This window comes from Musca domestica, unplaced genomic scaffold (assembly GCF_030504385.1).
Source record: "Musca domestica strain aabys unplaced genomic scaffold, Musca_domestica.polishedcontigs.V.1.1 74, whole genome shotgun sequence".
NCBI lineage: Eukaryota > Metazoa > Arthropoda > Insecta > Diptera > Muscidae > Musca > Musca domestica.
In genome coordinates, this window is record NW_026712391.1 from 2801507 (window position 1) to 2939294 (window position 137788).

At 35.4% G+C, this 137788-nt stretch overlaps 2 protein-coding genes across 4 annotated transcripts; both read right to left on the minus strand.

The window, feature by feature from the left end:
* Positions 1–6165: 6165 nt before the first annotated feature.
* Positions 6166–89186, minus strand: LOC131806370 (prolactin-releasing peptide receptor-like). Its single transcript, XM_059130403.1, has 8 exons — positions 88503–89186; positions 24762–25157; positions 16188–16390; positions 15875–16023; positions 10710–10831; positions 10335–10567; positions 10013–10204; positions 6166–7318 (listed from the first exon to the last, which is right to left on the minus strand). The coding sequence occupies exons 2-8, from the start codon at positions 24820–24822 to the stop codon at positions 6764–6766; spliced, it is 1515 nt and encodes a 504-aa protein (XP_058986386.1). The 5' UTR covers positions 24823–25157; positions 88503–89186; the 3' UTR covers positions 6166–6763.
* A 21293-nt stretch (positions 89187–110479) lies between these two features.
* On the minus strand, positions 110480–120638 carry LOC101893164 (uncharacterized). 3 transcript variants are annotated; one of them, XM_005188883.4, is made up of 4 exons: positions 120239–120605; positions 115532–115628; positions 115137–115466; positions 110480–110686 (listed from the first exon to the last, which is right to left on the minus strand). In XM_005188883.4, the coding sequence occupies exons 1-4, from the start codon at positions 120263–120265 to the stop codon at positions 110655–110657; spliced, it is 486 nt and encodes a 161-aa protein (XP_005188940.1). In that variant the 5' UTR covers positions 120266–120605; the 3' UTR covers positions 110480–110654. The 3 variants fall into 3 exon arrangements, with proteins under 3 accessions (XP_005188940.1, XP_058986392.1, XP_058986391.1); XM_059130409.1 differs by lacking the exon at positions 110480–110686 and adding an exon at positions 114452–114664 and having other exon boundaries at positions 120239–120635; XM_059130408.1 differs by lacking the exon at positions 110480–110686 and having other exon boundaries at positions 114851–115466; positions 120239–120638.
* Between the last annotated feature and the right edge of the window lie 17150 nt (positions 120639–137788).

Here is a 137788-nt window from a genome sequence, read left to right on the forward strand (position 1 = left end):
AATTTCCTATTTTTAATATCCTCTAGCTCAGATTCTCAAAAATGCAAGATATTATTACGACTGCATATCAGAAATGATCCACTTCTAAATTTTTGAACAACAAATACTATAGAACCTCAATAACTTTTTGTATTTTAAGTACACTTTTAGTTACATTACTAAAAATTCACTTAGTTATACTTACTTACTTCCCGTTTGACAAAATACCGCAACACAACATTTTATGGCTCTTGGCTAAATATCGTGGCACAGCATTAAATCCAAATTTAAATTTTTTACCTTTTAGTCACTTGGTACCCTTTGAGCTCGCATTTCAAAAACACCGCTTTATCTCACACACACACACACACACACCAACAATGGCTCATCTGCGAAATGACAAGTTTCTTCCTCCTGCGGTTTCACATTGGCGTTGATATATCATTCAGTCCCTCGTTTATCACAAATGCCTATTTTAAGAGATTTTTACTACTTCCCTATTATTTGGGTATTTAAAACGTATACGGAAACCCTAAAAATAGTAGCAAGCTCCGGTTCCTATTCCCTGAAAGTATTTCTTTTGAATATATTGCTATCCCTTTCACACATCAGTTGCATCAAATGCTCTCATGAGTCATGACAAGTTGAACTCAATTCTCATTTCCTTTAATTAGTTCTTCCGCCGCCGTCTTAACGATCAGTCGTCTTTTTGTTTTATTCCGTAAAAGCAGTGTAAATTAAAAATAATAAAAATAATTATTCTGTGAAATTCCCATCAATTTCTAAAAAGAAAAGTAAATTAAAGAAATTGTGAAGTTTTGTTCCGTTTCGCCAACAAAAATCTGATTAAAAGGCTTTGTTTCAATGGGTTTCTATTCGGTCGCGTGTGTGTATGTGTGTTTGGCAATAGGAAATCAATGTGGCAACAAGTCTGTTTGTAGCGAAGCTTTTCGATTTGTGCGCTTTTTTTTCAACAAGCTTCGGTGCGTCATTTAGTGTGTGTTTGTGTGTATGTATGCAAAAGAAAATGCTCATCTCATTTTAAGCAATTATTGAAGTTAAAAAAGAAAATAATCTGTTGCATTAAATATATGTGTGTTTAGTGTTGATTATTATGTGTCAGGTGCCAATTTATTTCAATCAACAAACCCACCCAATTTCTTTCAAAAAAAATTATTTTGTGCATCTGTATATTGATCTTCGGTAATTTTGGAATATTCACACTTCCAAGGTAAGTTGCAATTTTTTATTGTCAGTAGATGATAACATGTAGTTATGAGCTTTTTCGTTAGATTTAATTCGATCTTAGTACGAAATGTTATTAACATTTAGTTTACATCATTATGTTAGCTGTTATAGTGTTGGTGAATCACAATGGTTAGTGGCTTGAATACACGTGACCGCCACCTGTTGGTGATTTTAAAATACTGATTTAAATTTGTATCGAAGACAAATTAGTGAATGATGACACAGGGCATATACATTTTTTACGTTGATAGATGTCTCTGAGCATATTCCTTTCAAGTTATTGAAATAAAAATGTCAAACCTTCCCTCTGTATTAAATACTGTCAAACTTCGCTATGTAAAACAACTGAGGACCAATGAATTATTATGTCATAGACTAACTTACTTATATGAATAAACATAATTTCGGCTTTAATTTGCATAGGAAAATTTAGGAATAATAAATTTATGTTTACCAGTGTCAAGGACATATACACTGGTGGTCGAAACTAAAGCAACTGAAATTACAAGGAGAACAATTTAAAAAGTATCAGTCGGTATTGCCGCCAGATATATACCCTCAGCCTATGTTCGATTATCTAAATATATTTGACTAGTGTTATGATTATTCAAACGTTTGATCCTCTATGGAGCAGATCCCGAAGGAATGGGCCAATATTGCCCATTTCCTATCGGACCCAAAAATATGATATAAATATTTCGACAGATGTGCCAAGTGTAAATGGAATCGGATGTTAATTTGGCGTTTTATGAGCTTCATGGTTACTCAAAATTTCAATGTTTTGTGGGGGAGGTACCAGAAGGAGTGGACCGACGTATTCCCCCTTCAAAATTCAAAATTTTGACCATTTGTGGGGGAGGTACTTGATGGAGTGGACCGATATTGTCCATTTCCACACCTGACCTAGTACTGACGCAAATTTTAGTTTATGCAAAGTTGGAGCAGAATCGGATTATCCATTCACTTTCTGTGCAAAAATTTATATTTTTAGAATATTTCGACCTTTTGTGGGGGAGGTACCAGAAGGAGTGGACCGATATTGTTCATCTTAACACCAGACCTTGGGTTAATATAAATATTGGGATGTGTGAAATTTGAAGACAATTTTATGAGAGTTGTAATTATTCAAAATTTTGACCATTTATGGGGGAGGTACTTGATGGAGTGGACCGATATTGTACATTTTCACACCTGACCTAGCACTGACGCAAATATTAGGATTTGCAAAGTTGGAGCAAATTCGGATTATCCTTTTTCATTCTGTGCAAAATATATATTTTTTGAAAATTTCGACCTTTTGTGGGGGAGGTACCAGAAGGAGTGGACCGATATTGCCCATCTCCGAACTCGATCTAAGTTTGACAAAAATATTACGATGTACCCAATTTGGACCAAATCGGATACTCCCTTCGAGAGTTATCGTGCGCACCAGCCAGCAAGACAGTCAGACAGACGGATGGACGGACATCGCTAGATCGACTCCAAATGTTCTGAAACGGATTTGGTCCAAAGAGACCTAGGGTCTAAAACCGTTATTTCGACTAGGCACGTTTTGGCCGTATCAAATGATATATACCCTCTGTAGCCATATGGCAGTGGGTATAATAAGATGGGACATTACATTGTTACTTTTCTTCAATAGATGGCGTTGGTAGTGGAAAAATATGTTATGTCACGATATCGTGACATAGCATTATGTTATTCATTAACAGAGCTGACACATTTTAAGTGTTGTTGTTGATTTTTATCGACTCAATGCATAGACAAATGAAGATATAGACAACGAAAAGTTAGTTTTGTCATTTTATCCAGATGGCGCTCATCATGTTTTGCATAGTCAATATGCTTATTTACGCGTTCAAGTCACTCGACTTCGAAAACACATTTTATCGGTTTTTAAGAATTTTACTTGATTATTCCTGAATTTTTCGATGTCATCACGTACTTTTCACATTTCTTTTATTATGAGACTATTATCCACTGACAAATATCCTACAGATTTTGTTATTTTTAACATTTTACAATTGAGTGATTTCAAAATTCCCACTCAAACCCCTGAAACGACATATACGACATCTGCTGACCCGATTTTTTTCGAAGATGAATGGTGAGAGCATTTCGTTGTCTATATTTTCATTTGTCTATGATATAGACAACGAAATGCTCTCACCATTCATCTTCGAAAAAAATCGGGTCAGCAGATGTCGTATATGTCGTTTCAGGGGTTTGAGTGGGAATTTTGAAATCACTCAATTGTAAAATGTTAAAATAACAAAATCTGTAGGATATTTGTCAGTTGATAATAGTCTCATAATAAAAGAAATGTGAAAAGTACGTGATGACATCGAAAAATTCAGGAATAATCAAGTAAAATTCTTAAAAACCGATAAAATGTGTTTTCGAAGTCGAGTGACTTGAACGCGTAAATAAGCATGTTGACTATGCAAAACATGATGAGCGCCATCTGGATAAAATGACAAAACTAACTTTTCGTTGTCTATATCTTCATTTGTCTATGTCATACCTAATATTTTTTTCCGCGTATTTCCGCCATTTTTCGGCGACGTCGGAATAACATATTTTTCTAAAATTTCCAATGCATTTCTGTTATGTCGTCTGCCACCTATTACCTGATAGAAAAATTAAAGCCGATATGCATTTTGTCCAGTATTCATAATTTGGGTTTTAATTTGTTTAGGAAATTTTAGAAATAAGAAGTGATTTTAATTTTAACATGTTAAGAAGTATACGTCGATTTTGCCGACAGATGTATACCCTCAGCCAATGTTCGATTATTTAAACATATATTTTGACTTCTGCTATGATTATTCAAATCGTTGACCCTCAATGGTGTAGGTTCCGAAGGAATGGGCCAATATTGTCCAATTCGTATCGGACCTAAATAAATATGATATAAATATTGCGATGTACCAGGTTTAGCCTATATCGACTTCACTTTATATGAAATATATGACAATTTTTAGAATATATTAAAATGTGCGTGAGGTACCACGTACAGGGTGAAATACAAAAACTGCAACAAAGTCAAACGCCATAATTTTTACATTTTTTAAAAAAAAATCTATTAAATGAAAGCAAAAAATTTCGGAAATAGCATCAAATTTTAAAATAAGTTTAGATTTGTTCGAATTTGTCACCTTTGCCATGAATTATGGCCTTCAAACGGCCAATGAAACGTTACACTATGACTGAATGTTGCTCAGCGGTATTTTGGCCCATTCCCGGTGAAACGCTTGCTTGAGGTGATCGACACTTTGGTATTTTTTTAGTGGCAACCTTGTTTTCTAAAATACTCCAGACACAATAGTCCAGCGAATTGGTATCCGAAGATTTTGTGGCCATTGTGCGCTGGAAATGAAGCTAGGAACCTCAGGTTGTAACCATTATTGGGTGGCGCGTGCTGAGTGCGATGGTGCTGAGTTCTGTTGGAAAGTCCACATTTAATACACCCTCCAGAATATTTGCGCGATAATATTCGGTATTTATTCTGATGCCACGGTCGATTAATACGAGCGTAGAGCGACCATCGGCTGTTGTGGGGGCCCACACTAACACCATGGCCGGCGCTCGAGTTCTGCTGGCCAACCGAAGGTGGAAATTTTCAGCTGACCTCTTTGGCAAGTAAACACGATCATTTTGTTTGTTCACAAACTGCTCGCCAACGAATGTTTTCTCATCGGAGAAACCCAAATTCGCCAGTTCACCACTTTTGGCCAAACGAAGCAACTCTTCAGCTCTTTTGAGTCTATTTTCTTTCTGTTGCGTTGTAAGTTCTTGAACTTTTTGGAAATTCAATGGCTTATTTTTCAATATTTGCCGAATGGAATATTGTGATACGTTCAGCTCAGAAGCCATTTTTCGGTCACTGCGACGCGGCTTTCGATCAATCCACATTTCGATTTATCCACATTTAAATGCTGGAGTGCTCTAACGATAGCCACTTGTGGTTTTCAGCCAAATATAAAGAAATCACACTGACAACAGTCTGAAATTGGTTGCATTTTTTTCATCTCATCCTGTATTTTCGTCCGATATATATGTAATATTCGTCCAAATATGTAATATTAGTCCACATCCGATCAAATTCAGCTCAGAAGCAAGTACTTCAAGTTTAGTGAAAATCGGTTTAGAAATAGCTATAGCTGCCATATATATGTTTCATCCGATTTGGGGGTTCAGTCCATTACATTCGTAATGTGGACTCCACAACGATAATATTTGAAAACAGATATTACATATACCCTAGAAATTTTATCTTATCTACATCCGATTTGTTATTTGGTTATCAGTCCAAATTTAATTGAATTTGTCCTGGAAGCAAATACCACGTTTCGTTTTTCAAAATTTTGAACCCTATGTGGGGGACGTGCCATGAGAAATGGCCCGATTTCTACCATCTTTATAAAAGATCTTGTGTTGGTGGAAAGATTGAGATGTACCAAGTCTGAATGGAAGTTAATGTTAATTTCGTGTTCTAAGAGCTTTATGGATGTTCAAAATGTTGACCCTTTGTGTGGAAGGTACTAGAAGGACTAGACAATTTATTCCATCTTCACCCCAGACTTTGGGTTAATAAAAATATTGTGATGTATGTAATTTGAAGGCAATCGGACCCTTACATCACATTTTATAGTAGTTATAATTATTCAAAAATTTGGTCCAAAGAGATCTAGGGCATAAAACCGTTATTTCGATGAGGCACGCCATACGACGGAGGGTATAATTAAATACCAGAATTGAATCAACGTATGAGGTAATTTTCGGTTTTCGTACCCCATATTGAAACACTAACTTACGTTTCTTACCTTAACTTCACATTAAAATACTGAGCATTTTAAGAGCACATTTGAAATAAAGTTCTGACGAAATCAAACACCCCAGACGATGTATATTTTTGTTGTATACATTTATTTGTTAATAGTTGTTTATTTCCTCACTATAATACTGATAACTTACAGCAATGTTAAAATTAATAATAATAATAATAAGTTAATTACAATAGTAATTGTGTTACACATAATACTGACAAAATACCTACATTAATTAACTATTTTGAAATTCTCAGAATTAATAACTTGTACAGATAAAATTTGTTCTTTGTATATATGCTTCAGGTCTTCAAAGTTCTTCTTTGTGTGTGTGTGTGTGTTTCTTTTTTTTTTTTGTAGCATTTCCACTAGTTTAGGTGATATGAACGAATTTCAAGAGAAAACAAACAAAAAAATCTGCAAGTTTGCTTTTATATCTAGGATCGATCAGTCAATAAAACCTTTGTTTTTTTTAATTTTTACATTTTTGGGATTCATCACTTCTCTTCAATAACTTGTATGTATTTAGAAGATATCATCTTCTCGCTATAACGTTCCAGACGTATACGGTACTTGGTACAAATTCCATTTTATACAGATTATTACAGAATAGAGTATTCGTAGTGTTTTCGAAAATAATGTTATTAGGTTCTAATATTTTTTTTTTAATTTTTGGTTTCATGATTTCCTAAATTGAAACTGGCCTCTCATATAATGGTCTGTTGGTGGTGTGCCCTCAAAATATCCGTCTCTTCATTATTTGCCTTATTTCCACTGTATCCATTAACTGGAAATTCCCTCAAAGCTTCTGAGTGGGGCGGATGTTTATCGCCCACCAGCACCTGCTCCTCACTGCTATCACATTCCAGCAGTTCCGGATGTAATGGCTTGAAATTATTGCGTTGCCATTGCCAACCGGAGTTGGGACGAACCGACTCGATTTCTTTGGTTTTCAACTCAATACCATTTGTGGGAGTCAAACCACTTAACAAAATCTCCTCACCATTGCTATTCACATTGTAGGTTATGAAATTGCATAGCTGTTGAGCCTCACCCCGCTTGCTGTCCCTCTCACTGGAGGTCTGTCGATTATAGATGCTGCTGGTACGATTCTGATTGCGCAGTCGTGATGTGCCATATGTTGAGCGCAGTGAACTCGCCCTAGTATGCATTGACATTGTCCGCTCGTGTATGTCGCCAGTTGTGTGAAAATGACAGAAGAAGGTTTGAAACCGTTTGTTGAATTCTCTTTTGAATTTTTCCTGAAAGTAGGAAAAAATTAAATAAAAAATTTAAAAAAATATTAGAATAGGTCTTCTATAGTCGATAGAAGACCTCTAGGTCTTTTATAGCCGATATAACCCCTCTAGTTCTTTCATAGCCGATAGAAGACCTTTAAGTCTTATATAGCCGATAGAAGACTTCTAAAGCCGATAGAATACCTCTAGGTCTTCTATAGCCTATGCAGACCTCCAGGTCTTCTATAGCCGATAAAAGACCTCCAGGTCTTCTATAGCTGATAAAAGACCTCCAGGTCTTCTATAGCCGATAAAAGACCTCCAGGTCTTTTATAGCCGATAAAAGACCTCCAGGTCTTCTATGGCCGATAGAAGATATCCAGGTCTTCTATGGCCGATAGAAGATCTCCAGGTCTTCTTTGCCGATAAAAAATTTACAGATCTTCTATAGCCGATAGAAGACTTTCAGGTCTTCTATAGCCGGTATAAGACCTCTAGGTCTTCTATAGCCGATAGAAAACCTCCAGGTGTTCTCTAGCCGATAGAAGTCCACCAGCTTCCATAGTCGATAGAAGACCTCCATGTCTTCTATAGCCGATAGAACAAGACCTGGGGTCTTCTATAGCCGATAGAAAACCTCCAGGTGTTCTCTAGCCGATAGAAGACCTCCAGGTCTTCCATAGCCGATAGGAAACCTCCAGGTCTTTTATAGCCGACAGAAGATCTCCAAGTCTTCTATTGCCGATAGGAGACTTCCAGGTCCTCCTATCCCGATAGAAGACCTCCATTGTCGATGGAAGACTTCTAGATCTTCTAAAGTCGATAGAATACCTCTAGGGCTTCCATAGCCCATATAGGCCTCCAGGTCTTCTATAGCCGATAAAAGACCTACATGTCTTCTATAGCCGATAGAAGACTTCCAGGTCTTCCAGGCCGGTATATGACCTCTAGGTATTCTATAGCCGATAGAAGACCCCCAGGAAATTTGGAGCTTCTTAGTACTTTTAGTAGAATTCTAGTCCGAATTTTAAAAACTCAGCCTTATCTCACCCCTACCCATCAACATTGACCCACCTGCAAAATTGCAAGATTCTAGCTTCAGCCACGAATAAGTTTAAATTGTATCAGTAATTTTATTTCCAAATTGTAGGATACCAGCTCGATTGGTTTTCCCAAAAATATAAATTGTACCAAATGTATTACCATTTTGTACACTGCAGTCGAATTTCCAAAACTACCTACATACCTCAGTCCTAAAATGCAATTGTAATCTTATTTCCAAATTTCACCATTCCAGTTTAACCAATTCACCCAAATCGAAATTGTATCAAATTTAGTACCACTTAGTACTTTTCGTGCAAATATGTACAAATTTTGAAAACTACTTCCATGTATCAATCCTACACTCCAACCCTAATCCGTTCCTCCAAATTCAAATTGTACTTAATTCAATACCGTTTAGTACTTCGTACACACTTCGAAAACTAACTCCTTACATCGACCCTACTCCTTAATCTAGATTCGAATTCCAAATTTCAAGTTTTTAGCTCTAACCGTTCACAAGCTGCAAAATGGTACCAAATTTAGTACATTTAAGTACTTTTCGTACACTTATTGTGCAAATTTCCCAAATCCCTTTGGTACATCCATCATACTTTCCATCAGTGACCCTCATTCGAAATTGAAGAGTTCTAGCTCTACAAAGGTTTCCATATTTAGTAACTTTTAGTACCATTCTAGTACTGATTTCAAAGGCCCAGCCATATTTGACACCTTCGGACAAAAAGAGTGACCCTCACACAAAATTTAAAGATTCTATCTTCAGCTTCTTCGTCTGGGCGTTGATGAATCGTTAAGTCATTCAGTCAATCAGACAATAACAAAGGTTTCCAAATGTCGTACCTTCAGTGCTTTTCGTACCGTTGTAGTACCAATTTCCAAAACCCAGCCTTATCTGACACCTTCGGACCAAGAGTGACCCTCACACAAAATTTAGAGATTCCATCTTCAGCCTCTTCGTCTGGCCGTTGGTGATTCGTTAAGTCAGTCAGTCAATCAGACAATCAGTCAATAACAAAGGTTTCTATATTTCGTACCTTTCAGTATTTTTCGTACGGTTGTAGTAGCAATTTTCAAAGACCCAGCCTTATTTGACACCTTCGGACACCTCACACAAAATTTAGAGATTCCATCTTCAGCCTCTTCGTCTGGGCGTTGATGAATCGTTAAGTCAGTCAGACAATCAGTCAATAAAAAAAGTTTCCATAATTAGTACCTTTTAGTACTTTTCGTACCGTTGTAGTGCCAATTTCCAAAAACCCAGCCTTATCTGACACCTTCGGACCAAGAGTGACCCTCACACAAAATTTAGAGATTCCAGCTTCAGCCGTTTCCTGTGGGCGTCAGTCAATAAATTTACTCAGATTCAATAGTTGCCCTCGTAGATTCACGTTTCCGTTAAGGAAAGAAACACCTTTACCACACTGTTATTTGAGGTACAACATTGCTTGACATTCCCTCGTGTGGCTAATTTCCACCCACAACCCCATTGTGACTTTCCTCCTTATAATCTTATTATAGACAACAACATCACCAAGTCATCATCCGAATAACAAAAAAAAAAAAAACAAAATAAGAAATAAAAGCTTTTAATAATCTTTCCACTGCCACCAGGCACACCTTGCGCACTCCCCTACTCGCTGTTTACCCGCTACTTACGTTGTATATGCCATAGATGAAAGGATTATAGCAGCTGTTACTCATGGCTAGCCAATCGCAGCAGAACCAGACAATACCAATGAACTGGTATTCATTCACTTCGGGAATCGTAACATAAAGTATGTTGTACAGCTGCAAAGGCAGCCAGCAGACTCCGAATACAATCACAACTATAATCAGCATTTTTATGACCTGTAATAAAGAATAGCAGAAAAAAAGAGGACAATCAAATGACAACACAAACACCAAGAGGATTATAATCATTGGCGAGATATACTTTCGCAAGCAAATAAACAAATACATAGTCCGACTTAGGCTATACCTTTTTCTTATTCCTCATCAGCGTTATATCCCTTGAGTCCTGCGCATTTCCCGGTGCTCGAGTGCCCCACAAACGTATCGCCATTTGTATGTAAACGAAGCTGATGACGCAAAACGGCACCAAATACTGAACAAATACCAGCGAATAACGATACGTCTGCAGCTGGCTATCGGAGAGATTTACATTGTTGCAGAACGGTGTTGTCACATTGTATATGGTGTTGTTGATAGTGTCTGAAAAAGAAGGGAAAGCGAAATAGTAGATGCCACAAGGTAATAAAAAATTATCCTAGCCATCACAGAGAGAGAGAGAGTGATATGCAAATGAGAGATTGTCTGGCGGATTATTTTTTAAAATTGTATCGACGTTACATACCTTTTCGCCGTTCATGTTGTAATTCGACGCGAAATGCAATGGCACAGGGCGTTGCAAAGGTCACTGACGCCAGCCAAATGGTGGCAATTATAAATTTCGATGCAAATTTTGTGGGGCGTGCTCTGAAAGAGGAAAATGGAAAGCAAAACTAGAATTAATCAGATTATTTTTAGAAATGGTAATGAAAATGAGATATTGGAAATTTGAGGAATTCTAAGTGAGAAAATTGTATCTGATTACGCAAAAATTCGTGTAGAGGGAAGACACTATTTAGATGAATATGTGATGAAGGGGCAGATCTGAAAGGTCTGATTTTTAAAACCCAAGGACTTACGTGTGTAATATTCAAGAGCTGGCCTTTCACGGCAATACAAAATTAGGGTTTTGGAGATACATCCCCATTGATAGAGCTATAGACATATCTCACGGTATTTCGTAATCTATGTAATCAGGATTTGCATTAAGAACAAGGTATGACTTTTATAATTCAAATTCCGCTCAAAGCAAACATTTGATTATCATGTCAAAATAAGTCCATAAATAGTGCAAATTATTGACAATTTAAGCTATGGGTGAGTTATTCGAAAATTTGGATCTCAGCCATTTGTAAATAATACCACCCTATAAATGGCTGGTACCACTAATAAGTGATTTTTAACTATTTTCTACCCATGCATCCAAGCGACAGTTTGGTGTGGTTTTTTACCCTCTATAGGCTGTGGCATCATTAGATCATACTTCTTCAAAAATAAAAATGTTTTTTTGTCATAGAAATTATTTTTAAAATAACTTCTGGGGAGAATATCCCAGACAAAAAACAAGCGAACTGATGAGGATTGGTGGCTCTTTCCGAAACCTAGGTATTCCCTGCCTTACCCCCTGGTAAACATTACCATCATTCTCCACTAATAAACAAACGTTGTTTTTATAAAAACAACAATAAAGGGATAAAGCCTGACCATTTTGCAACAACAAAATACTACGGTATTCCGAACAAACAAGCCACACTGTTCTTCTTCAAAAATGCTGAACTACTGTGAGATGATATCCAACTTTTTTGCCCGAATCGCAGAGCCTTCGTACAAAATTGGTTCATAGCAAAATCTTTTACTAAGCCTTCATCAAGTTCGGCTCACTGCCTCTTTTTTTTTTTTTTAATAAAACAATTAAAAAAGCAGTAAGTTCGGCCAGGCAGAATTTTACAAATTACAAAATATAAAATTCTGTTAAAATTTTAAAAATACCGAATATTGGAAGGTGCCGACATATGAGGGATATACGATGTTGTGGACCTTTATATACAATTCCATTTCAGGGCGTAAAATACTAACAAAGAACACCTTGTGTAGAATTTCAGACAATTCCATTGAAAAATGTGGCTAAAATCATAAAAATGCCGAATATCGGAAGGTGCCGACATATGGGGGATATGCGATATCCTGGACCTATAAAGATAAATAAAGGCGATAAAGTACTCACAAGGAACTCCTTGTGCGAATTTTCAGACAATTCCGTTAAAAATGTGGCTAAAATCATCTAAATACCGAGTATCGGGGAGTACCGCTATATGGGGGCTATACGATATCGTGGGCCTATAGAAATTTTTTTCCCAGGGGATATAGTACTTTTGAGGAACTCCTTTTGTGGAACTTCAGACAATTCCATTGGAAAATGTGGCTAAAATCATCAAAATTCCGAATATCGGAAGGTGCCGTTTTATGGTGGATATACGATATTAGGAATCTATATGAACAATTATCTTCTAGGATATAAAGTACACACACGGAACTTCTTGTGTGAATTTTTAGACAACGACATTGAAAAATGTGGCTAAAATCATAAAAATACTGAATATTGGAATCTCTATTCGTTTTGACTCTGACGCGATTACAACAGACGGGCGGAAATTGGCCATATCCTCTTTCGAACCAAATTAAATAGTATCAGTCGTTATTGCCGACAGATTGATACCCTCAGCCTTTATCCTTTTATTGAAATATATTTTGACATGTTTTATTATTATTCAAAATGTTGACCCTCTATAGGAGAGCTACCGATGGCGTAGAACAATATTGTCCATTTCTCTTATGACCTTAGTCTGATATAATCATTGGAGGTGACAGGTTTGGATAATGTGTATAGTATATACATACTTTTTTGAAAATGCTCAACTTGTTTGGAAAGTTACCAGAAATAGTGGGTCAACATACCCCACATACACGATTTTTGAAGAAAATCGCGGATTTATTTCGCATGTATGAGGGTTATAATTATTCATAATGTCAAAAAGTGTAGAAGGTACGAGGGGGAGTGGGGAATTTCGACCTATACATGCAATGTTTCGCCACGGGAGCTAGAACCCATTAGGACCCACAAATATATATTTTTAGACAAATCCGCAAAGAAATGCGGCAAAAACATCAAAATACCGAATATTGGGAGGTACCGTTATATGGGAGCTATACCAAAACGTGGGCCTATACATAGAATGTTTCGCCACGGGAGCTGGAACCCATTATGACCAACAAATACCAATTTTAAGACAAATCCGTGGAAAAATGTGGCAAAAACCATCAAAATACCGAATATCGGGAGGTACCGTTATATGGGGACTATACCAAAACGTGGACCGATATATCTCATGTTCAATACCAACCATCCTAGTCACAATACAAATAATGTGGGCTGTATCCTGATTTCAACATACGGACAGACAGACGGACATCGTTAAATCGACTTAGAATTTTATGCTGATTATTCCCCCTTTCCATGGAGAAGGATATATAAATGTTTACCTTTTGTGGGGAAGGTATTAGAAGAAATGGCCGCTATATCCCATCTTATTCAAAATGTTGACCTTTGTATAGGTGGTACCAGAAGGTGTGAACCGGTAAACCCCATTTTCACACTCTATCTTATAATGGTTATGATATTGAGATGTGCGAAATTAAAAAAATAGATATTCCAAATTTTGACCCTTTGTGGGGAAGGTATTCAAAGGAGGTGTTCGATATATCACACCTTCACATCAGATCTCGTTTTGGTAGAGATTTTGGGATGTGCGAAGTTTGAAAATAGTCGTATGTTCATTTCGCATTTTATGAGCGTTTTAGATATTCCAAATTTGAACCTTTTGTAGCGGAGGTACTAGAAGGAGTAGTCCGATCTTGTCCACGATTTGCAAAATTTTTTCGTTCTCTTCCTATGCGGTAAATTATTTTCTATGAAGATGTTGACCTTTTGTGGGAGAGGTACCAGAAGGAGTGAACTGCTATTGCCCATCTCCGAACTCGATCTAAGTTTGACAAAATACTATGATGAACTAAGTTTGAACCAAATCTGATACTCCCTTCGAGAGATATTGTGCGCACCAGGCAGACAGACAGGCAGAGGGACATCTTCCAAAAATACACATACCTTAAAGAGAGCAAGAAAAAAGCTGCAAGTTCGGCCGGGCCGTACATTGAATACCCTCCATCTTTTGGAACGAATTTGGCAATTCTCAAAAAATCTATTAAAAATTCTGTTAAAATCTTAGAAATACCGAATGTAGCCATTATATTAGGGTCAATACAACGACATGCACCTGCATAGGTAACTTTTGTCATAAGCAATTACAATATTTAAATGCGAAATTTAGAAAAAAATCGGTGATTAATGTAGCTAAAGTCATCAAAGTACCGAATATCGGGAGGTACCGTTATATGGAGGTTATACTAAAGCGTGGACCTGCACAGACAATTTTCTGTCTTAGGCTGTAGTATTCATTGCCAACTTCAAATACCAAATTTGAAACAATTCCTGTGAATAATATCGCTAAAAGCCTTAGATACCGAATATCGGGAGGTATCGATATATAGGGGCTATGCTAAAACGTGGACCTACAAAGACAAATTTCTGCCTTAGGCTGTAGTATCAATTGCGAACTTCAAATACCAAATTTGAAACAATTCTGGTGAAAAAATATCCACAAAATCATTAAAATACCGAATATCGGGAGGTAACGTTATATGGGGGTCCTACGAAGACGTGGACCTGCACAGACAATTTTCTGTCTTAGGCTGTAGTATCCATTATGAATTTCAAATACCAAATTTGAAACAATTCCGATGAATGAATTCGCTAAAATCATCAAAATACCGAATATCGGAAGGTGCCGTTATATGGGGGCTATACGAAGACGTGGACCTGCACAGACAATTTTCTGTCTTAGGCTGTACTATCCATTACGAACTTCAAATATTAAATATGAAAAAATTTTGGTGAATAATGTCGCTAAAATAATCAAAATACCGAATATCGGGAGGTACCGATATATAGGGGCTATGCTAAAACGAGGACCTACATGACCCATTTTCAATACCAAAAGTCCAGCAGACATAGTATACATTTGAGTAAAATTTTATCAACCTACTTTGCTTCGTTTGGAAGCTAGAGTGATTTCCACAAACGGATAGACGGATGCACATCGCTAAATCTACATAGAATTTTATGCTGATGATTTATGGGGTCTAAAATGTATATTTCGAGGTGTTACAAACGAATTGACAAACTTAATATACCCTCCATACTATGGTGGAGGGTATAAAAAGTATCCTAAATTATGTTAACCCAGACCTTTAAAAAGACTATCTCAATGCATTGCGTATTTGCGAATTGAACCCAAAACATCCTCATTTGGAAGTTTTTATCTCTGTTTTTCCAACAAATAACGCATACCAAGTTGCAGGAAATTGCAACCATCTGCCATGGCAGTTCATCGCACAACTCAACAATGCACATCATATTTTCAACTACATAAAGTGTATCGATCAAAAAAGTGATAAACTTGCCCATGAAAAATGATGTTTCCATGGAAAGGAATACCTCATTTCGATAAGTATTGAGTATTGAATTCAATGGAATTATTAACATTGTTTTAACGAAACATTGCAACAATCAATCGCGAAGGAGTATTTATTTTCCTGGATTTTTTTTTTTTTTATCTTTACACGCCAATTAACGGAATAAATTCCTGCCAGAGGTGTGGTTAAGAAGCTGTTGTTAAACACAAATGAAAAAACAGAACACATTAACATTCTTTTATTGTTCCATTAAATACACCATAACGATGGCTGGAATATAAAATCATTTATCCTCCATCCTCTTCGTTTTGAATAATTTACCTCAATGGATTTAGTATTGCTCGATGGCGATCTATGGCAATTGCCGTCAGAGTAAATACCGAAACATTAACACTGACGGCCTGGACAAAGGGACAAAATCCGCACATAAACCATGGCAGGGTCCAACGTTGTAGCAGGGCTGCCTGGAACTGTAAATAAATTCAAATATTCGTATTCAGTCAAGTTGAATGTTTTTCTTTTTTACATTGTCTCAATGTCGGTAACAAGACATCAACTCAAAATTACTTTTTTTTTTTTGAAAATCAAACAAAAATTAGAATAAATTATATTTTTTTCACTCTAATCCACTTACCTGGAATGGTATGCAGAACAGTCCAATTATTACATCGGCAAATGCCAAGTTGGCAATGTACATATTTGTTACGGTACGCATTTGTCTCGTTGTTGCCACAACCCAGATGACCAGAGAATTACCAACTATGGCAACTAAACTTATAGTTCCATAGAATACGGAGAGTAGTACAACAATTTCCACTGGAGCAATATAGAGGACCTCTGTTTGGGGGAGGAAAAAAACAAATAACAAGAAACTCAAATATTGCAACTTTTTCAGTTAAAAGTGACACATTGTAGAAAGCTAACAAAGGGGCTTTGTATTCTCAACAAAAATTTTTTGAGAAAGTTTGAAATTCCGTTCCGACACATAATTATGGAAAGAAAAATATGACTTCTTTATAAGAGTAGTTGTGCGAATTGGAAAAATTCCCAAGGAAAATGGGAACTACTTTGTTCTGTGATTATTATTCAACTGCGCGGATGATTGTTACTTGAGTGCGTGAAATTATTTTACCTAACTTCGGGGAAGAGAATTACCAAAGAAAACAAACTTTGAAAATTTCAGTGGGTGTGACGAGAGATATTTGACTGTTTATGTATAAATAATTCGGGGGACGCATTATCAAGTCGTGCGGGGCCGACTTTATGATACCCTACACCACTTTGCCAATTTAGTAGAGCAAAGAGGAGAATTTAATCATACACGCTATGATTATAATTATAATTTAAAGTTCAAAGGACTAAATATGCCGAAGCATTTGTGTATTTTAAATTCGGACTTGTATTGCCCATTTGGTGCGAAATTAATTTGAAATCGGATAAAAATATATCTGGGAACTATATCCAAATCTGAACTGATCTCGATAAAATTTGGCAAAGATATTTCTGAGCTGTTTTTGATATATTTCCCTGAATATCGTTGTTACGGAGTGCATATTACGGCTGTGGGTAACAAATATGACAAATCGGATGAAGAGTATATATGGGAGCTATAGCTATATCTGAGCCGATCTTCACCAAATTTGGTATACTAGCTTCTAGACTCAATTCGGTCGTATGTGCCAAATTTCATCCCATTTGGACAAATATTAGACGTTTGGTGCACAATAAAAGGTAAATCGGACGAAGTTATATATGGGAGATATATCCAAATTCGAACCGATTTCGATAAAATTTTCCAAAGGTATTTCTGAGCTGCACTTGATATATGTCCCCAAATATTGTTGTTACAGGGTGCATATTACGGCTGCGGAAGACAAAAAAACAAATCGGATGAACAATATATATGGGAGCTATAGCTATATCTGAACCGATTTCGATCAAATTTGGCATACTTATTTTCAGGCCTAATTTGATCGTATGTGCAAAATTCCACACTATTCGGGCTGATATTACACGTTTGGTGCACAATAAAATGCAAATCGTACGAAGATATGTATGGGAGCTATATCTAAATTTTTACCGATTATCTCCAATTTCAATAGGGTTCGTCCTTGGGCCAAAAAAAGGTTGTTTGGAAAATTTCATCTCAATTGGATAATTAATGTGACCTGCATTTTGTTCACAAGAATACATGGACAGACGGACTGACATGCATAAATCAACTCAGAAAGTGATTCTATGAAGATCCTCAAAAGTAACTATGGGTCTATCTCGCTTCCTTCTCCATGTTACAAACAAACGCACAAAGACATAATACCGTTACCACTATGTGGTGTAGGATAAAAAATTATACCAAGGTTTTCATTAATTTGGAAAAGAAGACTACAATTTGACAAAATTTGATTTGACTTTCTTTGAATTTCAAAATTTAATTTGTTTAATTAATTTTGGTGTAACTCTAATTTAGTAGTAACTTTCAGATTTTATCCTGATTCCGGGAAAGTATTTTTTTTCTTAGAGATCGGATATTTGACCCGAAAGTCCGCGTCCAGGACCCGGACCTACTAAACCGATGTGGGCTATATGGGTGCTCTGGTTATTTAAAACGGGAGGTGTATCAAAATTATTTGTTGGAACTGGAAAAAAAATCCCTCAAAAGTTTAAAAAGGCTCCATTTCGGGAATCTATTAAATTATAGCCAAATTATAGTTGATATTATAACCTCTCCAAAATGCAGGAATATTCAGTACATTGTTGGACACACCGAGAGGAGAAAGTTTCAAGCCCCGGTGAAAGGCTTCATGCTTAAAAGGAAACCTTGGTTTGCAATCTTTGGATCTCAAGCCCCGGCCGAAGGCCATCTACCCAAACAGTATCAACATTAATAAAACTTTGGATCGTTGACGGGACCTCCAATAGGGATTTTGAATAATATCAAAAAAAATCCTTCAAAAAACATCACTTAAATGAATACCGTTATATGAGGGATATACGAAGACGTGTAATTTTTGTCGTAGGCTCTAGTATCGATTCCGAACTTCAAATACGAAATTCCGGTGAATAATGTTGGTAATATCATCAAAAACCGAATAGCGAGAGGTACCGTTATATGGGAGATATGCAATATCGTGGACCTATATAGACAATTTTCTTCCAGGGGGTGAAGTTATCAAAAGCAGCTACTGGTGTGGATTCTCGGAAAATTCCACTGACAATTTGACCACAATCATCAAAATACCGAATATAGGGTAGTGATAACTTTTTTAATCTTGAATTATTGAATATTTTAAAATGGTCATAACTCCTTAAATTTTGAGTTTTCGGCGATTTTAGCTATTATTTGTGATCACTTTTTAACGCTTAATTTATTGAATATTTTAAATGGCCATAACTAATTAAATATTGAGTTTTCGGCTTTTTTAGCTATTATTTGTGACAACATTTTTAAGTTTGAATTAATATTGAGTTTTCAGAGTTTTTAGCTTTTATTTGTGATCATTTTTTAAAGCTTGAATTATTGAATATTTTAAAATGGCGATGACTCCTTAAATATTGAGTTTTCGGCGTTTTTATCTATTATTTATGATCACATTTTAAAGCTTGAATTATTGAATATTTTAAATGGCCATAACTCCAGAACCACCACAGAATCGAATTATAAAAAAATAAGAAATTACATATAAATTCCTTATGTTGGGGATATCGTACATCGTGGACCTGAATAAAAAATTATCTTCCAGAGGATAACGTACTCACAAGGAACTTGATTTTCAAAAGTGGCTAAAATCATCAAAGTATCGAATATCGGAAGGTGCCGTTATATGGGGATATACGATAGCGTGAACCTTTATAGGCAATTTATTTCCTGAGGATAAAGTCTCACAGGGAACTCCTTGTGCAGAATTTCAGATAATTTCATTGCAAAATGTGGCTAAAATCATAAAAAACCCGAATATCGGGGGTACTCTTATATGGAGGCTATACGAAATCGTTGACCGATATAGCCCATCTTCGAACTTGACCTGCCTGCAGACAAAAGACAGATTTGTGCAAAATTTTAGCTTCCTATCTTAATTTGTTTTCACCCTAGCGTGATTATAAATTACCTGAATTTTTGGCACATCCGACCGAATTCAGTCTAGAAGCAAGTACATTAAATTTGGAGAAAATGGGTTCAGATATAGCTAAAGCTCCCATATACATGTTTTATCCGATTTGAGATTTGAAGTCCCTCACATATGCACTCCACAAGTATGATACTTGGTACCAGATAACTTATGGAGCACAAAAATGCTTCTGTTAAATTGTATCGAGAACGGATCAGATTAGGATATAGCCCCCCATATATATCTTTATCTGATATCAGGTTTATTGTGCACCAAATAAGTAATATCAGCCCAAATTTAATGGATTTTTTATACCCTCCACCATAGTATGGAGGGTATATTAACCTTGTCATTCCCTTTGTAACTCATCGAATTATACATTTTAGACCCCACAAAGTATATATATTCTTGATCAGCATAAAATTCTATGTCATCTGTCCGTCTGGGAAAATCAATCTAGATTCCGAACGAAATGAAGTAGGTTGATAAAATTTTACTCAAATGTATATTATGTTTGCAGGACATTTGGTATTGAAAATGGTCCATGTAGGTCCACGTTTTGGTTTTAGCACCCTTATAATGGTACCTCCCTATTTTCGGTATTTTGGTGATTTAAGAGATATTGTTCACCGGAAATGTTTCAAATTTGGTATTTGAAGTTTGTAATGAATACCACAGCCCAAGAAAGAAAATTTTCCGTGCAGGTCAACGTCTTCATATTGCCCCCATATAACGGTACGTTCTTATATTCGGTATTTTGATGATTTAAGCGACATTATTCACATATATTTTTTTTTCAAGTTTCGCTTATGGATATTTTAATGGCTTATGGCAGAAGTTGCCTTTGCAGGTTCACGTCATCGTATAGACAGATATACGTATAACAGAATACGTTCCAAATGGTGGAGGGTATTAAAAGTTCGTCCCTGCCATTTTCCAATATAAAACTTTTTGTTACGAGAGCTCTACCAAATAAGCATAGTGGTGTGGGGTATCATATTGTCGGCCCCAACCGACTTTTGACCATTCCTTGCTGGTTTGCTTGTTTAGGATAATTTTTAGTCAAAAAAACAAAATGGATTTTTTGAAAAACTTGTTCAATGACACTCTTGTCAAAAATTGTGAACTGTCTAAAAACTAGAAATATTTTAGTATGATTAAACATTAGATTAGCCTCTTCATATTCTCTATGGTGTAGCGTATCATATAGCCGTCTCGATCGGTCTTTGTTCTTTTCGTACTTTTTTAAGAACGTCAAATGCTTACAAAAGAATATAAGTGTATAACCTTTTCATTAATTTCCGATTTTCTTCCAGTGTTGTTTTCTTTTTTATTGCTTGTGTAAATACTTAAAATTTTATGGAAGTTAATATAAAAACGTACCGAAATAAAACTTTTCCGAAAATAAAATAATTTGTTTCCTTTTCAATAGAAAACATAATAAGTCACATTTAAATTTGCTTCTCTGATAAGAGTGAGAGAGCTTATTGCAAATATAATTGCTTTGTTCCCAGAAATATCCTACATGCATTGGCATTTGTGGCCAAGTTTACTTTGGCTCCGAAGTACAACTGTTTGGGTAGCAACACGCACTTTGAATAAAATCACATTTCATTCAAACATATGAAGAGGGGTTCAAGGTGATTGCAAAAGCCACAATTAATTGGAACTAGGCATAATGAGAAGAAACGAAAATTGCCACATATCTATCGGTATTTCCAAAGAAGACGAATTACATCTCCGAGATTTGATTGTTGATACAAAATGCATGTGTGTGCATATCAGCAGAAATGAAGATTATCCTACCTCTTCACAGTTTAATAATAATATTTAATTATTTGCCTTTGCGCTGGACACACCGAGAGGAGAAAGTTTCAAGCCCCGGTGAAAGGCTTCATGCTTAAAAGGAAACCTTGGTTTGCAATCTTTGGATCTCAAGCCCCGGCCGAAGGCCATCTACCCAAACAGTATCAACATTAATAAAACTTTGGATCGTTGACGGGACCTCCAATAGGGATTTTGAATAATATCAAAAAAAATCCTTCAAAAAACATCACTTAAATGAATACCGTTATATGAGGGATATAAGAAGACGTGTAATTTTTTGTCGTAGGCTCTAGTATCGATTCCGAACTTCAAATACGAAATTCCGGTGAATAATGTTGGTAATATCATCAAAAACCGAATAGCGAGATGTACCGTTATATGGGAAATATGCAATATCGTGGACCTATATAGACAATTTTCTTCCAGGGGGTGAAGTTATCAAAAGCAGCTACTGGTGTGGATTCTCGGAAAATTCCACTGACAATTTGACCACAATCATCAAATACCGAATATAGGGTAGTGATAACTTTTTTAATCTTGAATTATTGAATATTTTAAAATGGTCATAACTCCTTAAATTTTGAGTTTTCGGCGATTTTAGCTATTATTTGTGATCACTTTTTAACGCTTAATTTATTGAATATTTTAAATGGCCATAACTAATTAAATATTGAGTTTTCGGCTTTTTTAGCTATTATTTGTGACAACATTTTTAAGTTGAATTAATATTGAGTTTTCAGAGTTTTTAGCTTTTATTTGTGATCATTTTTTAAAGCTTGAATTATTGAATATTTTAAAATGGCGATGACTCCTTAAATATTGAGTTTTCGGCGTTTTTATCTATTATTTGTGATCACATTTTAAAGCTTGAATTATTGAATATTTTAAATGGCCATAACTCCAGAACCACCACAGAATCGAATTATAAAAAAATAAGAAATTACATATAAATTCCTTATGTTGGGGATATCGTACATCGTGGACCTGAATAAAAAATTATCTTCCAGAGGATAACGTACTCACAAGGAACTTGATTTTCAAAAGTGGCTAAAATCATCAAAGTATCGAATATCGGAAGGTGCCGTTATATGGGGATATACGATAGCGTGAACCTTTATAGGCAATTTATTTCCTGAGGATAAAGTCTCACAGGGAACTCCTTGTGCAGAATTTCAGATAATTTCATTGCAAAATGTGGCTAAAATCATAAAAAACCCGAATATCGGGGGTACTCTTATATGGAGGCTATACGAAATCGTTGACCGATATAGCCCATCTTCGAACTTGACCTGCCTGCAGACAAAAGACAGATTTGTGCAAAATTTTAGCTTCCTATCTTAATTTGTTTTCCCCCTAGCGTGATTATAAATTACCTGAATTTTTGGCACATCCGACCGAATTCAGTCTAGAAGCAAGTACATTAAATTTGGAGAAAATGGGTTCAGATATAGCTATAGCTCCCATATACATGTTTTATCCGATTTGAGATTTGAAGTCCCTCACATATGCACTCCACAAGTATGATACTTGGTACCAGATAACTTATGGAGCACAAAAATGCTTCTGTTAAATTGTATCGAGAACGGATCAGATTAGGATATAGCCCCCCATATATATCTTTATCTGATATCAGGTTTATTGTGCACCAAATAAGTAATATCAGCCCAAATTTAATGGATTTTTTATACCCTCCACCATAGTATGGAGGGTATATTAACCTTGTCATTCCCTTTGTAACTCATCGAATTATACATTTTAGACCCCACAAAGTATATATATTCTTGATCAGCATAAAATTCTATGTCATCTGTCCGTCTGGGAAAATCAATCTAGATTCCGAACGAAATGAAGTAGGTTGATAAAATTTTACTCAAATGTATATTATGTTTGCAGGACATTTGGTATTGAAAATGGTCCATGTAGGTCCACGTTTTGGTTTTAGCACCCTTATAATGGTACCTCCCTATTTTCGGTATTTTGGTGATTTAAGAGATATTGTTCACCGGAAATGTTTCAAATTTGGTATTTGAAGTTTGTAATGAATACCACAGCCCAAGAAAGAAAATTTTCCGTGCAGGTCAACGTCTTCATATTGCCCCCATATAACGGTACGTTCTTATATTCGGTATTTTGATGATTTAAGCGACATTATTCACATATATATTTTTTTTCAAGTTTCGCTTATGGATATTTTAATGGCTTATGGCAGAAGTTGCCTTTGCAGGTTCACGTCATCGTATAGACCCTAATATAATGGCTACATTCGGTATTTTTAAGATTTTAACAGAATACGTTCCAAATGGTGGATGGTATTAAAAGTTCGTCCCTGCCATTTTCCAATATAAAACTTTTTGTTACGAGAGCTCTACCAAATAAGCATAGTGGTGTGGGGTATCATATTGTCGGCCCCAACCGACTTTTGACCATTCCTTGCTGGTTTGCTTGTTTAGGATAATTTTTAGTCAAAAAAACAAAATGGATTTTTTGAAAAACTTGTTCAATGACACTCTTGTCAAAAATTGTGAACTGTCTAAAAACTAGAAATATTTTAGTATGATTAAACATTAGATTAGCCTCTTCATATTCTCTATGGTGTAGCGTATCATATAGCCGTCTCGATCGGTCTTTGTTCTTTTCGTACTTTTTTAAGAACGTCAAATGCTTACAAAAGAATATAAGTGTATAACCTTTTCATTAATTTCCGATTTTCTTCCAGTGTTGTTTTCTTTTTTATTGCTTGTGTAAATACTTAAAATTTTGTGGAAGTTAATATAAAAACGTACCGAAATAAAACTTTTCCGAAAATAAAATAATTTGTTTCCTTTTCAATAGAAAACATAATAAGTCACATTTAAATTTGCTTCTCTGATAAGAGTGAGAGAGCTTATTGCAAATATAATTGCTTTGTTCCCAGAAATATCCTACATGCATTGGCATTTGTGGCCAAGTTTACTTTGGCTCCGAAGTACGACTGTTTGGGTAGCAACACGCACTTTGAATAAAATCACATTTCATCCGAACATATGAAAAGGGTTCAAGGTGATTGCAAATAGCCACAATTAATTGGAACTAGGCGAAGAAGAAACGAACATTGCCACATATCTATCGGTATTTCCAAAGAAGACGAAGTACATCTCTGGGATTTGATTGTTGATGCAAAATGCATGTGTGTGCATATCAGCAGAAATGAAGATTATCCTACCTCTTCAAAGTTTAATAATAATATTTAATTATTTGCCTTTGCGCACTATGATAAACAATTTTGTCTCACTCACCATATTCCTCGTCATCCAGCATTTCATTTTCCTTGAAACGTGTAATTCCGTATTCATCCATGTTTTGTTTTATCGCTTCCCTGAAATGTGTGTGTGTGTGTGTGTGGGTGAGTTTATAACGGTGTTTGGTTATGCATCTGGAGGGAATTTATTCCTCCCGATGGTGATGGCGTTTCACTTTCAATTTTAAGTCCACAACTGTTTCTTATTGTCCTGAAATGCGTGATTGTTTCGTTTTGTTTTTAGCGCAAACACGTGATAACTTCTTGGAATAACCTGCAGATGCTTTGTGCAGAGCTTCATTTAAAAACAGGGCTTTGTTTTCGCAGGTGTGGATTTCATGTCGCTGAATAATTTTGCACAGAAGAAGTAAAAGGACATTTTAATAAGGTTTTCCTGAAAAAAAAAAACGAGAAAGGGGAGATGGAGTTTTAGGTAATGGAATGTATTTTTAAAATCAAGATCATCAAATTTAAAAATATTTATTTTGTCACTTGAAGTAATAACTTTTTGATTGCCTCTAATATCTATGGCACAACCACAAAGTGAAAAAATTTAATCCTAAAATGACTGTAAAACAAGTTAAAAGGTATCAGACGGTTTTGCCGACAGATGCATACCTTCAGCCAATGTTCGATTATTTAAATAAATTTAGACTTCTGTTATGATTATTCAAATTTTTGACCCCCTATGGAGTAGGTTCCGAAGGAATGGTCAAATACAGTCCATTTCTCATCGGACCTAAATAAATATGATATAAATAATGCGACTTGACAGGTTTGGACTACATCGACTACTTCCTTCACTTTATATGGGATATGTTTTAGAAAATGTTAAAATGCGCGCGGGTTCCAGATATAGTCGACCGAAGTATTCCATTTTTATATCCTCCACCATTCTATCTTGTGTTAGCAGAAATGTTTTTATGTGTGAAATTTTAAGAGAGTTGGATGCTTATTTCGCTTTCTTTGAGCGTTTTGTTTTTCAAAATCGTGAATCCTATGTGGGGGAGGTACTAGTAGAAATGGTTCGATCTCTACCATATTTACAACAGATCGTGTGTCGATGGAATTATTGAGATGTACCAAGTCTGAATGAGTTTCATGGTAATTCAAAATTTTGTGGGAGGGGTACCAGAAGGAGTGGACCTATATATACCATCGTCACAGCAGATCTTGTGTTACTAGAAATAATGGTATATGTAAAATATAAAAGAAATCGGATTTTATAATCGTTTTGGTTATTCAAAATTTTTAATTTTTACGGGGAGGTACCAGAAGGAATGGTCTGATGTCTATTATCTTTTTAACAGATCTTGTGCTGACAGAAATATTGAGATGTGCCAAGTCTGAATGGAATCGGATGAAAATTTCTCGTTTTATTAAGTCCATGGCTACTCAAAATTCTGATCCATTGTAGGGGAGGTACCAGAAGGAGTGGCCCGACCTCTAACATCTTCACACCAGATTTGGTAATAATAAAAATAATTGTAATGGGTGAAATTTGAAGACCATAGAACACTTATTTCAAATTTAATAATTTATTCCAATTTTTGGCCCTTTGTGGGGAAGGTACTTGATTGAGCGGGTCGAAATAGTCCATTTTCGCACCAGAAGTATCACTGCTGAAAATATTAGTATTTGCAAAGCACAAAATCGAATGAAAAATTTGAAAATTTTTACCATTTTTGGGAGAGTGGACCGATGTTGCTCATCTCCGAAATCGATCTAAGTTTGAAAATAATCGGATACTTTCTTCGAGCCAGCCATCCAGTCAGACGGACGGACACCCCTAGATCGACTCCAAATGTCTTGAAATGGATTTGCTTCAAAGAGGGCTAGGGTCTAAAGTCGATATTTTGTCTATGCACTTTTTAGCCGCATATATATCCCGTGAAGCCATATGGTTGAGGATATAACCAATTAGAATGGGTTAGACGGAATATTGCTAGAGGCAGAAAGGCTGTTAACACCCTTTAACTCTTGACACAATATTTTATGTCAATAAAAGTTTATAACCCGCTGAGCCTTCCATAACAATTCTGTTGGCCCAATATGGATTTCTTATGAAGACTAGTATCCATTGGTTCGGACCGCTTCCGGGTTATATGGGCATTTCTGGAGTTATCCTCTAAAAACAATAAACCAATTGGTCCCTGGACATATCCATCTGAAAAAATACTATTCATTAGCTTTACAGAAGTGGAAGGAAGTTTGAACCGATTTAGAGGAGTAGGGTCAAATCTTGAGAAATTTTTAGAAAAGGATAATAACATTGGCTACTATGGCTTCTAGGACAATTTAACCAGTCCAATGTTGGATTTATGAGAAAGCTCATGAACGGTACAATTAGGCACATGAACTGATGCCATCGACGCTTGTTACATTTTACATATTCCTCGGCTATCCTACATGTGGGCCATATAGCCGAGGACGTTCTGGCCGAAATCGAGGATTTTTTGTTCCAAGGACCCTCTAACAAAAAAACTGAAATTTTTTACTAATATTCTTTTGAAGCTTTTCTGGCCAAATATTATGGATGTTTTTTTTTTCAAAATCCAATTTTTTTAAAGAATATTCTCGAGGATCTTTTCACCAAAAATCTGAAATTCTCCAAAAAATTTTCTTCGTCGACCTTCTGACAAAAAATCGTGGATATTGTTTGGTTTTTAAAGAATGTTCCGATAAAAGATTTTTGTAGCAACTGAGGATTTTTGAAAATATCGAGGACTTTTTGACAAAGATCGCTGATTCGTAAAAACATTTTTCTAGGGTCTTCCCAACATAAATCGTAAATTTCTTACGTAATTTTTTTATGGAGTTAGGCTTTTAGGGACAACTTTTTAAGGACTTGCCGAATAAAAAAATGTTGGATTTAAAACAAAAAGATACGGGACCTTCTAATTATGTTTTTTTTTTTTTTTTTGAAATTGTGGAGAACCTTCTAAATCATTTCTTCAAATCAAAGATCCTTAAATTATGAATTTGTTAGAGGGCCTTCTAACCGGGATAAAATTTTTAAAATTTATTTGGAAGATATCAGACCCAAAAATTGTGTATTTTAAATCCGAGGACCAGAAGTAGTAAAATTTTAAATAAAAAATTCGAGGACTTTGTAACCGAAAATGGTGAATAGCGAGGAACTTTTAAAACTAATTTTTGTGTTTTTTATTTTATTTTACTTATTTTTATTTTTTTTAACAAGTAACGCAGTTTCTTTAAAAAAATTTTGGGTTTTCTGAAAAAAAAAAATCGAGAAATTTAAAAAACTACGATGAATATCAGGAAGTAGTGTTATATGGGGGCTATAGGGCAACATTGTCCTAAATGGACAATGTTATGCCACTGAATGTAAATCCCATCACACACTCTAATTACCAAATTTCAAAAGATTTGTGACAAAATTTGACTTAATGAATAAAATATCGGTAGCGTTATATGGGCACCATAGGACAACTTGGACCTATATATACAATGAACCTAACCTAGAACCTATTTCGAACCACAAATACCAAATCTTAGACAAATCCGTTAGAAAATGTGTCTAAAAATAAAATAAAAAACACAAAAATTAGTTTTAAAAGTTCCTCGCGATTCACCATTTCCGGTCAGAAAATCCTCGAAATTTTTATTTAAAATTTTACTACTTCTGGTCCTCGGATTTAAAATACACGATTTTTGGATCAGATATCTTCAAATAAATTTTTAAAATTTTATCCTGGTTAGAAGGCCCTCGAAAAAAATCATAACAAATTCAGGTACCGTTAAATGGGTGTCATAATAAAATATGGACCTATAAAGACAATGTTCTGCCACAGAAGTAGAAACCTTAAAAACTCTCAACATGGAATTTGGAACCATTCTGTCGAAAAATTAGCCTAACATTATCAAAATACCGAATATCGGGAGCTACGGTTATATGGGGGCTATACGGGAACACGGAACAATATATTTTATTTTCCATACCAACCATTCTAGATACAGTACGAACATTGTGCCATAAAATATTTTGAGTACTACTACCCATACTCAACTGTACCGAGACACTTATGCTCTTTCGATTTTTGCAACCACGAACTTTAAACGAAACTTTCAAAGTAATGATTTCATTAATGAAAATGTTTTCGCCCAACGTCAAATATTCCTGCCACTGGCATTGGAAATTCTGGCAGAAGGCTTTAAAACTCTTCTCCACTCAAGTTTACAAATTTCATATTCTAATTTATGTGCGCTTCAAAAATATATACATTATACCTGGCACGTTTGAGTAAATATTGAATATTTCTTTTGTTTTGCAACAAAGGAATGTGGGAGTGAAAGCATTTTTGCCGAAAAAAAAGAAAGAAACTTCGATATACTTTAAAACTTTGAGAAAAATTCATGAATTCTCAGCTCAGCAAGGAAACGGGAAAATATTTCGCCGCCAAAATGTTCTTCGCTGGAAAATGCCACTGGCAATGAAGATTATTTGATATTATCGGCAAATCGATGTGAACGACTGAAGCGTTGAACGCAGATTTACCGAAGAGCAATTCATTCCAAATTCCAAGATTTTCACTAAACCAAAGAAGATGCTCAGTGAGATGAGCGTTTGTATGGCATCTAATTGCCATAACGTTCCCATTCTTGCCAATAGTTTTCATGGCTGGTTAAGCATTCTGAAATTAATTAGAGAAAACTTTGCAACAAAACTACGACACAAAAAATAGTTAATAAATATTTCTTTTAAGTTCTTTCTTCTTGCCACCTGTAAGAAATACATTCGAAATGGGAATGCCGTGGGATTAAAGAGAATTAAATTCTTCCTGGAAGTTTGGCTTAAGTGAAACAACAAAATCAGTCAATATTTAATACCATTGAAAACTCATAATCGAAAATTACAGGAAAATTTATTGGAAAAGAATATCAAATTGAAATACATCAGTTCGTGGAAACTATTAAGGTAGATATGGGTGGAATATCAAGGGTGGGGACTCACCCTAGCTAACAGCTAATTCCCTTACAATTACAAAAACAACAAACATTTCTGAGAAAGTTTTTTGCAACATGAAAAGCATTTTTAGGATATGTATTAAAAACAAAAAATATGACTTCTTACAAATTCGATTATACCTGTGTGAGATGAGGTGACGTCACGTCAGCTGGGGTAAGCTTCAACATAGGCATCTGCAAAACTTTACGGAATAAACTATGAGGATGAAATTCGATATTACTTTTGAACATACATACAAAAACTTTGTTTTATATTCCATAACCAAAGATTCTGTTTCGGGTGGAGAGACCAAGTTTTGGTGAGCTTTCAGCCACAATATCCTACCGAGTCAGTTTGACAACATTTTTTAATCAAAACTTAACATATCGTATAAAACTTTCAGGGTTTATAAATGTTTTAAGTGTTTCCTTTTTCGGAAAGAATAGTTCTGAAAAACCAAACAGTCTTATAAATCTTTCACTTTAACGTATATCGAGGAGGAGTTTTGTTACATCATTGCTCAATGGATCCACATTCAATTTTTGTGTTCAAAACTAATTTAACGTCTTTTGTTGTTGCAAAATTGTCAGGCTTAATCCCTTTATTATTGTTTTTATAAAAACAATGTTTGTTTGTTAGTGGAGAACGTTTCCATATATAAACCCTAGAAACCAACAATGACCTCAATATTATATTTCAGAATTTCATCTCAGTCCCTACACCCAATAGCAATTTTTTTAACATTTAGTATGCATATCCCCAACAATCTACAGGGTGCGATAAAAAAGACTGCAGCAAAGCCAAACGCCATAATTTTTAAATTATTTTTTTAAATTTAATTAAATGAAAGCAAAAATGTCGGAAATAGCATAAAATTTTAGAATAACATTAGATTGGTTCGAATTGGTCACCTTGGGCACCAATTATGGCCTTCAAACGGCCAATGAAACCATCACACGCTCCCTAAACGTTGCTCTGCGGTATTATGGCCCATTCCCGGCGAAGCGCTTCCTTGAGGTGATCGGCACTTTGGTGTTTTTTAGTTCAAACCTTGCTTTCAAAAATACTCCAGACACAATAGTCCAGCGGATTGGTACCTGGAGATTTTGGCAGCCATTGTGCACTGGAAATGAAGCGAGGAACCTCATTTTGTAACCATTCTTGGGTGGCACGTGCTGAGTGCGATGGTGCTGAGTCCTGTTGGGATGTCCAAAGTCTGCGGCCAAAATAGTTGCGTACCCAAGGCTTTAATACACCCTCCAGAATATGTTCAGTATTTTGATGATATTAGCGACATTATTCACAAAAAATATTTTTCAATTTTTTTTTTTTTTGGAAAAATTCAATTTTCTTCCAAATGGTGGTGGGTATTACAAGTTTGATCCGGCCGAACTTACCACCTTTTTTAATTTCTAATTTATTTATTTATTTATTTTTTATACCCTGCACCACAAGGTGGTCCGGGTATTATGTCTTTGTGCATTTGTAATAGGCAAAAGGAAATGAGATAGACTCATAGTTAATTTTGATGATCTGCATAGAATCATATTCTGAGTCGATTTATGTACACCCGTCCGTCTGTCCATGTATTTTCATAAACAAAAAACATGTCGCATTTATTACCCGATCCAGATGAAATTTTACACAGATCATTTGTTCGGCCCAAGGACGAACCCTATTGAAATTGGAGATAATCGGTCAAAATTTAGATATAGCTCCCATATATATCTTCGTTCGATTTGCCTTTTATTGTGCACCAAACGTGTAATATCAGCCCGAAGAGTATGGAATTTTGCAAATACAACCAAATTAGGCCTGAAAATAAGTATGCCAAATTTGATTGAAATCGATTCAGATATAGCTATAGCTCCAATATATATTGTTCATCCGATTTGTTATTTTTGACCTCCGCAGCCGTAAGAAGCAGTCTGTAACAACAATATTTAGGGAAAAATATCAAATACAGCTCAGAAATACCTTTGCTAAATTTTATCGAGATCGGTTCGGATTTGGATATATCTCCCATATATAACTTCGTCCGATTTACTTTTTATTGTGCACCAAACGTCTAATATTTGCCCAAATGGGATGAAATTTGACACTTACGACCGAATTGAGTCTAGAAGCTAGTATGTCAAATTTGGTGATGATCGGTTCACATATAGCTATAGCTCCCACATATATTGTTCATCCGATTTGTTATATTTGTTACCCACAGCCGTAATATGCACTCCGTAACAACGATATTCAGGGAAATATATCAAATACAGCTCAGAAATATCTTTTCGATAGATCGAGATCGAGATCAGATTTGAATATAGCTCCCATATACACAAATGGGCAAGACAAGCCCGGATTTATAGATAAAAATGCTTCGGAATATTTAGTCTTTTGAACTTTAAATTATAATTATTATCATAGAGTGTATAATTGAATTCTCCCATAAAATTTTTAATTGTTATGTGGAGCTCTACTAAATTAGCAAAGTGGTGTAGGGTATCATAAAGTCGGCCCTGCTCGACTTTAAGACTTTCTTTACTAGTCATGTTTGTATACTTGCATGTGAGGCCATATATCTTATGGCATAATCGATTTATATCTTCAATCCCGTTTCGTTTCAAATCAGTACTTTTGTTATTATTGTCTTTATCCTGATAATCTACGGATTCACTTTTCTTCATACCATAATATATTTATTTTCCAAAAAAAACCAGTAAAGAAAGTCCTAAAGTCGGGCTGGCCGACTTTTTGATACCCTACACCACTTTGCAAATTTAGTAGAGCTCAACATAACAATTAAAAGTTTTTATGGGAGAATTCAATTATACACGCTATGATTATAATTATAATTTAAAGTTCCAAGGACTAAATACGCCGAAGCATTTGTATCTTTTAAATTCGGACTTGTATTGCCCATTTGGTTCAAAATTAATCTGAAATCAGATAAAGATATATATGGGAGCTATAGCTATATCTGAACCGATTTCGATCAAATTTGGCATACTTATTTTCAGGCCTAATTTGATATATTTCCCTGAATATCGTTGTTACGGAGTGCATATTACGGCTGTGGGTAACAAATATAACAAATCGGATGAACAGTATATATGGGAGCTATAGCTATATCTGAACCGATTTTCACCAAATTTGACATACTAGCTTTTAGACTCAATTTGGTCGTAAGTTCCAAATTTCATCCCCTTTGGACAAATATTAGACGTTTGGTGCACAATAAAAGGTAAATCGGACGAACTTATTTATAGGAGATATATCCAAATCTGAACCGATCTCGATAAAATTTAGCAAATGTATTTCTGAGCTGCATTTGATATTTTTGCCTAAATATTGTTGTTACAGAGTGCATATTACGGCTGCGGAGGACAAAAATAACAAATCGGATGAACAATATATATGGGAGCTATATCTGAACCGATTTCGATGAAATTTGGCATACTTATTTTCAGGCCTAATTTGGTTGTATGTGCAAAATTCCATGCTATTCGGACTGATATTACACGTTTGGTGCAGAATAAAAAGCAAATCGGACGAAGATATATATAAGAGCTATATCTAAATTTTTATCGATTATCTCCAATTTCAATAGGGTTCGTCCTTGGGTCAAACAAATGTTGTTTGGAAAATTTCATCTCAATCGGATAATAAATGCGACCTGCATTTTGTTCACAAGTATACATGGACAGACTGACGGACGGACGGACAGACAGACGGACTGACATGCATAAATCAACTCAGAGAGTGATAAAAAGGAACTATGGGTCTATCTCGTTTCCTTTTGCCTGTTACAAACAAATGCACAAATACATAATATCCTGACCACTTTGTGGTGTAGGGTATAAAAAAACAGTAGCGTAACATTCCTGTATGGACTGGAATAAAAAAAATTCCAAACAATTTTATGTTCCAAAATCAGCAAAGAAATAACAAACATGCATACATACATGCTTACATGCATGCATACTTACTTCAATTGGTAATCCCCCTTAAATTCCCCTTTACAATTGTCTTTTAAAATCTGTTTTTAGTTTTACGAACTAAAACAACAACAAAGTTGTTGAAAAGATACTTTGAGAGAAAATAAAGTTATGTGCATACATTGTGTATGCATTTTCAAAATTAGCATTTGTTTTTTGTTTATTTTATTTTTTTTCTCTTCTCACACATAAGAGACAACATAACAATTTCGAAATTAAAACAAACTAAACTTTTATTTTCGAATATGAAAAGGATTTCCGCACACAAAATGTTCTTGAATGTGATGGTAAATTACAATGGCACTTCTGATAATGACAGGACAGAAGCCACCAGTAAAAACAAAATTAAAATAAATTATCATCTCTCATCACCGACCATCAATGAACGGGGTAATAGATAGTCCAGGCTATCCATAAAGCATCCAATTATGATAAATTAGTCCTTTAATTACATTGTGGCTAACAGCTTTCGATAATGAGCCATCATTTAGTTGTAATTCTCTTAAAAGTGGATAATTACAAAAGCTATGCAATTTATCAGAATTTTAAAAGAGATAATACCACCTTATTGCTGGCTCTTCGATTTTCTTCCATCACCCTTCTGTGTGAAGCGAAACGATATGAAAATGTGAGTCAGTGGGGAAACTGATAAGGCGGTCGTAATGGAATAAATTTACATTTTTTGGTTAATGGGAAAGTTAATGCCAAGTCAAGAGTATTGTTTGTTGGATTTTCAATTAACAACATTAACTTGGTAGTTCGTTAAGAGACAAGTTAAATTTTATGGTAGGGCGTAGGAAACGTGGGAAGTGGACAAGTTGAACATATAATTTTAACGCCAAAGATAGGTATTAAAATAAATCGATCATTTTAGTGTTATTTTGTGAAAAGTGCCACTGTATAACTTTAATTTTTTCTATTTTCTAAGGCATTATGGAAGTGGGGTTGGAAATTATCCAAAAATGGGTCACGTGGAACATAATGACATTGCATAATTGTCATCTAATTAAAAATTAATTTAATTACAAAGGTATTAGAACACTTGTAGCAAGGAGGAGTTTTCCTTCCGTCGAACACCAACAGGAAAATGCCAGTGGCTATTTGAAGCATATTTTGTAGTATAATAACTAGCAAGGACCAACAACTTCGTTAGCGAAAATGGAGATTGAATGCTGCAGCCGAGGATGTCATGGAAGCGCCGTCGACATCGACCAGACGATTTGCCACGCAAATGAGTATCAGTCGACGACCTTTACAGCTAATTATACCCTACACAACATAGTGGTATGGGTATTATATCTTTGTGCATTTGTTTGTAACATGGAGAAGGAAGCGAGGTAGAACCATAGTTACATTTGAGGATCTCCATAGAATCACTTTCTGAGTTTATTTATGGATGTCAGTCCGTATGTCCGATCATCCGTCTGTCCATGTATTCTTGTGAACAAAATGCAGGTCGCATTTATTATCCGATTGAGATGAAATTTTCCAAACAAAATTTGCTTGGCCCAAGGACGAACCCTATTGAAATTGGAGATAATCGGTAAAAATATAGCTCCCATATATATCTTCGTCCGATTTGCCTTTCATTGTGCACCAAACGTGTGATATCAGTCCAAAAAGTATGGAATTTTGCACATACAACCAAATTAGGCCTGAAAATAAGTATGCTAAATTTGATGGAAATCGGTTCAGATATTGCTAGAGCTCCCATATATATTGTTCAACCGATTTCTTGTTTCTGTCCTCCGCAGCCGTAATATGCACTCTGTAACAACATTATTTGGGGAAATATATCAAATGCAGCTCAGAAATACCTTTGCTAAATTTTATCGAGATCGGTTCAGATTTGGATAGAGCTCCCATATATATCTTTATCTGATTTCATATTAATTTTGCACCAAATTGTCAGTACAAGTCCGAATTTAAAAGATACAAATGGCATATTTAGTCCTTTGAACTTTACATTACAATTATAATCATAGCGTGTATGATTAAATTCTCCCATAAAAACTTTTAATTGTTATGTGGAGCTCTACTAAATTAGCAAACTGGTGTAGGGTATCATAAAGTCGGTCCCGACCGACTTTAGGACTTTCTTTACTGGTTTTTGTTAGCTGCTGACCTCCAATCGCGTCTGACACCCTCATCACCACCAAGAAGAAGATGATTTTTCATTAAAAATAATCATGAATGATCAGTCATGGTGCGTAGGCGTGTGACAAGGTTTTTTTTGAAATTCGTACTAAAATGGTACGGAAAGTACTAAAATTGACTACAGATTTAATACTGTGGGATGAGGGTCACTGATGGAATGGAGGATATATGTATCAAAGGGTTTTTTGCAATTCAAACTTTAAGGTTACGAAAAGTTCTAAAATTTACTAAAAATTTAACACTTTGGAATGAGGGTCACTGCTGGAGTGCGGGATAGATGTATCAAAGGGTTTTTATACCCTCCACCATACTATGGAGGGTATATTAATTTTGTCATTCCGTTTGTAACTCCTCGAAATGCTCAGGTCAGACCCAACAAAGTATATATTCTTGAGCAGCGTAAAAATCTAAGACGATTTAGCCATGTCCGTCTGTCTGTCTATCTGTCCATCCGTCTGTCTGTTGTAATCACGCTATCTTTCGAACGAATTGAGATAGAAGGCTAAAATATTGCACACATGTGTATTTTGCCAGTAGGCAAGTTAAGTTCGTATGTGGGTCATGTAGGTCCAGGTTATCATATAGCCCCCAAATTTGGTATTTGAAGTTCGCAATGAATGCTAAATCCTAAGACAGAAAATTGTTTGTGCAGGTCCACGCCTTCGTATAGCTCCCATTTAACGGTACCTCCTGATAATCGGTGCTTTTGGAAATGTGTACTACAAGTGCACGAAAAGTACTAAATAGTACTCTATTTGGTACAAATTGGTATTGGTTGTACAGATAGTGATGTAAATCTGAAATTTGGTATAAGGATTGTAGTTCATGTTAGCCTGGACATATGGAGGTGCTTTTAGAAATGTGTACTATAATTGTACGAAAAGTACCATATTTTGTATAAGATGAAGGGATTTATTTGTACTATAAGTACCAAAGGGTACTAAATTTGGTATTGAATGAAAAGATAGGGCTGGAGTTCTCAAAATTGATATTGAGATGTCTGTTGGGATCTGGAATTGAGGAGTGGAGATGGTTTTGGAAATGTGTACTATTATTGTACTAAAGGTACTAAATAGTTCTATACTTGGTATTAAGTGAAGGAAAAAGACTGAAATCCTGAAATTTTGTATACATATCACTGTTGGTGTCTGCTCTTAAGATATGGAGGTGGTTTTGGAAAAGTGTACTTACTATAAATGTTCGAAAAGTACAAAGTGATACTAAATTTGGTGTTGGGTGAAGTGATAGAGATTGAATCCTGACATTAGATATTAAGGTCTCTGGAATTGAGATATGGAGATGGTTTTGGAAATGCGTATTTTTATTGTACGAAAAGTATTAAATTTAGTATTAGATGAAGGAAAAAATCCTGAATTTTGAAATAGATGTCACTGGGGATAGTTCTAAAATTCTGAGTTTTGATACTTAGATTACGGATGGTATCGTCCTATATTGGTAAGAGAAGTACTAAGAGGTACTAAATTTGATATTGGGTGAAGGAATAGTGCTCAAATTTATATTGAGGTGGTTTAGGAAATACGTACTGTAATTGTACGAAAATTACTAAATAGTACTAAATTTGGTATTGGGTGAAGCGATACAGCTGGAATCCCGAAATTTAATAAAAATTTCACTGTTGGTGTCTGTGGATAAGATATGGAGGTCATTTTTGAAATATGTACTATAATTGTTCGAAAAGTACTAAGTGGTACTAAATTGGGTATAGGGTGAAGGGATAGAGCTGGAGTCTGGAAATTTGATATTGAGGACTCTGTTCTGGGATCGAGATATGGATATGGTATTGGAAATGCGTACTATAATTGTAAGAATAGTACTAAAAATGTATTGGGTGAAGGAATAGAATTGAAATCCTGAAATTTGCTATGAATGTCACTGTTTGTTGTCTGTGGATGAGAGAAGAATATGCGTCTTGGATATGCGTACTATAATTGTATTCAACTTGGTAATGGGGGAAATTACAGAGCTGAAATCTGAGGTTGAGATGTGGAAATTGTTTGAAAATGTGTACTTTAACTGTACGAAAAAAACTTAATCCTTCTCAATTTGGTTTTGGGTGAAAGGATAGAGCTGAAATCCTGAACTTTGTTATGGATGCCACTGTTGGTGTCTGTAGTCAAGAAAGTGCAAAATACCTCCAAATGTGACGTTTCATGTTGGGATAGAGATAGAATTCTGAAATTTGTTTGTATCTAAGTATCTATCTATGTTTGTATGTGTACTATAATTGTCCGAAAAGTACTAAATGGTACTAATTTTGGATCACTGTTGGGTTCTTAGATGGAAAGATGGAAATTGTTTTGAATATGTGAACTAAATGGTATTGGGAAACTCCCCTCTAGACATGGTTAGAACGACTCCAAATGCCCTGAATAGGGCTACGGCCAATGAAACATGGAGTTTTAATTCGAAAAATCCCATTTTTGGGTATATCAACGATATGTCTTTTGTAGCTTACGAATAACACCTCCTGCTCCAAGTTAGCAAAAAAATTGTATTATTATAAGTTTTTTTTTTTCCATCATTACTATCAATTCCAATCCTTTTTTCCCCATTTGAAGCCAGTCACTTAATTTGCTTCGCAATTCACTAAATTAATGGGATAACATACATACATATGTCGTCTGCATAATGATGATTTCGAAGTATTCCTCTTTTCCGCTTTGCTTTGAATTAGCATAAATTTCTCTAGCACGATTGCAAGCGCCAATAGTGGCAATGTGTATGCATAAAAGGGTTCACTCGTCATCCTATTTCACAGGACGAGAAATAAGATACTTGTGATAAAAAAAAACGGAAAAAATTGTTATTTTTATTGGAACGACTGCTACATGAACTGCGTATGAAATCGCCTTCTTTTTTATCAAGTGGAAGGATTTCCGTTAGTAAGCAATGCATAAAAAGTGAGATGAAAGAACTGCAACCAACTTCAGACTGCTGTCATTTAAAAGCCACTCGTCCGACCAATGTTGTTGTTTACAAGCATACAAAAGCATTTTTGTGAGAATTTTCCAGAAAAAAATTTATTCGTGATGGAATTCAAACGTGATAGTGTGATTACTTTATATTTGGCAGGAAGACCACAAGTGGCTATCGTTAGAGCACTCCAGCATTTAAATATGAATAAATCTTTTGTGTCTCGTACCATCGCTAGTTACTGTGATACTGGTAGCGTAACCCGACGTCATGGAAGTGGACGGAAGAAAACAGCAACACCAGCGGAAATGGTTCGAAATGTAAAGAAGCGACTTGATCGAAAGTCGCATCGCAGTAGCCGAAAAATGGTTTGATGCTTTTTAGGACATTTTTACTTTCATTCAATAAAATTTACAAAAAAAAAATGTAATAATTATGGCGTTTGACTTTGTTGCAGGTTTTTACCTCACCCTGTATGTGAACTATATCTAAATTTGAACCGATTCTCACCGATTATCCTTGGGCCAAACAAATAATGTTTTGAAAATGTCATCTTGATCAGATAATAAATGTGACCTGCATTTTGTTTACAAGAATACATGGACAGACGGACATACGCATAAATCGACTCCGAAGGTGATTCCTTGAAGATCCTCAAGAGTAACTATGGGTCTATCTAGCTCCCTTCTCCATGTTACAAGACAATGCACAAAGACATAATACCCTCACCCCTATGTTGTGTATGGTGAAAAATCCAAATGGTGATAAACAATGTAGGTTCGCGTTTTAATAAAGCCCCTACATAAAGACACCACTTGATTTCATTTTTTTTTACGGTCTCATATTGGTATCATTCTTTCTTCAGACGTAGCAATTCAAATCCTCACGAGACTTTTTGCTCTTCTGATAATACCAGCACCTCAACTCTGAGTTTCTGACACCCTATAAAAATCGGTTGGGAACATAGACTTGGGTGATAAGATTATGTGGGGTTATAGCGATGTCCCCGATATATGATATAACTGATATCCCGAAAAAAACACAACAATTCAGCCAAATCAATTGAAAATATGATCCCCACCCTCGAATAAATTTTTGTAGGGTGACGAACAATTTGAATATTTAAGTATCGAAACTTTCAAATTTACAAAATTTTGATATAGCCCGAGTAGTCGATTATAAAGTTCGCCCTCATACGTGCTTTCATAGTTATTGTCGTAGAGTTGAAGATAGTTACTGCAATTTATTAAAAAAATACAAAGACTAAATACAGGAATAGGGAGGCTGAATTCCACTTTGACTTCCTTTAAAAAGTTTTCAGAAATATATATCAAAATTTAAAGAGAGTCCATAACAGAGGAATTTTCAGGCGCTAGATAAACTTTCATTCATGTCAGATGTAAATTTAGCATGCGAACCATATACCTAAATGATTTTATTTTTAAGTAGGCATACACAATTTATTTTTTTGAAATATGTATGTGTTCGCATTAGACTCTGATACCATTTATGGAATTTGCATATTGTGTGGAGGTGAAGTTATTTATTTATTTTGCTCGCTGTTTTTTTTTCGCTCAGACAGTTATTTGGACGGCATAACCTTTTACAGAAGTGGCATTGATGGCCAACATAAATTTTATCACACAACCGAAGTGCTGAGGCGCAATGATTTATTGCAGCAATTTTTCAAAAGTAATCCACTCGTAGGAGTACAACAATTCAATTTAAACAACTAACCATTCTGTGTATACATATATGCACATATGTCCTTTATTCACAATTGTAATAATTACAAAGAAATAAATACAATTGCACAAAATTCCCAATCACCATGGGACATCGATAAGTACTCTCCATTCGATGTTGGCCAGAGGTATATGCCACATTCCAATTTTTATGTTGGCAATGATAAAAACATAGTTTAAATTTTTCGATATCAATTGAAAACTACAAAGTATTTGGTTTATTTGGCTCAATTTTATTTCGGTTTTATGAAAATATTTTCTTCTGCAAAATTTCCAAGAAAATTTTGTGTTTTTTATATTTACCAATTTTTTGCCCGGCCGTGAGTAGTCAATATTTTTTCAACGATTTATGGCCATTGAAAGATTTTGCAAAACAAAAAAATAAAATAAATGAATGAAAGTGAATATATACAATATAAAATTTAACATTTTAAAAGGTATCAGTCGGTTTTGCCGACAGATGTATACCCTCAGCCAATGTTGGATGATTTAAATATGTTTTGACTTCTGTTATGATTATTCAAATGGTTGACCCTCTACAATATTTTTGGAGTAGGTTCCAAAAAAATGAGCCAATATTGTCCATTTCGTATCGGAGCAAAATAAATATGATATAAATATTGTGACGTGGCATTGCTCACAAAGAACTCCTTGTGTGGATTTATTATAGTGAAAAATATAGCTAAAATCATCAAAATACCGAATATCGGGGGGTACCGTTATATGGGTGCTATACGATATCGTTAACCTATATAGAGAACTCTCTGTCAGGGGGTGAAATACTCATAAGGGACTCCTTGTTTACATTTTCAGACCATTCCATTAGAAAATGTGGCTAAAACGAATATCGAGGGGTACCGTTATAAGGGGGCTATACGATATCGTGGACAGATATAGCCCATCTTCGCACTTGACCTGCCTGCAGACAAAAGAGAGATCTGTGCAAAATTTTAGCTTCCTATCTTAATTCGTTTAGACTGTAGCGGACCGACTGACGGACGGACAGGGCTAAATCGTCTTAGAATTTTACACTGATCAAGAATATATATACTTCGTTGGGTCTAAAATGATTATTTCGTTGAGTTACAAACGGAATCACGAACTTAATTTACCCTCCATACTATGTATGGTGGAGGGTATAAAAAATGTGACCCAAAGGTAGCAGAAGGGGTTCTTGTGTTAGCAAAATTTTTTTTTATGTTTGAAATTTGAAGAGAGTTGTATGCTTATTTCGTTTTTATTGAGCGTTTGGTTTTTGAAAATCTTGAACCCTATGTTGGGGAGGTACAAGAAGAAATGGTCCCATCTTTACCATCTTTATAAAAGATCTATTTTTAATGGACATATCGAGATGTACCAAGTCTATATGGAACCGGATATTAGTTTCCCCTGTTATGAGTTTCATGGATATTCAAAATGTTGACCCATTTTTCGGGAGATATCAGAAGGAGTAGACCGATATATGCCATCTTCACAGCAGATCTTGTGTTAGTAGAAATAATGCTTATTTCGAATTTTATGATCATTGTGGTTATTCAAAACTTTGACTTTGTGCTGATAGAAAGATTAAGATGTGCCAAGTCTTAATGAAATTGGATCTTAACTTCGCATTTTATGAGCTTCATGGATATTGAAAATGTTGTGGGAGAGGTATCAGAAGGAGTGAACCGATATATTCCATCTTCTCAACAGACCTTGGTTTATTAAAAGTATTGAGATGCGTATAATTTGAGGACAATTAGAGTCTCATTTTATAGGAGTTATAACTATTCAAAATGTTGGCCCTTTGATGAGGAGCGGTCCGATATTGAAGTGGACCGATATTGTCCACACTCGCACCTGACCTAGCACTAATGCAAATATTATGATTTGCAAAATTGGAGCAAAATCGGATTATCGGATTCTATTTTTGTTCTTTAATATATTTTCTTGAAAATTTTGACCCTTTGTAGGGGAGATACCAGAAGGAACGGACCAATAAATCCCATCTTCACAACGTATCTTGTGTTAATAGAAATAATGGGATGTGAGTAATTTGAAGAGAACCGTTTGCTTATTTCGGACTTTATTATCATTGTGGCTATTCAAAACGCTGACTCTTTGTGGAGGAGTTACCAGAAGGAATGGTCCGATCTCTATCATCTTTATAACAGATCTTGTGTTGATGGAAATATTGAGATGTTCCAAGTCTGGATGGAATTGGATGTTAATTTTTATGAGCTTAAAATGTTGACCCTTTGTGGGGAGGTATCAGATGGAGTGGACGGATTCATTCCATTTTCACACCAGACCTTGAGTTTATAGAAATATTGTAATGTGTGTAATTTGAAGACAATCGGACTCTTACTTCGCATTTTTTAGAGGTTATAATAATTCAAAGTCTTAACCCTTTGTGGGGGAGGTAGCACAAGGAGTGGAGCAATATTGTCCATCTCCGAACTCGATCTAAGTATAATAATATTACGATTTACCAAGTCTGGATCAAATCGGATGATCTCTTTGGGAATTATCGTGCTCACTAGCCAGACAGACGGACGAACACACCTAAATCGACTCCAAATGCCCTGAAATAGATTTGGCCCAAATAAACCTAGGGTCTAAAACGTTATTTCGATGAGGCACATTTTTATACCCTTCACCATAGTATGGGGGGTATATTAAGTTTATCATTCCGTTTGCAACACCATGAAATATACATTTTAGACCCCACAAGGTATATATATACTTGATCGGCATAAAATTCTATGTCGATTCAACGACGACCGTCCGTCAGTCTCTCTGTACGTCTGTCTGTATCTTTGTCCGTCCGTCTATGGAAATCACTCTAACTTCCGAACTAATTGAAATCAGTTGATGAAATTTTACTCAAATGTTTGTTTGGTCTGCTAGACTTTTGGTATTGAAAATGGTTTCTATAGATCCACGTTTAGGTATGGCCCAAATGTAACTGTACATCCATATATTTGGTATTTTGATGTTTTTGGTGACATTGTTCACCGGAATTGTTTCAAATTTCGTTATGATAGTTCGTAATGAGCCTGTGACAGAAAATTGGCTAAGCAAGATCACGTCTTCGAATAGCCCCCATATAACGGTACTTCCCTATATTTTCATATTTGCAATTCGTACGGTTCTACAGCCTGTGACAGAAAATTGTCTTCGTATAACCCCTAAAAATCGGTTCCTCCCTATATTCGGTATTTTCCTGATTTCTGCGACATTATTCACCGGAATTGTCTCATATTTCATATTTGCAATTCGTACCAGGTTCTACAGCCTGACTCTGCAGGTCCAGGTCTTCGTATAGCCCCCTTATAACCCCGTATAACCTTCCTAAATTCGGTATTTTGTTGATTTCAGCGACATTATTCGCCGGAATTGTTTCAAATTTCGTATTTGAAGTCCTAACGAGAACTACACCCTGTGACATTGGATTGTCTTAGCAGGCCTTCGTATAGTTCCCAAATATTAGTATCTCCATATATTCGGTATTTCGAAGATTTTAGCTACATTATTCACCGGAATTGTAACAATTTCGTATTTGTCCTTCGTAATGGGCACTACAGCCTGTGACAGAAAACTGCAGGTCCACGTTTTTGTGCTGACTTCAAAATTAAGGAAACTCCCTATATACGGTATTTTAAAGATTTTAACAGAATTTATAACGAATTCCATTTATTTATTTATTTTTGAAAATTTCCAAATTTTTCAATTTTTTTTATTTCAAATGGTGGAGGGAATTTCAAAGTTCGACCGTGCCGAACTTACTGCTTTTACACTTTTTGAATAAACTATCTCTAGTCATATAGCTGAGGGTATAAAAAAATATTAGCATCAATGTATCCAAAAAAAAAAAAATGAATATTTTGATACATTTTCTCTCGAGATGGCGCAGGAAAATAACATAAAATTTCATTTTAGGCAGAAGGTGTCAAAATGAAAAATATTCTATACAAACTTCACTATAAATCTCAGAATAAACCAAAAGGCCAATAAATTAGTTTTTAACAAAATTACATTCGAAATGGGATGTACCTTTTCTGGAATAAATTCTTATATAAAATAATATTTAAGCAAAAGCTAGGACGAGTCACCAAAGCCCTCGAAATAACAATAGTAACTAAAAATCTTCATATAATGGTTGCACCTAAAGGTAGACCTACATTAGTAATTATTTGTAAATAGAACTAAAAATGCCAAAGAACAACAAATGCCAGAATTTGCGACATTAAATGAAAACCATGGCCAACACGTGAACAATACTTGAAATCAAACGTGGGAGATATTTTAAAATGTGGAATAGGTAAGGGAAGGGATCTGGCACAAAAACGAAAATCGGCTGATACGTTTTATCTGGTTTTAATTTTGCACATTTCTTCTACCTGAAATACACAAAATTTGAAGACTCCACATTGTTTCGGAATGAAAAAATTAAAAAAAAAAAATAACCCTTTAGCAATAAATTGTAGCAGATATTCTTCTTAGAATATAAACAGATTTTCAAATAGTTTAACATAACTCCCATGTTTGTTAATTTTTGAGAAATTATTTATTTATGGGATTAAATAAAAATTTCAAAATATTTCATATTTATTCCTGTGTCAAGGGGGCGTATACGTGTTCTAAATGCAAAAAATTGCGTATACGGCACACATATCACAAGCAGAAATATCTTCAAGCTATGGAAATATTTGGCTGTATTTAATTCTCCAAATAACAGTGTGGGGTTGGATTGAATAACAAACAGAAATGTTCGACACAACTGAACTTGACCCCTTTTTTCGTTAGTTTATTTGTTTTGCATTAATGCGGCCCTAAGCTTAAGGCCACTTCCCCGAATAATAGGGGAAAAAGTTCACTTTATTGAAAAAAAAACAACAAAATTGGCATGCCACATAAACACCATTCATATAATACAATTAATTAAATATCAATTTCAGGTAAAGTTAATTTTAGACCGAATGTATGGTATGTGTTGTTTCTCTCTCTCTCTCTCCCTCTCTCTCACGGAAAAGAAAATACTTCCTTGAAATGAATACGAATTGGAGTGGGTGGCTTGAGCAAACTAACAAGTAATGATCTTAATTGAATGAATTATCCAGGCATGCTTTTATTTCAATTGTTCTTTTGTTCAAAAAAAAAAAAAAAAAAAAAAAAAAAAAAACAAGAAAATTCTTTTCTTGAAAATCATTATAACTTTCTACTAATTTGCCTTATTTCCTGGATTTTTATTATATTCGGCTTCAATTAGCTTATTATGTTTCTTAAAAAAAATATATATTATCTACCATCCTTATCTTGCCTCACCCCCTTGGTAAACATTAACATCTTTCTCCACTAATAAACAAATGTTGTTTTTTTTTAAAAAAACAACAATAATGGGATTTAGCCTAACTATTTTCAACTACAAGATAATATCTATCATCATTAAAAAAGAAGGAAATGAAAGCATCCCTGTTAGGGGAGCGGGGGGCTAATTACATTTATATTATACACCACATCGTGGTGGTGGTGGTGGTGGGGCTTTGTTTATTATTTTGTAACATACAAAATGGGATGAAAAGTACTTTTAATATTGTACTTAAAAAGATTTCCCAAGACGATTTCAGTGTGCCCATCTGCATTCTTAATGGCAACTCATTAATAATATTTAAAATGTCAATTTCATTTACCCACTGTGGCTTATTTTTTTTTCCTTGATTGATTTTGTCCACAAAATTAACACAGGTATTACAAATAAGTTGTAAATAAAATGTGAGACCATTAGTTCGGGAAATTCAGTACATTCTCTCCCAACTAAAAAAAAAAAACAAATACCCTTTTTTGTTAAAATCACGTAAATATTTTCTTTAATTAAAAAAGAAAATACATCACAAAATACGATTTGAGAACATTTTTTAAAATTTTTTTGAATTAAAGCAAAAACTTCGGAAATAGCATCAAATTTTTGAATATGTTTAGTCACCTTTAGCACGAATTATAACCTTCAACCGGCCAATGAAACCGTCACACGCTGCCCGAATATTGCTCTGCGGTATTTTGGGCCATTCCCGGCGAAGCGCTTGCTTGAGGAGATCGACACTTTTGTATTTTTTAGTGTCAATCCTGCTTTCCAAAATACCCCAGACTCAATAGTCACGGAATGGTATCCGGAGATTTTGGTGGTCATTGTGCGCTGGAAATGAAGCGAGGAACCTCATTTTGTAACCATTCTTGGGTGGCGCGTGCTTAGTCCTGTTTCAATGTCCAAGGTCTGCGGCTAAAATGTTTGCGTGCCCAAGGCTATAATACACCCTCCAGAATATTTTCGCGATAATATTCGGCACTTATTCTGATGCCGCGGTCGATTAATACGAGCGGAGAGCTACCATCGGCTGTTATAGCGGCCCACACCATCACCATGACCGGCGATTGAGTTCTGGTGGCCAACCGAAGGTGCACATTTTTATCTGACCTCTATGGCAAGTAACCACGATCATTTTGTTCGTTTACAGACTGCTGGACAACGAATGTTTTCTCATCGGAAAAAACCAAATTAGGCAGTTCACCACTTTCGGCCAAGCGAAGCAACTCTTTAGCTCTTCTGAGCCTTTTTACTTTCTGTTGCGGTGTAAATACTTGCACCTTTTATGCCCTCTACCATAGTATGGAGGGTATATTAAATTTGTCATTCCGTTTGTAACTCCTCGAAATATACATTTTAGACCCCATAAAGTATATATATTCTTGATCAGCATAAAATTCTATGTCGATTTAGCGATGTCCGTCCGTCTGCGGAAATCACTCTACCTTCTGAAAGAAATAAAGTAGGTTGATGAAATCTTACTTAAATGTGTATTATGTCTGTAGGACTTTTGGTATTGGAAACCGACCATGTAGATCCACGTTTTGATAAAGCCCCATAAAATGGTACCTACATATTTTCGGTATTTTGGTGATTTATACGACATTATTCACCGGAATTGTTTCAAATTTGGTATTTGAAGTTCGTAATGGATATTACAGCCTATGACAGAAAATTGTTTGTGACACCTCCCGATATTCGATGTTTTGATGTTTTTAGCTACATTTTTTACCGATTTTTTTTTCAGGTTTCATTTTTTAATATAGTAATGCCTTATGACAAAAATTGCCTGTGCAGGTCAACGTCGTCGAATAGACACTAATTAACGGCTACATTTGGTATTTTTAGGATTTTAACAGAATATTTAACGGATTTTGTTTCTTTATTTTTTTTAATTGCCAAATTCGTTCCAAATGGTTGGGGTATTCAATTTTTTTTGTCATAAGACCCATAATTTGGGGGGGGGAGGTTAATGACCGCTTCCCAAACCGACATAATCCCCATGGGTAGTGTAACTTGCAGGGGTTATTTTTTTGGGACATAATCCCCAGAAAGAAAACTAGTTTTACGATGAGTTTAAGGGCTATGCTAGCATTTGTATATTTTGATAAGCCCTAAAACCCCTAAATATGTGGTACTAAGATCTACATGCTACATTAAAGCCTATAATATATTGACTTTAATATTATATTCCGAATATATTGACTTTAAAATCGAAGGCCGGCAACTTACAAAAGTTTTAAAGTTTAGAAAAACTATGAATAGCGTAACCGGTGTTGGAGACACCTTAGAGGAGAAAATTTCAAGACCGGGCGAAGGTCGACTACTGGGAAAAGTTATAAAGATTCGATACATATTAGTGGAGAAAACCTCAATTTCATGATTTTCACCGTTAATATCTTCGGAACTACTAGAGATATCAGCACATGGGTAGGGCCTATAATGTAGTATACCGGGTTCATTTTCGAATTTTTAGGAGTTTTTCAAAAAGTTCCGATAGAAAAAATACAAATTTTCTTGTATTGCACCGGAAGAAATGAACCCCATCATATGACCATTTGTTGGATAGAAATTTCCTATTTAAGTTTTCAAATGTACATATCAGTTTTGTAGAATCGGATAAAACCCGAAATCTGGGGTTGAATAACCGGGTATTTCCTCCAATGAAATAATTATTTTGCCGTTATCAGGTTAAAAATACCTACCCCATAATGGGGTTTATGTCTGCAATCATTTGTACATAATTCCCATTATTAGTGGGGACCGATATGTCCGATTTTTTTGGACACATTCCATAATGGCGATTATAACCGAAAAACAATCATATTCCCCATAATTGTATTGGGTATTATATCAGTGGGGATTATGATACGGCACCATCAATAACTAGGGGACTGGACGAACTTTGAACTTTCGTGAGGATGTTTTCAATATATTGAGCTCTGGTTGGGAAATTTGACTAGGATCTTCCAAAGAACAAAATCCAACAGGTCTCTGAACCTAACGAGTTGCGATATTTTATTCATCACCAAACTAAAATTACAAATGTCAATCACTTCGTTTGAAATTATGACTTAATTCTTCAAAATACTGAAAATCAGGATAGCTGATCCTGCATGGGTGTATATCTATTGGATATTTTCTGCAGAGAGTGTTTATTCCTCTGAAAACTTTATGCAGAATTTTTATAATCCTTTCCAAATACATCTCCTTATCCAAACGCCGTAGACTCACAGTGATCTTAATACCATAATGCCTAACTCTGGCTTCCTTTCGCCTAAAACCAAATTATTAATTTTTAGTACTATTGGTACAGTTATACTTCAAACTCTATCCCATGCCCTATAATTTCAAATTTTAGAATTCAAGGTCAATTCGTATGTCCAATACAAAGGATTAAATGTTTACTCATATGTTATTTTGGGAGTTTTGGTATTGATAATGGACTACATAATATCGACAGATTTAAGCTCTTTATATTGCTTTTGTCACAATTTTAAACAGAATTAGCGGTTATATGGTAATTTGAGTTCAACGTATGCAGGAAACAATCATACATAGAGCTGTCCATATTGGTCAATGTTTTGGTATAATAGTCCTATAACTAAGATATAAGATATTCAGTCCAGTCATTCGTTACCTATGAGTGACGTAAAGATTAGACGTTTACCCAACATCAATGACTTAGTATTTTGTACTACTTAGTAGATTTCCTACCCTAAGAAAGTTATTGCATACCTAAACACAGATAGGGATACCTGTAAAAATTTTCAAGTTTCCAGCAGCAATTGTTAAACAAATATAAATTTTACATTATTTTGTAGCATTTAGAAAGTATTAATTTTCACATAATTCGATTTTATTACGCTCCTTCGTAACAAAACTGACTTTCACAATTAATTAATTATCACAAATAATTAATTACAAATTGTTGCTTTAGCCGCTGATCCAATACCTATGATACCATATTTAAGAACGAATTTCCAAAAATCATCCTTCACACCCTAACTGTAACCCTGGTCTAAACAGTTAACAGGGGCCTAATGCTCGTACTCGATATCGAGTTGTTTCGATAGATAATTTGAATTTTTGGATTACCGTATCCGTGATCGAATAAAATTTATCGATATGTCGAATAAAACTATTCGAGTTTTTGCCCGCCACATTCTACCTGTCGAGACCAAAACAAAACAGAAGAAAAACGAAATGTAAGTATTAAAAAATGTAATTATATAAATAAAATGTATATAATTGAGCCTTTTATTTCACAGGAGCACGAATTGCAACAAAAAAATTTTAAGCAAAAGGCAATTATGGCAGATTTTATGTCTGACCACCCGGGACTTGCCAATGTTCCATACACAAAGCCGACTGGTCTGGTGAAAAGTTGATGTGTTCTGGACAAAGTTTTAGTTCCATTTCTTTTGCGACTCGCTGGACAACCCTGCAGGTTGCGCTTTGGCTCATTCCTATAAGAAAATCATTACCCACAGTGTGCTGAAAACTTCCACTGGCCAAGAGTGACAAAATTGATGCCAATTGTAGAACTGCCGGAATGGACGATGACATATGTCCGGAGAAATCTAGTCTAGATAACACATATCGAAAAGCATCTTTTGTCAGTCTAAATCGTTGACGGAATCTGCAATGAATTGCAAAAATTATAAACACCACACTTGCATGCATTTTCATATTATACTTACGCATTTTCTGACAATGATAAGGGGTCACTACGTTCTCGAATTTGTCTTCTTATTATATTTATATTATTACCGTCCTCATCTTCCGAAGAGGATAATACAAAAAAACACGTATCCATAATTTTTTTCAACTTTTAATGAAGCGGCAAACAATTGTTTTGTTTACTTTTTGGATGAAAACATATGTTTCGATTGTCGGTATTTCGATTATTTTTTGACAATAATCGATAAATTTTTGAATAATTCCATTCGAGTCGTATCATTCAATTAGTAACTACGGATCGTAATTTAACTTCGAACAAAATCTCACTCTATATCGAGTACGAGCATTAGGCCCCAGAATACTCACAACAGTTCGACCATAACCCATGTTACATTATTTCGAATAATTTGATACTTTTGTTATTCAAAAACAATGGCTAATTGCCCACGGCAGTTATCCTGACACAACATTTTGAGCAACTTCATCTGCCATATGGGCATTGTTGGTCAGCCATCATATTTTAACTCTATTCATTATATGACCATTGAGAAACCTTTTTTCTATGCAAAAAAACATGAATAAACAAGTAAGCAAAGGCTATAGTCGTGCGGGGCCGACCATATGATACCCTACAACACTACAATATGTTAGAAGCACCCTTATGTCCAAATCTATTTTGGAATATTTCGCTTTTGAAATTACGTCACGGAACACTGCCCAGATATTACTCTTAGCATTTTGACCAGGGACATTTTCCCAATATTTATGCACTCCGTCGTGCTGTTAGTTTGTGGTCGATTTTACGGCTAAATATAATCCAATGGTCATTCAAAATGTTAGAATTCTTCCCTGTCCTTAACTCTCTTCACAGGCGTGTCGATTGGCTTCAATTGTGTGATCGGAAAAACATTTCTGTTTTTGGTTAATTTGAACCCCTAAATATTTTGCAATCACATCCAAAAGCAAGAAGCCCCTCTGTATCTCCAAATTTAGACTCATCTATATGATTTGCTTGTCTACGATATTTGGATATATTCGTCAACGAAATCAGCATAAAAAGCCAGAAGTTCGTATTTTGTGTATTTCGAATATCGCCTGTAAATAATGTTGATATTCCTTCACACAAAAATAGTGGTCCATTCTACCCGCTGTCTTAAATTCTAACTTCATGCAAGATTTCGTGTCCTGTGGTTGTGCGACCTTTATAACGGCTGCAAAATCAGGAATATTTTTTGAGTTGCTGGTTCATGTAAACCCCTAAATATATTGCGGACATTTTTGAAAACAATAGGCTTAGCCTTTCTGAGCCTAACCCTACCTTTGTGAAAATTTTCGTGAGGATCGAACGATAATTGCAATCTGTATATAAATAATAACCCCAACCTGTGTTGTAAAGTACAAAAATATTACAAAATATACACTTCATAATTATAAGTCAAATTGAAAACATCGCATGCGACAAAAAAATATGAAAAAAATAAAAAAATGTCACAAAATACTACAAAATCTATATTAACATGATTATTGGCATCTTTTTGTGCGATTTTTTTAGATTTCATTCTTTTATGCCAAGAGGGCATTCTGAATTGACAAAGTTTGTCAAAATCGCTCCAGCCATTTTTGAGATATAAGCATTCTAGCTAACATTGCTTCCTTTGTATATTTATATTGTATATATTTCGCTACATATATCCGATATTTTTACTATCGGCATCTACGTAATGGTCAGAATTGACCTGTTCGTCTATTTGTGATTTCGCCGGGATTAAAAATATTCGCGGTTTAATGGAAAATTTGACTTTTATTTATCACAAATGCTATGGTCATTTCAACCACTAAATATTACCCGATGGCCATCATAATTGGAAGGCTTTTGCCCAGCCCAAAGATCTAGCCCCATGCTAACTTTCGCTTCGATTGGTCTATAATTGTGACCTGTAGAGCAACTGCAAAATTAGGAAAATTTTCAGTTGTTGGTCCATTTCGACCCCTAAATATTATGCGATCATCTCCAAAAGAAATAGGGTTCTATTCTGACCTTAACCCCACCTACATTTTAAATTTCGTGAAGATCGGGCCAAAATTTCGACCTGTAGAGTGATTACAAATTAACATGGACAGACGGATGGACGGACATACATAGCTAGATCGACTCAGCTCGGCGAGATAGGAAGATCCATATATACTTTCCTATGTGGGAAATCAATATTTCGTGGTGTTACATAATTTTTGGCCCAATCAAACTTATAATACCCCCAACACAAAGTGTTTTTTTTTTTTTTTTTTTTTTTTTTTTTATCGATCGTTCCCATCGCCACACTTTCCCGCCCCTGCCGACCGAGGGGGCCACCTCCCCATAACGAAGGGAGCGCGTACACCCTATAGTCCGAAATATAGGGGGTTAGTAGGCTAGGGGAAACCGGCTACAGTAATTATCAGCCGGCTAAACAATAAAGTACATTAATATACACAATACAGACATATAGACTACAACAAAACTAAAATCCAATTAATTATTTAATTATTTCTGGCAACTGTTTCTACATTTAAGAACACAAGATAGATTTTTTTATAACATGCAAGGGTTCAGATAAAGACATTGTATTGTATAATATTTAAGCAAAAGCTAGGACGAGTCACCAAAGCCCTCGAAATAACAATAGTAACTAAAAATCTTCATATAATGGTTGCACCTAAAGGTAGACCTACATTAGTAATTATTTGTAAATAGAACTAAAAATGCCAAAGAACAACAAATGCCAGAATTTGCGACATTAAATGAAAACCATGGCCAACACGTGAACAATACTTGAAATCAAACGTGGGAGATATTTTAAAATGTGGAATAGGTAAGGGAAGGGATCTGGCACAAAAACGAAAATCGGCTGATACGTTTTATCTGGTTTTAATTTTGCACATTTCTTCTACCTGAAATACACAAAATTTGAAGACTCCACATTGTTTCGGAATGAAAAAATTAAAAAAAAAAAATAACCCTTTAGCAATAAATTGTAGCAGATATTCTTCTTAGAATATAAACAGATTTTCAAATAGTTTAACATAACTCCCATGTTTGTTAATTTTTGAGAAATTATTTATTTATGGGATTAAATAAAAATTTCAAAATATTTCATATTTATTCCTGTGTCAAGGGGGCGTATACGTGTTCTAAATGCAAAAAATTGCGTATACGGCACACATATCACAAGCAGAAATATCTTCAAGCTATGGAAATATTTGGCTGTATTTAATTCTCCAAATAACAGTGTGGGGTTGGATTGAATAACAAACAGAAATGTTCGACACAACTGAACTTGACCCCTTTTTTCGTTAGTTTATTTGTTTTGCATTAATGCGGCCCTAAGCTTAAGGCCACTTCCCCGAATAATAGGGGAAAAAGTTCACTTTATTGAAAAAAAAACAACAAAATTGGCATGCCACATAAACACCATTCATATAATACAATTAATTAAATATCAATTTCAGGTAAAGTTAATTTTAGACCGAATGTATGGTATGTGTTGTTTCTCTCTCTCTCTCTCCCTCTCTCTCACGGAAAAGAAAATACTTCCTTGAAATGAATACGAATTGGAGTGGGTGGCTTGAGCAAACTAACAAGTAATGATCTTAATTGAATGAATTATCCAGGCATGCTTTTATTTCAATTGTTCTTTTGTTCAAAAAAAAAAAAAAAAAAAAAAAAAAAAAAAAACAAGAAAATTCTTTTCTTGAAAATCATTATAACTTTCTACTAATTTGCCTTATTTCCTGGATTTTTATTATATTCGGCTTCAATTAGCTTATTATGTTTCTTAAAAAAAATATATATTATCTACCATCCTTATCTTGCCTCACCCCCTTGGTAAACATTAACATCTTTCTCCACTAATAAACAAATGTTGTTTTTTTTTTTAAAAAAACAACAATAATGGGATTTAGCCTAACTATTTTCAACTACAAGATAATATCTATCATCATTAAAAAAGAAGGAAATGAAAGCATCCCTGTTAGGGGAGCGGGGGGCTAATTACATTTATATTATACACCACATCGTGGTGGTGGTGGTGGTGGGCCTTTGTTTATTATTTTGTAACATACAAAATGGGATGAAAAGTACTTTTAATATTGTACTTAAAAGATTTCCCAAGACGATTTCAGTGTGCCCATCTGCATTCTTAATGGCAACTCATTAATAATATTTAAAATGTCAATTTCATTTACCCACTGTGGCTTATTTTTTTTTCCTTGATTGATTTTGTCCACAAAATTAACACAGGTATTACAAATAAGTTGTAAATAAAATGTGAGACCATTAGTTCGGGAAATTCAGTACATTCTCTCCCAACTAAAAAAAAAAAACAAATACCCTTTTTTGTTAAAATCACGTAAATATTTTCTTTAATTAAAAAAGAAAATACATCACAAAATACGATTTGAGAACATTTTTTAAAATTTTTTTGAATTAAAGCAAAAACTTCGGAAATAGCATCAAATTTTTGAATATGTTTAGTCACCTTTAGCACGAATTATAACCTTCAACCGGCCAATGAAACCGTCACACGCTGCCCGAATATTGCTCTGCGGTATTTTGGGCCATTCCCGGCGAAGCGCTTGCTTGAGGAGATCGACACTTTTGTATTTTTTAGTGTCAATCCTGCTTTCCAAAATACCCCAGACTCAATAGTCACGGAATGGTATCCGGAGATTTTGGTGGTCATTGTGCGCTGGAAATGAAGCGAGGAACCTCATTTTGTAACCATTCTTGGGTGGCGCGTGCTTAGTCCTGTTTCAATGTCCAAGGTCTGCGGCTAAAATGTTTGCGTGCCCAAGGCTATAATACACCCTCCAGAATATTTTCGCGATAATATTCGGCACTTATTCTGATGCCGCGGTCGATTAATACGAGCGGAGAGCTACCATCGGCTGTTATAGCGGCCCACACCATCACCATGACCGGCGATTGAGTTCTGGTGGCCAACCGAAGGTGCACATTTTTATCTGACCTCTATGGCAAGTAACCACGATCATTTTGTTCGTTTACAGACTGCTGGACAACGAATGTTTTCTCATCGGAAAAAACCAAATTAGGCAGTTCACCACTTTCGGCCAAGCGAAGCAACTCTTTAGCTCTTCTGAGCCTTTTTACTTTCTGTTGCGGTGTAAATACTTGCACCTTTTATGCCCTCTACCATAGTATGGAGGGTATATTAAATTTGTCATTCCGTTTGTAACTCCTCGAAATATACATTTTAGACCCCATAAAGTATATATATTCTTGATCAGCATAAAATTCTATGTCGATTTAGCGATGTCCGTCCGTCTGCGGAAATCACTCTACCTTCTGAAAGAAATAAAGTAGGTTGATGAAATCTTACTTAAATGTGTATTATGTCTGTAGGACTTTTGGTATTGGAAACCGACCATGTAGATCCACGTTTTGATAAAGCCCCATAAAATGGTACCTACATATTTTCGGTATTTTGGTGATTTATACGACATTATTCACCGGAATTGTTTCAAATTTGGTATTTGAAGTTCGTAATGGATATTACAGCCTATGACAGAAAATTGTTTGTGACACCTCCCGATATTCGATGTTTTGATGTTTTTAGCTACATTTTTTACCGATTTTTTTTTCAGGTTTCATTTTTTAATATAGTAATGCCTTATGACAAAAATTGCCTGTGCAGGTCAACGTCGTCGAATAGACACTAATTAACGGCTACATTTGGTATTTTTAGGATTTTAACAGAATATTTAACGGATTTTGTTTCTTTATTTTTTTTAATTGCCAAATTCGTTCCAAATGGTTGGGGTATTCAATTTTTTTTGTCATAAGACCCATAATTTGGGGGGGGAGGTTAATGACCGCTTCCCAAACCGACATAATCCCCATGGGTAGTGTAACTTGCAGGGGTTATTTTTTTGGGACATAATCCCCAGAAAGAAAACTAGTTTTACGATGAGTTTAAGGGCTATGCTAGCATTTGTATATTTTGATAAGCCCTAAAACCCCTAAATATGTGGTACTAAGATCTACATGCTACATTAAAGCCTATAATATATTGACTTTAATATTATATTCCGAATATATTGACTTTAAAATCGAAGGCCGGCAACTTACAAAAGTTTTAAAGTTTAGAAAAACTATGAATAGCGTAACCGGTGTTGGAGACACCTTAGAGGAGAAAATTTCAAGACCGGGCGAAGGTCGACTACTGGGAAAAGTTATAAAGATTCGATACATATTAGTGGAGAAAACCTCAATTTCATGATTTTCACCGTTAATATCTTCGGAACTACTAGAGATATCAGCACATGGGTAGGGCCTATAATGTAGTATACCGGGTTCATTTTCGAATTTTTAGGAGTTTTTCAAAAAGTTCCGATAGAAAAAATACAAATTTTCTTGTATTGCACCGGAAGAAATGAACCCCATCATATGACCATTTGTTGGATAGAAATTTCCTATTTAAGTTTTCAAATGTACATATCAGTTTTGTAGAATCGGATAAAACCCGAAATCTGGGGTTGAATAACCGGGTATTTCCTCCAATGAAATAATTATTTTGCCGTTATCAGGTTAAAAATACCTACCCCATAATGGGGTTTATGTCTGCAATCATTTGTACATAATTCCCATTATTAGTGGGGACCGATATGTCCGATTTTTTTGGACACATTCCATAATGGCGATTATAACCGAAAAACAATCATATTCCCCATAATTGTATTGGGTATTATATCAGTGGGGATTATGATACGGCACCATCAATAACTAGGGGACTGGACGAACTTTGAACTTTCGTGAGGATGTTTTCAATATATTGAGCTCTGGTTGGGAAATTTGACTAGGATCTTCCAAAGAACAAAATCCAACAGGTCTCTGAACCTAACGAGTTGCGATATTTTATTCATCACCAAACTAAAATTACAAATGTCAATCACTTCGTTTGAAATTATGACTTAATTCTTCAAAATACTGAAAATCAGGATAGCTGATCCTGCATGGGTGTATATCTATTGGATATTTTCTGCAGAGAGTGTTTATTCCTCTGAAAACTTTATGCAGAATTTTTATAATCCTTTCCAAATACATCTCCTTATCCAAACGCCGTAGACTCACAGTGATCTTAATACCATAATGCCTAACTCTGGCTTCCTTTCGCCTAAAACCAAATTATTAATTTTTAGTACTATTGGTACAGTTATACTTCAAACTCTATCCCATGCCCTATAATTTCAAATTTTAGAATTCAAGGTCAATTCGTATGTCCAATACAAAGGATTAAATGTTTACTCATATGTTATTTTGGGAGTTTTGGTATTGATAATGGACTACATAATATCGACAGATTTAAGCTCTTTATATTGCTTTTGTCACAATTTTAAACAGAATTAGCGGTTATATGGTAATTTGAGTTCAACGTATGCAGGAAACAATCATACATAGAGCTGTCCATATTGGTCAATGTTTTGGTATAATAGTCCTATAACTAAGATATAAGATATTCAGTCCAGTCATTCGTTACCTATGAGTGACGTAAAGATTAGACGTTTACCCAACATCAATGACTTAGTATTTTGTACTACTTAGTAGATTTCCTACCCTAAGAAAGTTATTGCATACCTAAACACAGATAGGGATACCTGTAAAAATTTTCAAGTTTCCAGCAGCAATTGTTAAACAAATATAAATTTTACATTATTTTGTAGCATTTAGAAAGTATTAATTTTCACATAATTCGATTTTATTACGCTCCTTCGTAACAAAACTGACTTTCACAATTAATTAATTATCACAAATAATTAATTACAAATTGTTGCTTTAGCCGCTGATCCAATACCTATGATACCATATTTAAGAACGAATTTCCAAAAATCATCCTTCACACCCTAACTGTAACCCTGGTCTAAACAGTTAACAGGGGCCTAATGCTCGTACTCGATATCGAGTTGTTTCGATAGATAATTTGAATTTTTGGATTACCGTATCCGTGATCGAATAAAATTTATCGATATGTCGAATAAAACTATTCGAGTTTTTGCCCGCCACATTCTACCTGTCGAGACCAAAACAAAACAGAAGAAAAACGAAATGTAAGTATTAAAAATGTAATTATATAAATAAAATGTATATAATTGAGCCTTTTATTTCACAGGAGCACGAATTGCAACAAAAAAATTTTAAGCAAAAGGCAATTATGGCAGATTTTATGTCTGACCACCCGGGACTTGCCAATGTTCCATACACAAAGCCGACTGGTCTGGTGAAAAGTTGATGTGTTCTGGACAAAGTTTTAGTTCCATTTCTTTTGCGACTCGCTGGACAACCCTGCAGGTTGCGCTTTGGCTCATTCCTATAAGAAAATCATTACCCACAGTGTGCTGAAAACTTCCACTGGCCAAGAGTGACAAAATTGATGCCAATTGTAGAACTGCCGGAATGGACGATGACATATGTCCGGAGAAATCTAGTCTAGATAACACATATCGAAAAGCATCTTTTGTCAGTCTAAATCGTTGACGGAATCTGCAATGAATTGCAAAAATTATAAACACCACACTTGCATGCATTTTCATATTATACTTACGCATTTTCTGACAATGATAAGGGGTCACTACGTTCTCGAATTTGTCTTCTTATTATATTTATATTATTACCGTCCTCATCTTCCGAAGAGGATAATACAAAAAAACACGTATCCATAATTTTTTTCAACTTTTAATGAAGCGGCAAACAATTGTTTTGTTTACTTTTTGGATGAAAACATATGTTTCGATTGTCGGTATTTCGATTATTTTTTGACAATAATCGATAAATTTTTGAATAATTCCATTCGAGTCGTATCATTCAATTAGTAACTACGGATCGTAATTTAACTTCGAACAAAATCTCACTCTATATCGAGTACGAGCATTAGGCCCCAGAATACTCACAACAGTTCGACCATAACCCATGTTACATTATTTCGAATAATTTGATACTTTTGTTATTCAAAAACAATGGCTAATTGCCCACGGCAGTTATCCTGACACAACATTTTGAGCAACTTCATCTGCCATATGGGCATTGTTGGTCAGCCATCATATTTTAACTCTATTCATTATATGACCATTGAGAAACCTTTTTTCTATGCAAAAAAACATGAATAAACAAGTAAGCAAAGGCTATAGTCGTGCGGGGCCGACCATATGATACCCTACAACACTACAATATGTTAGAAGCACCCTTATGTCCAAATCGATTTTGGAATATTTCGCTTTTGAAATTACGTCACGGAACACTGCCCAGATATTACTCTTAGCATTTTGACCAGGGACATTTTCCCAATATTTATGCACTCCGTCGTGCTGTTAGTTTGTGGTCGATTTTACGGCTAAATATAATCCAATGGTCATTCAAAATGTTAGAATTCTTCCCTGTCCTTAACTCTCTTCACAGGCGTGTCGATTGGCTTCAATTGTGTGATCGGAAAAACATTTCTGTTTTTGGTTAATTTGAACCCCTAAATATTTTGCAATCACATCCAAAAGCAAGAAGCCCCTCTGTATCTCCAAATTTAGACTCATCTATATGATTTGCTTGTCTACGATATTTGGATATATTCGTCAACGAAATCAGCATAAAAAGCCAGAAGTTCGTATTTTGTGTATTTCGAATATCGCCTGTAAATAATGTTGATATTCCTTCACACAAAAATAGTGGTCCATTCTACCCGCTGTCTTAAATTCTAACTTCATGCAAGATTTCGTGTCCTGTGGTTGTGCGACCTTTATAACGGCTGCAAAATCAGGAATATTTTTTGAGTTGCTGGTTCATGTAAACCCCTAAATATATTGCGGACATTTTTGAAAACAATAGGCTTAGCCTTTCTGAGCCTAACCCTACCTTTGTGAAAATTTTCGTGAGGATCGAACGATAATTGCAATCTGTATATAAATAATAACCCCAACCTGTGTTGTAAAGTACAAAAATATTACAAAATATACACTTCATAATTATAAGTCAAATTGAAAACATCGCATGCGACAAAAAAATATGAAAAAAATAAAAAAATGTCACAAAATACTACAAAATCTATATTAACATGATTATTGGCATCTTTTTGTGCGATTTTTTTAGATTTCATTCTTTTATGCCAAGAGGGCATTCTGAATTGACAAAGTTTGTCAAAATCGCTCCAGCCATTTTTGAGATATAAGCATTCTAGCTAACATTGCTTCCTTTGTATATTTATATTGTATATATTTCGCTACATATATCCGATATTTTTACTATCGGCATCTACGTAATGGTCAGAATTGACCTGTTCGTCTATTTGTGATTTCGCCGGGATTAAAAATATTCGCGGTTTAATGGAAAATTTGACTTTTATTTATCACAAATGCTATGGTCATTTCAACCACTAAATATTACCCGATGGCCATCATAATTGGAAGGCTTTTGCCCAGCCCAAAGATCTAGCCCCATGCTAACTTTCGCTTCGATTGGTCTATAATTGTGACCTGTAGAGCAACTGCAAAATTAGGAAAATTTTCAGTTGTTGGTCCATTTCGACCCCTAAATATTATGCGATCATCTCCAAAAGAAATAGGGTTCTATTCTGACCTTAACCCCACCTACATTTTAAATTTCGTGAAGATCGGGCCAAAATTTCGACCTGTAGAGTGATTACAAATTAACATGGACAGACGGATGGACGGACATACATAGCTAGATCGACTCAGCTCGGCGAGATAGGAAGATCCATATATACTTTCCTATGTGGGAAATCAATATTTCGTGGTGTTACATAATTTTTGGCCCAATCAAACTTATAATACCCCCAACACAAAGTGTTTTTTTTTTTTTTTTTTTTTTTTTTTTTTATCGATCGTTCCCATCGCCACACTTTCCCGCCCCTGCCGACCGAGGGGGCCACCTCCCCATAACGAAGGGAGCGCGTACACCCTATAGTCCGAAATATAGGGGGTTAGTAGGCTAGGGGAAACCGGCTACAGTAATTATCAGCCGGCTAAACAATAAAGTACATTAATATACACAATACAGACATATAGACTACAACAAAACTAAAATCCAATTAATTATTTAATTATTTCTGGCAACTGTTTCTACATTTTAAGAACACAAGATAGATTTTTTTATAACATGCAAGGGTTCAGATAAAGACATTATATTGTATAGTTTGTTATATTCATCACATAAAGACCGCAGAGGATTACATAGTTCGTAATTAGATTTTGCTATTGTCAATTTAAGAGGCAAGTAGTTTCGCGTGCTACGCGAAGGGACATTAAAGTTTATTTCGCTTAAGAGAAATTCAGATTGAATTTGCCCGCGCAAGAGTTTTATTATGAAAATGCATCTTAGCATTTGACGCCTTTTGTGAAGTGACGGAAGATCTATAAGTTTTAAGCGATTTTCATAAGGTGGAAGAGCTTCATTCGAATTCCATCCTAAGCCTCTAAGAGCAAACAGAAGAAATTGAATCTGTACAGATTCTATCTTGTCAGAATATAATTTATAGAAGGGACTCCAAAGTACACAACCATACTCCAAAGTTGGTCGAACAAGACTAATGAATAAACGTTTAGTAACATAAGGATCATCAAATTCTTTAGACCAACGTTTTATAAATCCAAGCAACGACTTGGCTTTATTAACACAAGAATCTATATGTAAATTGAAGCTAAGTTTTCTATCCAGAATTACACCCAGATCTACAAAGGAGTCTACATTATCCAATTTATATGAGCCAATAAAATAGTCACTTTTAACAGGCTGGGATCTATAGAAAGATAGCTTTTTACACTTTTTTAAATTTAATGACATCCCATTTTCACTACACCAATTCACAAGACAATTTAAATCGCATTGAAGATTATTTAATTGGTTATAAGACTCGAGATTAGAATATAATTTAACATCATCAGCAAACATCAAAATTTTAGAGCGACGAATAACAGATGGAAGGTCATTTAAGTAAAGTACGAAAAGTAGTGGACCTAAATGACTACCTTGAGGAACTCCTGAGTTTACATTTATATTATTAGAAAGAATATCTTTAAATGATACTTTTTGGGTACGTTTCTGTAAATATGTCAATATCCATGATAAGAGTATTGTAGGAAACCCCATGGAATCAAGTTTATAAATTAATAATTCATGTGCAACGGTATCAAATGCTTTACTGAAATCTGTATAAATAACATCAGTTTGACACTTATTTGAAAAACCATTGTGCACTTGACAAGTAAGTTCTAATAAATTCGTCAAAGTAGATCTAGCTCTAACAAAACCATGTTGTTGAGGTGATATTACAGGTGAGACAAAATGAGTTATTCTACGTGTGACCAAAAGCTCAAAAAGTTTGGGAATAGCACTTAGTTTTGCTATGCCTCTATAATTTTCAATAACACATCTACTATTGGATTTATGTAAAGGAATAATATAACTAGAACGCCAAAATAGAGGAAAGTAACCTAATGTCAATGAGTCATTAAAAATTGTCGTTAGTGGTCTATAAAGTTCATGAGCACATGAGATTAAAATAGATGTTGGTACACCATCAGGACCTGGTGAGTTAGAATATTTCAATGATAATAAACCGTTTAATACGTCAGTCTCCGTGAATGTGATACGAGGGAACTGATTTAGCTTATTAACATTATAAGGGTAAGTAGTAAAATTTGAGGTAAATTTAGAGTAGGTATTCTGAAAGAATTCTGCAAACATATTTGCGATTTCTTTAGGGTCACATGATTCTTTACTCCCGAGCTTCATGTTTCTAGGATATTCCCGGACTTTTCTCTTTGAATTCACGAATTTGTAAAAATATTTTGGATTTCGGTTTAAGTTAACTCTCACTCTTATTAGATAATTAGAATAACATTTAGTATTTTGAATGTTGTAGATATTTCTGGCTATAGTGTAATTACTAAAGTTTATCGTTGTACAGCATTTTTTAAATTTTTTAAATAGTCTACTTTTTACATTTCGCAACCGTCTCAGATGTGGGGTAAACCAAGGTGGGCCCATATCTGAGCACAAGATTTGGACAGGAACTGAGACTTTAAATGCATCATTAAGTTTATTATAGAAACACGAGACTCGAGAATCAATGTTACCTTCACAGACCCAATTAATATTGGATAATGTAGTACGTAGCTGATCCACATTTGTCTTACTAAAGTTAAACTTTCGTGTTTTAGAAGACGATAATGTCTTAATCATAGGAATATTTTTTAGTTCAAGGTTTATCGATAGAGTAGGGTGATACAAGTCTTCAGGCTCGGAGAAAGGAGAAATTCTACATACGGAAGAGTTTGTAGTCGATGAAAACACTAAGTCCAAGAGTTTACCTCTCGCATTATAGATGTTATTTATTTGATACAGACATTGATCAGAAATGTTTTCCCAGAACTGTAACATATCAGAGGATAATTCTGAGGATGAAATGGGTACATAATCAACATTGTTATCACCTGGGACCCAAGTTAAACTGGGCAAATTAAAATCACCAAAGCAAATCAATTCTGAATTTAAAGGCCGACACGTTGAAACTTCTTTTATTAGGTCTGAATGTTTAAGATAAATATCTACATTTGAATTTGGAGCAATATAAGAGCACGTAAGAATAAACGTATTATTTAAATAATTTAGCTTAACACAAACAAATTCTATATTAGGACATTCTGTAAGCAAAATGCGCTCCGAGGCAATAGAATTGTGGACGGCAATGAATACTCCTCCACCAACTTTATTCAATCTGTCTTTCCGGTAAATTTGGTACTGATCAGACAAAATCTCAGTGTCACGTATGCCTGGTTTGAGCCAAGTTTCCGTGAAAACGAGAATTTTGAAATCACAGCAAAAGGATTTTAAATAAATATTTTTCAGTTTAGAATTAAGGCCCCTTACATTTTGGTAAAGAATAGATAGAGAATTGATTAGTTTTTTGAGACCGGCACACTTGAAGGGATCTTGACAGGTTTATTAGCATTAGTTTTCTCTCTAAACACAAATTCCTTTACAAGAACACCATCTGGCCAAAAAGATCTATTTAACAATGTATCAAACATATCATGAGGCACGATTATTTTGAACGATGATATATCTCGTGGTAATGACGAATTAAATTTAATAATTCTACAGTCATTATCACCCAGGTTTTGCACTTTAGATTTTAAGTAATTAGATATGTTATTTATAGTTGTATTGGAATGTAATCTAGATATAAAAATACTTTTCCTGGGAGCAACTACAACTAGTTCATTACTACTCCCAGATTGACAAGGACCAATTACAGTTTTTGCGGATGAATTAGGAGCTGAAGCATCAACATTTGAAATAGGATTAACAACTATTGATGGTACAGTCGGACTTAGAGGACCTAAGGGCATTATGGGTACGGATTCAGAAGATGGAGTTTCAATCGTTGAGAATTCATTAAGACTTGAAACTTGACTTGAAACGATTGGCAAGGGTGAACACAGCGCCGGTGGCGCCAAATGGCTTTCCGACGGTAAAGACTCAGCAGCATTGCGTGGCGGAGCCACAACTGGTGTGTTTAGGGATATTAAATTAACACCGGAAGCAATAGCTGAGAATTTTTTACGTTTCGGTGAACCATCTGCGTATTCAAATTTTATAAACATTTTTTCAAAATTTTCAAGTTTGGAAGTAACGACACTAAACTCTTTCTTCATGGCAGCTAATTCAATTTTAGATTCCTTGAATAGACGATAAAAATCTACTTCAAGGGACCTACAATTGTCACATGACCAGCGAAGCCCATATTTGCGATCAGTTATGATATCAAAATGCTTACCATTAAAACCTAAGCATTTCAAATGTTCATGCTTCTCGCACAACCAACAAGTCAACAAGCGTTCTTTTAGACTTGTAATTTTGCAGTCTTTATTTAAACATTCCATTATCAAAGAATAATTTTTTTAATATATATATATTTTTTGAAGGGTTATATAAGGGTTAAAATTTTTTGTGGGTTAAAGAGTTAGTAAGGCTTAAATAGTTACCGCCTGAAAGTATGCTCTGAAATCTGAAACTAGTAAATATAAGAACAAGTAAACACAGAACGATAAGATGACAAACGTCAAAATGATGAACAAAACAAAATAATCACTGAAAGCGAACTCAGACAGACACAAAATTAAAATCAATATTCTGTAAAAACTAGCGCGTTTTACAACAGACTATCACAAACCACTTAACTGGCAAAATTAGATTTAACAAATTTTTAGAAACTTCACCGGGAAAAATCACAATTAACACAAAATATATTAAAATTATTTTAACACTTTGTTAGACACAAAAATAGCACGACTAGACACTTCAAGAGTTGCCAGATAGTTGTAGGGTATAAACATAGCATGAAAACCGTAATTAATTTAAGCATTGTTTATTATTTTTCTTTTCTTTTTTTTTTTTCAAACAAAAACTGCAAAATTATCTGTAGTCGGTAACTTACACAAAAGTCGATTGATTTCCATTATAGTTGAATCTATCTCCATTTGAAAGATATTTAATATACACCCTATGGGCAGTTTTTATTCCAGGTATTAACACACAGCTGTTTTTATCCTATTCACCGGTGAAAATAATGAGCCAATCTTTATTTCGTATGTTTTGAACACAACTTTTTATCCCGCTCGAGATTAAAATGTTTTTTTCTGGTATCAATAACTACAAAGAAATTTCGGAGAACAACACTGTTATTTATGGTTCACACTAAATCAATTTAATTTTTTTATTTAAATTTTTTTCATAAATATACACTTCATGTATGCTTCGGTTTTTTAAGGTATCCACTTTGGAAATTCTTTTTTAAATCACAACAAATTGGTTTTTTCGTCTTAATTATATGCAGTTTCAACAAAAAAAATTCTTTGCATAATCCTTCGATTAATTAAAATTGTTCGTAAATATTCCAAATTAATTATAATTTTTTTTATTTGGTAACAAAAACTCTTTTGGTTCTTCGATATGGCCGCTGAAATAATGTTCTTAAACCGGCGAGAATGTGTTTGCAACTGTTCATTATTTGGCAAGGAAAAAGGCGCCTTGCCGATTCTTTGTCCATGATTGATGGCAACTTGTTGTGTTCATACCTGGCACTTGTTGCCCAAAGATAGTGTGTGAGGGTTGTCGCTACTGTAAATATATGAGGAGATGATTCTTTGATAGATTAAGTGAAGATTTAATGATTATCCAGTATATATTTGTGGCAAAAATGCAAATGGTCCAAAATTAATCTCCATTGCAAAATGGCAGAAAAAGTAAGGGAACAGAAAAATTGTAATTTATAAAAAAGGCGAAGAATCGAAATTGATATGAATTAATGACAAAAAGGCGATAACGGACATCATAAACCTAAAATTGAAGCCTAGGAATTCGTCAACGGTGTTCTCAGCCATCAGCGAAAAATTGTTCAAAAATTAATTAAATAAGTTAAAATAGTATCTGAGGCTGACATAATGTTCGATTATTTAAATATATTTTAACCTCTGTTATCATTATTGAAATTGTTGACCCTCTATGAAGTAGGTTCCGAAGGAATGAGCCAATACTGTCCATTTCATATCGTTCCTAAATAAATATGTATAAACATTGCGACGTGCCCGGTGTGGACTGCAGGGTGAGATAAAAAAAAACTGCAACCAACTTCAGACTGCTGTCATTTCTAAGCCATTCGTCCGACAGCTGTTAAAGTTACTTCAGTGACAGGTCATTATATTGTTTACAAGCGTACAAAAGCATTTTGGTGAGAATTTTCCAGAAAAAAAAATTATTCGTGATGGAATTCAAGCGTGATAGTGTGATTTCTTTATATTTGGCGGGAAAACCACAAGTGGCTATGGTTAGAGCACTCCAGCATTTTAATGTGAATAAATTTTTAGCGTCTCGTACCATCGCTCGTTACCGTGATACTGGTAACGTAGCTTGACGTCAAGGAAGTGGACGGGAGAAAACAGCTACATCAGCAGAAATGGTTCGAAAAGTCAAGAAGCAACTTGATCGAAACACGGGTCGCAGTGGTCGAAAAATGGCTTTTGAGCTGAACATATCGCAATATTCCATTCGGAAAATATTGAAAAATGTGCTCGGGGTAAAGCCATTGAAATTACAAAAAGTGCAAAAACTCACACCGCAACGGAAAGAAAATAGACTGAAAAGAGTTAAAGAGTTGCGTCGCTCGGCCGAAAGTGGTGAACTGCCGAATTTGGTTTCTCCGATGAGAAAACATTCGTATTCCAGCAGTTTGTAAACAAACAAAATGATCATGTTTACTTGCCAAAGAGGTCAGCTGAAAATGTGCACCTTCGGTTGGCCACCAGAACTCAAGCGCCGGCTATGGTGATGGTGTGAGCTCCCATAACAGCCGATTGTCGCTCTCCGCTCGTATTAATCGATCGTGGCATCAGAATAAATGACGAATATTATCGCGAAAATATTCTGGAGGGTGTATTAATGGACTCAGCACACATTCCAAAAGGACTCAGCACAATCGCACTCAGCACGCGCCACCCGAGAATGTTTATTTTGCTTTATTTGAGCGTTTTGTTTTCAAAATCTTGAGCCTTCTGTGGGGTAGGTACTAGAAGAAATTGTCCGATCTCTACTACCTTTATAACAGATCTTGTGTTGATGGAAATATTGAAATGTACCAAATATGAACGGAGTCGGATGTTAATTCCGCGTTTTATGAATATTTTTATGGATATTCAAAATTCTGACCCTTTGTGTGGGTGATGCCAGAAGGAGTGGACCGACATATAGCATCTTTATAACAGATCTTGTGCTAGGAGAAACAAAGTAGTATGTGAAATATAAAGAGAACCTGATGTTTTTTCGTATTTTATAATCGTTTTAGTTATTCAAAAGTTTGACCCTCTACGAGGGAGATACCAGTAGGAATGGTCCAATCTCTTCCGCCTTTATAGCAGATCATGTGTTGATAGAAATATTTAGATTTGCTAAGTCTAAATGGAATCAGATGTTTATTCCGCGTTTTATGAACTTCCAAATTTCAACCTTTTGTGGGGAAGGTACCAGAAGGAATGGTCCGATATATTCCATCTTAACACCAAACCTTGGATTAAAAAAATTATTGGGATGTGTGAAATTTTGAAGACAATCGAACTTTTACATCACATTTTATAAAAGTTGTAATTATTCACAATTTTAATCCTTTGTGGGGGAGGTACTTTTTAGAGTCGACCGATATTGTCCATTTTCACACCTGACCTAGCACTGATAAAGATATTAGGATTCGAAAAGTTTAAGCAAAATCGGATTATTCTTTCTTTTTCTGTGCAGAAAATATATTTTTTGAAAATTTCGACCTTTTGTGGGGAAGGTACCTGAAGGAGTGGACCGATATTGCTCATCTCCGAACTCGATTTAAATTTGACAAAAATATTACGATGTCAAAAGTTTGGGCCAAATCGGATAATCCCTTCTAGAGTTATCCTGCGCACCATCCAGCCAGACAAACAGACGGACGGACATCGCTAGATCGACTTCAAATGTCCGGAAACGGATTTGGTCCAAAAAGACCTAAGATATAAAACCATTATTTCGACTAGGCACGTTTTGACCGTATCAAATGATATATACCCTCTCTAGACGTATGGCTGAGGGTATAAAAATACTCAATGAAATAGGCACATAAGTAAAATATATAAAGATACCGGCTTCATTGTGCAGCTAAGTGAATACCAACCTGTAGTGCACATTATGAAATTCAAATACGAAATTTTTTACAATTACGGTGAATAATGTCCCAAAAATCATGAAAATGCGCAGTATCGGGAGGTACCGAGGACGTGGACCTGCACGGACAATTTTCTGTCTTAGGTTGAAGTACTCATTAGGATCTTCCAGTACGAAATTTGAAACAATTCCGGTGAATAATGTTTGGGCGTATTTGATACTCTATAACTTGTTCTCCTCTGTTGCCTACGTACCTGCAATCTGGTAACCCTACAAGAGCATCCTCCAACCAAATGTTCGAATCGAACATGTTGTCTAGCGCATCAAACCTTTAAAATTTCAAACATTGAAATCCGTTGTTGGAGGATGGATGTGTTGACATCTCTTGCCAATGTGCGACCACAAACACACGTACCAACACACACACACACTCAAACACCCATTCCGAAGTAGTCAAATCACTTGTGTGTTTTGGCCACAAATATTTACCAAAGACACGTAGTGTCATAGAAACAAGTTCCATTGCCTCTCGGCCCCCTGAGTTCATTCTGCGAACAGGAACGAAGGAGAATAACAGGAATTCAACGTGAAACATGGGAACGAACATTACATCGATTTAATGGTCTTTGTATGTTCTGCATGCACATGCCTGTTTCGTTACGAATATTAGACGTTTTGTAGGAAATAATAAAAGGCGAATATTATCGGATATTATGAGGAGTTTACGGGAGATAGAGAGACAACATAGTTGTTACGGTAGTCTTTTGTGAAAAGAAAACGGAGTGAAAAGGGCTTCACAAAATTTCCGGTGGTTTTTTGGCTTTGGATTTTGGAGCCTTTGTCTTGACCTGAGACCAAGGGAGGTGAAATGTTTCAATTGCTGTGAAATAAATTTGATATTTTGCTAGACCAGCAACATCATTGTCCCTAAAGTAATGTGCGAACTAAAGAGTTGTGGAAGAGCAGCTGAGAAAATAATACAGTCCGTGTGTACAAACAAATACATACATATTTACTCAGCCAACTTTTTGGAGCAAAATGCCATTGTGTGTTACAAAGTTAGCTTAGATCAAACTTTTTTATGGAAATCATGTCTCCCCCATCCCACATTTCAAAAAAGCAAAGTGGCTGGCATTACTTCCGCTCTTCCCAAAAACGGCTTTTATCCCATATGAATGTTAATAACACTTTTCGTCTCTATGTGAGAATAAGTTTTGTAGCTATCGTCTTAAAATGCAAATGCAAAATTACAAGTTTTTGCCCATTCTGCCCAATCAATTTGCCTAACAGTGTGTGGTGGAACAAAGATGCCGACAGCAGCAGGCAGCAGTAACAACAACAATAATACCAATCAAACTATCGATTTCTTTGCAAAACTTTGTGCATATTAATTAGGAAGCGTTCGGTATGAAATGAATTAGCCATTACTTAGCCGAACTTGGAAAGTTGAATTAATTTGGTGTAATGAAAACGTGTGAGATTCGCATGGCGTGCGGGGATGCTAAGACGCAAAAACGGGGATTTTAAGTTTTAGCTGTTAATTTTGAGAATTTTGGAACAAAGTTTACTTCGTTGGTTTGAACTTTTAACCAAGTCTATATGGCAAGATAGGGATGCCACAATCGAGTGTATCCTGTGGTAGGACCAACGAGGGTGTAAAGGAGAATAGAGTCCAATATCCTTCTTCGATTGTCAACTCTATTCTCTATTCGGCTCGAATGAAGCAATATTTAGTGAGAAAGGAAAACCGAATAGAGAATAGAGTTGACAATCGAAGAGGGAGATTGGACTCTATTCTCATCTTACATTGGCTTTTCGAGCCGGATCGAGAACTGAATCAACAGCCATACCATTCGGTTGGTTTTCTTTTCTTACTTTTTTGAAAATCGAAGAGGGAGATTGGACTCTATTTTCCTTTACATTGGTCCTTCGAGCCGGATAGAGAATAGATTTGACAATCGAAGAGGGAGATTGGCTTCTATTCTCACTTACATTGAACATTGCTCCAGTCGAGCCGAATAGAGAATAGAGTTGACAATCGAAATGGGAGTTTGGACTCTATTTTCATCAATAAAGACATTGATCCTCTGAGCAGGATCCAGAATAGAATTGATAATCGTAGAGGGAAAGTCGATTCTATTCTCGCTTATATTTTTATATGATAGCATGGTAAAATGAAGAAGGTAACGTCATGCAATCATATGTTCAAACTTTTTTCCAAATTATTCATTTGCTAACATCTCTTTGTCAACATTTATGTTTGAAAGTAAATTATGCAGGGTGAGATGAAGAAAACTGCAACCAACTTCAGACTGCTGTCATTTCCAAGGCACTCGTCCGACAGCTGTTAAAATTATTCCAGTGACAGCTCATTATATTGTTTACAAGCGTACAAAAGCATTTTTGTGAGAATTTTCCAGAAAAAAGTTATTCGTAATGGAATTCAAGTGTGATAGTGTGATTTCTTTATATTTGGCTGGAAAACCACAAGTGGCTATCGGTAGAGCACTCCTGCATTGATATGTAAATAAATCTTTTGTGTGTCGTACCATAGCTCGTTATCGTGATACTGGTAGTGTAGCGCGACGTCGAGGAAGTGGACTGAAGAAAACAGCAACATCAGCAGAAATGATTCGAAAAGTAAAGAAGCGACTTGATCGAAACCCGCGTCGCAGTGGCCGAAAAATGGCTCGTGAGTGGAACGTATCGCAATATTCCATTCGGCAAATATTAAAAAAATGAGGTCGAGGTAAAGCCATTGAAATTCCAAAAAGTGCAAAAACAACAGAAAGAAAATAGAAGAGGTAAACTGCCGAATTTGGTTTTCTCCGTCTCCGATAAGAAAACATTCGTTGTCGAGCAGTTTGTAAACAAACAAAACGATCGTGTTTACTTGACAAAGAGATCAGCTGAAAATGTGCATCTTCGGTTGACTACCAGAACTCAAGCGCCGGCTATGGTGATAGTGTGGGCCGCCACATCGTATTAATCGACCGTGGCATCAGAATAAATGCCGAATATTATCAAGAAAATATTCTGGAGGGTGTATTATAGCCTTGGGCACGCAAAACATTTTGGCCGCAGACCTTGGACATTCCAGCAGGACTCAGCTCCATCGCACTCAGCATGCGCCACTCAAGAATGGTTACAAAAGGAGGTTCCTCGCTTCATTTCCAGCGCACAATGACCACCAAAATCTCCAGATACCAATCCGTTGGAACATTGTGTTTGGAGTATTTTGGAAATCAAGGTTGGCGCTAAAAAATACCAAAGTGTCGATCAACTCAAACATGCGCTTCGCCGGGAATGGGCCAAAATACCGCAGAACAACATTCGGGGAGCGTGTGACAGTGTAATATCAACCCAAATTGGATATATATCTTCATATTCAGAATTTTCTATCCGTCTGTGGAAGTCACTCTTGCTTCCGAACGAATTGAAGTAGCTTGATACAATTTTACTCAAATGTATGTTATGTCTGCAGGACTTTTGGTATTGAAAATGGGCCATGTAGGTCCATGTTTTGTTATAGTAGTATTTTGATTATTTTACCGACATTATTCACCGGAATTGTTTGCAATTTGGTATTTGAAATTCGTAATGGATACTACAGCCTATGACAGAAAATTTTCTGTGCGGGTCCACGTCTTCGTATAGCCCCCATATAACGGTACCTCCCAATATTCGGTATTTTGATGATTTCAGCAACATTATTCACCGGAATCGTTTCAAATTTCGTACTGGAAGTTCCTAATGAGTACTACAGCCTATGACAAAAATTTTTGTATGCAGGTCCAAGTCTTCGTATAGCCCCCATTTAACGATACATCCCGATATTTGGTATTTTCATGATTTCAGCAACATTATTCACCAGAATTGTTTTAAATTTCGTTCCTAATGGGTACTACAATCTAAGACAGAAAATTATCCGTGCAGGTCCACATCTTCGGTATCTCCCGATACTCCGTATTTTCAGGATTTTTGCACATTATTCACAGTAATTGTAACAAATTTCGTATTTGAAGTTCATAATGGCCACTACAGCCTATGAGAAAAAAATTCGTATACGTATTCGTCCACGGCTTCGGATAGTCCCCATATAACGGTTTTCATTAAAGTGGAGTTTTCGGATTTTTTTCGGGTTGAGATTTTCTACAATTCATACTTTATGTTACGAAAAGTTTTCATCATCGTTTTAGAAGAACGACTTCAAGGTAATATTTGCACCAATGCTGCCCAAAAAAGGTCAGCATTGGTGCGTAAGACTGTGATAATGCATGATTTTTGCAAATTCGTACTAAAAGGGTACGAAAAGTTTGTTGGGCAAACATAATAAGCTAGAACTCTGAAGTTTGCAATGAGATTCACTGATGGAGTGCAGGAAATTCGAACTATGAGGTTACGAAAAGTTTACTAAACTAAACTTCAAAAATGGTACCATATGAACAGATATATAAGTTATATATCAATTTTGTATTAGAATCAAGGTTGAAAAGAAAGTTTGATACATAAAGGTGGTATTGAAAATGTGTACTAAGTCTGCGAACTGCACTAAATGGTACTACTTTTTGGGTCAGTTTGGTTTAGGGTGAACGGATGAAGCTGGAATTTCGTATTGGGGTGCTTCTTGTTGCTTGATTTTGGTAATGTGTACTATAAGTGCACGAAAAGTACTAAATAGTGGTATATTTGGTGCAATTTGGTAAGGTGCTTAAAATCGGAAAATTATTATTAGGGTAGGTGTGTTAGATTTGGTATTGGGTTAATGAATAGAGTTCTGAAACTCTGAAATTTTATATGTCACCGTTGGGGCCTGTGGTTAAGAGAGATGTTGGTTTTGGATACGCGTATTATAATTGTACTATATTTATCAATGGGGGGAATTAAAGACCTGAAATCCTGAAATTAGAAATTAAGGTCACCGTTGGTATTTGAGTATGAAGATTGTTTTGAAATTGCGTACTATAAATGTTCGATAATAACTAAACGTTACAAAAATGGTATTGGGTGAAGGGGCAGAGCTGAAATCCTGAAATTTGATACGGATGTCACTGTCTGTCTACAGTTGAGAGGTGGAGGTGGTTTTAGAAATTCGTACTATAAATGTACGAAAAGTGCAAAATGCCACAGAATTTTCTGTTAGGGGTTGGGATAGAGATGGAATTTTGCAATTTGATATCAAGGTCGCCATTGGTGAATAGGTTGGGGAGAAGGAAGTGATTCTAGACACATGTGGTATAACTGTACAGAAAGTATGGTACTATACAGGGTGAGAGAAAAAAAAACTGCAACAAAGTCAAACGCCATAATTTTTACATTTTTTTTTTTAATTTTATTCAATGAAAGCAAAACATGTCGGAAATATCATTAAATTTTAGAATGAATTTACATTTGTTCGAATTGGTCACCTTTGGCACGAATTATGGCCTTCAAACGGCTAATGAATGCTCTGCCGTATTTTGGCCCATTCCCAGCGAAGCGCTTGCTTGAGGTGATTGACACTTTGGTATTTTTTAGTGCCAGTCTTTCTTTTCAAAATACTCTAGACACAATGGTCTAACGGATTGATATCCGGAGATTTTGGAACAAAGCAACTCTGTACGCTTGTAAACAATATAATGAGCTGTCAATGGAATAATTTTAATAGCTTTCGAATGAGTGGCTTAGAAATGACAGCAGTATGAAGTTTGTTGCAGTTATTTTATCTCACCCTGTATAGGTCCACGTTTTGGTATAGCCCCCATATAATGGTACCTCCCTATATTTGGTATTTTGATGATTTTTGCCACATTTCCCACGAATATGTCTAAAAATTGGTATTTGTTGGTCATATTGTATTCTAGCTTCGGTGGCGAAACATTACATGTATAGGTCCACGTTTTGATAAAATGCATGTAGAGGTCCACGTTTGTCTAAAAATTGATATTTGTGGGTCATAATGGGTTCTAATATTTCTTTACCCTAAGTTGGAGGGTATTAAAAATACGGCCCGGTCGAATTTTTTTTTTACTTGTTAAAATTATTCCTGCTTGCATAGGTTAGTATGCATATTTCAAGGATTTTCAATTAAATTATTAAAGTCAGCTGAAAAATGACGACACGCACATAATATTTCGGGATATTGACATTTGTAAATTTTACATTTTGTCTCGTGTGCCCAGACATAAATTATTATTATTTTTTTTTATTTTTGCATGGCAACATCAACGTAGAATTATTATTAGAATTATTGTTGCAAAGGTCAAACTGAAATGGGTCGTTTATGAGTATATGTTTACTTTTATAGTAATTTGCATAAAATTCAAGTATTCCAACATTAATGGTAAAGTGATATTAAAAACGAACGAACGACCGGTTTTTTTCCGAGCGTTGGCATAATTTCAAATATGTATTATGGAAATTCTCTTAAGAATCACGCACACTAATAAAGTGTTTTGTTTTTTTTTTCTCATTTTAACAAAAAACATCTTTTCTCATTAGCATCAATCATAATTGCCTTTTCAACACACACTGATGTTTGTTTATGCCTGTGTATGTTTATACATTTCCCAGGGATAATCCGGACTAATTGAAATTTTATGTTGAGGTTTCATATAATTTAACAGGAGGCGTATTATAAAGTTTACACACAAACACACGCATGCGTATGCTTACATACATACGCACACACATAGAACAAAAACATGACGGACATAGACACTTTGCATGCTCAGCTCAGCTGCTTTCGTTTCTTATCTACCGGCATAAATAGTAACCTTTAATCTCGGAGTATTAAGACAGCATTAACATTTTGATAATTATTTAAATTTAATTATATTTATCACACATAAAGTGAACAGTTGAAAAAAAAAACATTCTTGGGAAATTTAAATAATAAAAAAATTTATAAATTTATTTGAAAAATCGCCATTTCATGAAGTTACCAGACAAATTGAAAATCACGAACCAAACCGATTTATCAATTGATATTCATTTCCTGCATTTAAATATTTCAATTTAGTCTTTATTGGTTAGCAATTTGCATGGAGTTTCCAAAAACGTGTCTGCCATAATGTCTTATAAATGCTAAGGGGAATGAGACACTTCTGTCTTATCAATGAAATTAAATTATAATTGGTGTAAAGCGGACATGAGCGAAATACAAATATTAAAAAGGGAAAATAGAAAGTTATGTGAAAACGTTAAAAAATTTAAAACGTTTTTATACCCTCCACCATACTATGGAGGGTATATTAACTTTGTCATTCCGTTTGTAACTCCTCGAAATACTCATATCAGACCCAACAAAGTATATATATTCTTGATCAGTGTAAAATTCTAAGTCGATTTAGCGATGTCCGTCTGTCTGTCTGTCTGTCCGTCTGTCTGTTGTAATCACGCTATCTTTCGAATGAATTAAGATAGGTGGCTCAAATTTTGCACACATGTTTATTTTTCCAGTAGGCAGGTTAAGTTCGTAAATGGGCCATGTAGGTCCACGATTTCATATAGCCCCCATATAACGGTACCTCCCGATATTCGGTATTTTGATGATTTTAGCGACATTATTCACAGGAATTGTTTCAAATTTGGTATTTGAAGTTCGTTATGGGAACTACAGTCTGTGACAGAAAATTGTCTGTGCGGGTCCAGGTCTTCGTATAGCCCCCATATAACGGTACCTCCCTATATTCGGTATTTTGATGATTTTAGCTACATTATTCACCGTTTATTTCAAGTTTCGAATTTGAATATGGTAATGGCTTATGACAAACAATGCCTATGTATGTCCACGTCGTATAGACCCCAAAATAACGGCTATATTCGGTATTTTTAAAATTTTAACAGAATTTTTTAAGGATTTTATTTTTTGAAAATTTCCAAATTCGTTGCAAATGGTGGAGGGTATTAAAAGTTCGGCCCGGCCGAACTTACTGCTTTTTAACTTGTTTGATTTGATTTTTCTCCCCCCCATAACACAGCAAAAAATTTTAAACACATATTTCATGTTCAGTATTACCATTAATGAGATTACACACCCTTGGCATTACTAGCAGCCCAAAAATAATAAAAACCAGTAAGGAAAGGTCAAAAGTCGGGCGGGGCCGACTATAAGATACCCCACACCACTATGCGTATTTATTAGAGCTCCCGTAACAAAAAAAGTTCGTATTGGTAGTGCATGATATGACTTCGATGAGGATTATATGAAACAAATAAAAAAGCTGTTATTTTGGCCGGGTCGAACTTTGAATACTCTCCACCAATTGGAATGAATTTTGCTATTTTCAAAAAACAAGTTAAAAAGCAGTAAATTCGAAATTTGAATACCCTCGACCATATGGAACGAATTTGGAAAATTTCAAAAAATAAAATCCGTTAAAAATTCTGTTAAAATCTTAAAAATACCGAATATAGCCGTTATATTGGGGTTTATACGACATTGACCTACATGGCATTGTTTGTTATAAGCATCATAATGTAGCATCATCAAAATACAGTTTATAGGGAGGTGCCGTTATATCGGAGCTGTGCGAAGACCTGGACCAGCATAGAATATTTTCTGTCACAGGCTGAAGCATCCAATACGAACTTCAAATACGACAACTCAAACAATTTCGGTGGGTATTGTACCTTAAATCGTCAAAATACCGAATATAGGGAGGTACTGATATATGGGGCATATACGAAGACGTGGACCTGCACAAATAATTTTGTATCACAGACTGTAGTTCCAATTACGAACTCCGGTGAATAATGACGCTAAAATCATCAAAATACCGAATATTGGGAGGTACCGTTATATGGGGCCTATACGAAGACCTGGACCTGCATAGAAAATTTTGTGTCACAGACTGTAGTTACAATTACGAACTCTAAATACGTAATTTGAAACTACTCCGGTGAATAATGGCGCTAAAATCATCAAAACACCGAATATTGGGAGGTACCGTTATAGCGGGCTATTCTAAAACATGGACCTGCAAAGACAATTTTCTGTCCTAGTCTGTAATATCCACTTCGAACTTCAAATACAAAATTTGAAACAATTCCGGTGAATAATGTCGCTAAAATTATCAAAATACCGAATATCGGGAGGTACCGCAATATCTGGCTATATGAAAACGTGGATCTACAGACAGACGGACAGCCATATGGACATCGTTAAATTGACTTAGAATTTTACGCTGATCAAAAATATATATACTTTGTTGGGTCTCACATGAGTATGTCGAGGAGTTACAAATGGAATGACAAAGTTAATATACCCTCCATAGAATGGTGGAGAGTATAAAAATGTCGGAAATAACATCAAATTTTAGAATAAGTTTAGATTCGTTCGAATTGGTCACCTTTGGCACGAATTATGGCCTTCAAACGGCCAATGAAACCGTCACACTCTGCCCAAAAGTTGTTCTGCGATATTTTGGCCCATTCCCTGCGTACCGCTTGCTTGAGGTAATCGACAGTTTGGTATTTTTTAATGTCAACCTTACTTTCCAAAATACTCCAGACACAATAGTCCAATGAATTGGTATCCGGAGATTTTGGTGGCCATCGTGCGCTGGAAATGAAGCGAGATACCTCATTTTGTAACCATTCTTGGGAAGCGCGTGCTGAGTGCGATGGTGCTGAGTCCTCTTGGAATGTCCAAGGTCAGCGGCCAAAATGTTTGCGTGCCCAAGGCTTTAATACACCCTCTAGAATATTTTCGCGATAATATTCGGCATTTATTCAGATGCTACGGTCGATAAAAAGAGGGGAGAGCGACCATTGGTTATGGGATTATTCAGTCGATTACTTTTCCTTTTGCCGATATTAAAGAAAGTGGGAAAATAAAAAATATTTCGGCCCCCTCTGGTCAGTAACTTCCCCCAAAGGTTCATAAGGGTATATGGAAAATATTGGTCCACGGTTCTACTCCACCCAAAAGGCCTACATTTTACGCATAAAGATATGTTGGTCCAATTCTTCTGGCACGTTTTACACAAAAGATCATTTTTTTAATTCGTATAGCTCTCATAAAATTACGCCTTCAGATTCAAAATATTTTGAAAGATTATACTAAAATAATCCAACAAAAATTTTTAAACTGTTTAATATTATGACTCAAGTCTCATATAGCGATTACCATAGTAATTATTTGATGCTTTCGAAATTATTGCATTTTCAATAACACAATATCAAAATTTTATTCCTATTATTCCTGTGGGGATTTTATTTGTTTTTGCTTAAGATTATGCGATAATTATGATTAATGATACACATTGGATACAATTTCAGTGAAAAAAATATTATTTCAATAAATATTCCTAATCCAATGTAATTAAGCAGCAAAATTACATTGAAAAATGCGTATTGTTGAAAGGAAGTCGTAAAAATTTAATTAAAATTAATAATTCCACTCGAAATAAGTTTTCTTTGAAATTTGGAATGTGAGGTCATTGAAGTTTTAGAATGCCATAAAATTGGAATGGGTTTAATTTTGTCATTGTTTTTCGTTCTTTTTAAACGACGATGTATGCTATGATTTTTACAGACATTGGAAATATTTATAACCAGCATAAAAAGCTGTTGGGTTCGGCCAGGCCGAATTTTTAATACCGTCCAATAATTAAATAAAAACACTTTTAAAATAAAAAACAAGTATGCAAAGGCTACAGTCGTGCGGGGCCGACCATGTATTACCCTACAACACTACAATATGTTAGAAGCTTTTCACTTTTGAAATTATGTCACGATGCACTGCCCAGATATTACCATTAGCATTTTGAGCCCTATATTTACGCACTCCGTCGTACTGTTAGTTGTTGTGGTCCATTTTACAACTAAATACTATAATTATTTCCTATCCTTAAATGTCTTCTCAGGCGTGTCGATTGGTTTCAATTGTGTGATCAGGAAATTTTTTCTGTTTTTTGTTCATTTGAAGCCCTAAATATTTTGCGATCATCTTCAAAAGCAAATTTAGACTCATCTATATTATTTGCTTGTCTACTGTATTTGACTATATTCGTCAACGAAATCAGCAAAGCCAGGAGTTCCCCTTTTTGTGTATTTTGGATATCGTCTGTAAGTTATTTTCAGTGTTTTGGTAGAATGGAAATGTTGGTATTTTTTCACACAAAAGTAGTGCTCCATTCTACACGCTGACCTAAACTCTAACTTCATGCGAGTTTTTGTGTCCTTTGGTTTCTATTTGTGACCTTTCTTACGGTCTTCTAAGGTGAAAAAGTATTACAATATATACATTTCAATATTCTAAGTCAAATGGAAAAAATCGCATGCGATAAAAACTATGAAAAAATAAAAAATATCACAAAATACTACATTTTATTCTTTTATGCCAGGGGGGCATTCAGAATTGACAAAATTTGTCAAAATCGGTCCAACCATTCTTGAGATATAAGCATTTCAGCTAACATCCCCTTCCTTTGTTTATACACATTGTGTATATTTCGCTTAATATATCCGATATATTTACTATCGACATCTACGTAACGATCAGAATTGACGTGTTCATCTATTTGTGATTTCGGCGGGATTAAAAATATTCGCGGTTTAATGAGAAAGTTGACTTTTTTTCACCCACTAAATATTACCTGATGAGCATCAAAATTGGGATACTTCTGCCCAGTCCTAAGCAATAGCCCCATGCCAACTTCCGCCAACTGTAGAGCAATTGCAAAATCAGGAATTTTTTTTAGTTGTTGGTCCATTTCAACCCCTAAATATTATGCCATCATCTCCTAGTCCCACCTCCATTCTAAATTTCGTGAAGATCAAGCCATAATTGCGACCTGTAGAGTGATTACAAATTAACATGGACAGACGGACATACATAGCTAGATCGACTCAGCTCGGCGAGATAGGAAGATCCATATATACATTCCTAAGAGGGAGTATTTCGAGGTGTTACATAATTTTTGGCCCAATCAAAATTATAATACCCCCAACACATAGTGTTGCAGGGTATGAAAATATATTAAATATGTTGTTTTGAATCTTAAAAATTTCGAATATATGGAGGTACCGTTATCTGAGAGCTGTATGAAAACCTTGATACTAGGCTCAGACAATTTGCTATATGAGGTCCGATTTTTAACTTCAAATATCAATAATACTTAAAATCTAGACAGGCATGACTAAGTCGACATAGATTTTATGGTTGATCAAGATCTATACTTTTTGGGGTCTAAAATGTTTATTCCGAAAAGTTCAAAATTTAATTACAAACTTAATATAACGTACGTTATAGGGGGGATGAAGACGGTGGTATTGAATAGGTAAGTTTGACAAGAGTTTAGGCGGTAATGTAGTATATAGATCTCAATGGAACCGAAATTTCTTCATTTTCGACTTTTTAGGAGTTTTTCCAAAAGTTTCGGTACAAAACTACCAATCTATTTGTATTGTTCCGGAAGCAGTTTAAACATAACTGGTTTCAGTGGTCATTATTTGACCACTGATTGGATAGGTATTTCCATAAACTTCTCTATATTAGTGTGTTGGCAGATAATATGGTTACCATGGTAACCTTTTATTTTGAAAAATAAGTCTGGTGACAGCTTTTCATTATAAAAATATTTATTTATAAATCCATTGATGTCTATGCAGTTTAATTCGAAAAAAGTAAATAACCGGAAATTCAGAGTTGGATACTCTTATGGGAAATGAAGTAACCTTGAAATATTTTTACCATGGTGTTTAAAAAACAAACAGACTCCAAAATATAACACGATTAAACTGAACGATTTTTCAGAATTGATCATAAACATAAAAAGTGTTTTTTCTATATTCAATAGCTTCCGGTGACGCGTTCCACAGTTAAAATATTTGATCAGTTGTTAATCTGAATAAATTGGTATTGTTACTTGGCTTTTGTTCTGAACTATTTTTCAATATATTTAACATTTTATTTTTGAAAGCCCAGCTGCATACAATTTTACCGGCAAACCACTGACGTAGTAAGGGGTCCTCCCGCAATAAATTATGATATGAAAAGTTCGGAGATGGGCAATATCGATCCACTCCTTCAGATGTCCGTCAAGATAAATTTAAATTTAACTAGCAAAGACACAAACCAAGGTGACTTTTTCTCCGGTTCACAAAGGGTTAATAAAGAGAGAGAGAGAGAGAGAGAGAGAGAGAGAGAGAAAGAGAGAGAGGGAGAGATAGAGAGAGGGAGTAGTAAACCAGAGAAAATTAAAGGTAAACTAAATTATATTAGTTTTTATCAAATTTCATAATTTTCCCTACAAATTTCAAATTTAAAATGAAATCGCTAAATAAAAACCTAATTAAAATTTACGTTGAAAAACTTTGAAACCCTTCACTCTACATTTAAACCGAGAATAAAATATTTAAAAATGAAGCGGTGACGAGGCTGGGCACAAATGAAAGGTCTCGAGGAGTACTTTCCGAATCTGTGGACCTTATAGTCAAAAAGAATTTCAGACTTAGGAATTTTTTGCATTTTCTGAAGAATTATCGCTCAATTTTATGGAAATTGCAGATAAAAGCGTCCGCAGAACAGAAACTAAACATGAAGCGGTGTCGAGGCTGGGCACAAATGAAAGGTCTCGAGGAGTACTTTCCAAATCTGTGGACCTTATAGTCAAAAAGAATTTCAGACTTAGGAATTTTTTGCATTTTCTGAAGAATTATCGCTCAATTTTATGGAAATTGCAGATAAAAGCATCCACAGAACAGAAACTAAAAATGAAGCGGTGTCGAGGCTGGGCGCAAATGAAAGGTCTCGAGGAGTACTTTCCGAATCTGTGGACCTTATAGCCGAAAAGAATTTCAGACTTAGGAATTTTTTGCATTTTCTGAAGAATTATCGCTCAATTTTATGGAAATTGCAGATAAAAGCGTCCGCAGAACAGAAACTAAACATGAAGCGGTGTCGAGGCTGGGCACAAATGAAAGGTCTCGAGGAGTACTTTCCGAATCTGTGGACCTTATAGTCAAAAAGAATTTCAGACTTAGGAATTTTTTGCATTTTCTGAAGAATTATCGCTCAATTTTATGGAAATTGCAGATAAAAGCATCCACAGATTCGGAAAGTACTCCTCGAGACCTTTCATTTGTGCCCAGCCTCGACACCGCTTCATGTTTAGTTTCTGTTCTGCGGACGCTTTTATCTGCAATTTCCATAAAATTGAGCGATAATTCTTCAGAAAATGCAAAAAATTCCTAAGTCTGAAATTCTTTTTGACTATAAGGTCCACAGATTTGGAAAGTACTCCTCGAGACCTTTCATTTGTGCCCAGCCTCGACACCGCTTCATGTTTAGTTTCTGTTTTGCGGACGCTTTTATCTGCAATTTCCCTAAAATTGAGCGATAATTCTTCAGAAAATGCCAAAAATTCCTAAGTCTGAAATTCTTTTCGACTATAAGGTCCACAGATTCGGAAAGTACTCCTCGAGACCTTTCATTTGTTCCCAGCCTCGACACCGCTTCATGTTTAGTTTCTGTTCTGCGGACGCTTTTATCTGCAATTTCCATAAAATTGAGCGATAATTCTTCAGAAAATGCAAAAAATTCCTAAGTCTGAAATTCTTTTTGACTATAAGGTCCACAGATTCGGAAAGTACTCCTCGAGACCTTTCATTTGTGCCCAGCCTCGACACCGCTTCAGAAAATGCAAAAAATTCCTAAGTCTGAAATTCTTTTTGACTATAAGGTCCACAGATTTGGAAAGTACTCCTCGAGACCTTTCATTTGTGCCCAGCCTCGACACCGCTTCATGTTTAGTTTCTGTTTTGCGGACGCTTTTATCTGCAATTTCCCTAAAATTGAGCGATAATTCTTCAGAAAATGCAAAAAATTCCTAAGTCTGAAATTCTTTTCGACTATAAGGTCCACAGATTCGGAAAGTACTCCTCGAGACCTTTCATTTGTTCCCAGCCTCGACACCGCTTCATGTTTAGTTTCCGTTCTGTGGACGCTTTTATCTGCAATTTCCCTAAAATTGAGCGATAATTCTTCAGAAAATGCAAAAAATTCCTAAGTCTGAAATTATTTTTGGCTATAAGGTCCACAGATTCGGAAAGTACTCCTCGAGATCTTTCATTTGTGCCCAGCCACGACACCGCTTCATTTTTAAATATTTTATTCTCGGTTTAAATGTAGAGTGAAGGGTTTCAAAGTTTTTCAACGTAAATTTTAATTAGGTTTTTTTTAGCGATTTCATTTTAAATTTGAAATTTGTAGGGAAAATTATGAAATTTGATGAAAACTAATATAATTTAGTTTACCTTTAATTTTTTCTGGTTTACTACTCCCTCTCTCTATCTCTCCCTCTCTCTCTCTTTCTCTCTCTCTCTCTTTATTAACCCTTTGTGAACGGGAGAAAAAGTCACCTTGGTTTGTGTCTTTGCTAGTTAAATTTAAATTTATCTTGACGGACATCTCCTTCAGCTACCTCCCTCACAAAAGGGGTCAAAATGCTCATCCAATTTTGTACAAACTTTGCATATCCCAATATTTGTGACAGTGTCCACTCCATCATGTACCTACCCCACAAAGGTTCAAAATTTCCAATTATTATAATTCTCCTAAAATGCGAACTATACATCCGATTCTCTTTAAACACAAGGTACCTTCTGGTACCTCCACCACAAAAGGGTCAACATTCTGAATAACCTTGAAGCTCATAGAACGCTAAATGAGCATACTATTATTTTTAAATTCTGCACATACCAATATTTCTGTCACCACAAGATCATGTGTGAAGATGGAATATGGCGTACTATTCCTTCTAGGTCCACAACTATATATGGCCTCAATATGTATAAAAATACAACCAATTATGAGTATTGTGCACATATTTACCACAAAATTCAACTGAATAGACCAGAGCTGCGGGGTCGGAGTAGAAGTCGAAAAAAAATAAATCAACTACACTCTCGACTAGAAAGAGCCAATAAAATGGAGCTTAAAAACCTGGCTGGTTTGTATCGAAAATTTGCTAAATCGGTCAACGTTTAGGTGTGTTACCAATGTTGCAATGTTCTCTGATTTTCAGAATTCTAAATGTTTCAGAGAGCAGTAGACATATTAGAATTGGGTTTTCTCTTAGGTCCACAACTATATTTTTTTAAGATTTTAAAAGCCCATTTTTTGGGAATTTGTTTTTTTTTTAATTTTTTTTTCAGAGATAGGTGCTTATACCCTGATTCCGGGAGGATAATTTTTCCTTGAGGGAAGAACCCAGTTACCTAGATATTGGACCCAACATTAAGTTCCAAAATCCGGGTAATCCAACCAGTGGTCACATGATGGGGTTATTTAAAACAGGGAGTTGTATTTTGATTTTTTGGGTCCGGATTTAAAAAAAAATATCTCCAAAAATCGAAATATGTCCCATATTGGAATTCCCAAAAAAAAAAAATCATAAATAAATAAATTACACTCTAAACCTTTCCGAAATGTTACAATTATGCCATTTTTTTCCTGGATCCAGTTATATGTGTCTTTGAACCCAGACTATCCCATTCTGCTGAATTTTTCTAAATTTTATGCTGTTTTATGTAGCTAGCCTTCCACCGGGGCTTGAGATTAATTTTTTTCTAGATTTGATCCCTTTTTTAAGGGGGCTTGAGATTTGTTTCTTCGGTTAACCGAACCAAAGTTTTCCGAATTTTCATATTGTTTTAATTAGCTGTCCTTCGGCTGGGGCTTGATATTTTATCTTCTTGGTATATCCAACACCGGCTATGCGAAGTAACGAACCTTTCCAAGGTGGAGGGTGTAAAAATATTCGTCGTAGACCCCATAAAGTATATATATTCATAATCAGCATAAAATTCTAAGTCGATTTAACGATGTCCGTCTATCTGTCTGTCAGTCGGTCTGTCTGTTGAAATCACGATACAGCCCACATTATTTGACGTAGGCCGTCAGCATTTAGCAGAACAATTTGTATTGTGTTTAGGATGGTTGGTATTGAAAATGGGATATGTCGGTCCACGTTTTGGTATAGTCCCCATATAACGGTACCTCCCAATATTCAGTATTTTTATGATTTTTGCCACATTTTTTCATGGATTTGTCTAAAAATTGGTATTTGTTGGCCATAATAGGTTCTAGCTTCGGTGCCGAAACATTGCATGTATAGATCCAGGCTTTGGTATAGCCCCCTATAATGATAGCTCCCGATATTCGGTATTTGGATGATTTTCGCCACATTCTTTCACGGATTTGTCTAAAAATTGGTGTTTATTGGTCATAATGGGTTCTAATGTTTCCTTTACTCTAAGGTGGAGGGTATTAAAAGTCTCGCCAGGCCGAACTTAATATTTTTTTACTTGCTTATTCTGAAAACATCAATTCAATGTACTGAGCATAATCGGCTAGTCCGGGATCAAAGACCCATATCTCTGAATCTCAGAAAGATAATAAGAAATATTGTAGCATTTTGGAAATGTTTTGAGGTATTTTTCGAAAAATTCGGGTCCATCAATCAATAATCTACAGATACAACTCTCGTGCTGTTTTGAATAACCACTGTGATCATTTGTGCGATAGGCCTTTTCATAACCATTCAAATAACCTTTCGTTATAGTAGGTCCGAGTCTAAACCGGGACTTGGACCCCAAGAAAAACTACTCTCTCGGAATCAGGGTTTAAAACCATACCTCTGGAATTTTTTTCAAAAAAAAAAAAGTTAAGCCTCGATGCGGAAATACAAATCAAAGAGTTTTTCTTACAATAAATATGACTTTTTTATACCCAACACCATATAGTGGTGAGGGTATTTTTCTTTGTGCATTTGTTTGTAACATGGAGAAGGAAACGAGATAGACCCATAGTTCTTTTTTGTGATCAGCACAGAATCACATTTTGAGTCGATTTATGTATGTCCGTCCGTCTGTCTGTCCATGTATTTTTGTAAACAAAATGCAGGTCGCATTTATTATTCGATTGAGATGAAATTTTCTAAATAACATTTGTTTGGCTCAAGAACGAACCTTATTGAAATTGGTGAAAATCGGTCCTATTTTAGGTTTCTTGCGCACCAAATTGCTAATATCAGTCCAAATGATGTTTACTTTTCTACATCCGACCAAATTCAGCCTACAAGCATGTGCTTCAAATTTGGTAAAAATCGGTTCAAATTTAGCTATAGCTCCCACATATATGTTTCATCCGATTTTGGTGTTTAAGTCCCTTACATTCGTGGAGTGCATATACCACAAGACTGATATTTAGCACTAGATATCAGATACAGCCCAGCAATTCATAGATCAAATTTTATCAAGTTCGGTTCAGATTTGGATATAGCTCCCATATGTATCTTCATTCGATTTTAGGTTTCTTGGCACCAAATGGCTAATATCAGTCCAAATGGTGTGAATTTGGGCACTTCAGACAGAATTTGGTATAGAAATAAGTACTTTACATTTGGTGGAAATCGGTTAAGATATAGCTCCCATATATATGTTTTATCCGATTTGGTGTTAAAATCTCCAACTTTCGGAATATGCACTCTACCATAATCATATTTTGTACCAGATATCTCATAGAGCTCAGAAATGCCCAATATAGACCTTTCTTTTACGAAAATTCTACTATATATGCATAGTGGTGTATGGTATCATATAGTCGGCACCTCCCGACTTTTGAGCATTCCTTAGTGTTTTTTTTTTTAAATCGAGCCGTTGGATAGTGACCAAAAATGGTCACAACGGTTCTCCGCAGCCCATGTATAGGCTACAGTTCAGTATTTGTTTATGTTATGTCAAAAAGCCAAAGCCCCAAATGTTAGGGATTATAAGTAAATTACTTTTCAGAATAACTTAAGATTTTTTATGATGGAGGTTAAAAAATAAGTCTTGTTTCTATCATTTGATCGAATTGTATAGAAACTTTAAATTCTTTCTTGATTTTAATTAGTCTTCTTAAATATATAGCCTTTTTGAAATCTATGGCCAAGAGTCGTCACTGTTAAATCTTTATGATAAAATTCCGCAATATCAAATGGGCCATAAATTTGCGTTTATTTTTTTTCATCCAAATTGCATACTTTCAATACAAAACAAAAATGATCTCTTTGAAGTCGTGAATGGTCCCACCAAAAACTTTCAGTTTAGTTTATCGAAATAAATCGCATTTAAGTGTTTAAATAAAATCAATAAATATTATGGCTCTATTGCATCAAAACAAAAATTTCCACAAAACATACATACCTCCTTTTAATGCCAAAAAATATCCGAATTAATTGTGGCCAAGGAATTTCACTTTATAAATAACACTTTACACTAAAAACTTGTTTAGGCCATAAAAATTGGTCATTAAAAAGATCGATTTGGTGGAATTTTTGATTTATCTTATAAAAATTCTTTTATTCAAATTCCAAATTCCTTATTGGCTCATAAAAGCGATTTTAATTTCCGATTTTTAATTTGTACGGCATAAAAGTGGCCAAAAATCATGGAAATTTTTTTCAAGTAAAAAATTTAAATTTTTTTGGTATTTAATTTAATTCAATTTTTGTTTTCTTTTTTTATTATTTGGTGGTAGGAACACATATTTGCACTACAACGCGGGGAGATCTCGTAAACAAGAACAAAGAAATGGGAAGAGAAAAAAAAACCTCATAAACTCATCATTAAACGTCAATCTCCACCGACGCATGCACTAGTCGCTTGCGGTATTTTGGTCATAAAATTTCAAAATTTTTTCTCCTCCTCCTATTATTTTTGGTAATCACAAATCATTTGATTATTTTTTCACAACGCATAACTTTCTTGCAATTTGTTGTCCAGCGTTTTGTTTAAATGTTGCCTTTGAACCGTTTTTTCGTTTTTGTTTTTTTTTTTTTCTGTTAAATACCGAGCAGTGTGTTTTACTAGCGCGACTGACTGCTTACCAAAAATGCCAATAAACAACTAACCAACATCGTTGAGTGCCACACAGGCCTCTGGAGAACGAACAGCGAGAAAATGGAAATAATGAAAACATTCTACCGCAGGCACTGCATTCATTCATTCATTCTTGGCTGTGGTGGAGAGATGTTCGTCGCTTGACTCGTTATCGCTATTGGCGGCAGCATATCGAAGAGCGGGCGATATAGTACAATTATCAGTGCGTAATTTGCCAATATGTATAGGTACCCACCTAGCTCCGTTTGTAATTAAGAAGCAAGGTGGAAAATGAGAAAGAGACACGACCACAGGTGGGGAAGAAGGGAAAATATGTAAATAAACTTGAGAAAGTCAAGCAAAGACAATTCTGCGAGGATAGCACCGCAAGCAATCGCAGTGGAAATTACAACATTACAACAAACATTTTGGGCCTATGGCGTTGTGGTGTCTTCGAACACATGCACGTGAACACGAGCATCCGTTCAAGTAATTGAATGCAAACACACAAAGGATAGGTACAGTCGAATACAGATATGATAGACAAAGGAGACGAAACAAGTGTGGATTTCGTTTTAAAAATAATTTTTTTATCCTCATTTGCCCCAGAAAATATATTTTTGAAAGGTTACATTTTCATGGAAAACTTTTTAACAATGTTTGACTGTAACACCATCTTTAGCTATTTTATGATTTCCAAAAACTCATATAAAGCCCATGTAATGAGTTTTCGACATTAAAATACATTTGAACGCATCTTTAATTGGCATACACCTCAATGTGGTTAGTTAGCCAAAATCGGTACGAGGGACGTATGATGGTGGTGGTCGAATCAACAGGTTGGTCTGCACCAAAAGGGGTTATGTATGTCAATTCAAAATGATTATTTTTAACGCCTCAAAATTGGATAGTCAGCTAACAAATCTCATTACCTAAACCAGTAAAGAAACTGATGATAATCGGTTCAAATTTAGATTGGCATTCAATATGTATTTTTGTCCAATTTCAATTTCATTGTGCACCACCATATTTGTAATATTCGTCTTTATTATGCTTTAAATTTGGTGAAAATCAGTTCAGATATATATGTTTCATCCGATTTGGGGTTTAACCCTCAATTTCGTTATATGTACTCCACAACAATAATATTTGATACCAGATATGGGATACAGCTTAAAAATACCTCTCTCAAGTTGCATCAGTATCGGTTCAGATTTGGATATAGCTACCAAATATATGTCTTTCTACGATTTCACGTTTATTTTTGCAACAAATGATTAATATCAGCCTAAATCATCTGACTGAAATCAGCCTATATTACTTTAATTTTTGTGAATATCTGATCAGATATACAGCGTGAGATAAAACAAGTAAAAAAGCAGTAAGTTCGGCCGGACCGAACTTTGAATACCCTCCACCATTTGAAACGAATTATGGCATTTTCACAAAATAGAAATAAAATCCATTAAAAATTCTGTTAAAATCTCGGAAGGTGCCGATATATGGGGGGATAAACGATATTATGGACTTATATAGACAAATCTATGCCTAGGGATAAAGTACTCACAAAGAACTCTTTGTATAGAATTTAAGACAATACCGTTTAAAAATGTGGCTAAAATCATCAAAATACCGAATATCGGAGGGTACCGTTATATGGGGGATATACGATATCATGGACCTATATAGAAAACTCCCAGTCAGGAGGTAAAGTGTTCATAAAGAACCCCTTGTGTAGAATTTCAGACAATTGCGTTGAAAAATGTGGCTAAAATCATCAAAATACCGAATATGGGGGGTACTATTATATGTGGACAATATGATATCGTGGACCTATATAGATAATTCTCTTTGAATGAATAAAGTACTTACAAGAAATTCGTTGTGCGGATTTTCAGACAATTCCATTGGAAAATGTGGCTAAAATCCTCAAAATCCCGAATATCGGGGAATACCGTTATATGGGGCATATACGATATTTTGGACCTATATAAACAATTCCCTTTCAGGGGGTAATGTGCTCAAAAGGAACCCCTTGTGTAGAATTTTAGACAATTCCGTAGAAAAATGCGACTAAAATCATCGAAATACCGAATATCGGGGCTACCGTTATATGGGGGATATACGATATCGTAGACCTATACAGACAATTCTCTTTCAGGGGGTAAAGTGCCCACAAAAAACACCTCGTGTGGATTTTCTGACTATTCTATTAGAAAATGTGGCTAAAATCATCAACATACAGAATATCGGGGGGTACCGCTATATGGGGCTTATACGATATCGTGGACCGATATATATATGGAAGCTATATGCAAATCTGAACCGATCTCGATAAAATTTGCAAAGGTATTTCTGAGCTGTATTTGATATATTTCCCCAAATATTTTGTTGCAGAGTGCATTTTACGGCTGCGGAGGACAAAAATAACAAATAGGATGAACAATATATATGGGAGCTATAGCTATATCTGAACCGATTTCGATCAAATTTGGCATACTTATTTTCAGGTCCAATCTGATCATACGTGCAAAATTTCATCGGACTGATTTTACACGTTTGGCGCACAATAAAAGGCAAATCGGACGAAGATATATATGGGAGCTATATCTAATTTTTTACCGATTATCTCCAATTTCAATAGGGTTCGTCCTTGGGCCAAACAAATGATTTGTGCACAATTTCATCTGGATAGGGCAATAAATGCGAACTGTACTTTGTTTACAAAAATACTTGGACGGACGGACGGACGGACATGCATAAATCGACTCAGAATGTGATTCTATGCAGATCATCAAACGGAACTATCTATATGTCTATCTCGTTTCCTTTTGCCTGTTACAAACAAATGCACAAAGACATAATACCCTGACCACCTTGTGGTGTAGGGTATAATTATTACAAGAAAACTTTGTAATAAACTGAAAAACTATTTCAATACTACGCAATGATATGGTTGCTGTCTGCTACGTCGACCCAATAATAATCGACAATTTACTACTGTTTACTTAGAAAATTAACAGGTGTCTGTCTCGGTATTTAGTTTGTATTAATTGGCATTTCAATTGAACATAACAACGGCAATTATCCAGTTTTCTGTCATTCATGTTACAATCGTGGTGTTGTAGTCCGGAAACAAAAATTTCATTTGAAAATAGCTTTTATTAATGACTTTTATTTTGAAAGATGAACAAAAGAAGAAAGGCGTTCTAAGTTCACAAGACCAGTTTTTTTGTAGCTTTTCCCATAACTCTGCAAAATATTAGTAGGCGTATTTGCCACTGCATTGCTAGTCATAGAAAAATTTACTATGTGAGCAGTATGGACTGAATCATGGAATTCATGCGCTTAATATAATTTTTTTCCCAAAATTTTGAATGTTTGTGGAGAGGTACCAGAAACTTTGATCCATTATATCCCAACGTCACACCGGACTTCGTATTAATAGAAATATTAAATAGTTCGACGAAGATCTGTGTATTATTTCCCGATGCGCGAAATTTTAACCAAATCGAAAATATTTGGGTTGTTTGAATTAGAAGTCCGATATAGACGATACTGAAACCCGATCAAAGTTTGAAGAATATATATTCGATCAACCAGGCTGATGGATGGATGCCCCAAATGTCCTGAAACAAATTTGTTTGGCGCAAGGATGTACCCTTTTGATATTGGTGAGAATCGGTTCAAATTTAAATGCAGGTAGCATATATACAGGGTCAGATAAAAAAACGCCATTAATTTTTTTTTTTACATTTTATTGAATGAATTGGTCACCTTGGGCACGAATTATGGCCTCCGAACGGCCAATTATACCGTCAGACGCTGCCCGAATGTTGCTCTGCGGTATTTTGACCCATTCCCGGCGAAGCGCTTGCTTAAAGTGATTGACGCTATGGTATTTTTTAGTGCCACCTTTGCTCTCCAAAATACTCAAGACACAATAGTCCAACGGATTGGTATCCGGAGATTTCGGTGGCCATTGTGCGCTGGAAATGAAGTGAGAACCTCATTTTGTAACTATTATTGGGTGGCGCGTGCTGAGTGTGTTGGTGCTGAGTCCTGTTTGAATGTCGCGGCCAAAATGTTTGCGTGCCCAAGGCTTTAACACACCCTCCAGAATATTTTCGGAGAGCTACCATCGACTGTTATGGGGACCCACACCATCACCATGGCAGGCGTTTGAGTTCTGGTGGCCAACCGAAGGTGCACATTTTCAGCTGACCTCTTTGGCAAGTAAACACGATCATTTTGTTTGTTTACAAACTGCTGGACAACGAATGTTTTCTCATCGGAGAAAACCAAATTCGGCATTTCACCACTTTCGGCCAAGCGAAGCAACTCTTTAGCTCTTTCGAGCCAATTTTCTTTCTGTTGCGTTGTAAATTATTGCACTTTTTGGGATTTCAATGGCTTCACCCCGAGCTCGTTTTTCAATATTTACCGAATGGAATATTGCCATATGTTCAGCTCATGAGCCATTTTTCGGTCACTGCGACGTGGGTTTCGATCAAGTCTCGTCTTTACTTTTCGAACCATTTCTGCTGATGTTGCTGTTTTCTTTCGTTCACTTCCTTTACGTCGGGCTACGTCACGGTAACGAGCGATGGTACGAGACACAAAAGATTTATTCAGATTTAAATGCTGGAGTGCTCTAACGATAGCCACTTGTGGTTTTTAGCCAAATATAAAGAAATCACACTATCACGCTTGAATTCCATCACGAATAATTTTTTTTTTTTTTTGGAAAATTCTCACAAAAATCCTTTTATACGATTGTAAACAATATAATGAGCTGTCACTGGAATAATTTTAACAGCTGTCGGACGAGTGGCTTAGAAAAAACAGCAGTCTGAATTTGGTTGCAGTTTTTTCATCTCACCCTGTAGTGGTGTGGGTATCATATAGTCGGCTCAGCCGGACTGTTGCCCTTTCCTTACTCGTTTTTTTAATCAATTTAAAACCCATTAAAGCAATCATTACAGATATTAAAGGTACCGGTCAAATACCCATTTCCATTTTTTCATTGCGTCCAGTTGAAGCTCATTATGATTTTTTCTCCAATTATTCTTCAAGCGTAAATTAATTATGACAAATTTATTAAGTTAATAAATTGAAAAATTCAACTGTTAGCAGCAATGAAATTATCATCCGCCTGAATTCAGTCCATTTTATTGGATTTACATTACACAGGGTAACACTAAGAATGTAGAAATATTTGAAGTCGAAATTATCATAAAAATCCAATAGAAAACAAATTTAAGTTCAATCGTTATTTATTTACTCTCATCATTTCACCTGAAAAAATAATGTTGCCCAGTGTTATCAGCTTAAGTGTTTACAGTGAAGTTTTTATTGTTTACCTGTCAACATTTAATTTATTTCACTTTTTTCTGCGTATTTATAAGAGAGATAGAATCATTACAGCACAAATTGACAGCTACAAAACAAACGTGACGAAAGCATGATACACACACCCACATGTAAAACTTATCTTGTGAACAGTGAATTCCACAACATCGGTAATTTGGTATTCCGTACGCAAATTATAGAATATTCATATTTAATTGATAAAATTTTCTAATTTGATTTTTTCTCTACCCTTTTCAGGTTATTACTACTTCCGTTATTTTATTGAATGAATGTCCCATTGATATTTTCTGAATGAAATTCCATTTAAACGTTTTAAATGGTAACAAGATTTAGGCAGCATGGAAACTAATTGTTTAAATTGTTCAACATTAAATTAAAGGTAACCAAATAAAAATATTGTCGAAGATCCAAAAAAGATTTATGCATTTTCCTGACAAGCACAAAATTTGAAACTCAAAATTTTATGCTCTATATATCAAAATCACCAGATATTTGACACCAGGATAAGATAGTAAAAGGTTACTCTTATAAAGAGAGTGGACTGGGAAAATATATTTTGCTACACCTACATAGTGGTAAGGGTATTATGTATTGTGCATTTGTTTGTAACATGGAGAAAGAAGCGAGATAGACCCACAGTTAGAATCACTTTCAAAATGGAGGTTGCATCCGATTGATATGATTTTTTTCAGACAATATTTGTTTGGCTCAAGGACGAACCCTATTGAAATTTGTGAGAATCGGCACAAAATTAGGCTAGAAGCAAGTACATCAAATTTAGTGAAAAACGGTTCAGATATAGCTATAGTTCCCATATATATGTTTCATCCGATTTATTGTTTTAAGTCCCTTACATGCGTAATATGCATTCCACATCCCAAAAATACCTCTGCAAAATTTTATCGAGATCAGATCAGTCCAAATTAACTGAATCTTGGCAATTCAGACAGAATTTATCCTAGAAACAAGTACTGTAATTGTGATAAAAAACGGTTCAGATATAGCTATAGTTCGCATATATATGTTTCCTCCGATTTAAGGTTTTAAGTTCCTAACACGCGTAATATGCACGCCACTACAATGATCTTTGGTACCAGATATCAGATACCGTTCAGAAATAAGTGTCTAAGTGTTTTGCTAAGATCGGTTCAGATTTGGATAGAGCTCCCATACATATTTTTATCCGATTTCAGGTTTATTGTACACCAAAGGGCTAATATCAGCCCAAATTAAATACATTTTGGCACTTCCGACGGAATTCAACTCAGAAGCAAGTAATTCAAATTTTGGTGAAAATTGGTTCCGATAAAGCTGTAGCTACCATACATATGTTTCATCCGATTTGGTGTTAAAGTCTCTCACATGCCAATTATGCACTCCACAACAATAATATTAGATACTCGCCATGAGATGCTGCTCCAAAATACCTCTGCCAAATTTTATCCAGATCGATTCAGATTTGTATATACTTTTACGGTTATTGTTCACCATATATATAATATCAGCCCAAATTAGATAGATTTTTTTCATATTGAACCCAATTTTTCCATTTAGCGAAACTCGGTCCGGTATATCCATTGCTCCAATAGATATTTCTTAATATAATCATTATCGAAGTCACATCATACACTATACAGCAATGTTATTTCGCGCTAAAGGTGCAAAAGCTTCAGTCAAATCTGTTGAGAATCGATTCAGAGTTGGATATAGTTCCCAAATGTGTTTAAAATATTTATGGACTCCTTGCGCTTATTTGATGTCTTCTAGGATCTATAGTAGAATTTTATGACAAATAAATTTGTATGATATTTTGACCTTAATGGAGTTTTAACTACATTTTGAAAAAAGGACCAAATAGACCCACTTGATGACTTCTTTCACGGTTAAAATTCGAGCATAATAATTTAAAAAATATATATGGAAAAGGGGAAATTTGTCCCCTCAACTCAGGTTATTTATCGATGAAGGCTTGCAAAACGCCGCACACGTGCCTCCTATTTTTAGCTTCACCTTGACAATCTACTAGGTTTTTTCTGTAATTATTTTTTTTTTTTTGTGTTGCACAGTGGTTCAATAAAAAAAAAATAATATACCATAGTATTGTCGAAGTTACAAACATATAACAAATAAAAATTTTGGAAAATATTCAATATCTTATATTTTGAAAAACAGAAATATATAAAACTATTAAAAAGCTGTTAGTTCAGCCCGGTCGAACATCCACCATTTGGAACGCATTTGGCAATTTTCAAAAAAATAAAATCTGTCAAAAATTTCGTTAAAATTTTAAAAATACCGAATGTAGCTGTTACATTAGGGTCTATACGACGAAATTGACCTGCATAGCCAACTTTTGTCACAAGCTATTACAATAGTCAAATGCGAAATAAACTCGGTGACTAATGTAGCTAAAATCACCAAAATCTCGAATATAGGGAGGTACCGTTTTATGGGGGCTATACCATAACGTGGACCTGCACGGACAATTTTTTGTCATAGGCTGAAGTATTCATTACAAACTTCAAATGCCAAATTTAAAATGATTCCGGTGAATAATGTCGCTAAAATCAACAAAATATCGAATATCGGGATGTTCGTTATATGGGGGATATACGAAGGCGTAGACCTGCACAGACAATTTTCTGTCATAGGCTATAGTATCCATTATGAACTCTAAATACCAAATTTGAAACATTTCCGGTGAATAATGACGTTTAAATCACCAAAATACCGAAAATAGGGAGGTACCTTAATGTGGGTGCTATACGAAGGCGTGGACCTGCACAGACAATTTTTTGTCATAGATTGTAGTATCCATTACGAACTTCAAGTGCCAAATTTAAAACAATTCCAGTGAACAATGTAGCTAATATCATCAAACTACCGAATATCGGGAGTTACCGTCATATGGGGGACCTATACGAAGGCGTGGACCTGCACAGATAATTTTCTGTCATAGGCTGTAGTATCCATTACGAACTTCAAATACGAAATATGAAACAATTCCGGTGAATAAAATCGTTTAAATCACCAAAATACCGAAAATAGGGAGGTACCTTTATGTGGGGGCTATACCAAAACGTAGGTCCACATGACCCATGTTTAATACCAAAAGTCCTGCAGGCATAATATACCATTGAGTAAAATTTTATCAACCTGCTTCCTTTCATTCGGAAGCTAGAGAGATTTCCACAGACGGACGGGCATCGCTAAATCTGCATAGAATTTTATGCTGATCACATGCTGATCCAAAATGTATAGTTCGAGGTGTTACATACGGAATGACAAACATAATATTCCCTCCATACTATGGTGCAGGGTATAAAAATATTTCTATCTATTCAAATTTTATAGTCAAGTCAGCTGCCGCATGTCACTGTGATATATCTGCTCCCGTCAAAACAATAAATTGTTTACAAATCAGTAGTAAAAGGGAGAACATAAAACATTTTCACGGAAAATCGTATCAGCAGATAAAACACTAAGCAACAAAATACAACGTACGGGACAATAAATGCTAAATGGAAAATGTACTTATGATCTCAAATTCGAATTAAATCTGTTAATCTAATGTTTTTTGTAGAACAGTGTTCGGTATTACAAGCAGAAAACACAAATGTTTACACTAGACATTTGCATTGGCAACTACAAGCGTTGGAATCCGTTTGTATGTAGATATGTATGTATGTCTATGAGTACTTGTTTTTCTCGCTACTTACCTATTTTATTATCATCGAGCAGTAGAGGTGCGTTAGCAACTGTACCTTCCCAGTCTCATTATCTGGCATGGCAGTTATTTTTTTTTCATATCTCGCATTATTTTCTCATTCCGGATTCCAGAGTTTGCCAAGAGGATGATGGCAGGTGGCGGTTTATGGGTTTTGATCTTTATCTTCTGAATGAAGTCGGGAGACCTTGCTTTCTCTATCAATGGCAACAGCACACATCCACACACACACACCCACACCACCTATTTGGTGTTAATATGAAAAATACATAATTAAATCGGATTAAAATTGCATTGGGAAGCTTCTTGTTTGCCTATTAAAAAAACAACAACAACAACAACAAAAGAAGAAGGCATCTTTATTTCTATTTGTTCTCCCCACTCGAATGGATCCCTTTAATTGTGCGCCATCTATTTATATGACCGCATTTATTTATTTGTTTTTTGCTTTTCGATTTATTTTGTTTATATATTTAATCGGCAGATATAAAACGTCTCAATTTATTGGCCATGCTGTCGGTTCTTATATTAAATAAAATGGAAAACATGGAATTTGTTTATTGCGATATTTTATGTGTACATACATTAAAATATGGAAAACGATTACACGATATCAAAGTGTAAATGTTGTGTTTTCGTTAGGAAGCCATCGAGGAGAATATTGTTAATGAAAATGAACGAAGAGAAACGGCCTATTCAAATTTATGATTTCCTTGATATGTGTGTGTTTTTTGGCATGTCAGAAGAATCAAATAGATATGGGATTTTTTCGATGTTTTCAATTTGAGTGAGTCAATGAAAATTTACAAAAAAATAAAAAAAAAAACAGTAAAAAATGCAAGTTCGGCCTGGCCAAACTTTAAATACCCTCCACCATTTGGAACTAATTTGGTAATTTTCAAAAACAATAAAATCCGTTAAAAATTCTGTTAAAATTTTAAAAATACCGAATGTAGCTGTTACAATAGGGTCTATACGACGACTTGGACTTGCATAGGTAACTTTTGTCAGAAGCCATTACAATATTCAAATGCAAAAAATCGATGAATAATTTTCTGTCATAGGCTGTAGTATCCACTGTGAACATCAAATACCGAATTTGAAAGAATTCAGGTGAATAATGTCGCTAAAATCATCAAAATATTGAATATCGGAAGGTACCTTTATATTGTGGTATACGAAGACGTGGACCTGTACAGACAACTTTCTGTCATAGGCTGTAGTATCCATTGCGAACTTCAAATACCAAATTTGAAATAATTTCGGTGAAAAGTATCGCTAAAATAATAAAAATACCGAATATCGTGGGGTACCGTTATATGGGGGCTATACGAAGACGTGGACCTGCACAGACAATTTTCTGTCATAGGCTGTAGTATTCATTTCAAATTTCAAATACCAAATTCCGATGAATATTGGCGCAAAAATCATTAAAATACCGAATATAGGTATGTTCCGTTATATGGGAGCTATACCAAAACGTGGACCTACGTGGCCCATTTTCAATACCAAAAGTCCTGCAGACATATTATACATTTGAGTAAAATTAATAGTTCCCATGTATATCTTCACACAAAATCAGATTTATTGCGCACCAAATGGCTAATATCAGTCCAAATGTCGCTACCGACGAAATTCGGCCCAAGTAATTCAAATTTTGGTGAGGTTCAGATATAGCTATAGCTTCCATATATATGTTTCATCCGATTTGGTGCTAAAGTCCTGCTCCTCACAGCAAATGATATATGATATCAAATAGAGCTCCAAAATGCCTCTACCAAATTTGATCGAGATTGGTTCAGACTTTTATATTCCCTTGATATACAACTTCATCCGATTTAACGGTTCTTGTCCACCATATATGTAATATCAGCCGAAATTGGATAGATTTTTTCATATTCAACCGAATTTTTCCATTTGGTGAAATTCTGTCCGGTATATCTATTGCTCCAATAAATATTTTTTTTTTGTACAAAAGCCTCTGCCAAATCTGTTGAAAATCCATTCAGAATTGGACATAATTCTCATATTCCGACTACTCTAAAGCCATGATACACATTCAAATAAGGTTCATAGTTGGTATGATCCACTTCAACTAAATTCCCAGTATAATTTCTTTCGGGGGCTCTACTAAATACGGATAATGGTGTAGGGTATCTATCTATCTATTTTTTTTTTTTTTTTTTTTTTTTTTTTTTTTTTGAAAAATACGTTGAAATCCGTAATTTTAGGGTACAATCATGGTACAACAAAAATGTATGGTAGAGCTATCTGCTGATTACAATTCTTTTCTAAGTGTGCCCAACTTCTGTCAATTTTGTGTGCGTATTAATTGTTTGTGGGATGCGCATTGATGATATTCCGCATTTTTGCAATGTATTTGAAATATCAAACAGTTTAGATTTTTGAAAGACAATCAAGACATTTAATTCTTTTTTCACGTTAGCGGGTTCAGGGATGTATTTCTGTAGTCTTGCGAAGCTGTTCTACCTCCTTATTGTACCATGGGGTGCACTCCTTCTTGTACCTCCCCCACAAAAGGTGGAAATTTTCACAAAAAAAAATATATTTTACTGTACAGAAAGAGAAATGATAATCCTATTTTGCTCCAACTTTGCAAATCTTAATATTTCAGGTGCGAAAATGGACAATTTCTTCTGGTACCTCCCCCACATAGGGTTCAAGATTTTGACAAACAAAACGCTCAAAGAAAGCGAAATAGTCATCCTAATCTCCTTAAATTTCACAAGGACAAAAGATCTGTTGTGAAGATGATATATATCTGCGAACCCCTTCTGATACCTTACCCACAACGGGTCACAATCCCCCACAAAAGGTGGATTTTTAAAAAAAAAAGAAAAATATTTTACTGCACAGAAAGAGAAATGATAATCCTATTTTGCTCCAACTTTGCAAATCCTAATATTTGTATCAGTGCTAGGTCAGGTGCGAAAATGGACAATTTCTTCTGGTACCTCCCCCACATAGGGTTCAAGATTTTGACAAACAAACTTGAGATGAATATTTAATTTAGGATTTCGCATAAAATTGAATATTACGTAATCGATTTGCTTGTAATTTTGCCTACATCAATATTTTTATGTGCATTAGATGAAGCATGAAAATAGTATACTTCAGTCACATATAAAGTGAAGGAAGTAACCGATAATAGTCCAAGCCTGGCACGTCGCAATATTTATATCATATCTATTTAGGTCCAATACGAAATGGAAAATATTACCCCATTCCTTCGGAACCTACTTCATAGAGGGTCAACAATTTGAATTATCATAACAGAAGTTAAAATATATTTAAATAATCGAATATTGGCTACCCTCAGCCATCGGCAAAACCGATTAATACTTTTTAACGTGTCCTATCTATATTGGATCAAGTGCGTAACTAGAATACATCAGTGCACCCTCTTTGAAACAAAGTGTCAATTTCCCAGGGTTTCCCCCGTGTGCATTTGCCTTGAAAATCGGAATACCACTTTGTATTTGAAGATACGTAAGACAATTTTAAATTGATCGATTAATTGACTTTTGGTACTGAAATGACTAAAACTCGAAGTCGACTTTTGCCTGTGGCAAAATAAAGCAAATTTGAATTTTGGTAATATATTTTCAATTTTTAAAATCAAAGTCGACGATTTTACCCAAAAGTAAAAAATAGGTAAAATAATACCCAACAAAAAGTGGAAAACTATAATTCAAAAAAATTTTTAATTATAATTGACCTGGTTTCGAAAAGATGAATACAAAAATCGATTTAACTTTTCGAAAGTAGTCTTTTTTAAGGCAATTATCGAAAGTTTTAACTACTGTTTTCATTCAGCTCCCAAATTCTTACGAAGGTCGTTTTAATGATGAGTTCATTCACCTGATATACAAAATCCATAATATACAACATAACTTGTAAATTAAAAACAATAAGCCAGTCATAGTGACTGGCCAGAACAATTAACTAGAAAATAGGCAAGTTTTAATAACAAAAAACATCATTTATTAAAATTTTATGGTGAATTGCTAAAAGAAAATCAGACCTTGAACAAAAAATAAATAATTAAGAGCAAAGCAATTAAAATTATTTATGTAATAATAAATTACATCGTTGTAAGCCCCTGGCGATAGCCACAACGAGTTTTGGGAAAAAAATTAACTGTGAAATCTGAATTTTACACAACCAATAACAAAACAATTAATAGTTCAAACGATCATAAATGAGTCATTCAAGTATGGATTGTGGGCATGCAAGCTAAGTCAAATCATAGCTGTAAAGAGAATATCTGTCGGCATCTCTGTTAATATTGTACAATTAAAGAAAGAAATTTAAATTTTAAATTTTAAATTTTTATTGAAACTATTACAAGGTTGGAAATAAAAATAATAATAAAAAATAATAATTAAATTAAAAATAAAAAGTATCACCAGGTTTTTCTGGCTGATGTATAGCCTCAGCCAATATCCGATTTAAATATATTTCGAATTCTGTTATTATTATTTCAGGGTCAACTATGGAGTAGATTTCGAAGGAATGGCCCAATATTGTTGGACCTAAATAAATATGATATAAATATTGCGAGGTGGCAGCTTTAGACTATATCGACTTCTTCCTTCACTTTATAAGTGAAGTGTGATAATTTGTTTGAAAATCTTAAAATGTGTGTGATTTACCCAATATAGTATCCGAAGTATTCCATTTTCCTGCTTCATCTTATACAGATAAAAAATTACAAGAAAATCGAACATTTACATCTAATTTTATGCGAATCATAAATTCCATTTTCATCTCAGGTTTCTTATTGAGAGAAATATTTAGATATAGCAAGTTATGGAGAATCGCTGGCTTGTTTCGCAATTTATAACAGATAAAAGTATTGAAAATGTTGTCCCGTTGTGGGTGAGGTACCAGAAGAGAACCCAGATATATATCTTGTGTTAGCTCAAATGTTTGTATATGTGAAATATGAAGGGAGCTGGATGCAGAAGGAATGGTCCGATCTCTACCATATTTATAACAGATCTTATGTTGATGAAAATATTGAGATGTACCAAATTTTGAATGAAATTGGATGTAAATATCGCATTTTATGAGTTTCATGGATTTTCAAAAATTTTCACCTTTGTGGGGGAGGTACCAGAAGGAGTGGACCGATATATCCCATCTTCACAACAGATCTGGTGTTAGTAGATATAATGGGATGTGTGAAGTATAAAGAGAAACTGATGCTTATTTCGCATTTTATGACCTTCATGAATATTCAAAATGTTGACGCTCTGTAGGGGAGGTACCAGTAGGAATGGACCGATCTCTACCGTTTTTATAACAGATCCTGTGTTGATGGAAATATTCAGATGTGACAAGTCTAACTGGAATCAGATGTTAATATATTAATTTTTTTTTTTTTTTTTTTTTGAAAATTTCGACCTTTTATTGCGGAGGTACCAGAAGGAGTGGGCCCATGTATTCCATCTTAACAATAAACCTTGGGTTAATAAAATTATTGGGATGTGTGAAATTTGAGGACAATCGGACTCTTACGTCACATTTTATAAGAGTTGTAATTATTCAAAATTTTTAGCCGTTTGTAGGGAGGTATTTGATGGAGTGGACCGATATGTCCCTTTTTCGCACCTGACTTAGCACTGATGAAATAATTCAGATTCGCAAAGTTGGAGCAAAATCGGATTATTCTTTTTCATTCTGTGCAATAAATTATCTCCCTTGAAAATTCTGACATTTTGTGTGGGAGGTACCAGAAGGAGTGGACCGATAGTGTCCATCTCCGAACTCGACCTTGGGTTAGTAAAATTATAGAGATATGTGAAATTTGAAGACAATCGGACTCTTACATCACATTTTATATGAGTTGTAATTATTCAAAATTTTTAACCGTTTGTGGGGGAGGTACCAGAAGAAGTGGACCAATATTGTCCATTTTCGCACCTGACCTAGCACTGATGGAAATATTAAGATTTGCAAAGTTGGAGCAAAATCGGATTATCCTTTCTCTTTCTGTACAATTAAATATTTTCTTTGAAAATTTATACATTTTGTGGAGGAGGTGCCAGAAGGAGTAGACCGATATATTCCATTTCATTATATCAAATTTTATTAGAGTTGTAATGGAGTGGAGCGATATGGTCCATTTCCACACCTGACCTAGCACTGATGCAAATATTAGGATATGCAAGTTGGAGAAAAATCGGATTGTCCATTCTCTTTCTGAGCAAAAAAAAAATTGAAAATTTCGAACTTTTGTGGTGGAGGTACCAAAAGGAGTGGACCGATATTGTCTATCTTAACACCAGACCTTGAGATAATATAAATATTAGGATGTGTGAAATTTGAAGACAATCGAACTTTTATGAGAGTTGTAATTATTCAAAATTTTGACCATTTGTGGGCGATGTACCAGAAGGAGTGTACCAGAAGGAGTGTGACCTAGCACTGACGGAAATATTAGGATTTGCAAAGTTGGAGCAAAATCAGATTATCCTTTCTCTTCCTGTGCAATTAAATATTTTCTTTGAAAATTTCGACATTTTGTGGGGAAGGTACCAGAAGGAGCGGACCGATCGAACTCGATCAAAGTTTGACAAAAATATTACGATGTACCAAGTTTGGACCAAATCGAATACTCCCTTCGAGAGTTATCGTGCACACCAGGCAGCCAGACAGATGGACGGACGGACGGACGGACATCGCTAGATCGACTCCAAATATCCTGAAATGGATTTGGTCCTAAGAGACCTAGGTTCTAAAACCGTTATTTCGACTAGGCACGTTTTGACCGTATCAAATTGTATATACCCTCTGTAGCCATATGGCTGAGTGTATGATAAAAGACACATGTTCCGGCGTTTTAAAAGTTTATTTTCAAGGATGGTCTTTTTGGTCCTTTTTTTTAAAAATATGGTTAAAACTCCCTTTAAACGGGATCGTATCAAGTGACAATATTCTACGTAATTATTTGTCACAAAATTCTACTATAGGTTCTGGAACACGTCAAAGTCTTAATCTTTCCTAAATACCATCAATTATATTATTAACAATTATATTGTAAAATATTAAAAATACCAAATTAGGGTCTATACGAGACGTGGACCTGCATAGGCAACTTTTGTCATAAGCCATTACAATATTCAAATGCGAAACTTGGAAAAAAATCGGTTGATAACGTAGTTACAATCATCAAAATACCGTCTATAGGGAGGTACTATTATATGGGTGCCATACCAAAACGTGGACCTGCACAGTCAATTTTCTGTCATAGGCTGTAGTATTCATTTCGAACATCAAATACCAAATTTGAAACATTTCCGGTGAAATATGTCTCTTAAATCACCAAAATACCGAAAATAGGGAGGTACCATTATGTTGGGGCTATACCAAATACCCATTTTACCCACATACCCATTTTTTATCAATCTACTTCATTTTGATCAAGAATATGTATACTTTGTGGGGTCTAAAATGTATATTTCGAGTTGTTACAAACGGAATGACAATCGTAATATACCCTCCATACTATGGTGGAGGATATAAAAATATTGGCATCAACCTTCGTTACCTTCTTAATTCTATAATGCTATAGTCCCATATAACAGAAAATTTCAAATTTTAGATATTTCATAATTATGTAATTTGGTCAGAGGTCCTTCTTTTGGCCTATCCTGTTTGTTTAGTTATGAATATTAAAATAAGTTTTTTGCTTATTTATTTTATCATCAGCAGGAAATATTAACTCTATTTATTCTTTTCAACTCCATTAGCTTCCACAGTTACTTTGCAACCAAAAAAAAAAAAACAAAAAAGAATAACAAAACCCGACCAACATCACAACTTGTTTACGTTTATTAACAACACCCTTCCTTTTATTGGCCACCACCATTAAAATTATATTGCACCCGACCGGGTCACACCCATTCAATCTACGCTGTGACGTTATTGAATCTCAATGTTTTGTTTTTGTTTGCCTTCTTTGTTGTTGCTTTGTTTTGTCAGACACTGTAAATATGAATGATAATTGTTATAGATTAGATTCAATTAAGGGAGTGGGTTCAGTTCCATTCTGTCCTGTTCTCTTCTATTCTGCTCTGTTGTCACTAGACGGAAATGGCTTAAATGCTGATAATTAATAGAAATGCAAAGTAATCAATGTGTTATCACCAGCAAATTCGCACCTGACACTGTTTTTCTATGTTCTGTGGCGATCGGTATTCGGTATAAATCATAAATCACATTTCTATCTGGATATTAAGAGTTAAAGATATAAATGACATGATATGTCCGATTATCAAGTGATTGTATTAATTGAATATTCCAGCTAATGATTTGAATAATAAAAGTGTCAGAAATGTATGGAAAAATGAGCGAATGATTTTGGTGGGAAATTTCCAAAAAAAAATGTGAAGAAGATTGATTTAATAAAAATTTGCTAAAGTTATATCAATCCAGATTTTATATTTATTTCCGATCAAGCAATGGGGAAAAATATTAATTTTCTGTTGAATATGCTCATTGTTATACCCTCCACCATACTATGTGTATTTTGCCAGTTAAATCCGTAAATGGACCATGTCGGTCCAGGTTTCCGTATATCTCCATAACAACATTACGACACCTCCCAATATTCGGTATTTTGATGATTTTAGCGACATTATAGACCGGAATGGTTTAAAATTTCGTATTTGAATACTTTAATGGCTACTACAGCCCATAACAAACAATTACATATGCAGACCAACGTCTTCGTATAGCGCCTCCATACCTCCTTTTACTCGTTTTTATACCCTACAAAAATATGTGTTGGGGGTATTATAATTAAGAGTATTATAAGTTTATATTATAAGTTTGAAATATTATTTAAAATAACACGAAATATTGGTTTCCCACATTGGAAAGTATATATGGATCTTCCTATCTCGCCGAGCTGAGTCGATCTAGCTATGTATGTCCGTCCGTCCGTCTGTCCATGTTAACTTGTAATCACTCTACAGGTCGCAATTATGGTCCGATCTTTACGAAATTTAGAATGGAGGTATGGCTGGGTCAGAATAGCATAATATTTAGGGGTAGAAATGGACCAAAAACTGAAAAAATTCCTCATTTTGCAGTTGCTCTACAGGTCGCAACTATAGACCAATCAAAGCGGAAGTTAGCAAGGGACTAAAGCTTAGAGCTGGGCAGAACTATAAAATGGACAACAACAACTAACAGCACGACGGAGTGCGTAAATATTGGGCAAATGTCCCTGGTCAAAATGCTAATGGTAATATCTGGGCAGTGCTCCGTGACATAATTTCAAAAGCGAAATCTTCCAAAATGGATTTGGACATAAGGGGGCTTCTAAAATATTGTAGTGTTGTAGGGTATCACATGGTCGGCCCCGCACGACTATAGCCTTTGCTTACTTGTTTTTTATGGTTTTATCGACATTTTAGACCGGAATTATTTCAAATTTCATATTGAAGTTCGGAATTAATACTACAGCCTATGACAATTACTTCTGCAGGTCTTCGTCTTCGTTTAGTCCTCATATGACAGTTTTCATTTTAACCATATTTTTTCGACGGAATTTTATTGATATTTTTCAAGTTTCTTCTAAATGGCGAATTGTATTAAAGGCTCGTCCCGGCCGAACTTAGATCCCATAAAGTATATATATTCATGATCAGCATAAAATTCTACGTCGATTTACCGATCTTGATCATTTTCGCCAAATTTTTCACGGATTTGTCTAAAAATTGGTGTTTGTAGGTCATAATGCGTTCTAGCTCCGGTGCCGAAACATTTTACATTTTTTTTAAATTTTATTGCATGAAAGCAAAAAATGTCAGAAATAGCATCAAATTTTAGAATATGTTTAGATTTGTTCGAATTGATCACCTTTGGCACGAATTATGGCCTTAAAACGGCCAATGGAACCTTCACACGCTGACCGAATGTTGTTCTGCGGTATTTTGGCCCATTCCCGGCGACACCTTGGTATTTTTTAGTGCCATCCTTTCTTTTCAAAATACTCCAGACACAAAAGTCCTATGGATTGGTATCCGGAGATTATGGTGGCCATTGTGTGCTGGAAATGAAGCGAGATACCTCACTTTGTTACCATTCTTAGGTTGCCAGTGCTGAGGGCGATGGTGCTGAGTCCTGTTGAAATGTCCAAGGACTGCGGCCAAAATGTTTGCGTGGACAGGGCTTTAATACACCCACCAGAATATTTTCGCATAATATTTGGCATTTATTATACGCCACGGTCGTTTAATACGAGCGGAGAGCGACCATCGCCTGTTATGGGGCCCTTCACCATGGCCGGCGCTTGAGTTCTGGTGGCCAACCGAAGATGCACATTTTCAGCTGACCTCTTTGGCAAGTAAACACGATCATTTTGTTTGTTTACAAACTGCTGGACAACGAATGTTTTCTCATCGGAAAAAAATTATTGCAGCAGTTCACCACTTTCGACCAAGCGAAGTAACTTTTTAGCTCCTTTGAATCTATTTTCTTTCTGTTGCGGTGGAAGTTCTTGAACTTTTTGGAATTTCAATGTCTATGGAAAATTGCGATATGTTAAGCTCTCGAGCCACTTCTCGGCCACTGCGACGCGGGTTTCGATCAAGTCGCTTCTTTACTTTTCGAACCGTTTCTGCTGATGTTGCTGTTTTCATCCGTTACGCTACCAGTATCACGGTAACGAGCGATGGTACGAGACACAAAAGATTTATTCACATTTAAATGCTGGAGTGCTCTAATGATAACCACTTGTGGTTTTCCAGCCAAATATAAAGAAATCACACTATCACGCTTAAATTCCATCACGAAAAACTTTTTTTCGGGAAAATTCTCACCAAAATGCTTTTGTACGCTTGTAAGCTGTCACTGGAATAATGCTTATAGCTGTCGGACGAATGGTTTAGAAATGACAGCAGTCTGAAGGTGGTTGTAGTTTTTTCATCTCACCCTGCGATGAGGCGCATTTTTGGCTTAACGGGTTTGTTAATAAGCAAAATTGCCGCATATGGAGTGAGACCAATCCACAAGAGACCCTACAGACTCCATTACATCCAGAAAAATTCACCGTATGATGTGGTTTTCACGCCGCTGGCATCATCGGACCTTATTTCTTCAAAAATGAGGCCGGTGCTCGCGTTACGGTCAATGGAGATCGTTACCGCATCATGATCAAGATTTTTTGTTTAAAAGTTATGGATGACATTGATCCGGAGGAGATGTGGTTTCAACAGGATGGCGCTACATGCCATACGGCGAACGCAACCATAGACTTATTGACATCAAAATTTGGCGATAAGTTGATTTCGAGAAGTAGACCTGTCAATTGGCCTCCAAGGTCGTGCGATTTAACACTTCTCGATTATTTCCTGTGGGGCTACGTGAAGTCACTGGTTTATGCTGATAAACCGGCAACAATTGACGCCTTGGAGGCCAGTATTGTTCGTGTTATTCGTGACATACGGCCAGCAGTGCTCGAAAAAGTGGCCAAAAATTGGACGTCCAGAATGCACTTCTTTCGATTAAAAAAAATTGTTTAAAATTTAATTTTTTGTGTTATTTTTTACAATTTCAAGTTCTATCGGGCTTAAAAAATACCCTTTATTAGGAAGGAACTAATCAAAATTATAACTATTCGAAAGCCATAATTGATAGTCTGGGTAGATCTGATAAATATGCATGGAGGTGTATGATATGTTATAGTCGGACCCGTCCGACTTTTTTTAAAATTTTATATATAGCCATTTTGAGGATTAAAAACATTCCACTTAGTTTATTTTGAAGGTCTTCCTGCTTTCGCCTAACTCATTTTTTAAATAGTCCCCGTTAAGCAATCACTCCTGATTTTTAGCTTTTAAATGACTTGGTATTTAACGATTTTACAGATTAAAGAGGGAAAAACGAGAAAGGGGGTGCACAATGTGCACCGCAGACAAACATTACACCTACATCTGTTTATAAATCACCAATCGTCTGAGCCCAATCCACACTCTTTCCCTCAAAAAAAAAAGAAAAAAAAAACAAATATGCCAGCATTTGATGTACAAGTAATTACCTCCCCCAATGGTGATAATGACGAAAACGACTTAAATTCGCATAATCCAATCGATGTTCATAAATTAGTGTGAGTGTATGTGTGTCTATTTATTATGCAAATGAATACCAAAAACAACAACAAGGTACGTTCTTTTTACGATATGTGATGGATTAACAAATGTGATTTGTTTTTTATTTGTTTTCTCTTAGAAATGTAATAGTGTGCATGTAACAGATTGAAATACATTGTAAGGTGTAAAAAGAAGTTTTCAAAGACGACAGCGTATGTATGTTAGGTTGTCGACAAATGTGTCCTTTGCAGATCAGCCCAAGTTGAGTTTTCTTGAAAGATAACCTTAAAAGAAATAAGAAAAAACGACAAATTACTTAACATTGTTAGTTTCTTTTTAAATTAAATGGAATCGGTAGGATATGTAAAAAGAGTAATGTGTTAGTAGGAATACATTGATAAGCATATATGTGTGTATCAAAGGCATATATGTAGAATATATTCCTTTGAATTTACATTAAATTAATGACATATGTTTTTGAAATATGTAACTTAGGTGCCAGTGCAAAGATACGTTTTACAGGATGAGATGAGAAAACTGCAACCAACTTCAGACTGCTGTCATTTCTAAGTCACTCGTACAAAGCATTTTGGTGAGAATTTTCCAGAAGAGAAGTTATCGGAATTCAAGTGTGATAGTGTTGCTGGAAAACCAAAAATGGCTATCGTTAGAGCACTCCAGCATTCAAAAGAGCTAAAGAGTTGCTTCGCTTGGCCGAAAATGCTGAACTGCGCCGGCCATGATGATGGTGTGGGCCGCCACAACACTCTCCACTCGTATTAATCAACCGTGGCATCAGAATAAATGCTGAATATTATCTCGAAAATATTCTGGAGGGGGTATTAAAGCCTTGGGCACGCAAACATTTTGGCCGCAGACCTTGGACATTCCAATAAGACTCAGCACCATCGCACTCAGCGCGCGCCACCCGAGAATGGTTACAAAATGAGGACTATTGTGTCTGGAGTATTTTGGAAAGCAAGATTGGCACTAAAAAATACCAAAGTGTCGATCACCTCAAGCAAGCGCTTCGCCGGGAATAGGCCAAAATACCGCAGAGCAACATTCGTCAGCATGTGACGGTTTCATTGGCTGTTTGAGGGCCATAATTCGTACCAAAGTTGACCAATTTGAACAAATCTGAACTTATTCTAAAATTGTAAGCTATTTCCGAAATTTTTTGCTTTCGTTCAGTAAAATTTAAAAAATATGTTATTTTTATTATATAAATTAAAAATGTTGTGAGAAAACTGTTTTCCTTGATGGCAATGCCTTTAATTCTGACTTTATTAAGCCAGGTTTGCTTAGTGACATCTGGTACATTTTCAGTATTTTCCTAGGTTTTACAATATATTTTAACGTTGGCAATACTATCGCTTAAAATCCAGGCTTAGAAGGTGTCATTTTGCAGTATTGAATATTCCATATTCACTGCCTACTTTCAGGCATTAAATAACACACTAATCGTCGTCAAGTTGCCAGGTTAATTAATGTGAATTTGTTTTGTTTGTCAAGTATAGATGGCAGTTTGCATTAAATGCAAGAGATAAATAAATCTACTATCGAATCGGACTATTATTTAAATATTTTTGTTCAGATTTCAGCTATATTTAAACAGCAGATTTAAAATACCTTTAAAATGCGTTAGCATTTAAAATCTTTAACCAGATCGACCCTGGCAATTGACCTTTAAAGAGAGTTGGATTCTTTGAGCATTTTGTTTTTTTTTTTTTTTAATTTTGGACTCTATGTGGGGGAGATACCAGAAGAAATGGTCCGATCTCAACCATCTTTATAAGAGATTTTGTGTTGATAAAAATAATGAGATGTGTCATGTCTGAATGCATGACCTTCATTGATACAGATAAATGTGATACAGAAAATTGTGACAGGTACCAGAAGAAGTGGACCGATATATACCATCTTTACACCATACCCTGAGTCAGTTAAAATTATAGGACGTGTGTAATATGAAGAGACTCGGATGCTTATTTCGGATTTTATGATCTTTTTGGTAATTTAACACTTTGAGACTTTGTGGGGGAGGTACCAGAAGGAATAATCCGATCTCCACCATCTTAATAACAGATACAAATATTGAGATGTGTTAAGCCTAAATGCAATCGAATGTTAATTTCGCATTTTATGGAATGGAAAAGGAATGGTCCGATCTTTACCATCTTTATTACAGATCTTGTGTTGACGGAAGTATTGATATGTGCCAAGTCTGAATGGACCGATATATTCCATCTTCACAACAGAGCTTGGGTTAATAAAAATTTTGTTATCTGTGTAATTTCAAGACATTCGGATTCTTGCATCACATTTTTATAAGAGTTATTATTATTCGAAATTTTGACCCTTTGTGGGGGAAGTACTGGATAGAGTGAACCGATATTGTCCATTTTCGCACCTGACCTTGCTCTCATAAAAATATGAGGATTTGCAAAGTTGGAGCAAACTCTGATTATCCTTTCTCTTTCTGTACAGAAAATTATTTTTTGAAAATTTTGACATTTTGTGGGGGAGGTGCCAGAAGGAGTGGACCGATACTGCCCATCTCCGAACTCGATATAAGTTTCACAATAATATTACGGTGTACCAAGTTTGGATCAAATCGGATACTCCCTTCGAGAGTTATCGTACGCACCCGCCAGACAGACTGACGGACGGACTAGTTGGTACTCCAAACTGCCGAACGAAATGAAGTAGATTAATGTGTTTCAGGTCTACAGGACTTTTGGTATTAAGAATGGGCTATATAGTTCCACGTTATTGTGTAGGCCCCGACAGATTTGTTAAATGTTTTAGTCACAATTCGGAACCGAATTCGGTCTAAATTGGGAGTTGTATTCCCAGTATGTAGCAAACATCGTTGCAGAGAACTGTACATATGGGCCCATGTTTTAGTATAGATCCTAAAAAAATGTACCTCCGTATATTCGGTATGATTTACGTCACTGTTTTCACGGGAAATGTTTAAAATTTGGTATTTAGAGTTCGTAATGGGTACAGCCTACTATGACATACAATTTCCTGTACAGATCCACACCTCTGTACAATATAATGTTACCTCCAAATATTCGGTAGTTTTATGATAAAAGCCAAATTTTTGTACAGAACTATCTCAAATTTAATATTTGAAATTCGAATAGGTACAACCTTCTCTGGCAGATATTTACCAGTAGATGTTCATGGTTTTGTGTATTCTTCTCCTGATATTCTGTGTTTTTATTATATGTGTAACACTTTTTACCGGAATTGTTTCAAATTTGGAATTTTATAATGGGTACTGCTGATAGAAAATTGCCTATACAGATACACATTTTCGTATAGATCACAAAAAACTGTACCTCCCTATAATCGTTAATTTGATGAATAATTTCACCAAAATAATTTTAAATTCGGAATTTGAAATTTTTTGGAGTTCGCAGTGGCCACGGTACTTCCCAATATTTGGCGTTTTGATGATTTTAGCTACAGTTTTCAACAGAATTACATTAAATTTGGTTTTGGTTTGGAGTTCGTAATAAGCACCTCCATCTCTGGCAGTTACCCGGATGTTAAGGTCCACGTTTTCGTATAGTCTCGTACAGAGGCGGTGGAACCTGCTATTCGGAATTTTTTACATTTTAGCGGCATTTTTCAACGGAATTTTTTTACACGTTCGAAGTTCTTTCTAAATGTGTGGAGAATATTGAAAGTCCGGCCTTGTCGAACTTAGGTGCTTTTTTATTGGTTTCGATTTTTGATTTCTTTAATTCGAATTAATTAATAAATCGAATTTAATTTCGACATTGTGAAATAGGTCGATTTGAAATAGGTCCGATTTTATCGAATGCGAAAATTGTGACCAGTGTTTACCATTTTGATTGAGATGGCAACCCTGAAACATGTCAAGTGAATTATGTCATTACCATCTGCTGGTAGTATTATTGTTGCATACTTTTTGGCGTTTGTAATTTAACATTGACGTATGCCACATCTCAGCATTTGAAATGTATAGTCAAGGCCTGTTTTCCTTGGAATGAAGCTTTTCCCGTTGCAAATTACAACTTGAAATAACTTATTGCAAATCGAAAAACTTTAGTCGTCGAACAGACAGATGGTACAATTTGGGATTAAATTTCGTATAGATGACATTTTAAATTGTTTAAATTACACAAAATTTCATATTGTTTTGGTATGTATTGAAACCTCCGCTGATGATGTCAAATCCATGACAATTTAATGAACCTTAAATTGTTCATATAAATCTTGAGCTGAGAACAAAATAAAATGAAAATGAAAAAATAAAAACAAAAAACGTTAGCAAGACATACATTGATATAAAACAAAGAAAAAAAGCAACAGCAGACAGAAATAAGTATTTAGACACGCACAACTAACATTTTTTTGTTTTTTAGTAAAACACAAAATACACATACATACACACACAACACAAACACTTCCATAAATACCAATAAAGCATTATATTTGATATGTACAAAAACAACAACGATTGCCTACAAAAATTTCCCACACCAATTCTATTTTATGCGTCCCCCACTCAATCATAGCCTCTGTATGAGTGTGGCATACAATCGGCGTCTTGGCGGCTAGTATATTGAGCTTTGCTCTTAAGCTTTGGCAGGCCATAGCGATCGGTGTTTTTATAATAGCCATAGCCAAGATTCCGACGACCATGATAATTGGGATTCCAATAACCGCTGTATTGGCGTAAACCTCCATTACCTCCATAGCCGCCATAACCACCGTTGCCGGGTAGAATGTTGGTTCCTGTGCCACTGGGATAGTAGGTATTGGTGGGATAATAGCTACCGGCATTATTCCATCCAGAGCTGGGGTAACCTGAGTTAGGGTAGCTGTTTGTGGGATAATAACCATTTGTGGGATAATTACCACCGGTGGTTGGATAATATCCCGTGCTGGGATAAAATCCCCCATTTGAGGGGTAATAACCTGTCGATGGATAAAAGCCATTGTTGGATGGATAGTAATTTGGCCGGGTATTGCTGGGATAATAAGCATTTCCTCCTCCTAATAAACCTCCTAGATTGAGAACTGTTAATGAAATGGATTATTATTATGAGGCTGGACTGGTAGCATAATAAGAAGTTAAGACTTACGTTTGGCAGAAGTGGCCGATGTCTGCAAATCATTGGATGTGTCTGCATTATTGGCATTTTCAATGGCTCGCGATAAATGCATCAAAGTGAAGAGGAACTGGAAAATTTTTTAAACAAAAATATTTTAATATTTAAGTTGTTAATGTATTTTAAAACACGTAAGTCGATGTAAATCGATTTGAGAACTGTAGTTTATTTAAAGATTAAACATATATTTGATTTAAATCTAACAAATTTGATTTTGAACTCAATTTGTACATCCTAATTTTTATAGTTTGATCAAATTTTGGAATAGCGTCGAGCAGTATACCTAAATATAATTATTTCCCAAATTCTGTAATTTTTTAATATCACGTTACCAAATCAATTTTTTGTAGGTAATCAAACATTTGTCATCTGGCATATCATTATATTATTTTCATACTTAGACAGAACATGTTCGGCCGGGCCGAACTTTGAATACCCTCGACCTTTTGGAAATTATGTTAAAATCTTGGAAATACCGAATTTAGCTGTTACATCAGGATCAATGCGACGGCATGGACCTGTATAGGTGACTTTTGTCATAAGCCATTACAATATTCAAAGCGAAACTTAGAAAAAAATCGGTGAATAATGCCGCTAAAATCATCAAAATACCGTATATCGGGAGGTGCCATTATATTAGGGCTATACGATGGCGTGGACCCGCACAGACAATTTTTGTCTTTGGCTGAAGTATCCATTATGAACTTCAAATAACAAATTCGAAACAATTCCGATGAAGAATGTCTCTAAAATCAACAAAATACCGAATATCTGGAGGTGCCGTTATATGGGGGCTATACGAGGACGTGGACCAGCACAGACAATTTTCTGTCTTCGGCTGAAGTATCCATTATGAACTTAAAGTACCAAATTAGAAACAATTCCGGTGAATATTGTCGCTAAAATCATCAAAATACCAAATATCGGGAGGTTATACGGGGGCCATACGAAGACGTGGACCTGCACAGACAATTTTCTGTCTTTGGCTGAAGTATCCATTACGAACTTCAAATAACAAATTCGAAACAATTTCGATGAAGAATGTCGCTAAAATCAACAAAATACCGAATAGCTGGAGGTGCCGTTATATGGGGGCTATACGAGGACGTGTACCTGCACAGACAATTTTCTGTCTTCGGCTGAAGTATCCATTATGAACTTCAAATACCAAATTTGAATTTCGCTAAAATCATCAAAAAACCAAATATCGAGAGTTATTGTTATACGGGGGCCATACGAAGACGTGACCCTGCACAAACTATCTCCTGTCATAGGCTGTAGCACCAATTACGAACATCAAATACCAAATTTGAAAGAATTCTGATGAATATTGTCGCCTAAATCATCAACATACCGAATATCGGGAGTCACCGTTATGTGGGGGCTATACCAAAACGTGGACCTACATGGCTCATTTTCAATATCAAAAGTCCTGCAGACATAATACACAATTGAGTAATTTTTTATCAACTTACTTTATTTCGTTCGGAAGCTAGAGTTATTTCCAAAGACGGAGAGACGGACGGACATAGCTAAGTCGACATAAAATTTTATCCTAATCAAGAATATATATGCTTTGTGGGGTCTAAAATATATATTTCGAGGCGTTACAAACGGAATGACAAACATAATTTACCCTCCATACTATGGTGGAGGGTACAATAAAGTGAAATAAGAGTCCGATTGTCTTCAAAATACGCACGTCTCAATATTTCTACAAATACAAGATCTGGTATGAAGGCCGTATAGAAGATAGAACTACTCCTGCTAGCACCTTTCGTACAACGGATCGGAGTTTGAATAACCATTCCGGTATGCAATACAATACTAGCACAAGATCTGATACGAAGATTATAGATATCGACCCACCCCTTCTGGTACCTTACCGGCCCACTCCTTCTCCCATAAAATGTTAAAATTTATATATGTGTCTATAATTATTATCTGAGTCGAATTATGCATGTCCATCCGTCGGTTTATGTTTCTTATACCCTCAGCCATATGGCTACAGAGGGTATATATCATTTGATACGGCCAAAAAGTCCCCATCAAACTAAAGGTTTTACAGGATATTTGGAGTCGATCTAGCGATGTCCGTCCGTTTGTCTCTTTGACTGGTACGCAGGGAGTATCCGATTTGGTCCAATCTTGGTACATCGTAATATTATTATGAAACTTAGATCGAGTTCGGAGATGGGCAATATCGGTTCACTCTTTCAGGTTCCTCCCCCAAGAGAGGTCGACATTTTCAAAAAACAAAAAATATATATTTTACTGAACAGAATGAAAATGTATAATCCGGTTTTTGCAGGTCCACGCCTTCTTATAGCCCCCATATAACGGTATCTCCCGATATTCGGTGTTTTGATGATGTTAGTGACATCACTCAACGAAATTGTTTCAAATTTGGTAGAAGATTGTCTCTGCAGGCCCACGTCTTAGTATAGGCCCCATATAACGGTACCTCTCGATATTCGGTACTTTGATGATTTTAGCGACAATATTCACCGGAATTGTGTCAAAATTGATATTTGAAGTTCGTAATGGATACTACAGCCCAAGACAGAAAATTGTCTGTGAATGTGCACGTCATCGTATAGCCCCCATATAGCTGTACCTCCCGATATTCGGTACTTTGATGATTTTAGCGACAATATTCACCGAAACTTCTCCAAATTTGGTATTTGAAGTTGGTAATGGATATTACAGCCTATGTGTAGGCCCTCGTTTTGGTACAGCCCCCATATAACGGCACCTCCCGATATTCAGTATTTTGATGATATTAGCGACATTATTCACAGGAATTGTTTGAAATTTGGTAATTGAAGTTCGTAATGGATACTACAGTCTAAAACAAGAATTTGTCTGTTCAGTCTGTTCTGTCTTCTTATAGCCCCCATATAGCGGTACCTCCCGATATTCGGTATTTTGATGATTTAAGCGACATTATTAACCGGAATTGTTTCAAATTTGGTATTTGACGTTCGTAATGAATGCTACAGCCTATGACAGAAGATTGTTTTTGCAGGTCCACGATAACTCCCGATATTCGGTACTTTGATGATTTTAGCGACATTATTCATTAGAATTATTTTAAATTTGGTATTTGAAGTTTGAAATGGACATTACAGCCTAAGACAGAAATTTGTCTGTACAGGTCCACATCTTCGTATAGCCCCCACAAAACGGTACCTCCCGATATTCGGTATTTTGATGATTTTAGCGACATTATTCACCGGAATTGTTTGAAATTTGGTATTTGAAGTTCGTAATGGATACTACAGCCCAAAACAAGAATTTGTCTGTTCAGGTCCACGTCTTCGTATAGCCACCATATAACGGTTCCTCCCGATATTAGGTATTTTAGCGACATAATTCACTGGAATTGTTTCAAATTTGTTATTTGAAGCTGGTAATGGATACTACAGCCTGTGACAGAAAATTGTTTGTGCAGGCCCTCGTTTTGGTATAGCCCCATATAATAATGCCTCCCTATATTCGGTACTTTGATGATTTAGATGATGCTAGTGCATGTCGTCGTATAGACCCTAATATAACGGCTATATTCGGTATTTTTATGATTTGAACATAATTTTTAACGGATTTTATTATTATTTTTTTCTGAGTGACAAATTCTTTCCAAGTGGTGGAGGGTATTTAAAGTTCCGCCCTGCCGAACTTATAGCTTTTTAATTGTTTTGTTTTTGAAAATTTCCAAATTCTTTTCAAGTGGTGGAGGGTATTTAAAGTTCGGACCGTTTGAACTTATGGCTTTTTTACTTGTTTCTGTCTTAACTTGTGAAACAAGTCAGCGATGCTCTACAACTTGCTATATCCAAATTTTTCTCTCAACCTGAAACCTGAGATGATTATGGAATTTATGATTTGGCATAAAATTGGATATAAATGTTCTGATTTCCAATATTTTTATCTGTATTAGATGAATTATGAAAATGAAATACTTTGGTCGACTATATCTGGAACGCACACGCACATTTTAACATTTTTTAAAAATTATCACATATCTCATACAAAGAGAAGAAATTAACCACTATAGTCCAAACCTGGCGTGTCGGAATATTTATATCATATTTATTTAGGTCCGATCGACACCTACTCTTAAAGTCGAAATATGTTTAAATAAGCGAATATTTACTGAGGGTATACATCTGTCGGCAAAACTTTTTAATTTATTTTATTTAAATCGAGATAATATAAACTCGATTTTCAAGGTTCACATATTATTCTGGAATATTACAAAGACCCACCACATAGCATGCCTTTTTTTTTGGCTCCAAAATTTGTCCAGCTTTTCGATTTTAGCGTTTGAATCCCAATGGAAATACAATTAGCTCTTCTTTACAATATTTTAAAGAGAACTTTGTAATCGATTTTATAAAAAAAGTTCATTTCATTCGAGAAATATTAAAAAATCTTTAAAAAACTTCAAAACAGTTTGATTATTTTTTACACCTCATTTAAATATTCCAATTATTCGCGTTGGAGTGGAAATCAAGCCAAATATAATTTTTTTTTTCTCTTCGTACTTCACAGCATGTTGTGTCTTCTCGAAACATTATAAATCACTTTTTATATCATTACACTGATTTGCTTTTTATCTTAGTGTTTTTGTTGTAATGTTTTTTTGTTGTTTTTTCACCAAGTAGAACACATACTAACCAGAACTTTAAGTAATTTGCTATTCATGTTGCTGTGTTTTTTTTTTCTTTGTTTTACGTTTTCAAAAATAATTAAATTTTGTTTAACAATAAGAAAATTTATAAGTATTCCAACCGCAACAATGAAAATAAATGACAACACCAACAGCAACACTCTATGAATACCACTGAGCGTCAAATATTTGAAGAACAATTCCGACAAAAACTGCACATCCGAAGTTGGAGACGTTTGGAAGAACAATAATACAGATTCCCAGAGTCAGGTTGTATTTATATTTTGTACTTTCCGGATGAGTGGTCGGTCGGCCGACAATGAACATTTAATTTGTTTGTCTAGTTGTAGTTACTCATGAAATTGTAGGTTTTTTTTGGTTGTTTTTTTTTTTTTAGTAAATTTGTTTCGAAAAGTTTAATTTTCCAATGAATAACTCAGAATTAGAGTTAAACTCTCTTGCCTGCTGCTTCACAAAAAATTCCCAGCATACCCAAACTTATTTTCTTATTGACATGTTCGGTTCAATAACAGCAACTGACGTAACTGATGTTAACACCAAAGGTGTCACATCAATATTTGGACACGATTGTTTTCACACCACACCCAATAAAGATTAAAAATAATACGCTGAGTTTTCAAAAACAAATTTCAATATTTAATAACAAAAAAATTATCCAAAATTTGTTTTGCTTGACAAAGTAAATATTCGTAATAATTTAATTTGATTCACTTTAAATGATGTTTAATAATTTGTAAATGACATTAACAACGGGGTATTATGCAATTGCTGTATGACATGTTTGTTTGCAACTTTTACTAAAGAGGATTCATTGTTATTTCTCAAGCCACTGTGTTTAGTTTTTATCACACCCTTTGAGAAATACATGCACTAGTCTCAATATCGCTTCAAATAAATATGGGAAAATAATGGCGCCCAATCAAATCAGAATCCTTATAAAATAATATTCTTCAATCAATGGATATTATTATTGAATATCCATAAATTTCCCAATAAATGAACAATACAACACAAGGCTGATAGATTTGTATAAAGGGAAACACATTGGGCTTTCTATAAAAAACAGGACTTCCTCTAGAGGATCAAGAGAACTCCTTTAGAAAGTCAAATGATCTCTATTAGAAAACTAGTAAAGATCCTATAGACAACCAATAATATTAAGTTCTGTTGAATTGAATTGACCGAAAAATTATTGTGTTTAGAAATTTTTAGTGAAATAGAAAATGTTAGATATAAGAACACAAAAGTAAAATTTAACTCCTATTTTTTGTCATTAACAGGTCAAGTTCGAGGATTAATTATATTGGTTCACATTTTGACATGGGACTATACAAAGTTACTGTCCAATTTAAGATATGTAGTTGGTTTCAGTCATTTAAAATTACTAAGTTAAAATTTGTAGTTTTTTTGTGGATGTAAACCTCTTTGCAAAAATTGATTAGTATAGTCCCACTCTTTGGTATAACAAACCTATATTTGCCCAGATCGATATTTTGTATTTACTACCAAATTGTCTGTAAATCAAATTTTCTCAGGTTTAGAGAAAAAACGGGGAAATATGTAAGCTCAGGACCACTTTCCAGTATGGGTGAGAAAAAAAAACAAAGTCAAACGTAATTATTCTTACATTTTTTTTTTTTAAATTTCATTGAATGAAAACAAAAACTATCGGAAATAGTATTAAATTTTAGAATAAGTTTAGATTTGTTCGAATTGGTCATCTTTGGCACGAATTATAACCTTCAAACGGTCACATGCTGCCCGAATGTTGCTCTGCGGTAATTTGGCCCATTCGCGGCGAAGCGCTTGCTTGAGGTGATCGACACTTTGGTATTTTTTAGTGCCAACCTTGCTTTCCACAATACTCCCGACACAATAGTCCAACGGATTGGTATCCGGAGATTTTGGTGCCCATTGTGCGCTGGAAATGAAGCGAGATACCTCATTTTGTAAGCATTCTTGAGTGGCTGAGTGAGATGATGTTGAGTCTTGTTGGAATGACCAAGGTCTGCGGCAAAATGTTTGCGTGCCCATACACCCCTTAATACACCCTCCAGAATTTTTTCGCGATAATATTCGGCATTTATTCTGATGCCACGGTCGATTAATACGAGCAGAGAGCGACCATCGGCTGATCCACACCATCGCCATGGTCGGCGCTTAAGTTCTGTTGGCCAACCGAAGGTGCACATTTTCAGCTGACCTCTTTGGCAAGTAAACACGATCATTTTGTTTGTTTACAAACTGCAGGACAACGAATGCTTTCTCATCGGAGAAAACCAAATTCGGCAGTTCACCACTTTCGGCCAAGCGAAGCAACTCTTTAGCTCTTTTGAAACTATTTTCTTTCTGTTGCGGTGTAAGTTCTTACACTTTTTGGAATTTCAATGGCTTTTACCCGAACTCATATATATGCCGAATGGAATATTGCGATATGTTCAGCTCACGAGTCATTTTTCGGCCACTGCGACGCTATTCCATTTCTGATGTTCTTGTTTTCTTCTGTCCACTTCCTTGACGTCGCTACTGACTACGCTTCCAATATCACGGTAACAATCGATGGTACGAGACACAAAATTTGATGTACGACTGACAGCAGTCTGAAGTTGGTTACAGTTTTTTCATCTCACCCTGTATGTGTCTAAAATGCTTATTGAGAGGAGAGGGGCCTCTGAATCATTGCTTTCTTCTCTCCTATTGAGGTTATGGTTGATAGTTGGTCATAAAATGTTTTGTTAGAGTAATTCTTTAAAATGGAAGATCCTAAAGGGTACTACAACCTATGGCAAAACATTTGTATGCAGGTTCATATCTTCGTATAGCCCCCATACAACTGTACCTCCGTATTTTCATGATTTTAACGACATTATTTACTGGAATTATTAAAAATTTCGTATTTGAAGTTCCCAATGGTACTACAGCCTATGGCAAAACTTTTTGTATGCACATCCAAGTCTGCGTATATCCGCCATATAACGATACCTCCCGATATTCGGTATTTCGATGATTTCAACAACATTAATCACCGGCATCGTTTCAAATTTCGTACCGGAAGATCCCAAAGGGTACTAAAACCTATGGCAAAAGTTTTTGTATGCAGGTTCAGATCTTCGGATAGCCCCCATATAACGGTACCTCCCGATACTCCGTATTTTCATGATTTTTGCGACATTATTCACAGTAATTGTAACAAATGTCGAATTTGAAGTTCGTAATGGGCACTACGGCCTATGACAAAAAAATTAGCATGCAGGTCAACGTCTTCGGTTTTCATTTCGGAATTTAAAGTTTCCTTCGAAATGGCCTTCGGCCTGGCCGAACTTATCTGCTATTTTTCTTGTTTTTTTTCTGGAGCGTTTTCTCCCAAATTGATTTTCACTCTTTGTGCAAATTAGAGGGATTTTTCAGAGGTCTGTTCATAACTGTGTTCATTCACTAACTGTGTCGCCTCTCAGATTTTCAAAAATCAATTTGTTAGGAGATTTTTTATTAATTTTTACTTATTGCTAAATTCTCCCAATTTCAATTCTTAATTTCCTTGTTATAAACATTCGAAATTATAATAACTTTCTCCTTTAAGTTACCTTTTTTTCTTACTTCAACTACTTTAATTTTTTAGACCATTAATAAGTATACTTTTAATTTATTTGTCAATTATATTTGAAAATGTCAAATAGTATCATAAAATTAGCATTGACACATCTAAATTCATTATCCTTAGCTATCAGATGCACCTGTTAAGCAAATTAAATTCAATTTATTCAATCACTGGCTTTTAATTCACAAACCCCATGACAGATACATACATACATACATTACTCCCTCCACACATAATACCCCCATAACATAACGTAATTCAATTGAAAGTGACAGTGACAACTTTAAACGATAATAATAATTGAACAAATAATAATTTATGTGTGTGTCCGGATCACATCGAGGTCTTTGCTGAGTAATTGAGTTTGGGGCGATACTTTTGAGCCCGCCATAAGTCACAAAAAAAAAAAAAAAAAACACCTAAGGGCTTATTTGAGCGGCATCACTTCCCGCCAAGCCGAAAAAAAAAACAAGTAAAATTGTAACTCTTTGCCATTGGCGGCACTTCTTTGAGAGTCGAGATGTTGCCGCGTTTGTTTGGCCGTTTAAAAATATCACATAATTGCCAACTGTTTGCCAAAAGTAAATATTTACCAATAACAAAAAAAAAAAAAAAGTAATCCACAAAACTACAGCTGCTTGTGGATGGGTCTGGTGTTTTTGGGGAATGCTAACAGTTGTGGGGAAAATTATGGTTAGGGGAAATGTTTTACTTGAGTCATGAATTTAAGAATATTTGGAAAATTTTCCGATTATTTCAAGGCATTCATGTTAAAAATATGATTTTTAAATAAAAATGTTAATAGGCTTTTAAAGGACTTGATTGTCTTCTTTTTTTTTATTTTTGTGACCCATTTTTAATTTCCAAGTACTTCATCTTCAAAAAGTGAATTTTTGAAGAATATTTTTTTAAAGACTTCCTGAAGATACATAGTGGATTTCTAAGAATCTGTTAAGGACTTCCTGAAAAAAAAAATTTAATTTGAAGCATATTTTTAAGATTTCTTATCCAAAAATTGCGGATTTTTTGAATATTTGTAAGGATTTACAAGGATGTCAAAAAACGTACGTGAGGACCTTCTGGCAATATCGTGCAATTTTAAGACTTTTTTTTAAAGAAAAGGAAGAATTTCTGGATACTATATCTGGATACTTATAACAACCTCCTTCTAAAAGTATTAAGTGTAATTTTTTATTAAAAAAACTTCATGTCCAAAAAATGGTATATTTTTTATGAAAAATATTTTTCAAGGACTTTAAGGTATTTAGAGGTATCCACATTAAAACTAAAAGTAAGGAAGCGGGGTGGGGCCGACTATATGATACCCTATACCGCCATGTATATTTAGTAGAGCTCCCCTAACAAAATAATTTATTTTAAGTAGATCATATCACCTATCAACATTTGTCGTTAGAGCAGTTATAGTTTGGTTTCAGAGGGAACTAATAATATATGAAAGACATATCCAATTGTGAATCGAATTTCACTAAATTTGACGGAGAAATTTTTAACTTTTATACCAAATAAAATTGATATAGATTATATGATATCACTTCGGGAAGGATTATATGTAAATAAAAAATATAAATGCACTCAATTTGGGCTGATGGTAGCCATTATTTGCACAATAACCAGAAATCGGATAAAGGATATACATGGTGAGATGAAAAACTGAAAACAGCTTCAGACTGGTGTCATTTCCAAACCACTCGCCCGACAGGTGTTAAAATTATTCCAGTGACAGCTCATTATATTGTTTACAAGCGTACAAACGCATTTTGGTGAGAACTTTGCAAAAAAAAGTCATTCGTGATGGAATTCAAGAGTGATATTGTGATTTCTTTATATTTGGCTGGAAGACCACAAGTGGCTATCGTTAGAGCACTCCAGCATTTAAATGTGAATAAATTGTTTGTGTCTCGTACCATCGCTCATTACCGCTAGCGTTCTACTGGTAGCGTAGCCCGACGTCAAGAAAGTGGACGGAAGAAAACAGAAAACAACAGCAGAAATGGTTCGAAAAGTAAAGAAGCGACTTGATCGAAACCCGCGTCGCAGTGGCCGAAAAATGGCTCGTGTGCTGAACATATCGCAATATTCATTTGGCAAATATATCGAAGTAAAGCCATTGAAATTCTAAAAAGTGCAAGAACTTACACCGCAACGGAAAGAAAACAGACTCAAAAGAGCTAAAGAGTTGCTTCGCTTGGCCGAAAGTGGTGAAATGCCGAATTTGGTTTTCTACGATGCGAAAACATTCGTTGTCCACCAGTGTGTAAACAAACAAAATTATCGTGTTTACTTGCCAAAGAGGTCAGCTGAAAACTTGCACCTTCAATTGGCCACCAGAACTCAAGCGCCGGCCGTGGTTATGGTGTGGGCCGCCATACCGTGCCATCAGAATAAATTCCGAATATTATCGCGAAAATATTATGGAGGGTGTATTAAAGCCTTGGACACGCAAACATTTTGGCCGCAGACCTTCAACATTCCAACAGGACTCAGCACCATCGCAATCAGCACGCGCCACCCAGTAATGGTTACAAAATGAGGTTTCTCGCTTCATTTCCAGCGCACAATGGCCACCAAAATCTCTAGATACCAATCCGTTAGACTATTGTGTCTGGAGTATTTTGGAAAGCACGGTTAGCAGTAAAAAATACCGAAGTGTCGATCACCTCAAGCAAGCGCTTCACCGGTAATGGGCCAAAATACCGCAGAGCAACATTCGGCCAGCGTTTGATGGTGTCATTGGCCGTTTGAAGGCCATAATTCGTGTCAAAGGTGACCAATTCGAACAAATCTAAAATTATTCTAAAATTTGATGCCATTTCCGACATTTTTTGCTTTCATTCAATAAAATTAAAAAAAAATGTAAAAATTAAGACGTTTGACTTTTTTGCAGTTTTTATTTCACTCTGTATATTGCATGATATGACTTCGATTGGATGAAGTTATATAAAAATCTGAGCCGATCTCGATAAAATTTGGCAGAGGTACATTCGAACTAATCATTCTTGTGGGGTGCATATTACAAATGTGAGGGACCTATACACCAAATCGGATGAAACATATATATGGGTGCTATAGCTATATCTGAACCGATTTTCTCCAAAATTGATGTGATTGCTTCTAAACAGAATTCGCTCGGATGTGCCAATATTCTAGTTATTTGGACTAATATTGGCCATTTGGTGCACAATTGTCTCGAAATCGGTTGGAGATATATGTGGGAGCTATATCCAAATCTGATCCGATCTCGATAAAATTTGACAAAGCCATTTTTGAGCTCCATAGGTTATCTGATACCAAATATCCTTCATGTGGAGTGCATATTGCGAGTGTGAGGGACTTAAATCGAACTTTCCGACTTTCCCCAATATTGATGTACTTGCTTCTAGACTTAATTCGGTCAGATGTATATTCATTTTGGCTATTTGGTGCTCAATTAACCCGAAACCGGTTGAAGATATATATGGGAGCTATATCTAAATTTGAACCGTTCTTGGGCCAAACAAATATTGTTTGGAAAATTTCCTCTCAATCGGATAGTAAATGCGACCTGCATTTTGTTCACAAAAATACATGGACGGACGGACAGACGGACTGACATGCATAAATCGACCCAGAAAGTGATTCTATGAAGATCCTCATCCACCATGTTACAGACAAATGCACACTAGGGTATAAAGACGGAATTTTATGGAAAACTAAGTCTGCCTTAATTTTGTTTATTTATTTTTGCTGCTACATTTTCCCTCCAGCATGTCGTCGAACTTATTTCCTTTCCGTTGCCATCTAAATGGGCTACAGTTTTAATCGCTTTGCCCACAAATTTACCAAATGGAGCCACACCCCAACCAACCGGCGCACATGTAAAATAATCAAAATTGGATTTTCCAAGCGATGTCATTAAAAGGTGTTCATGTTTACACTGGTGGCAAACGAAGCTTTGTGACCTTTCCACACAGCTCTTTGCGGGCAAATCAAAACACAGAGAATATTGTTTAACATAACACCCAGCCCAACCACCCCTACCAGTTCGATAAACAAATGTACGGAAGACATTTCCGTGCAAACGAGTCTATTGCTTACCAAGTTGGGGACTCTTTGTTTGTTTATTCACTCTCCCACCCCCGCCGAGAGTGAGTGGAGTCAAGCAAAATTAAGATATTATCGATTTCCGTTTCCTTGCCATAAATTGCTGGCAAATGCTTTGACTGCAGCATTTGATGTTGTCTCCTCCTCTGGGGAATGCTGGAGGCGACACAAGACAATCTTTATTGATGACATCGATAACATTGAAAAATTAAGTAGGAAATTAAGTTTGCAAAATATCTACTTCAAAAGCTCAGAGAGAAAGAGGAATTATGTGTCAGTTACAGAAATTTTGAAAATGTGAGTGCCATAGAAACTGTTTTATGGTGCTTTTTTTCTTGGAATATTTTTGAAGATGTGTTGATTTTTATCATTTTTGAAGATGAAAATTAATGCCAGCCATATTCTTTAGTGTAACAAAAATACTTTGAATAACTACAAAAATTAAAAAATTCAAATTTTGAATAATACTTTATTAAGGAGACCTCCCTACCAATCCGCTATGTTGAAACTATAATAAACAAGTAAAAAAGCTGGCCCAGGCCGAACTTACGAACGAAATTGACAATTCTCAAAAACAATAAAATTCGTTAAAAAATCTGTTAAAATCTTAAAAATACCGAATGTAGCTGTTATATTAGGGTCTATAGCTGTTATATATGGACCTGCATAGGTAACTTTTGTCATAAGCCGTGACAATATTCAAATGAGAAACTTAAAAAAATCGGTTATAATATCGATAAAATTAAAATATGGAATATCGGGAGGTATCGTTATATGGGGGCTGTACGAAGATGTGGACCTGCACAGACAATTTTCTGTCATAGGCTGTAGTATCCATTACGAACTTTGAATACCAAATTGGAAACAATTCTGGTGAAACATGTCCCCAAAATCATTAAAATACCGAATATCGAGAGGTACCGTTATATGGGGGATATACGAAGACGTAGACCTACACAGACAATTTTCCGTCATAGGCTGTAGCATCCATTTCTAACTTTAAATACCAAATTTGAAACAATTCCGATGAATATTGTCGCAAAAATCATCAAATTACCGAATATGGGGAGGTACCGTTATATGGGGGCTATACCAAAACGTGGACCTACATGGCCCATTTTCAATTCCAAAAGTCCTGCAGACATAATACACATTTGAGTAAATTTTTATCATCTATCTTCATTTCGTTCGGAACTAGAGTGATTTCCACAGACGGACAGGCGGACAAACGGACGGACATCGCTAAATCGACATAGAATTTTATGCTGATCAAGAATATATATACTTTGTGGGGTCTAAAATGTGTATTTCGAGGTGTTACAAACGTAATGACAAACTTAATATACCCTCCATGCTATAGTGGAGGGTATAATAAAATAGAAGACTGAGTAAATTACCCTTATGGACAAATATCTCCTACAATGTTCTCTAGATTTATGATTTAATTAACAGGCCTCTACAGATATATAAACTGTTTGTTTTTTTATAAACGACAATAGAAGTGGTCATACACCGGCTACCCTTATTGTGTGAACATTTCTATAAGTATATATGTGTATATATAGTAGCCATATGCGACGGATCATTAAGGTTTTTTTACACCCTACATCACATAATGGAAAGGGTATTATGTTAATGTTTGTAAAGAAGGAAGCGAAATGGACCCATAGTTACTTTTGAGGATCTTCATAGAATCACTTTCTAAGTCGATTTATGGATGTCAGTCCGTCTGTTTATGTTTTTTTTGTGAACAAAATGCAAGTCACATTTATTGGTCGATTGAGATGAAATTTTCCAAACAATGTTAGTTTGGGTGAAGGACGAACCGCTTTTAAAATTGGTGAGAATCGGTTCAAATTTAGATATATCTTTAACCGATTTCGGTTTATTTGTGCACCAAATAACCCATGTCAGCCCAAATGACCTTAATTTTTGGCACATCCGACCGAATTCTGTCTAGAAGCATGGTCATCAAATTTCGGGAAAATCGGTTCTGATATAACTATAGCTCCCATACATATTTATCATCTGATTTGGGGCTTTTTATATGCTCACTTGCGTAATATGCACTCCACAATAATAATAATCGATACCGGACATCAAATACAGCTCAGATATAAGTGCCTTAAATGTTGTCAAGATCGGTTCAGATTTGGATATGGCTCCCATATAAACCTTTACCCGGTATCAGGTTTATTGTGCACCAAAGGGCCAATACCAGTCCAAATGACCTAAACTTTGGCACATCCAACCGAACTTAGTCAAGAAGTAAGTACATCAAATTTGGTGAAAAGCGGTTCAGATACAGTTTTAGCTCCCACATATATGTTTCATCCGATTTGACGTTAAAGACCCTCACAAGCGTAATATGCACTCCACAACAATGATATTTGATACCGGCCATCAGATACTGCTCGAAAATACCTCTGCCAACTTCTATTGGGATAGGTTCAGATTTTTATATAGCTTCAATATACATCTTTATCCGATTTAACGGTTATTGCTCACCATATGCAGGGTGAGATAAAAAAAATTGCCACAAAGTCAAACGCCATAATTTTTAATTTTTTTTTTTAATTTTATTGAATGAAAGTGAAAACTGTCATGAAATTTTAGAATAAGTTTAGATTTGTTCGAATTGGTCACCTTTGGCACGAATTATGTCCTTCAAACGGCCAATGAAACCGTCACACGCTGCCCGAATGTTGCCCTGCGGTATTTTGTCCCATTCCCGGCAAAGCGCTTGCTTCAGGTGATCGACATTTTGATATTTTTTAGTGCCAACCTTGCTTTCCAAAATACTCCAGACACACTAGTCCATCGGATTGGTATCCGGAGATTTTGGTGGTCATTGTGCGCTGGAAATGAAGCGAGGAACCTCATTTTGTAATCATTCTTTGACGGCGCGTGCTGATGGTCCTGTTGGAATGTCCAATGTCTGCGGCCAAAATCTTTGCGTGCCCAAGGCTTTAAAACACCCTCCAGATCATTTTCAAGGCTTTAATACACCCTCCAGATTATTTTCGCGATAATATTTGCCATTTACTCTGATGCCACGGTCGATTAATACGAGCGGAGAGCGACCATCGGCTGTTATGACGGCCCACACCATCGCCAAGGCCGGGAACCTCATTTTGTAATCATTCTTTGACGGCGCGTGCTGATGGTCCTGTTGGAATGTCCAATGTCTGCGGCCAAAATCTTTGCGTGCCCAAGGCTTTAAAACACCCTCCAGATCATTTTCAAGGCTTTAATACACCCTCCAGATTATTTTCGCGATAATATTTGCCATTTACTCTGATGCCACGGTCGATTAATACGAGCGGAGAGCGACCATCGGCTGTTATGGCGGCCCACACCATCGCCAAGGCCGGCGCTTGAGTTCTGGTAGTCAACCGAAGGTGCACATTTTCAGCTGTCCTTTACTGGACAACGAATGTTTTCTCATCGGAGAAAACCAAATTCGGCAGTTCACCACCTTCGGCCAAGCAATTCTGTAGCTATTTTGAGTCTATTTTCTTTCTGTTGCGATGTAAGTTCTTGCAGTTGTTTGGAATTTCAAGGCTGAATGGAATATTGCGATATGTTCAGCTCACGAGCCATTTTTCGGCCACTGCGACGTGGGTTTCGTTCAAGTCGCTTCTTTACTTTTCGAACCATTTCTGCTGATGTTGCCGCTTACTACCGTCCACTTTCTAGGCGTCGGGCAACGCTACCAGTATCAGGTATTCGATAACGAGCTATGGTACGAGACACAAAAGATTCATTCACATTTAAATGCTGGAATGCTCTAAAGATAGCCAAATATAAAGAAATCACCCTATCACGCTTGAATTCCATCACGAATAACTTTTTCTCTGGAAAACTTCTCACCAAAATACTTTTGTACGCTTGTAAACAATATAATGATCTGTCACTAGAATAATTTTAGCAGCTTTCGGAGGAGCGGCTTAGAAATGACAACAGTCTGAAGTTGGTTCCAATTTTTTCATCTCACCCCATGGTAGAAGAATACAGGTAGTCTCATCGACACAGCTGCTGGAACAATGAACTGTCAAACTGATTTTGGAAATGAAAAAGTTGAATGAAAATTTATTGAAATTTGTAAATATTGTTGAAAAATTCATATTGTAACAACCACCGATTCGCGTCATATAAGAAAACATTTGAAAATATACTTATTTTTGATAAAACGTTTTAAAAAATTTGGCATATCAATGTTCCTAAGCGTTGATGCATCTACCTATATTCTTCTACCATGTCTCACCCTGTAAATAATACAAGATTTCAATTTTTATTCATATTTCCATATTTTTGTGGAGCCATATATGCCATGTTTAGGCGAGAATCAATATTTAAACGCCACAGCCAAATTTGTAAACGCAATCAACTGTATTTTTGTTTCTCAGTAATTCAAACTCTTCTTGTAAGATTTTTTACTTTCCTGATTTCCTTTGCCATCATTTGATGGCTCTTTATACTTGACATCATCAAAGTCAACAAGTTATTTGATAACATGCTTGCTTTACCAAATAATATTTTGTTTTTTTATACCATTCTCCACCGCTTGATATTCAAGGGGATATTAAAAACGCTCAATAAACTTGTTTATCAGCATTTCTTCCAATGTACTTTGTTAAAGTGTAAAGCATATTTTTAGGCGCGTATGATTTAAAGCCAAAATAGGGTTGTCATTAATCGATTTGATTTTCTACGATTTAATGGCTGACGTAAAATAATTCCATTGCCAACCATTTTATAAAGGTCATCCTTGAAATAAAATCCAAAGGAAATTATACTCAAATGAAAATATCAAACGCTTTGCAGCATCCATTGCACGCTTACAACACCACAACCAATGACAATATTACTTTTTTATGTATGTCTTTTTAATGCTTTATAAATTTTCAATTTATTTCAGAGACGAAAATAAATTGAACCCTTTTTTTAAAATGCGAAACACCATTTAATTTCCATTTCGTTTTTTGGCGGGGTGGATGGCGTTTTTTTAATGCGGATACCATTTTTATCAGCCTTAAACGAATTAAATTCGTGCAGCCTTCAGCAGAGACGACAGCAACAACATGCCAACACATAAGGGGGACATGCCACCAAACAAAAAACGTCTTCCTTCAAGGACACCAGGACATTTTTCAATGACTGCACGGCTGCGACCCAAAATGCCTGTGGCCAATACCAAAATGTAGTTGTTTCTTCAAGCTGGATAAAACAATTTTAATACGAAATGCCATTGTGGCTGGTTGTGAGGAAAAAAAAATAATATTCTTGAGAAAATATGCGGATAAGCGTTTTATACTCAACAAATTACTGATTGTTATAGGAACATGTTCGAAAAGTTAATGGATTTCCAAATATGTAATTTAAAGTTAGAGAAATGAAAAACTTGAAAATGAGTTAGAGTTAGATAAAGAGAAGGTATAGTTAGTTGTCGGAATTATAGTACCTTCTAGGGACATACACAAAAGTGACTTTTATAAAACATTTCGGGGAGTTGGGTAGATTATCAAGGAGGAAATACATTTTTTGTGTAAAATACAATAAAAAAAACAAGTAAGGAAAAGTCAAAAGTCGGGCGGGGCCGACTATATTATAGCCTACATCGCTATGAATATTTAGTAGAGCTCACGTAACAAAAGAATTTATTTCAAGTAAATCATACCACCTATTAGAGCAGTTATAGTTTGCTATAGAGGAGAAAGTTTATACTCAACAAGTAAAAAAGCTGTAAGTTCGGCCGGGCCGAACTTTGAATACTCTCCACCATTTGGAACGAATCTGGCAATTCTCAAAATCAATTAAATATGTTAAAAATTCTTTTAAATTAGGGTCTAAACGACGACATGCGACAAATGCGAAACTTAAAAAAAATCGAATATCGGGAGGTACCGTCATATGCTATAAGAAGACGTGGACCTGTACAGACAATTTTCTGTCTTAGACTGTACTATCCATTACGAACTTCAAATACCAAAATTGAAACAATTCCGTTGAAAAATGTCGCTAAAATCATCAAAATTTCGAATATCGGGACGTACCGTCATATGGGGGCTATAAGAAGATGTGAACCTGCACAGACAATCTTCAGTCATAGGCTGTAGTATCCATTTCGAACTTCAAACACCAAATTTGAAACAAATACCGGCAAATAATGTCGCTAAAATCATCAAAATACCGAATATCGGGAGGTACAGTTATATGGGGGCTATACGAAGACGATGACCCATTTTCTGTCCTAAGTCGTAGTATCTACTACGAACTCTAAGTACCAATTTTGAAACAATTCCGGTAAATAATGTCGCTAAAATCATCCAAATACCGAATATCTGGAGGTAACGTTGTATGGGGGCTCCACCAAAACCTAGACCTACATGATCCATTTTCAATATCAAAAGTCCTGCAGACATAATACACCTTTGAGTAAAATGTTATCAACCTACTTCATTTCGTTCGGAAGCTAGAGTGATTTCCACAGACGGACGGACATCGCTAAATCGACTTAGAATTTTATGCTGATCAAGAATATACATACTTTGTGGGGTCTAAAAGGTATATTTCGATGTGTTACAAACGGAAGGACAAACTTAATATACCCTTAATATATATTCGTGATGGAATTCAGGCGTGAAAGTGTGATTTCTTTATATTTGACTGGAAAACCACAAGTGGCTATCGTTAGAGCACTCTAGCATTTAAATCTGAATAAATCTTTTGTGTCTCGTACCATCGCTCGTTATAGTGATACTGGTAGCGTAGCCCGGCGTCAAGGAAGTAGATGGAAGAAAACAGCAACATCAGCAGAAATGGTTCGAAAAGTAAAGAAGAGACTTGATCGAAATCCGCATCGCAGTGGCCGAAAAATGGCTCGTGAACTGAACATATCGCAATATTCCATTCGGCAAATATTGAAAAATTAGCTCGTGGTAAAGCCATCGAAAAAATTGCAAGAACTTACCCCGCAACGGAAAGAAAATAGACTCAAAAGAGCTAAAGAGTTGCTTCGCTTGACCAAAAGTGAAGAACTGCCGAATTTGGTTTTCTCCGATGAGAAAACATTCGTTGTCCAGCAGTTTGTAAACAACCAAAATGATCGTGTTTTCTTGCCAAAGAGGTCAGCTGAAAATGTGCACCTTCGGTTCGCCACCAAAACTCAAGTGCCACAAGAACAGCCGATGGTCGCTTTCCGCTAGTATTAATCGACCGTGGCATCAGAATAAATACCGAATATTATAGCGAAAATATTCTGGAGGCTGTATTAAAGCTTTGAGCACGCAAACATTTTGGCCACAGACCTTGGACATTCCAACAGGACTCAGCACCATCACACTCAGCATGCGCCACCCAAGAATGGTTACAAAATGAGGTATCTCGCTTCATTTCCAGCGCACAGTAGCCACCAAAATCGGATACCAATCCGTTGGACTATTGTGTCTGGAGTATTTTGGAAAGCAAGGTTGGCACTAACAAATATCAAAGTATCAATCACCTCAAGCAAGCGCTTCGCCGGGAATGGGCCTAAATACCGCAGAGCAACATTCCTGCAGCGTGTGACGGTTTCATTGGCCATTAGAAGGCCATAATTCGTGTCAAAGGTGACCAATTCGAACAAATCTAAACTCATTCCAAAATGTTATGGTATTTCCGATTTTTTTTTTTTATTCAATAAAATTAAAAAAATGTAAAACTTGTGGCGTTGACTTTGTTGCAGTTTTCTTATCTCACCCTGTAGATAACAATACATGTAGTATAAAGTGGTCTCTATAGGTTTCCGTTTTGGTATGGTACTCATCATCCACTTTATGGTAGGGTTTAACTGCTTTATCCCAACAGTCTTACCGGTATTTGTAGTTTAAAGTGCAACACGTTTGAATCCAGATGTTTTTATATACCAATTTTTATATCCTACACCACGGGGTGGTCAGGGTATTATGTCTTTGTGCATTTGTTTGTAACAGGCAAAAGGAAACGAGATAGACCCATAGTTCTTTTTGATGATCTGCATAGAATCACATTCTGAGTCGATTTATGCATGTCCGTCCGTCCGTCTGTCCATGTATTTTTGTAAACAAAGTACAGGTCGCATTTATTGCCCGATCCAGATGAAATTTTGCACAGATCATTTGTTTGGCCCAAGGACGAACCCTATTGAAATTGGAGATAAACGGTAAAGATTTAGATATAGCTCCCATATATATCTTCGTCCGATTTGCCTTTTATTGTGCACCAAACGTGTAATATCAGCCCGAATTGTATGGAATTTTGCATATACACCCAAATTAGGCCTGAAAATACGTATGCCAAATTTGATCGATTCATCAATTCAATCGGTTCAGATATAGCCATAGCTCAAATATATATTGTTCATCCGATTTGTTATTTTTGTCCACCGCCGCCGTAATATGCACTCTGCAACAACAATATTTGGGGAAATATATAAAATACAGCTCAGAAATATCTTTGCTAAATTTTATCGAGATCGGTTCAGATTTGGATGTAGCTCCCATATATATCTTTATCCGATTTCAAATTAATTGTGCGTCAAATGGGCAATACAATTCCGAATTTAAAAGATACAAATGCTTCGGCATATTTAGTCCTTTGAACTTTAAATTATAATTATAATCATAGCGTGTATGATTGAATTCTCCCATAAAAACTTTTAATTGTTATGCACAGCTCTACTAAATAAGCAAAGTGGTGTAGGGTATCATAAAGTCGGTCCCGCCCGACTTTAAGACTTTCTTTACTGGTTTTCTTTGGGTATTAGAAGTTCGGCCCGACCGATTGTTTTTTTGCTTGTTTCTCGTACAGTAGGTAGTACGCACAGTAGCTGTTCCATTTAGAAGTAAAATGTATAATCCAATGGCCAGTTAATATGTCGGCATCAAGTGAGAACCTTTTCGTGATTGCTGATCTGATAGTTCTTTATGAATTGGTATTTCAGTTAACAAAGGAAGGAACTATCACGAGCTGATTCATCAGTCATTATATTCCACATAAAATAAATATGGATTGGAGATCCAATAAAGTTTAAATAAGTTCTTATTGAGTGTTGGTTTCTTCGTTCATCTCCGTATTAGGCGGAATGTCCGAATATTTTCACAAATATGGAATTATATAAAAACAAATTTAAACGTATTATTTAACTTTGTTGACAGCAGTACCTCAGCCTATGGTACCTAAATCCCAGTTTCGTATTTTATATAATTTCGGTATTATTAACACTGTGTGCTATTATACCCTAAACCTATGCCCCGAGGGCATTATAAGTTTGATTTGCCAAAAATTTGTGAGAATATTTCGTGTATCGATCTTCCTAACTCCCCAAGTTGAGTCGATCCAGCTATGCGTGGCCTCCGTCCGTCTGTCCATGTTAATTTGTAATCAGATCAATTATGGTACGATTTTCGCTAAATGTTGCATGGAGTTAGGGTCAGAGTAGAGGCCTATTGTTGGGGAAGATTATCACATAATATTAAGGGGATGAAATTATTTTTTAGTGCCAGCCTTGCTCTCCGAAATACTCCAGACACAATAGTGCGCTGGAAATGAAGCGAGGAAGCTCATTTTGAAACCATTCTTGGGTGGCGCGTGTTGAGTGCGATGGTGCTGAGTCCTGTTGGAATGTCCAAGGTCTGCGGCCAAAATGTTTACGTGCGCAAGGCTTTAATACACCCTCCAGAATATTTTCGCGATAATATTCGGCATTTATTCTGATACCACGGTCGATTAAAGGAAGCGGAGAGCGACCGACGGCTGTTATGGCGGCCCACACCATTTATTTAATCAACTAGGCTTATTGTTACTATGCTCCATGAAA

Coding starts and splice junctions, on each gene's coding strand:
- LOC101893164 (XM_059130408.1), bottom strand. CDS start 120,265: ATGAATAGCAAATTACTTAAAGTTCTG. Junction 115,629..120,238: donor GCAAATTACTTAAAGTTCTG/GTTAGTATGTGT, acceptor AAAATTTTCCAG/TTCCTCTTCACTTTGATGCA. Junction 115,467..115,531: donor ATCGGCCACTTCTGCCAAAC/GTAAGTCTTAAC, acceptor TTTCATTAACAG/TTCTCAATCTAGGAGGTTTA.
- LOC131806370 (XM_059130403.1), bottom strand. CDS start 24,822: ATGGATGAATACGGAATTACACGTTTCAAGGAAAATGAAATGCTGGAT. Junction 16,391..24,761: donor GCTGGATGACGAGGAATATG/GTGAGTGAGACA, acceptor TCCCCCAAACAG/AGGTCCTCTATATTGCTCCA. Junction 16,024..16,187: donor TGTTCTGCATACCATTCCAG/GTAAGTGGATTA, acceptor ATTTATTTACAG/TTCCAGGCAGCCCTGCTACA.